Source organism: Manis pentadactyla, chromosome 12 (assembly GCF_030020395.1).
Source record: "Manis pentadactyla isolate mManPen7 chromosome 12, mManPen7.hap1, whole genome shotgun sequence".
Lineage (NCBI taxonomy): Eukaryota > Metazoa > Chordata > Mammalia > Pholidota > Manidae > Manis > Manis pentadactyla.
The window spans coordinates 45,403,219-45,547,397 of record NC_080030.1 but is presented as its reverse complement, the minus strand read 5'-3'; the positions used below and the strand labels follow the sequence as shown (position 1 = coordinate 45,547,397).

Here is a 144,179-nt window from a genome sequence, read left to right as displayed (position 1 = left end):
TGCTACGCTGATGGACAGTGACTGTAAAGGAGTATATAGGGGGGACCTGGTATAGGGGAGAGCCTAGTAAACAAAGTATTCGTAAGTATTCGTCATGTAAGTGTAGATTAATGATTAAAAAAAAAAAATGCAGTTCCTATGTGGTGACCTCTAATGAGTTCTACACAATAATATAAAGGACATATAAAAGTGTAGGCAAAGGGTCTGTTTGTGTTTATACAGAGGATCAAAGCCTAATTTGGCTACCCCGAAAATGAACTAAGAAACGATATGAAAGAGAACTTCCAACATCAGCACTCTCGGGAAGACTCATGCCAGAAGATGATCATCAAAAAACCCCAACAAAGATCCACGCACTGCTACAGCTGTAGATGCACTCATCCCACCAGCTCCTGGACTTGCCATGGGAATGAAGGAGATATCTAAGCTGGCCTGTGCATACAGTAAAACAACAAATTTGACTGGATCTATACTGTTGGAACTCAACCAAGAATTAGGAGAAGTGCAAATTGTAGCGCTCCAAAATCTTACAACTACAGACTATTTACTGTTAAAAGAACATATGGGATGTGAACAGTGCCCAGGAATGGGTTGTTTTAATTTGTCTGATTTTTCTCAAACTATTCAAATTCAGTTAGATAATAACCATCATATCATTGATAAGTTTTCACAAATGCCTAGGGTGCCTAACTGGTTTTCTTGGTTTCACTGGAGATGGCTGGTAATTACAGGTATGCTTTGGTTATGTAACTATACTCCTATTATGTTAATGTGTGTGCGCAATTTAAGTAGTAGCTTAAAATATATACATGCTGAAGTTACTCTACAAGAAGATATGTCAAAGAAATAATCAATCTTCCCATGTTTTCTCCCGCCTGCTACTTCTATAGCTTTTCTTCTTCCTTCCTAATTACAACGAATTCTTAAATAGAATTCGTGCCTCATATCAAATTTACCGAGTATCATAACTCCTCCAAGTGGTAAAGATACCTCAAGACAAATGCTGGGCATAGAAGCCACAGGGCATAAATATGCAAAGAAATAAAAAGCTAACCATTTCAAACAATAAGGCTTCTCTCTCACTTACCAACTTCACATTTCCCTGTGTGGCCCCGGAAGATGACTGGTTAGCCAGAGACGGGTAAGATTCCTCAAGGGAGGAACAACCTAAGACAGGCACAGTCGCTGGGGGGTCATCAGGTGAGAAATTGGGGATCAACAGAGGTGAGGCTTAGAACCTCACCCCCCCTGTTCTGAGAGAAATCTTCTGCATATGTGGATGTTTTATTGCCCTTGTCTAGCTTGGATTAACACATAGTCTACAGGCACACACCTGATCATCTACATTTGCTCTCTTACAACACTAAACTATGTTTTCTACCTTTATGTTGTATCTACCTACCACTTCAGCATCTTATTAAAAATAATAAAGAGAGAAATGTGGTATCCACATATAAATCAAGTATAAAAATCAAATGTGTATTCATATTTGAACTGACTGTTTATAGTTCATAATGCATGAGCAAAACCAAAAGTTTCTGTGATGACTGCCCTTGTACTGTTCACCATGTAACTTATTCACTATGTAAGAATTTGTTCTCCATGTAAGAACTTGTTCGTTATGCTTCAGAAGATTGGAGACTGACGAAAATTAGGCTTGGGGTGGATTAATGATTGTGCATTGAGCATTGACTCCCCTATACAGAATTTTATTGTTGTTAACAACCATTTGATCAATAAAAATGAGAGATGCCCTAACAACAACAACCAAGAAAAAGTACACACTTCCAATTGTAAAATAAATAAGCAACCGGGATGTAATGTATAGCATAAGGAATATAGTCAAAATATTGTAACAACTTGGTATGGTGATAGCTGGTACTTAGAATTATCATGTATATAAATGTTGAATCACTGTGTTGTACACCTGAAACTAATGTAATGTAATACTGTGTGTCAACTACCCTTCAATAAAAAATAATTATCTAAAAAAAAAAAAAAAAAAAAAAAAAAAAAAAAAAAAGAAATCTATTATAAAAGAAGTATCTATAGACCCAGCAATATGGATAAGCAGTAGGTCTGAGAACCACTGAAAATTTTATCAGAAATTTCTTCAAGGATGATATAAAATTTGAATTTGAATTTGATCATATAAAAATGAAATAAAGCCACACTGTCATAAGTCTAAAGTTACTTACTCTCACACTGAATTCACCGGCCTACCAACTGTCCACAGGGATGCACAGATGATTCCAGCTTTGTGGCCACAGCTACAAATCAGCTAATCGGCCTAAAAGAGGGAGGATGCAGAGTAGGGTTCTTAAGGTTCACTTCTAATACACATATCGCTGAAAATTAAGTAGATATATTATGCTTTCAGGAATGTACAAAATATTTATTTTCTGAATAAATTGTGTTGGTTTCCCCAAAAAAAAAAAAAAAAAAAAAAAAAAATCTGAATTCCCCCACTCTAACCTCCAGAGCTACAGATGCTCTGCAGCGTGGTTCAGGAATCTCCCTTTTAAAGTTCCCAGGTGATTCTAGTAGGTCAAACCACAGGCCAATATTTGGGAATAGCATTAGCCAGTGGCTGTCAGACTCCAGTCAGCATCAGAATCAGCTGGTGGGGGGTGAGGGGGGGCAGTGTTAACACAGGCTGCAGGCTTTGTCCCCAGTGTGTCTCATTCACTTGATTGCAGGTGGGGTCTAGTGATCTGCATTTCTAACAAGTTCCCAGGTGACACTTCTGCTGGTTCAGGGAACACACTTTAAGAACCACTGGGTTAAGCTCTTCTCCTTGGTTTGAGTATTCTCCTTATTCTTTAAAACCACCTTCCTCTTAACACCTGCCTGCATCAGCTGTCCACCCCCTCCTCCTGTTCCCTGTGTCATCTAAGCAGCTCAGGTGAACACCTGGCAGCTCAGGTGAACACTGGGATAAGAAAAAAGCATTCTTTGCTTCTGTCCTTCCCTGCAATTGTAGGACTTCCAACCCCCTTTCTTAAAGCCCAATACATATGTTTAGGGATCCCCTGGGATGTCCACTGTGCGTATGCTCTCGGTCACAGGCCATACCCCTTCTGTTCATCCACTCCTTTGATGTTTACTGATGAGACTGTTTGCTGCAAGGCTGTCCATGGAAGGTTCAAGAGGCTGTTGTGATGTTATCAGCAGCCTCTGTGAAGCCACCTGGTCCAGGCTTGCCCCTCTGCTGGCCACCCCTTGGACTTAGCGCCTCTCAGAAGTTTCGATAAAAGAGCCCTGAGCTGTCATTCCCATTGGTTCATTCCCATGCTCTGAATCAAGCCCCTGGCCCGGGACCCAGATGTGAATACCATACACTCCCTATGACAGAAAAATGGGTAATTTGATCATCGACCCCGAGTTTTTAGGCTGTGATTGTTCTTCATTCACAATGACTTCATTCTTACAAGGCATGTCAGGTCCTCCTCTGATAGTCACCTGCCCAGGTTACCCCACTCAGCATCTTGCAAACCCGCCCAAATGGGTCTGAAATTCAGGATGAGCTCAGGTTAAGCCCACAGCGGGATTCAACTCCCACGTTCAGTCCTTAATAGTATTCTAAAAGAAAGAGAAACTTGTTTAAGTCCAGATTATTCTTTAAAGTGTAAACTTTTTGCTGCTTATATTCGGCCCACAATACCTCGAATAGTGTTAAAATACATGCAGCCCCCTCCTAAGCATTCCCAACCCACCCCAGCTGTGGCCCCCAGCACTTGCCGCGTCTCCCTCCCGCCCTCCCACAACGCACCGGGCACTTTCCACTGCGCTGCCGCATCCGAGGCCAGCTCGAACCCTCTTCCTTCAGGAACATCTCTCCCGCCCCGCCCCACCCCCAACGGGTTCCTTTGCTCCTTTGTTGTTTCTCTTTTAGTTCATCAGAAATTGCCAGAGTTTAAGGGCCTCTTCTAGTATCTGGAGCCCACCCAATGCAGCTCCCTCCCCATTCCCAGCCACCACCCACAGAGGGAGCTGTTGCTGCCTTGTCCCTCCCTCTGCCTCCAGAGGAGGCTGCAGGAGGCTGGTCACTGGCTGAGGCAGCCCTGCCCACTCCTTGTATCCCCCCACCCCCAGCCCCCCCGGACTGATCCTGGCGCCCAGAAACTCCAGGGTGCCACTGGAGAGCCCAAGCTGGGAGACTCTAAACTCTCTCACTTACCCATTGCTCCAGGAAATCTCTTGGACTCCCCCTTGACAAGTTGCCAGGTCCCAGAGGCAGAGTTTCTCTCTGGATCAGAGAGATGTTTTGCCACCCATGTACCCTTCACACCCTGCTTTGGTCCAGTGACTACTGGGACTTCAATTCCTTTCATTCAGGATCCCCAAACGCCAAACCAAGGATCGTGCCCTCTTCCAGTTCTGTGCCCCTTGCCACTGACTTCAAAGGCAAATTTACAACTTGGTTTCGTAATTGAGAAAATTTAAAGTGGTTTTACATTGATCTTACCAACACAATCCAGATTCTCTGTGTGTATGTATATGGTGTATACATAGAAGTAAGTGTGTATATGTATTAATGGTCAAGAGTTCATTGGTTATTCATATTAGCAGCAGATTGAATACAGTCATTCTTTTTCTCAAATTGAATAGATTTCTTGTGAATGTCCTTCCTTTACATTATCCTTCTTGACATAACTGCTACCGTTTTGCTCCTGGGTTAGTAATTGCATCCAGTCATTGCACTATGTTGTAGGCTTTCCTGTTGTCTTTTCTTTACCAGGCTTTCATGTCCTGCAGATTTTAGACCTGTGTTTTGTAATTATCTTTAATCCAGTTTCATTATTTGCAATATTCACAATTTAAAAAGCATTCATCATGTCTGTGATTCTGAACTTGTGCCCTGAAACTTACCAAAGATTTAAAAGACAAGCATCTAAGAGGTTCCTTGGTTTTCTTTACGCTCATTCCGCCTGACTATTTCAGAGATGGGATGAAGAATGACAGCCAATCTCATTCAAAAGATGGGCTAGAAATTCAGAGCCTGTGAACCCTGGCTTTGGCTTTGATGTTCACATATTTATAACCCCAGGGAAATTATTTAAGCTTTTCACTGGCCCATGTCACACTTGTCAAATCATGTAGGATTTACAATAAATGTCATGTATGATCTATGATAAATGCCTAAAAACTAGACATGGCCTTATCTCTTTAGCAAAATTGATTTGCAAATTCATTCATTACAACATGTTTCCAAAACCTGAAGATGAACAGAATCACCTTTTTGACCCTTAAAAACTTAAGATATTTGAGGTCCATCCCATTCCTGCTGCATCTGATTTTTTAGTAAGTCTCCTGATACATAGGCAGGCTGGAAGGCCCCTGAAATTATAAGACAGGCTTGTGAGCTGCTTCTGCAATGGACAGCTACACCCATCTTTCAAAGAAATTAGTTCAAACTTTTGTCATCCTGCTTAATTTATCAGTAACTAATAAAAGATGATCATGTCTGAGTAATGGCAGACAAGCCAGATTTTGAACCCGTGATGTTCACAAGATCTAGGCTGTTAGGTTGCTGTAGACAGAAGTTCAGTGATCAGGATTCTCACCTGACACTGGTTTGCTTGCCCACTGCGCCTGCTCAATGCTCGCAGGCTCAGGCTTGCACACATGTGGGCCATGAGCTCTTAATTACTCTATATAAAAAGAACTCCACCCAGTGCTCTGGAGCTGTGGGACTACCAGGCAGTAGCAAGGTCCGGAGGTAGAGACCGACTTGCTGCACGCAGACTCGCCCAGAGGCAGACGGGATGCGCTTGACCTGCCACCACAAAAATAAAACTGGGTATAAACTCTTTCAGCCCCAAGAATGTTCCATGGTCATTTTTCAGTCTCAGGGAATCCAGTGTGAACTTGCCCAGGGCTAAAACCCTCTGGCGAGACAGATGCTCATATACAATGTCCCGGTACCAGACATGGGATTTTACTCAAACCACTTAAGATTAGTCTTTATTTAAAATACAACTATAAATAAATGGAAAGAGGATGGTAGAATTTGTGTTTTCTATTGTATAAGTTTCTGATGTGTGCTTCAAGGCCTCAAAAATGTTGGATGAAGTGAAATGTAGCCTAATTATTACACCACCCAAAAGGAGAATCTTTAAAGAATCTCATATGTGAAAGTGTGCCTTTGGTTATCAGGGCATAAGGAGGCTCCTCAGCAAATTCACCACCTTTTAGATAACTTTATGTCAGAAAAAAGATCACCCCAAAGCAAAAATTTCCCCTAAAGATGTGTTCTTAATTTTTTTTTTCTCTAGGAAGTATACCCCTTAATCCTGCCCTTTAGTATATTCTTTTTTATGCCACTTCAAAATAATACTCTGAGTTAGTAGCTTACCAGGCACCAGGGGTTTAATCTCTTCTAATACAGTCGAATCCTGGGTTGTAAAGAATACTTATAGTAGGAAGGTTTGTGGGCCAAATTTCTCAGTCCCTCTAATCCTCCTTCCCAAATCAAGGTTTATCTTGTAGGAACTGTCTTCCTCTAATAACTATATCAGTTAAAACTGGGATTTCAATCTATCTGTTGGTTGATGGGCAGTTTCTTAGTGTCATAGGAATCTTAACTGCAGTGTTTCTTTTGATTCTGCCTTACAGTTTACTTCCTAAATATCCCTGATTCACCCCTTCATCTCCTTTCTCCAAGCACCTCCTTTGCTTCAGATACCCCACCTGGCTTATTACAACAGCTGTCCAATATCTCATGGCCACCCTGTACATAACAGCCGAGGTGATCTATTATCTTCTGTGCAAATCTAACTGGGTAGTCATTCCTTAAAATACGAGTCTCCACCTTCCCAAGGCAGAGCAAGTAGGGTTTGAAAAGCTCCGCCTCATCTCAAGTATTTGGAACAACAGGATCCCTGTTACTCCACTTAGTGCTCGGACTGAGTTAGCCATTGAGTTCTGACAGATGTCCGGCTCTAGGGACCAGGCCTGTGGCTCTGCTTGGGCTTTACAGTGACAGTCACTTGGGTTTGAGGCTGGGACTCTTTCCCACAGAGACTTCTTTAAGGTCAACAGAATTATTTAGGATGGGGGTTGGAAGATTTATTTTGAGAGCTGGTAAGAATGTCAAAGTTGCTAACTGAGGGTTGTGTGGGAAGAAGTATATAGAGGCTTTATTTGGACATTGTTCTTTCTACCTCAACTTGTGATTAAAATAAGGGATTTGAAAATATGGTAAAAATACCAAGATGGAAAACAAATGTAAGACAAATATCACAAAGGAAAAAGAAAGGAAATAAAAGAAGATAGTATATATACAAGTCTATATATAAGAGATGATACCAAGCAATAATCTCAAGCTGATTTAAATAGCTTAAAGTTAAATTCTCCAAGATTCAGAGGTTACCAAGTTGGGTGGGTGGACATTTTCCAGGGAGAGGTTGTTTAGTCTGGAAAGCATGTGCTTCATATTCTTTTGGTTCTTATTTGGTGTTCCTGATAGTATAGATAGACAGTTCCTGCCTCTGAGTAGTACAGGCACATAAACCGTGCTCGTTCTGTGCTGGAGCTAAAAATAACTGCTGTGCTAGGACCTCCATGGCCTCTCCCTCTTTCCAGCTCACCCAGACATAACATCTGGAAATGAGAACCCAGTGCTTCTGAAAAGAATGGAAAGCAGGTCATCAGCAGGCAGTGGAGAGCTGTTTTGATTTATTGGATTAAATGAGAGTAATTGAATCCAAACTCTAGCCTCATGCCATGAGCTATGGAACACTTTGGAAGTTGATGCCAATCATCTCTGTTCTTTGCATCTATAAACTGAGAGCCTTTCCTTATATTTGAATGAAGCACAAAACATGGAACACAGATCCTAAACAGATAAGTGCTATGATCCTGATGGCTATATGCCATATTACTGTTGAAAACAAGCCCCAAATGGAGTCATTTATGCTAAGCCCCGTGTCACCAAAGACTTCCCTTAATTACAGTTTTGGCTTACCAGAAATGGAATCTTAAACTAATCAGTGAGGAATCACCTAATCAGCAGTAGTTAGGTAATCCACCTGATAAATCCCTGCCATCCCTGAAGGAAAATAACCTTGCAGTAACCAATCCACTTTTTTGTCTAGTACACCTTTCTTGTTCCTGCTCCATTCTGCCTATAAAAGGCTTTCATTTTGCTCTCCTTGGAGCTCCTTTCCATCTGCTAGATTGAGTGCTGCTTGATTGATGAATCACTGAGAAGGCCAGTAAGGTCTTTAAAATTTAGTCTATTGAATTTTATTTTTTTAACATTGCATATCCTCATCAGTAATAATGCTCTTAATGAAATTATTTTGCAACAATACAACCACTTGTTGTCATCAGATTACAATTCTACCAACAGAAATGGATGCCAAGGACATTTCTGCTTCCAACCACAAACCTTTGTCCAGAATTTCAACAATGAAAACTTGGGGACTCTTTAGTTGATAGATATATTGTAGCATCACCCTGCTTATGGAGCCCATGACAATATACCCCAATGATACATCTTCCGCTAGAAGCAAATTTAACATTTTATTAAGTCAAGAGATGACCCTATGCATTGAGACTTCCTACCCTAAAGTCAGAGCTACATTTTGGAAATAAATCTTTTCCCACAATTCTCATGCTAGAAGCATTTACCAGTGAGACTGCAGAACAAAAAAAGGGTACATTGATGGGATTTTGAGAAAAATTCCTCTGTAGACCAGACTCCCCCACCAATATTACAATTGAAATATAAGAATGAGTTGGCTTTCAGCAAAGATTTTTAGGGACTGGCTATTGTTAAAGAAAAACATTTCATGACCCTTGTTAAAAACATAAAGGAAGACTTTATTCAAGAAGGGACTACTGGAGTCGGGTTTTCAGCAGGGGAGACACTGGGTAAGATAGGACTCAACTCCAAATATGACAAGGACACATAGGGATTGATGGCCAAGAAGCAGAGTGGGATCAATGGGTGGAATATCACTAAGAGGAAGGATCAGGTCTACGGGGATCCTTGCTAAACAGACTCAGCAGGATTCCTGCTGAAGCCAGGCCAAGATAAGATACAGAAGGTGGGGATTCTTGCTAACCTGGCCTAGCAGGATTCTTGCTAAAACTGGACCGAGCAGACCAAAGGCAGAGCCTGAGGTCAGGGCCTGATTGAGAAGGAGGCTCAGAGGAACCTGACTCAAGTTTGGTCAAGGACAGAGTCTTGGTCATGATTTACTAGTTACTTGTGTGTAGCACAGTTCTTGGTGTGGGATGCTATCAAGGAGAACAGACACAAAACCAGCTAGTTTCATAAAAGGGAGGGCCCTGTATCCATCCCCTCCCTCCACTGCCCCTGGGGAAGACTGAGGGGGCAGAATGAGCACTGGTCTGTATTGTGGTGGCCACTGGGAAGTCGGCAGAGGGACTGCTGGGCCTTCCTAGTCCAGACATTTGGAGAAACTCAACTTGGGCCCCACAGACTCCTGAGAGGACTCCTGGGTCACCGTTGCCAGTGTGTGCCATACTGACTGAAGTGGTGAGAAAGGAGGCCTTCATGCCCAGTCCATCCCGCCAGGCTTAGGGAAGATGGAAGGCACCCTTAAAGGTCACTTGGTTTTTGTGCATGCCTCATGAGTCAACATGCTCATTTTAAAGGCTCATTATTTATGATTAAATAAAGGTGGAAGGTCTGATGTTACAGTAATCATAAGGAGGCCACATTTTCACATGCAATTGGGTGAACTAGACCAAAACATCTCCTGGGATTTGACAACATTCTTCAAGCCTTAAAAAAGGCCTTGCAGGGCCTGTGTTTGCATAATGATTTTCTTTTTGTTCCTCTGTCTGTCCTCCTGTTTGCCTTCTGTTTCTATTTATTTTGAAATACCATTTTTATTCTGCCTTTTGTAATTTCCTGTAACCTTGATAGAACCCAGCCCTTTGATATGTAACAGGGGATCTTTAAAGATGCTCTGTAGGAAATGAATCCCGGCCTGGATGGAGTGTGGAAGACCAAAGTCTAGAGGAAAAGACTGGCTAAACACCTCAAGTTTCCCCCCTGAACTTCCTGGCTACCATCACAAGGGAAGGAGTTGGGGGGATTTGGAGGAAACTTGTGCTGAAACATTTTCCTTCTCTCTTTGTAAATCTTCTGTTCCTTATCAAATTTTCACCTGCCATTTTTAATATCTACTAATGCTTTTTACCCAAATCCATTTTGACTGTGGTGGGTGTTATATGGTGAGCCTCAGACTTCTCCAAAACATTCACTGGAAATTTTAAAGTTCTAAGAGAAAGAAAAGTGTGATCCAAGAATATTGTACATAGTCAACTTTCATTAAAGCAAAAAAAAAAAAAACAAAAAACAAAAAACAGATGTTCTCAAATGTGAAAGGGTTCTGGAAATATGGTATCTATGGGCTCTTTACAAAAAAAAACAAACAAGCAAAAACATAACAAAACTGCTACCTAATAATAAAATTTAACCAAATAAGAAATAAAGTTAAAAAAACAACAGCCTGAAGAAAGTAAAAGTTAAAATAACTAGGTGAACTTTAAATCCTCTTGCAAATAAAAATAAGATTAAACTACTGGAAGTTATTGTTACTTTGCAGGAAGTAAATGCTGTAGACTCTGTTGTTGGGAGACAATTCTTCATGGATCTCTCATGTTTCTTGTAAGCAGTGGCATTGACTACCTTTGTCCTGGACTGTCTTTTCAAGTATGTTTATATAGCAAATAGCCTTGGAAGATAGAAATCATGTCTCCCTATGTAACAAAGGGTAGTCATGCTTATTGCCTGTTATAAAAGGTTAGTGATTCCCAGACTCATGGTTCCTTTCTTGTACTGTGACTCATGGCATCTACCTGGGTCCATCTGAATTACTTCCTTGGGACATGAGGGCAGGAGGAATTGATGTAAATATGCTGCTTGCTGTGTGATCAATAAGTCCTTTGTTTCTGACCCAGGAGTCTTATATCTTCTGTCAGCAATGGCAGACTAACTTGTTAGTTTTCAAGTAGTAAAATCTCAGATCATTCACAGTTCTTGACACCTGTTAAAATGAAAATAACACAGTAAGTAACAAAAATGGGAAGGATGGGGAAGAGAGGTGGATGGAAGTATGAATGCTAATCTCATTTTTCTTGGCAGAGTGGCATTGAATACAATCTAAAATTGAAATGTGGAGATTAGAAAGGGCATAACTGAATGTTACCATTTTCATAATCTTTTTCTTACTCTTAGGAAGGAATATTTCTTATAATGAAGGTACAATTAACTGAAGTTCTGAAATACTTTCCATTTTACTTTAGTTTGAGTTCAAGGAGAATTTAATGTAGTACTGTCTAATTACAAATAACATGCCTTATACATTCTCATGTTTTCATAACATTATATTTTACTCTATCCATATTTTTATCTGTATAACTGTAGAGAGAAATGTCTAAAATAATGTCAGCCATGAATATTTCTGAGTGATGGGATTTGTAAATTCCTGTCATACATGTATTATATGTGTATGGCATCATACAAATATCACCATCCATATGTATACCTATGCACAAACATGTATATTGCAAATAATTTCTAAATGTTCTTTTAGTTGTCTGCAAATTATCAAAATATCTATGGCTCAAAGACCAGCACATATTTTTGAGTACAGAAAAAGGTCCACATCAGTGCCCCTACTGACAGGAATTATGACAAAGTAACAATCTTGATACTACCTGTTAGGTCTCTTTTCTCTTTGGAGAAAATGATCCAGAAAACTCATCTTGCAGAACCATGCAGGTCATGATAATAATGTGCAAACACAGTTCTCTAATGGAGTGAGCAGTAGAGCTAGGGCCCCTCTGCTATCATCTGTTGTATTGGCCTCTGAGAAAACACAAGATGCCAATGGAAGAGCTCCCCAAATTAGAAGGGGTGGGAATTACACCTTCTTCTCCCATATGTTGGAAGGGGCTCTTTGCAAGCCCATCCCTGGAGGAGGCTGCACAGAGGGGTCCTCAAGTGGAATAGCAACATGGCAGGTTCTGCAGAAGGAAGCATCCAGGAAATGACTTCACACAGTTTTAGGAAGAGTCCCTTAACAGCATTGGCATTAAACAAATCAACAGTTTACTTCATTTTAAGGACATGGGTTCAAAGGTAAGAAAATGTGGAGTGAGCACCAGCACCAGAGAATGTTTGTCCCGTCCGCTTGTGCATCCGGAGAGAGCTTAATGGACTGTAGGAAAACCTGCACACACCCCTCTCCTTCCCAGCAAGTGACTTATGTATCCTTTCGGCTGTGCGTTCATCTCCATATCCATCCCCGGACCAGTGTCGGAAGGCATCCGAGGCAATGCTCTGCAAAATGGGGCATCTGCTCCCCAGGGAATGGCCATGATGGAACAATGTGGGGCAAGAAGAAAATATTAGATAAGCTACTTGCATTTGCTTTAAAATTTTCTGTCTTTGTGATATTTATAAATGTATACACAAAAATACACTTATATTTCTAATTTATTTAAATATTTATGTTTTTATCATAAAAATATGTTTCACATAGGGTTGGGTGCTCAAAAACTATTAATAAAGAAGAGTAAGAACAAGGATTAGAACTATGGACTTGAAAGAGATTCAGATTCATATTTGCAGTTTCAGAAACCTGACCACATTCAATTTCTGTATGTACTCAGACTCCCACCCTGTGGGGGTTCTAGGCGGTCTGTGCCCTCCATGTGAACCCCAGCACTCCACCCAGATGCTTCCACTGTTTGGCAGATAGGGCCCCAAGGGGCAGGAGCTGATCTAAAGCACTGACACAGCCTCATGGTTTCAGGATCATTAAGAAATCATTAGTGAGGAGGGATTGCTGGTTTAAATTAGAATGACACTGATAGAACTATAATTAGTAGAAATGAAAATTGTTAATTAAAATTGTATCTTATTTTCCCTGGTGTAATCTCTGTTTGCCACTTGGGTTTAATAAAAATGAAATCATTTGATAGAATTTGTCAACCCAAAACAAACATTAAAAAGGTAGAAAAAAATTTTAAAGCTAGCTTCTAAGGTTGATAAACTACCTCACTCAGAGCACATGTTTAAATTTTTTTAGCTTTATTGTTGCTAATTGTTACAGGCTGAATTGAATTTTTTGAACTCAAAGTCTATATGTTAAAGTCCTAACACACTAATACCTAGTGCCCTAACCCCTAATACCTCAGAATGTGACTGTATTTGAAGATAGGGTCTTTAGAGAAGTGAAGGTTAAATATGTCATCAGGATAGGGCTCTAATCTTACGAGGTGTCCTTATAAGAAGAAGAGGTTGGGGCACAGATAATAAGCACAGAGAGAAGACAGCCATTTACAAGCCAAGGAAAGGCCCTCAGAAGAAGCTGACCCTGCTGATGCCTTCATCTCAGACTTCTGGCCCCCAGGACTGTGTGAAAAAGCTCTAAATCTCTCTGCTACAGTGAAAATACTCAAATGTGAAAAACTTCATTGAAAAGAAACTGCTCACTATATATTGTGACCTCTCCAAAGTAAAGAGTCTTCAAGAGATTTGAGGGTTTTCACAGAAACATTCGGCACTTCAGATGTAAATTTGCTGACAAAGTGAACTTCAAAGAATTCTTCATGTCTACAAACACAGCTTTTTGAACTAGTAAGTTATTAATAGCCCTTCACCACATCTTGGAATTTTAGATGTGTTCCTCAAATAGGTATAGATCACAATGAACTGTCAATGATGTCCACCAAGGATACACTGAAAATGGAATTTTTATAAGGAATAAATACACAGCACCTCTTTATAAGGAATAAATACACAGCACCAATGCACAGTACATGATTTGGAACCACATTTGTTGTCTAGGGTCATGGGCCGCACCCTGATGACTGTGCTTACATGGATGTATCACTGTGGCTCACAGTGTCACAACCAACAGAAAACCAAGAAGAGCACCCGTTCCGACCTAGGGAATGACAAGCCCATTGTGCATAAGTCATATTCTAAAGTCACCAAGGACTGCCTTGCTGTCTTGATGAAGAAGGAAATTAATTGGTCCACATAATTAGACATCCAGGGCTGGGGTATACTGCAGAGGCCAACTTAACCAAGTGGTTCCAGCTCCACAACTCGTTTTCTTCAGCTTTCTTCAACTCCATGTAGTGATTTCAATCTGGAACCAGAAAACACTGGAGCCAGTGTTTTCCCAGACCCAACAGCTATTCCTGAGCACATCCAGGGGCTCAGTAGGCTCTCCAGGAGAGTGTGGACGAACTTTCCTAGCCTCAACAACATCACATCTCACTGGGTCATGCTCATCCACCAACTAAGCACCAGAGTGGGGGATGGATTGTTGTTAGACTAATTAAGTCCTACCCAGAGGATGGAGCCAACCTTCCCTGAGGAAACTGAATGTATGAGATGTAAGTAAAAGTCCAAGACAATTGAGGCTGCTATGAAGGAGAGTTACAGGATTGGCCAACAGCTCCTTACACCACACTACATCTCTTCTCCATTGAGCAGCACAGAGCCATGGTTTAGAGCTCCACCTTTGCAGCTATACTGGCTGCTTGTAAATCCCAACTCCTCTACTTACTACCTATGTGATCTTTGGCAAGTCACTTAAACCATATACAGTTTAGTTTCTCAGTTGTTAAGCAATAAATAAGAACTGCCTATTGCATAGATTGCTAAAAGACTGAATTAGTTCATTTACACGAAGTTCTCAGAACTTAGCATCTAATAAATAATTGGTTTCTAGGATATAAAGTTCAAATGTAATCATGTTCTATTAAAAAACTGAGGGTCCCCAAAAGAGTTACTGTTCAACTAATGTTTCTTGAGGACATACCTAAATCCAAGTAAACTCATGTCCCCATCCAGTCATTTTAGGAATCATTATGATTAGACAACCACATGAGCAGAGTCCTGAAGGTGTCATTGCAAAATGACACAATTACCAGGACCCCTATTATGACAGGCTCACAAACAGAAGTATTGGGAGAATGGCCTCAGTGTCACCCAGTCCCCAGCCCTCTTGGGGACTCCTTCTGATGGCGCCCAGCTGCGATTCCTACCAAACTGGCAGTCAAAGTAGCAGGAGTTTTCAGAAAGGTGCCAGGTGTCTCCACACCTTCTAACAAAAGCACCCTTAAATTGGGCAGTGGCAATTTTTCACAAGCAGGGGAACACTTTGTTTCCAATATAAGACCCCACATAAAATGCCCAACACATGAAACAAATATGAATGAGGTTTCTCTAGTAAAATGAGTGGAGGATTGCAGCGTTCTTTAAACCCTGCCTTCCCTGCTCAGGGCTGGAGAAGTGGCCCTAAAGTATTTAGGTAAACACAACCACCCCACAGCATCCTAACCCAGATGAACAGATTACTCTGATTAAGGTTTAGAGATGTGTCTGTGTGGTAGAGGGCATGCTGCTAGTTTTCTTGTTGGCCTTCTGATTTCTGGCTGTGCGGTTGGAATGTGAATGCTGGGTGTGGTTACTGATGAGGGTATGGACGGTTAGCAAGTTGCTTTGGGGCAGTGTTGAAGGCTGATGTCACAGGAGCTAGGGGTCTCCTTGAAAGAGTCCTAAAAGGCCAGGGACCAGGGGTGATAGGACCGCAGTTGAGATTGGGAAAATCAGCGATTGCATTTATCACACCAGGCAGAGTAAATTTGTAATTCCGATTTGATCCATCATTAAAGTGACCTATAATTTGTTGTAAAATTAAAGACACTTCTGAGAGTGAAATGGGAAACAGGTGTAACTGTGGATACCCCATCCATCTCCCGTCTGTGCCCCAAACATTCCCTCATACTTAATCTCACATGCACCACATCTCCTGTTCATGACTTCCTTGATCTTGTCACTTGAGCTGAACACCTTTCCATCTTCTATGTTAATACTGAAATTAGGCTCTGTACTACTAAAACACATTTTTGGTTTTTTTTTTGTAGTTAGTACTGTGGTGACTTTTCAAGAATTTTCTGAATGAATCATAGACCAAAAGTCTTTCTCTTGATAAAAAAAAATTGGTCAGATAATATATTCAATGATAGCTATAAAAAGCTTCATAAAATAAAGACATTCTGAGGTCAAATAGAAATTGAGTTCTCCAGAAAAAGCACTTAGAAATCTCTGCTCTGAGATCCAGGCTTCCTGAGGAAGGTGACTAAGATGTTGGACTACCTATTAAACTCATTAAATTATGCTGAAGCCTCTTTGGCTCAGTGGACCTGAATGCATGACTTTGTTTGATTGCTTTTCAGAAACTCTTGGCACTGATTTAGTTATGCGGTAAGTGTGGTTTCTTGGAGGATGCCTTTGATGTTACTTCCAACGGAAATTTTCAATCCTTTTTCCCAAACAACAACCAAAACCCACTTCTCAAGAGTTCTCCTTTTACTTTTTGCTGCCTAAAATCTCAGGTTTATGTGGAGTACAACCCACAAAATTTCCAGAACTTCTGATTTCAAGTTTCAGTGTTTTTTTTGCCATACTTATAAGGAAATATAATGAAATTATCTTATCAGGGGGTAAACTGCAAATTACTTCATAAAAAGTAATGAGTCCCTAATTTTTCCTTTATTTGAGTATTTTTAAAAATTTTATCAAATGTATATCATGGTGGTTCAACAGCTCCCCTCCCCATTCCTCCACCCCTGTCCACTCCCTCCCTCTTTGTAATTACTAGTCACTTTTCAGTGTCTATGAGCCTAATATTGTTTTGTTCCTTCTGTTTTTGCTCTGTTTTTATCCTCCACAAATAAGTGAAATCAGGTGGTATTTGCCTGTTTCCTCCTGGCTTATTTCACTGAACATAATATCCTCTAGATCCATCCATGTTGTAGCAAATGGTAGAATTTCTTTTCTTTTTATGGCTGAATAATATTCCATTCTGTATATGTACCACATCTTCTTTATCCAGTTATCTACTGATGGACACTTAAGTTGTTTCTATATCTTGGCTGTTGCAAACAGTGTAGTAATAAATATAGAGGAGCATATATCATTTTGAATCAGGGATTTTGTTTTCTTCGGGTAAATTCCTAGGAGTGATGATTCCCTAATTTTGATAAGCCTTACATGTCACAGTGGATTTTTGCATGCATTTTCTCACTTCATTTTTGTAGCAAACCCATGAGTCAATTTTATGCCCTTTTAGGGCTGAGAAAAAAGCTCAGGCAAGTTGAGCAGCTTTCCCCTGATTACATAGTCTGCAAATGTCAGAGGTAGACTTGCACTAAATGGATTTGTACCCATTCTGCTTCTCACAACACTATTATCTCCTAATACTTTATCTCAAGACAAATTACAATAGCTCAATCCTGAGTGAGCAAATCCACTTTAACTCACACAATGAGAATCTTTAATCTCTGATTTGGGCTCACACTAAAACCTATTCTCTTCTCCCTAAGTCCTTTTGTCTTTTCTTTCCACTGAATCATATCATTTTCTCTGGCATTTTCATGACTGCTCTTGCTTTTCATCTCATCTCTACAGGAACATAAAGGAGTTACATCTGCATCTCATTAAACAGAGCAGCAAGCTCAACTTGGGAAATTTCAGGCTGGGATGCACATCATCTAGTATGGAGAAGCCCTCATAGAAAACTATACAAGTTCAGGGAAATGTATTTACCAAGGAAACCCATTTCTCTAGCCCACCCCTTCTTCTGAAACTCTTTTTCTAAAGGATATTAGCAGACTCAAAATTCCTTGCATAAAATTTGTTTTGAATATTTTTCTTTAAAACAAAGGACACAGTGTAGTGACACTGTGGCTCCTCAGCAATGCCCACAATGCTGTCAAGTTGTGGCATTATTAACCCTGATAGTTCTAGCATATTTCAAACAAATCCTGCACATCAGAATGACCTGAAATGTTTGCTTAAAGTTGAGCTCAATTTGAGACTTACAGAATCAAAATATCTGGCAAAGGAACTATGGAATCTGCATTTTAAACATGGACTGAATGATTCTTAGGTGCAAGTCTGAGAACTGGAAACATAATAGGATAATTTACAATGAAAAACACAATAATCAGTAATTTCCAATGTACATGTTATCATTGTACTATATAATCATTTCTGGGGGGAAAAATGACTCAACTAAAATTAAGTTGGGAATTTATTTCTAAACATTTGAGACTGACATGGGTTTGTGTCCTTGCTTACCTTTCTTTACTAGAAAGCATAAGCTGTTTGTTTGGATATTTATATTGGTCTTCTAGGACAGGGCTTTCCAACAACTCACTTGGCATTAGTGGAATGTATAATAAATGCATGTTTAATTTATAAAAACCTACCAAACTGTTTTCCAAAGTGGCTGTAAAATTTTGCATCACTCTCAGCAATGTATGAGAGTTCCAGTTGCTCTACATCCTTGTCAACACTTGGTATTGTCAGTTATCTTTAATTATAACCATTCTAGTAGGTTTGTGATGGTATTTCTTTTTTTTTCAATTTGCATATCTCTAATCACCAATGAAGCTAAATATATTTTCATGCACTATTTGCCATTTGTATCTCTTCTATGGTGAAGTCAAGTCATTTGCTCATATTCTCCCACTGTTTCATAGTGTTCACCTCACAAATTCTGTTTAAGTTTTGTTAGATCTATAGCTAAATTTTTATTTTTTACTTATTGGAGCTTTTGTAAATGGTACTTTAAAAAACTTTTCAGTAAATTGCTACTATATAGGAATAAGATTCAATTGTGTGTGTTGACCTCATATCTGATCCTTTGACTTGCTAATTTCCCATGTTAATATTAAAAGTATTTGCACATTCCTTGGACTTTTTAAAATGTAGACAGTCATGCCTTCTACAAATAGGACATTTTTATTTCTTCCTTTCCAAATGATATTCTTTCTTTTTTTCTAACTATCTATCTGGTTATCTTTCCTTGTTGCACTGCCTCAGATTTCAAGTATTATGGCCAATAGGAATGACAAAAGTAGATATCCTTGCCTTGTTCCTGATCTTATTTTCTATTTCAGCTTTAAAATTTGAATTTCAGCTTGGCTCTTTATATTTTTTGTTTCTTCACTGAGGTTTTCTATTTTTTCTATTTGTTTCTGGAATGTTCACAATTGCTGGCTGGAACATTTGTGTAGTAGCTGCTCAAGTCCTTCCAAAATCTATGCTATCATTGGCATCTGTTGATATTCCTTTACAAAAGTCAACATTTTCTTGTTTCTTCATACTGAGTAATTTTAGGTTATATCCTGGATATTTTTAATATTATATTAGGAGACTTTGGATTTCATTTAAATCCTATGGAGAAGACAGTATAGCACTATGCTGATGGACAGTGATTGTAATGGGGTATGTGGCGGGGACTTGATAATGGGGGGAATCTAGCAACCACAGTGTTGTTCATGTGCTTGTATATTAATGATACCAAAATAAAAAAATAAAAATAAAAATAATAAATAAATCCTATGGAGAATGTTGACCTTTTGTTTTTGTAGGCAATTGGCCAGGTTAGGTTCAGGCCACAAGGTCCAACCTGCCTTCTGTGGGGTAGGTTCCAGTGTCGGTTCTATTCTCAAAGCCTTTGGAGTTCTATTCACATCAATCCCATGTGTATGGAACCTGATTGTCAGTTTGGGATGTGAACATGACTGAACGAAATGAAGAAAAAGAGATAAATATTTCTATACTCTTGTTTCTACAGGCAGAAGTAGAAAGATTCTGCAGAATCTTCTCTGTCTGATTCTTGGTTCCCAATTTTGGGTTTCATGGTACATTGAATTCAGGCTGGAAGAATCCAGAGGAAAAAAGTGGTAATCTAACTGGCTGTTTGGTAGTGCTCTGAATTCTGGTCTTTTTCTCCAATCTGCTTGGTACTATTTACTTTTCAGAGTCCTCAAGTAGATTATCTATACATTGGTCCAATTTTTTTATTTGAATGTTCAGGGGAGAGAGAGAAGCATCTGCTTATTCTGTCTTGTCTGGAACTGGAATTCTCTTTGCTTTTCCAAATCCACTAAATTTTTTTAACAGTTTTATTGTTATATAAGTTGCATACCATAAAATTCACCCATTTCAAATGTGCAATTCAGTGATTATGTATATTCCTAGAGTTGTGCAACCACCACCACAATCAATTTTAGGATGTTTTCCCATCCCAAACAGAAATACCACATACCCATTAGCAGTCATTTCCCATTTTCTCCAATCTTTCCATTTCTAGTCTAAGACAACTACTAATCTACTTCCTGTTTCTATAAATTTTCCTCTTTGGAACATTTCATATAAATGGAATCATACAATATATTCTTTTGTTATTGACTTCTTCCAATTGTAATGTTCTCAAGAACCATCCATGTTGTAGCATGTCTCAGTACATTATCCCCTTATTGCTGAGTAATTTTCCATTGAATGAATATAACCCACTTTATTTATCCATTCTTCATTTGATGGACATTTAGGTTGCTTCTATTTAGCAATTATGAATAATGCTGCTATGTATATTCCTGTACAATTTTTTTGTGAATATATGTTTCCATTTCTGTTGGGTATCTATCTGTGAGTGGAATTGCTAGATCACATGGTAACACTATATTAACATTTAGAGGAACTTCCAATTCATTTTCAAAGCAGGTGCATTATTTACAATCTCATCAGCACAGTATAAGTGTTCCAGTTTGTCCATATCTTTACCAACAGTTATTATCTACTTTTTAAAAAATATATAGCCATTGTATTGAGTATGAAGTTATATATCATTGTTCATTTGATGTCCATTTCTCTGATCGCTAATATTTTCTGTTAAGGATTTTTTTCATTTGCTTCTTGGCCATCATATGCCTTCTTTGAAGAAATGCCTATTCAAATATTTTGCTCATTGTCATTTGTCTTTTCATTATTGAGTTGTGAGTGTTCCTTATGTATTCGAGATATAAGTTCCTTCCTACCCTTCTCAAGTGGCTTTTTCTTTGTATCTTTGTCTTTGGAAGAGCTGTTCTGCTAGTCTTCATTTGTTCTCAGAGTTGCTCTACATGTAGTTGCAACCTTGGTGTGTCCATGGGAGGAGGTGAATTTGGATCTTCCTACCCCACCATCGTGCTCCTGGTCCCCACAGCGATTTTCTTTTCTTCTCAACAGTTAGTCTACAATGTTGCCTGCAATAGAACATAGTTAATGTCCTTTTAATTTCAGTCTAATTGAAGTTAGAAGGTATGGGTTTTGATTCTGGTTCTAGCCGCATGACCTTTGGTGAGTCTTTCATTTCCTCTGTGCCTTAGGAACTCCATCTGTGAAAAATGAGGAAATTGGACTAAGTTATCATTATGGACCTTTTAAGCTGTAAATGTCCATGACTCTTAAATGCAATGATTCCTAATTGTATAGGAACTCTGATAGTTATTAATCACATTCAGGGAGTTATTTTACATCAGTGGGGATGAGACAGTTCTACTTAACAGTATAGTTTTTCTCTGACTGGCTCATTAATTTTCTCTCAGATAATGGGAGTTCTTTTTATATTGGGGCCTGCATACCCAATTGATTACTATGGTAATTTCAAATATAATTTCAAATATTATAAGAGTTAAACAAAATATACCAAAGTAAAAGTTTGTTTTTTTTCCTTCACATGGAAGTTAATAGTATCCATAAAAAGTAAAATGATAATGTTGTATCCTTGAAAGTAAGATATTCCCTAACTACAACTAATGCCTTTTTTGTTTTAAAGATATGGTTTGGATTCTTTAAAATAGTTGCTGGTCATAAGAATTCTTCTAAAGTTTCTGATAGCATTCAGAGATAACTATATGTTTAGCAGATTCAAAGCTTTCAAAGCCCTTCAAAGAACAAACCATAAACTGGCAACAGGCATTGAAATGGAAAAATCCTTTTGAGAAAACTGTGCTGAGAACCCATGAATCATAGAGAACAATATAGTCTAAAAGTGTGTTTTCCTTCTGCTCTTTGAGGTTGTAGGAGCAAATCTGTGGCCTTGAAGTAATGAAACGCACTGAGACAGTACAAAAATACATTATTCAGTTGCTCGCTACATAATGTGATTTAAATTGTTTTCGTCCCATTATCCTCGGCCCTTGGGCACTTAATTTGAGGCAGATTTATGAGCATTTCATAATTAACAAATGTTCCTCTCTGACAAAGCAAGTGGCCTAATTTGGGGGGAGGGGAGTATCTTTGCTCTCTGTCCATGCTGAGCTTTCCCTTCAACACCTTTGCTTCCTACCCGCCTATGACTCCATTAACTTGAAAAGCAAATTACAATCTAGCCTCTTTAACTGTTCTCACTTCACTCAAATCAAAAGGCACTTAATTAGTTTGCTTCTAGGATGTATTAGTGCAATAACAGCATCTAACATAAACAGTATAACATGATGGTCTAAGACTGTGTTCAGTAAAAATTTTGTACCTGAATTATGGTTGATACCTAAAGGACATATTGGACAAAGTCTATGACTCTATCCCACATTTGTAAGATTTTCTCCTGTACAGAAAACCTTAGAAGACCCGTGTTTGGTGTGGTAATGAATCCCATAACGAAAGAAGTTTGAAAGTTCTTTTCTCCAATGTGATTTTGGCAGAGCCTGTTTATTCTGAACAAAGATTCAGGGCTCTGGAAAGAAAGGGATTCATCTGTCTCTCCCATGCCTCTAACACACCTGGCCCTCTAGGCCTTGAGGAGCCCTCGCTGCTGCTGGCCGGGCCGTGTCCTGGTTCACGGAGCTTCTCAAGAGCTGCCACAACCTTCAAAATGCGAGAATGACGTAGAGGAGGCTTCTGACGTTTGTAACGTTGATGGGCTCTGTTCCTACACCACTAATCACTGAATCCCTCTTTCCCAAGATTTAGAAAGCATGATAGCCATCCTGCTGTGTATTTCTCAGGATGATTTTGTGACACAGAAACCGAGAAGAGAAAATATTTCCGGCGAAGGGAGTGGTTAACTGCATTGAATGCTGCTGAGAGAACAGAGAAGAGCCCTTTGGATTTGACAACATGAAAATCATTGTTGATGGTCCAAGAGAGTTGAGAGGAAAGTTGATTGGAGGAGCTAAGGAGAGATGAAGAAGTGGTGACCATATAAAGATAACTGATAATTTTGCTATAAAGAATGACAGGAAATAGTGATGCACCTAGAGAGGGTCATGGGGGTCAAAGGGGTGTTCTTAAGAAGGGAAATATCAGAGAAGTTTGTGTCCAGGTGAGAATAAATATTAGAGATGTTTATGTTCAATGGAGAAGGAAAAACTGATATTGGAGGGAGAAGGTGAAATTGTAGGAGCAAAGTCTTGGAAGGTGGGCAGAAGGGCCTCCATTGCTGGTTGGGAGGTGAATGGAGTTCCAAACATGAGTACATCCCCCATTGAAACTGAAGGGCAGACAGGTTGGTGGGCAAGTTTTGTTATATGGAGAGGATCTCAGCTAATTGTATCTATTTTCACAAGGAGTTAAGGGGAGTGAGGAAAACACCTTTCCTATTTCTAAGCTTCAGTATCCTTGAGGCTTATAAAGAGAAAAATCAGTTTCTACTTAAGAAGGGTACAGTGAGACAATATGAACCCAAAGGATTAAAAACAGTCAGTAACAGAGTCACTATAATGAAAGAGAACTTTTCTAAATGCAAATGATTGGAAGAAATAAAGAAGTGAATGGATCTGAGATACAAAACTTGCATTAGGTGTATGAACTGTAACCAAACAAAATGTCTTGTGATGAGTTAAGTGTGTAAACAAAATGTTTAAGAAATACTTCTCTTAATATCTTAGTGTAATAATACTACCATATGCAGGTTGTCCAGCTTACAGCTCATAATTAGAATCTAGTCAAGCAGATGACAAAATAGATGCCTAGAATAGAAATGTGCAATTTATTCTTGTATATAATTCATTTATGAGATTCTCTGCTCTGAAAAGTTTGAAGTAAGCCTATGTATATCTCAAAAACTCATTTCTACCACAAATGGTTTCACGAACAACACAATGATTTTATATTTAATCTAATTTTCATTATTTTCTTCCAGGACAACTGTTTTTTTCCCTGAAATATTAAAGAAGAAAGATGTTATATTGGGTATATAACTTACAACAACAGCAGGATACTCTATTTTTTATAAGATATTTAGTTTCTTGTATTTTAAAAACTTCACAAGACATTCAATTCATTCCTGACATATTTTTCACATCCTCAAAGCATTGGCTTTATTTTTTAAATTCTGGTTATGTCTAAATTTATAAAATGTCCATTTTTTTCTGAGCACTGTTTCAAGTGTTCCAGTCTTCAGCTCAGGAGCCCTCCCTGTGTACAGGCTCCACAGAGAAGTTGACACTGCATGGAGAGATCATTTAGCCCACTGCCACTGTCTTTGTTTCTTTCTTTGAGGTCTCTAGTTTTTTCTTTGAGATTTCTTTTGTTTTTTTGACACTGACTACTGGTTTACTTTCTGCACCTCAACCTCTTTGTTTCATTAAAATAACTACAAAAGCCCTACTCGTGGCGAATTTTTATGCCATTTTCTTCACATGGATGCCTTTGGAATATTGCTGAAAATCAGTTAATTTCAGGTGCTTTGATAATTTTTAATCAGGATCAGTTAGTATGTTAACCCAATACAGTGAAAAGAACATATATTGTAGGGCTTGGAGACTTGGGTTGATAATCTTTCATGTGTCGCTTAATAGTTAATGTGACTATAAATGACCTGCATTCTCTCTGAGTTCTGGTAGGTACAACTTTAAAGTGATTAAAAATACTCCTTTCAAGCCTTATAATGAATGAGGAGCACAAAAGATAAAGTTTTCAGAAGTGCTTTGTACAGTGAAATAGTAACACTTTGATGACGGTACGACTGTGATGTTCCTGACTTTGTCTTCCCTCCCTCCTAGTGCCTCTGAGGCTCTCCACATCTATAATTGAATCTGCTATTTGCTCTTTGTTAATATTCTAAGTTTATGCTAAAACTGAAATGCAACAATGCTCTGGAGCCCACACATTTGTACCTCGTTCTTCCTCAGTTAATCTATAGTGTGCAGGCAGAGGGCTAGGCAGAGGAGCGGGCCATGCAGCACACCAAACTTCAAATAATGGAATGACAGAGATAAATGAGGAAAGTGTTAGAAAGAGCTAGTAAGAAATGAGACCAGTTTTCATTTTATTGCAAAGTTCTTTGATGCAGCTATAATTATTCTGATGTACAAATCTGTAAACTCAATAGACACTTTATGTCTCAAAATAAAATAGTCCAGAGGAGTAGGCCAACAGAGCCAGGTAATGGAAACAGAAGCTTTTAAAGATCCTAATAAGCAAGTGTCTTTGAATTCTACCATGTACAAGCTTCCACATAATTGGACTAATATATATTATTCTAATTTATGCATATAATTAAATTTTCCTTACCAAAATTTGCAGAATTATGCAAACTCCTTTTTTTAATTGAAGTGTAGTTGATATGCAATTTTATATTAGTTTCATAAATGCAACACATTAGTTCAACAGTTGCCCATATTATTAAATCCTCACCCCCTCATAGTGTGGTTACTATCTGTCAACATAAGAAGATGTTACAGAATCATTCACTATGTCCCTCCATGCTGTACTGCCATCCTTGTGACCAACCTACATTATGATTAAGGTTTTGTGCCCCTTTATCCCCCTCAAACTCCTCAGGTATACACTCCAACCCCTCCCCCATGGTAACCACGAGTTACTTCTCAGTGTCTGTGAGTCTGTTGTTGTTTTGTTCCTTCTGTTTTGCTTTGTATTTATATTCCACAAATAAGAGAAATCATATGATAATTGTCTTTCTCTGCCTGGCTCATTTCACTAAGCATAATACCCTCTAGATCCATCCATGTTGTTGCAAATAACGGGATTTCTTTTCTTTTTTATTAATATTCCATGTATATGTACTACATCTTCTTCATCCAGTCATCTATTGATGGACAGTTATGTTGCTTCCATATCTTGGCTTTTGTAAATAATGTGGCAATAAACATGTGGGTGCATATATCTTTTCAAATCAGGGATTTTGTTTTCTTCAGATAAATTCCTAGAAGTGGAATTACTGGATTGAATGGTATTTCTCTTTTTAGTTTTTTGAGAAACCTCCATACTGCTTTCCACAGTGGCTGTACCAATTGACATTCCCACCAACAGTGTAGGAGTGTTCCCATTTCTCCATATCCTCACCAACACTTATTTCTTGTCTTTTAGACAGGGGCCACCTGACTGGTGTGCGGTAATATCTCAGTGTGGTTTTCCTTTGTATTTCCCTGATGATTAGCAATGTGGAGCATCTTTTCATGTGAATTATCCAAACTTTTTAACACAAGCTTGCTAGGTCTAGAAGTGCCTTAGCGATTTTTTGGCCAAGTCCATGTCTTTACTGATCTTTTTAAGAGTTTTGTTTATTTACTTGCTTGTGTGTTTAATACTTTAATTAGGAGCTCAGGGAAAGCCCATTTGAGAAAAGACTTGAAGGAGGAAGTGAGAGAGCAGGCTCTGCAGATACTGTGGGGAACAGCATTCCAGGCAGAGGGAAAAGCAAGTATAAAGGTTGTGAGAGGGAAGTGCATGCCTGTCATTCTTGAGAAAAATTATTTGCAAAGCATAGATCTGATAAATAACATGTATCTAGATTTTTATAAAGAAACTTTGCTACTCAGTATTGAAACAACTTGATAAAATAAGCAAACTTTATTAAAAAAATGAGGTGAAAATTGACTCTTCACCAAAGATAAGTACAAGATAGAAGTATAAGAAAAGATGGTATTGTTATTAGAGGCATGCAAATGAAAACCACAGTGAGATACCACTACATATACAACTGGATGGCTAAAGTGAAAGACAGTAACAACAACCAACATTGTGGTGGATATGTCACAAACAAAACTGCTACATTCCTACTGGGAGGCAAGGTCATAGTCACTTTGGAAAACAGTTTGGCGGCTCCTTAAACAGTTCCTTGTACTCACTACAATTCCACTCCTAGGTATTTATCCAAGAGAAATGAAAGGCCAGCATCAATCCACACAGAGATTGTTTTTCAAATGTTCATAGAAGCCATATTCACCAAAACCAAGAACTGGAAGGAACCTAAATGCCCATCAGCCATGAAAGGGACAAACAGTGGTATGGTCTTACAGTAAACTACTACTCAGTAATAAAAAGGTGCTAATTACAGATTCACATCTCACGGATGAATATTAACGCATTTGCTAAGCAAAAGAACTCAGACACAAAAGGCCACATATTCTGTGATTCCATTTATATGAAATTCTACAAAAGGCAGAATCATGATACAAAGCACAATCAGTGGTTCTGAGGCTGGGACCAGAGTAGGAATTGACCGCAAAGGGGAAGGAGGGATGTTTTGGGGTGAGAGAAATGTTCTGTGTCTTAATCGTGGTACCGGTTTCAGGATGGAGTATGTATGGTGAAATTCACAGAACTATACCATTCAAATGAGTGATTATCATTGGATGTAAATTACATCTAAATAAAGCTAATTTAAAACATTTAAACAGAAGGGAAACCCTACAAATCTGTAAAACAAGATGGCAAAGTTGGACTAAAAGATATTAGCACAATAAATGATCCTATCTATTATCTGTCTTATGACAATACTAAAAGTAGAATCTTACATTGGGTTAAGAAATTTAAATAATTTTTCCTGTATTCATTAAACAATTATTTTCAACAAGGTTTATTAAAAATTAATTGCTGACCAAGAAGGCTAGCCAGGACTTTGAGTTTGGGGTTTTCTTGACCCAAGATGGGGTAGGGCAAAAGAAATGGGGGAAAGAGAGGATGGGGAACTTGTTTGCTGGCCACATTCTGCCAGTGGTTAATACTTGCAATCTTTTGGAATGCTGTGAAGAGGTGGAGAACCCTACTCGGAAGTTTTGTATTTAGCTGGGACCTGAGTCCACAGGGGCTGAGCTTGGTGTTAGAGACATCACCAGCAGAGACCACACCTTCGGGTGGCCCCCAAGGGCCTGGACAAGGAAATACAGCCAGGGCAGACTGAAGGCTTTAGCCTTTCTCCAGTTTCTTGGTGTGCAAGTCTCAGGGCTCTTGCACCATGACCAGGGAGGGGAGAGCACCCTGAGAAAGGCTTTGTCCTTCCTGCCACCTCTGGTTCATGAGGGTGGCCAGATTTGTTTAGAAAAACAAAGGAATGGATGTTTCATGCTCTTGGAAATTTTGGAGCAATTCCTAACTTTTGTGCGTTTACAAATACCTACTACATTTCTGGGACCGATGGATGAAGAATAAAGATGAATAAAAAATAGACCTCAGTTTCAAGTAGCTTATACCTGGTGAGGAATACAGACACAAAGATTGATGATGTACAGCACAGAGAGACAGCTCAGTGCAGGGTGTTATGGGCATACAGAATAAAAGGGGTTCCCAGCTGTGGCTACTCTGAAGAAGCAGAAAGGACTCCCATCCAAATTTTGGTTCAGATGTCCAGATTGATAATGCCACACAGGCACCCCAAGTTTGTTACTTCCATAACTGAGGTCTCCTGGGACCGGAGGGTAGGCTGTTCAAGCAGATGGGAAATGAGATCCAAAGATCCTCCAAAAGAGGAAGCAGATGCTCTTTCTTACCAGCTTGCTCAGATGTGGCACATAAGGGAGGGAGGGGAGAGGCTCAAAAGCTCTTGGCAGTCAAACATCAAAACTGGAGCCCAGCTCTTTGTTATAGTCCCTAAGCCAGTGTAGCAGTGTAGGGTCTCCTGAAGGTTAGGAAGCTTTCCTGGAGAAGGTAATGCCAGAGATAATACAAATATTAAGAAAAGTATTTATTCATTTATTATTTGTTTCTCTTTATAAATATATGATAATTGCCAAAAATTGACAAAATACAGAAAAGTATAAAACAGGAGTTAAAATTTGTGCATAACCTCATTATCCTATAGTCATCACAGTTAACAGTTTTTGCAGGTCCTTCCTATAGGGATTCATCTGATAACTAGAAAAACTAAATTATCGAAGAAAAACAGCGCAATTTTTTTTTCTGGTGTGGTTTTTGTCAATGAAATTTTGGTGTAATTGTTATTCTCAAACTTTTTTAAAGGAAAGTTGATGTTTCTGTTCAATTTTACTTACTCTTTCTGGTGGTGCTTTCAATCCACTCTCCTGTTTTTTTTAAACATGAGCCTACTGTATTTTTTTTAAAGTTTTAAAATCCATCTGGTTTTTTTTTTTTTAACTATAATGCATTTTCATTTTGCTTTCAAGAAATGGCTAGAAATCAAACTTGACCCTTTCTATCCAATGCCTCTGGTGGAGCTAAGAACTAGGAAAGGACCAAGCGTTCACACCACTCACAAAGAATACAGTGTACATCTGGATATACAGATCCTCTTACCACTTTCAAGCGCTTAAAGAACTTGTCAAATTCAAAAGCAGGATCCCAAACTTTCATGTTCAAAAGATTTCAAGGAGATTTGGTGATGATGCTCCTAAAAGCTGATAGAATGGGCTCTATTGATCTCTATAATTCTCCCCTTTTCAAATTCATTACCAGTATACCTCAAACTATTTTTCATTGCCATCACTCAGGGGCAAATAGGAAACAGAATCCATCTTCCCTGTCACCTATTCTCAGCTGGTCATATCTATTTTGCTGTATTCTATTTAGTGAATATCAGCCCACGTAGTTAAACTGCAAAATAAATGAAGTTAGCTCCATCATGAGGCAAAGGCTTTCATGACCTCGGGCTTTGCAAAGGAAAAACCTCAAATGTGCCAGGACCTTGAGAGACCTTATTCTCACCGTGGTCCCCAGAAAAATCTCTTTACGGCTTGCCAAAAGGCTAACTTTGTATCATGAAAACATGAGAACATGTTTCCCCTTCATTGATATCAGAGACATGTATGTGAAGTAAACAGCATAAATATATGCTGATTGACAGTTTTTTTTAAGGGGGAAATGGATTTTGGGTTATTTATTTTATAGAATCATCGAGTTAGAGTGTTCTCTGGTATTTATACAGAACACAAAGCCTAAAACATTTACTGTTGGCCCTTTATAAAAAACTTTTGTCAATCTCTGTCCCAGTCACCTATTTTTATGCAGAGAGAACTATTTCTATTTGCCAAATTTGTTAAAAATCAGTAGTTAATGTGGCATTGTAATTAATATGGATTTATTAAAAAGTAAATTATTGGTGGTTACTAACTCATAAAATAATGAGCTTATACCCATTGTGAAAATGGCTAGTAATGGGGAATATCATTCCAGTGCAGAGCCTTAGAATTATATGTACAAACAAAGCAAGTGACTTTGGAGGAAGGCACATTGCCTGTTGTTTAACTTATTCTTAAGGACTCATTAGTTCCTGCATCTGAACTATATTTTGGAAAAAATAGGCATAAAATCTATATACCATTGGGGTAATACACAAACAACTTTCAACTTCATTAACAGATATTAAGTGAAGTTGGCTTTGTGCTATGTATACAAAGCTATAAAAGTCCAGTCTGTCTCTAAAGAAGCTAAATAATAATAATAATGATAATAATAATAATGTTCACCAACATTTGTGAATGTCACTATGTGCCAAACACCATTCTAAGCATTTTATCTGATTCATGTGATTTTATTCTCCCAGGAGTTTTATGAAGTGGGTACTATAAGCATCATCTCATTTTAAAGAGGAAATCTGGCTTCAAGAGGTTCAGGAACTTGCTCAAGGCCATACCACTCACTATAGAGATTCAGAGTCAGGACAGTAACCCAGGAAATGTAACTAAAAGCTCAGACACTTAAGCATTCTGCATACCACCTCCCCACAGATTCCAGTCCTGTGTGCTCTGATTGGGGATCCGTAATAAAACACTGTGGGGTGGGGAGGGTTAGGGAGAAGCCTTCCCAGAGAGCTGGGTCTGGAAGGGCCAACAGGATTTGGTGGTGGTAGTGGGAAAATACATTTCAACCCTCCCAAGTAATTATTAGCTGAAGCCATTGAGGATCTTTGGGTCACAGGCTTTTCTCCACCTAGTCTCTGAGCAAATCTGTTCAAATCCTGTGAATGAGGAGCACAGCGGCCTCCCTCTCTCCCTGCTGTGTGTCCTAAGCCCTTGTTGAAGGTACCTAGCTCTTTTTTTATTCTGTTACCCTCAGTACATAGGCCCCTGTGCTTCCCGTTGTGCAGCAGGGCCTCTGGTCAATGAGGGTCTTTTCTGTGCAGAGGGCCTTTCACAGGACCCAGCAGAGAGGCCCCAGGAAAAGGGTGTTGACTCAAACAAGCGGAGAACAGAGGGTGAAGAACCAGTTTGCAAAGAACGATGATTCTATTGGGACAGATGGAGTTAAATGATCGGTTTAATTGGTCGTGAGACATTCATGTACATTTATCCCTTAAGAAATCTAGAACTTTGGGTGTAAAGCAAAAGAGAGAGTTTTGAGATTGAGTTGCAGCTGTGGCTTTTGAGTGAAGCAGTGAATTGCATGGGCAGAAATACATTGAGAGGCTATGGGACACAGGTCTGTTTAGCCATCAGTGAAAGATGTCGTCTACCAAACTGGGATCAGAGGATGAGGCTGAGTAAGACAGGCTTAGCAGCAGGCAGGAAATCAGTGTAGAGTTACCACAGCCCTGGGAGGCGAGTGTGATAGGAGGAACCCGTGTCCGCTACTGCAAGGCAGGAGGGTCAGAAGGAGACTACGCAGAGGCTGCTGGGTCTGAAAATTCCTGGTTCACTGGTGTCTTTGCTAAAGCTCATTAATTTGTATTGATATTAAGAAATGAATGATTTTTCTTTCTACTTATCTACAGAGAATATCAAACTTCCTTTTGTCTTGATTGTAGGACACTTAAAATATCTATTATGAAAGGGAAATTCAGTGATAGTATTACAGGAAAAAAGTGGAATTTTACTAAACGAAGTCATGTTAAAATATTTTTCTGTAATTACTCTGTATCGTGTAAGGCACTTTTTTTTTTTAACCATTACCTAATTCCTTTGGTTCATAATATCACCTATGAGTTCATTTGAAAGTGCAGGAGCTTTGTGTATTTTAAAGAAAGGCACATCCTGTATCTTCCTACCACACGATAACACTGACCCCATTTGCATCAAAGAAAACTGCCCTACCTAGAAATTCCATAAGGACCTAGAAAATGAATGAACATAACTTTCTGAAGATTACATAATTTATCATTTTATTCTTATTTCTCATCTGGTATTTTCCTCATAGAATTTCCATTTTAATAGACACCATAAGTTTTTTGTCAAAAAATCGTAAACACTTTTTCCATTAATCTCATAGGATTCCATGGATAACATAGTTTTTTCAAAGATCTTAAATTTTTACCTCTTTGGAAAAAATCTATTATAGCACTTTCATATTTTATAGACCTTTCATGAGGATGTTTGTAAGTTATTCCCATGATCCTTCTACCAATCAAAACCATAGTCTTTGAGAATTTTTTGGAAAGAAAAAAAATTCCCTTAAGTCATTTCCATTAGTTCTAGGTATGGAATTAAATTAATGCAATAAAATTTAAAGAAACTCTTCCTTTCATGTAGCTCTTGTGCTCCTTCTATTTCCTTTGTGCCTGAAATTTATGTCTTAGTGTGCTCACAGTGACTTACAAATTGTCTTTCCCCGTCTATACCACAGATTTCATGCCCTGGAAAAAGATTTTGAGTCCTGTGATTTCCTTTCCTGCAGCAATTCCAGGGTGGTAGGTTATAGTAAGTTTAATTAGAATGTAAATTGGGTTATCTGGAATTCTGTCAAGCTATCTGGGATACAGTCCTCTCGCTAGGACAGTAATTGTTGCTCAGAAGGACAACTCCAGGGCACCACCTTGTCTTCCAAATCAAGGTTGCCAGTATGGTTTTAGTCGATCTACTTATCTAATCCTTCAAAATGCATGATCCAATGTAACAAAGTTTCTTATCAGTCAGATTATTTGATTACCAGGTTATTTTTTTCCTTTGCTTTAGCCTAGATGACAAAAAGACTGTCAGAAGTCTAAGTTGTTTATAGCACTTCTCCATCCTCCCATCATCAAATCTGCTAATGTGCTGCATCCGTCCCCACAGACTGCATTTCCACCTGTTACAAATAAAATGAACCAAGCGGGCTCCTACCCAGGGCCAGCTCCCCACCTCCCCACTTCAGCTCATGCCCTGGGCCCCACCCCCTCCCAGGAAGGCCCAGGCTCAGTCCCTGTAGCACCCCTGCTCCATCCACCTGGATCATTCTCTTCCGCAGCCCCACAGGCAGTATCTGCAGCCCCACAGGCAGTAATTTCTCCTGTCCCTAAAAAACTCCTTCCCCTTCCACAAAGTCTTCTCTGACTGCAGCCCCATTTGCCAGACCCCTTATAATTCCACTCTTGAAGTTATTGCCTATTTTGTCACTCCACCTTCTCCCCGCAGCCTCTCCTGGGCCTCCTCCGGGTGAAACTGACCTCCTGTCGCCCAGGCCAGTCATTCTCGCCCTCACATCTCTGGATCTCTCTGCAGCAATGGACACGGTGGCTCACTCCTTTCTTGAAATGGCTTTATTCACAGCTCCCGGATCCCTACCCCACTGGCTGCTCCTTCCCCTTTCCTGTGGCTCCTCAAAGGCTCTTCCAGATTCTCCACAGGGTGCCCTAAATTTTCATCCTTGTCCTTTAATCTAATCTCATTTCATTTTATGACTTTAAATACCAACTACATGAGGAAATGGCCCAAGCTTATATTTCTGCCCTATTGCTCTCCCCTAGCTACAGGAATCTCTGATCCCTGTCATTGTCTTCTCACCTCAGGAGAGATGGCAAATGCTGTTTTAATTACAATAGGTCATCTCTAGGTCACCTCGTGCCTGTCTACAGAACTGGAAGTCATTCCCCAGAACAGTGTGGAGTTGGCATCCCTTTATATTTGTTTAACTCCTTATTATGGAAATTTGAAAACATGTAAAAGAGTAAAGAAAATAACATAATGAACCCAATTTAATATCACCTAGCTTTAACAATTAACTCATGACTAGCCTTGTTTCATGTAATACCAACTCTTATCTCTCCGGATTATTGTGAAACAAATCCCAGACATGACACCATTTCATCAGTAAAAAATTCATCTCTATAGAACCTCTATATTAAAAAACGGAAAACATATACAACTACAACACCATTATCACACCTAAAAATGATCAATAATCCTTTAATGTCAATAAATTTTAGTCAATCTTCACATTTTTCTCATTTTCTTCTAACAATATTTCACAATGCTTGCTTGAATCGGGTTTCAGAAAAAGTCCATATTTTAAAATTTGCTCATCTGCTTTCTACTTCTCTTTTTGAAGTCCCTCTCTTCCCCAACTCCCTCTCCCTCTCTCAATTCCTCTCCCCAACCCCACCCCACCACCCTGACATTTTGTTCAAGAAAACTTGTCATTTTTTTCTGTAGCGTCTCCTTCAGTCCGAATTTTGCTGAGCTGCTTCTCCTCCATGCTTATCTGCTGTTTTTCCTATAAACTGGTAGGTAGATGTAGAGCTTTGATCAGAATCCGGTTCCATAAACTTTTGTCAAGATCACTTTATAGGTAGTGTCTACTTCTAATAAGAAGTAATAATTGTATCTGAATGTCTCTCTTTTAGTAACGTTGTCAGCCATTGCTATTACTTGAGCAGTTATCAAACTTTTGTCTTACAAGCACATTGTGCTCTTAAAAATTACTGAGGATCCTTCAGAGCTTCTGTTCCTGCAGATTTTATCTACTGATATTTATTATATTAGAAAGTATAACTGAGAAAACTTTATAAAATATTTATTTGTTTAAAATAGCCATAATAAAGCCTTACATGTTAACATAAATAACATATTTTATGGGAAATAACGATATTTGCAAAATAAAAAATTCTTAAGAAAGGGAGCATGATTTTACATTAAAGAAAATCTCTTTAATGTCTAGTTTAATAGAATAGAAGATAGCTGGATTCTTTCTGCTTCTGTATTTGGTCTACTACAGTATACTTTAGTGGAAGTACACAAGAAATCCAGCACCACTAAGATGTTTTGTTGGAAGTGGAAACATTGTTTTTCTACCCTTTTCATATAACTGTAGATATATTTCTTGGATACTATTTCAAAACTTGACAGATAGTAGTTTTCTAAAGTTTTGCTGCAGCGTGAAATCTGAAACCATGTCAATGAACTTTTCCTATTCTGTTACATTAAAATCCATGGTTTTAACTTGCCTTTTAAATGGATCTCTTACCTATCATGACTTTGTGACAATATTTGGAAAATATTGAGCCACTGATATATATAGATATTCCAAAAGTGGGCATATTTCATTACTCCATATAAAAAAATTCATTAATAACCATTGATATACTTTTTAAAAAGCCTGTAAATATTGGGAAGCTGTCATGCTCATGGTGGCAAATTCAAGTTTTCCAAAATTTAAATTTTTATGGGAAAGCTTTAATCTTACTTATCTGTCAACAGATACTGTCAGTTGTTTACTTGAACAGTCAGGTTCACTTCACTCATTTTCAAGGAAATACCTGTCAAATGCCCAAACCTGAATAACTAACTAATTTTTCTGTCAGTCATTCCTTAAAGTAAAAACTGTGTCCCAAGAAAATGTGGCTAGTTCATCTGGCAACAAAAACAACCACCCAAATGGTTTCCAAGAAGATGACTATCAGAAGTCCTGATTCAGTTTACCACATGGAATATGTATTTTTAAGTACTCAGAGGTAAATAATTAATCCAATTAATCATTTTTACTGCTTTGTTAGAAATTCTGAGATGAAACTGGCTTAATTTTCCTTCCACTGGGTGGTAGTAGAGAATGCAATGACTACTAATACCATTGGTGCCACTGCCTTGATAGCTGCTGAGGCACCAGCAGTTCTGCCCAGTGTTACCTCTGCACCATCAGTGTAAATGTCAACACAGTGAAAAATGCCAATAGTGTCTTCGTATTGCCATGAAAATAATATTGCGCTAATTGTCCCCCTAAAAAAGTCTCAGGGAATCTTACTTTAAGATCTGCTGGCAGATACATTGCTTAATTAGCAGTTGCATTAATGATATTCTAATTCTCATAGCTGGTATGCTTCTGTAAATTTTTCTTCATCAATGATTTTATTTCCTGAAGTATAGATCATATAGGAATAGCAAGAAAAGCACTTGATTCAGTCTCTTCATCTGCCATTTTTAAAAATAATGAAGTGGTTCTCTAACATTCTCTAAAGGTAGCCAATGGGCTTTATTAAAATATCATAGGAACTTAAGAGTTTGAGCATATTTGATCAGCTTCAACTCATTACACTTATGATCCTAATTGATAATGCTCAAAATGTTCCATCTTTGTCTGGTGGGTGCTTGTTCAGGTTGGCTCCTGAGTCCTGTTGGCATGTCTAGCAGTCTTTGATAGATACCTTGCCTTCTGGCATGACAAAATTTTCCACGCTGATCTTGTTCATTTCTTTTCCCAAATCTGGATTCAGACATTTCTTTAAGGAATCATAGTTCCTATTAGCGGGAAATGTGGATGCTGGATCTCTCATTACCATTGGGTCAATAATTTATTTTTAAACCTTTTTGTACACAGAGCTAATTTTTTTAAATTAAAATACTTTGTGAGTTCATATTAACATTTCACATTATAATTTTGGACTACAGAGGTTTTTTTCAAACTCATTGATCTTGCAACTTCATCTCTTTTCAGCTGTGCCAAAAAATCTTGGATCTCAACAACAACCACACTTAGTCATTTGATTTATACCACAACAAACAATGTCTCCATAAAATGATTCAAATACTTCCAGCAACAGTCACATTTCTAAAAACAGTTTACTATTTGTTGCTGTTCTTTTTTCCTTAAGGTAATGCCTTCAGGCATGCATGGCCACGTAACTACTTTTAAAATTCTCTTGGATAGTTCCCCCTGTGTGGTTATGCCACTACAAGATGAACAGGCTCGTTTGTTTTGTTTTACTTCTGATTTGGGGAGGTTACTTTTTAAAATTTTATTTTATTTTATGATTACACAAAGCATTTTCATGGTTCTATTGTCAAATCTATGAAACAATTATTCAAAGAAGTCTAGATCCTATTCTCATCATCCCTTCTACCCAATTCCATCCATGTCTTTTTGGGTAACCATTTCTCAAATTGTACAGCATATATTCATACCTTCTCTTCCTTAAATAAATAGTAGCATGCTGTGAGCACTATTTTACATCTTGCTTTTTTCTTTTCAAATAATGCTGTATCCTGGAGATCACTTTATTCCTTTCAATAGTTCCTGAGTACTTCACTGTGTTGATTAACCACAGTCCTTTATTGATGGACACGTGGGCTGGTTCCAATATTCAGCTATTACAAAGAGTGCTGTGATGAATAATCTTATGCAAGCTTAAATTTTTTTTTAAATTTTGCTAGTGTCATCTTTGGGATAGATTCAGAGAAATGGTATTGCTAAATCAAAGGGCAAATTATGAACATGAAGTTTGCTGGCTATTGCCAAATCCCCCTCCATAGGGGTTGTGCTGGATATTTAGTTCTGTTTTCTCATCTCTCCATGCACCATTTTATCCTCCACTTTGAGATGCGGGCGCTGGGAACTGGCATTCCACCTTTCTGCTGTACCCTCTGGCCCCCTGTTAAGTTTGGTAAAGTGTGCTAGAGGTAGACCGTAAGGCAGGAAAAAGAATGAGGAACTTTTCTTGTTCTGCTTTGTTCCTTCTTCCTGCCAGGATCACTCCTGCAACAGTTTTTCATCCAGCAAGGGCAGATTACAGTTACCAATTTTCTGAACTCCTAGAACCAGCTTTTTTCTGCCCCAGCCAGTCTGCAATGGTCCTTAGAAGCCTCTGCTCTGCGGGAGGCTCCTTTGAGCTCCTGAAGTGCCTCTACCAGCCAGGAGGTGCTCTTTCCTCAGTGGCCTGATGCCACTGCCTGGGCTCCTTCCTCCTAAGCAATAGCACAGTACACCTTCCTCAGAATTCTGGGTCCCAGCTCAACAGAGCTCTCCTCCAAGTTCCTATATGCTAATAATTCCAACCTCTTTTCTTTGCTTCTTCAAATTTTAAGGATAATAGCTACATCCTGAAGTTACTACATCTGGGATACTGCAGGGTTCACTCTGTCTTTTAGATTCAATACATGATTCACGATTCTCTTTCAATTAAGTCACACAAAATGAACTTGATTTGTCAGACCGAGTCTGACTAACACAGAGGATTTAGCATTCTGCATTTTTACTCTCAACTGATGAGAATGTTTGCTTCTTTACAGCCTTGCCAACAGCACTTGTTGCTGAACTTTTTGATTTTTGCTAATCTGGTAATTAAGAAGTGGTATCTCTGTATAATTTGAATGTGCATTTATTTGATTTTGAGGAAGGTAGGGAATGGTTTCAAATGCATATTCATTTGCCTTTTACTTGGAATTTTCTGGCCCATTTTCCCATAGGTCTGTTGCCTTTTTGCTTCTCTATTTTTACATACTTTTTTTGGTATTAGCTATGCCAGTCCGTGACTGCCACAGGAATGCTAAATACTTTCCCACAGAGGGTTATTTGTCTTTTTATTTCGCTAATGAAAGTTTGTGCAAAATTTTATTTACTTTTTGGCCATGTAAAGGCTTTTTAAAAATATCTATGTCATCAAAGGTATCAACTATACTTCAATAAAAAAAAGTACCAATCTTTTTTCCCCACTGCTTCTGGCAATTGACTCAAAATTAAGAAAGTCTTTCCCACTCCCAGTTTATAGAAGAATATGCTTGTTTTCTTTAAACAAGTATATTATTTCATCTTTATCTTTAAATTTCTGACCCATTTGGAATTTGTCCTGGTGTACTGTATATGGAATGTATTACTTATATTTTTTCTGGGCAGGTTCCTGAAAAACGCCTCTCCTGGCCCATGATATTAGCAAGTCCTCTGAGGTCAGAACATTCTGGCCAAGACCATGGTCCAAGCTGTGGGGTTCTGGGCTCACTCACACAAAACAGCTGAACAACCCCAAGGAAGAATCTGAAATTTGGCACTGGTGAAACTGATGAGCTGAAAATTTTTAAAGATGTATGCAAAACATCTACTATTTCTGGATTTGTCAACCACACTTCTAGGAACAGGGCTTTGCTGGCCTACAAATAGGATGCTCCGCTTACATTTTGTGTTGACATGTCCATAAGTAAGGTCTGAGATTTCATTCATATATCAAAAGTGGCCTCAAAGGTCTGAGATAGTTTCAAACTGTGATGTACCCCACCTGCTTCTCTCCAAAGCTGGAAAAGGGACAAAACCTTTGGCTTCCATAGGAGCCTAATTATGTGCAGATTTCTTATAAGTTAAGAGTTTGAGTTTTAGAGTATATATTCCAATAACAAATTTAAATCAAATAAGAAGGAACAAAGATTTGAAATCAAACACAAAATTACTGTGCCTCAAAAGTGACAACCTACAGCATTTCAGTCATCAGGAGCCAGACTGATCTCAGAAAGTGGCCTCCATGAATTCTTTGTCCTAACTTTTGAGTGGAATTAAACTGTAGGATGGGAGCAACTATGATTTATTCAATTTGGATGCCTGGTCATAAACCAAGTGATTTCATTATTGTGATTATAACTTGTACTTCTCTTCTGAAATAGCTTTTATCAGTATCACTTCATGTGTATGAGGTTATATATTCTAAGTTTGATGTGCTAAATTAATGTTGCTGACTTAAATCTTTTTTTTTTTTTTAATGGGAGAGTCCTTGGAGTTGCCTTTTGTTCTTCAACAAAATACCCCACCTGCCATTTTTACCTTAGAAAACACTGTACTATCCTTTCCTCCTCTTTGCAGATGTATTTAAAAATATAGAATGTTTCAGGATTACCAGAGGGAAGAGAATAAGAATTCTTCTTAATGGATCTCACTTTATTTTCTATCATTATGAGTCTCTTGCTTGGCTCTCTTTCATTAGTGACCTACAGGTCTCTGACTTTTCAACATTTTTTTTTACCCTTTGTTCCTTCCTTAAAGAAAGACTTGTTATAATAGCAATGAATAATCTAAGGGATCCTGCTGCTACTCCCCACTGTTCCCTGTCTCTTCTTCTTGCATATATGTATTGTCACACACAAGTATAATGTATACAGCTCAGACATATTAGCAGACGCCCCCACCCAGCCTGCCCCCAATTAAATTGCCAACCCAACGCCTCACTCCCAGCCACGGGAGAACAGATTGCCTGTTACATCACTCAAGTCCATTATTCTCATTTCTCCCTATGGCACACGTTTCTTCTAGATGCTTTTAGCTCATGGTTTAAACAGAGGCAAGATGTATTCTGCATTTTAAGATTAATATTATATATCCTTGACTTTTACAAGGCTAGACACCCCTGGGACTGACATTTAATAGATGTTAATGGAATTTAATTTTTACACACTCTATGTGCGAACATTTATCTTCCAAATGAAATGGTATGAAACCTTATGTGGCACCGAAGAAATTTCAAAACAAATTATTTTTCACTCTATATCCTTAAATCAAATTACAGAGTCTGAGCAAAGTAGAAAAGCTTTTTTTGATATTTAGAATTTAAAACCTGAATATAATTATCAGTAATTTATTGCACTAAGAATATCAACAGTCATTTTGCCAGAGTTATTATCAAGACAGTTCTAAAATGTGCCTGAAAAGAAACTTTTTCTGTGACCTATTTACACATTGATTTTCATTAGGTATAGAGTACTTTCTGCAAAAAAAACACATAAAAAACAGAAAAAAAAAACCTGGCCCCAAACATGTAAAATAAACAGCATAAGAAATATTTTGAAAACTTGGATGTTAAGAAAAACTGTACAAAGTAAGATCACTCAGAAATATTTATAAAATTATAGGTACTCAACAATGTGTGTTGAGAAAATTGATGTGGTGGTCTAAGGTTATGCACAAGAGCAAAATTGCCACTTGTTTTTTAAAAAGTACTTTTTTTCTGGATGTAAAATATAATTTCACATTTTGGCTGATTTTGATTCATAGGATTTGGACAATTAAAGAATGAAGAAAATATCACTTTGGCATCTTCCTCATTCATGAACTAACATATAAAAAACTATCAGTTTATTCTTTACATATTTAAAATACTGAAATCTCTACAGTTCCAATTAATGAAGTAAAAGTCTTCTCATTTTACATCAATGCCTGACACTGAAGTGCCTACTTAATATAAACATTTGATGAGTAAATGAATGATTTTTGACAGTGGCCAGGAGCACACAGCAAGAATGAGGTAGTAAGTTCAGTGTGAGAGTATATGAAAAATCAGATCTGGGTTCTTGCCCTAGTTCTGTCACAAACTGGCTGTGTGACTTTAGGTAACTAATTGACCTTCCTGTGCCTCCATTTTCTGCATGAAAACACAGATGCTTGAAATGATCTCAACTAGTCTTCTAGCTCTAAAACACTATATCTAAATCTTGAGATTAGCCATTCACTTTTTTCAGTTTTACTTTGGATTTTAGCTATGGACAGAGACATATTTCGGCTATAAAACTTCTAAATTTGAGATTACATGTAGTAGCCTCTAGAACTAAGTCTAATAAAAGGTTCACTATGCTAAGGCAACAGCAGAAGCTAAAAGCCTGCAGGATTCACAAAAGACTTGAACAGGTGTAGGAGACAAGAGAAGTAGAAGGGAAATCTAGAAAAAAGTCTCTATAGTTGAGACTTGTTAAGTCTCCAGATAGCAGGTTTTCTCTAGAGGTTACAATGAGTAAGTTTTATTTATGACTGATTAACAACTGATTAATTTATAAAAGGCTTCCCCTTCAAAGAGAGCACCAGGATGCTTTATTTCCTAATTGGATAGTGACTGCACATAAATAAAAGAGAGTCATTGCTGCCTGTTGAGAAGCCACTTTGACATGCAAGTTTGTTCTTGTCTTTGTCCTGATTTACTGTATGACCTTGGGCAAGTCATTTATCTTCCCCCAAAGCAGTTTCCCTAATTATAAAACGGAAATAAAAATACTTTCCTTCAGTGAGGATTAATGAGATAAGGTGCAGAGTCTGTAAGATCCTAGAGGAAAAAAGGCTGTATATAAGCTAGCAAAGAACTATAGTAGTATTAGACTTTTCACATAACTTGGCAAAGAAAAAGCCATAACAATAAAATTCTGGAGCTTTAAATTTCCCAGTCTAAAAAAAAAGGGATTGCCCTCTTAAAACCAGCCCAATTTTTCTTGATGTTACCCAGCACCACGCTGGAGACTGGGAAGGTTAACAGCTGGAAGACAGGCATTGAATTCATTCCTTTAAAGGTCTAACCCATGCTCCTCCGTGAACAGTGACATCCTTTAGGAGGTGGGAGTGAGGTGCAAATTAGAGTTTCGGTGCCCGAATTTCTTCTTCAGTAAGATACTGGATAATACTACTACTTACCATACATGGAGAGATATGTATATCTGCCTTGCACGTAGTTAATTTCCAAATAAATATCTGCTGTAACTTCTGTTTTTAGCACTATAATTCAAATTACTGGACTATTTTTCTCCTAAAAATCAAAGGTCCTTAGGAAATATAATTGGGGTACAAATGTAAATGGGATGTAAACGTTCGTATTTTAAAAAGGGGGACGGTGAACTCATTGAATAGGTAAAGCCTTGAAACTCATTGCCTCAGGCCAATAAAATGAGTTTGGCGGGGACTTGGACAACGCCTTAAAATTCGCCTGTGCGACCGCGAGGGGGCACTGTGAGTCTGCTTTGCCGGGGAGAGAGATCCGCGCCCGGCGGGAAGGGCAGGGTGCTTCCAGCATCCCAGCACCCAGGAGAAACGCAGCCCTACCTGGAGCTCCGGGCATGGTTGCCTGGGTGACCCAGAGGGATCTGGGGTCTCCACGTAACCCTACAGCTCTTCGCGCTCGTTCTCATTCCACCCCCAAGGGGTTCCCTCCTGGCAGCTGTTCTTAAGGTGCGGTACGCTAGTCCCGGGGTTTGGTAACCCAGACACCTCCTCCCGCTACCTACCAGCAATAGTGAATGTTTGGACTCCTACGTCGGGTGTTTTTCTTTGCTGGGTGGGCGTGTGGGGGTGGCGGCAAAAAAAACCATAGCTGTCATCTGATTCTTTAAGGAGTCTGTGTCCTGAAAGGGGTAAGCTCTTCTGATTTTAGGGAGAGGAACCCCACTCCCAAAGGCCAACGCACAGGTGTGGAAACGACTCCGAAATCGTTAGCTCTTCACTTCCAAGGTCGGGGCCAGAGACTGGCACGCCCCACGGGACTCTCTAAGAAAAAGTGTCCAGTTCAGGTACTGATGCGGCGCAGGTGCGAAGTTGAGTTGCCCTTTTGCAAAAAGAGAGGAGAGAGTGAACCTGCCCCACCGAGTACCTCGACCAAAATTCTCCTAGCCTCAAGAAGGTCAGATACTTAGGGAAACTTAGGCGAGGTCCTCGCTCTGTTACACCTGCTGCTCGGGTCCCCACCCCGAGGCGCTTGGTCAGGCTTTGGGCCCGATAGGGAAACTAGGTGGATTTTGTTACTCCCTAGAAAGTGCGGTGGGCGGAGATATGCAAGCGCCTCCTGTAACGCGAGCTGGGTGCTGAGGTATCGATGTTCACGCGATCCCGGGAGGGAGGAGTGAGCTCTGCTCCCCAGGCTCCAGCACTGAACGCCTGGAAGCGTCCCCGGTGGGCCGAACCACCCTGAGAGCTACGGCGTAATGCAGGGCGACGGGGGTGCCTGAAAGCAAGCACAGCGGAGGCGAGGGTGAGAGGACCCGGCAGAAGCAGGGCGGGGACCCTGCGGAACGAGCCAGCCTAGAGGAAAACAACCCATGCCAAACTTTCACAGCCCCCGGGGCTTAAGCAGGGAGAGGCACCAGCCTCTCCCACCGCCCAGCGTGCCCGGCTGCAGCGAGAAGGGGACTCAGGCAGCGCCGGCCGGCCTCGGGCGGTCCCCACGTCGCGCCCACTTTTAGCCGGGCCAAAGGGCCGCCGCTCCGGGCGCTGAGCGTGAGTCCACGGAGGAAGCCAGACCGCCGAGCTCCGAGGAAGGGAAATGCAACGTGGACTGGGAAAGAAGGGAAACCTGGCCTCACAGCCGCGCCCAGCCCGGTGGGGCGGCGGGAACGTGCCCTTGGGCGGCTCACTGGCGCGCAGCCTGGAATCAGGCTGGAGTGAGAGGCTCGGGAGGAAGTGAGCGCGGAGATGTCAACGGGCTACAGCAATCAGATGAATAGAAATGTAAAAAGCAAACGAGGTAGCCGCGAGGGCCCGGCAGCTTAGCAGACACCCCTCCCCGGGACTCGCCCTCGCGGAGACCGGGCGCTCCGGGGCGGCCGCAGGTCTGCTCGGAGGAGCCGGCTCCCCAGGGCCGGGCGCGAGGCGGCGGCCCGAAGCCGAGATGCTGCGCGCAGCCCCGGGCCGCTCGGCGCTAGAGAGGCTCCGCGGCGGCTCCGCGCGCCGCTGACCGCGCGCCGGGCCGAGGGTGTGCCGGCCCCGCCCCCTCGCGCGCCCCTCCCCGCGGCGGCGGCGGCGCTTCCAGGGGCGGCGAGGAGCTGCTCGCCGAGACGCCCGCGCCTGCGAGCCTAGGCTGCCTGGGGAATTCACTTGGCCGCTTTTACGCGCCTCCCTCCCAGGCTGCTTCTGATGGCTCTCCGTCTCCGACCCCATCCTTTTCTCTAAAAGGAAAACTTTGCTGCGATTTCTTCCTCCCCTCGGAGAAAAGGATTAAAAGTTCCAAGAACTGGTGCCGCTCGGCGCTGGGACAGTGTTTGCCGGCGGGGCTCCGGTCCCACCATGTGCACCAACATAGTCTACGAGTGGCTCAGAGCGCTGCAGCTCCCGCAGTACGCGGAGTCCTTCGTGGATAACGGCTACGATGACCTGGAGGTGTGCAAGCAGATCGGGGACCCCGACCTGGACGCCATCGGGGTGCTGGCGCCCGCGCACCGCCGCCGCATCCTGGACGCCGTGCGCCGGCTGCGGGAGCAGGACGCCGCCGCCGCCGGCCTCTACTTCACGCTCGAGCCGCAGCCTCCGCCCGCGCCCGCCTTCCCCACCGGCCGCCGGGGGGAGCCGCGCGGCGGCCCTGCCCAGGGCCCCCGCGGGGACCCCCGCTGCCAGACCGCCGCCCGCAGCAGGGAGCTGGTGAGCTACCCCAAACTGAAGCTGAAGATCATGATCCGGGATAAGCTCGTCCGCGACGGCATCCACCTGAGCAAGCCCCCGTACTCCCGCAAGGTAAGGGGGCGCTGCCCGGGCGGCGCGGGGGCCCCGCGCGGCGGCAGGAGACGCCGTCCAGCCGCTTCTGCCCAGGCTTGGCAGCCGGTGCCGGTGGCCACCCGGAGGCGAGGTGCGGTGGGTTCGGGGCTTCTCTTCTACGTTCTTTCTGTATTCGCTTTTATTCTTCCCTTCCCGGTGTCACCAGCGGTGCTGTGGTCCCTGACCCCAGGTGGATGTTATGTTAATGCTAAGCCACGGGTCTCGGGGTGGTCTTCGAGGCTCACCTATCAGGAACCGTAAGCGCGGCGCTTTCTCCAGGAGCAAAGGGCGATTCCTGATACCCACGGTAGTGCGTGGGTGTACAGGGTACCCGAAGAATGGTTAATACCTCCCTTGTTTTCTCCCCTTCCTCTTTCTCACTTTTTTTTTAAGAAACTCCCAAGGGAAATGGGCCAGCTCTTTTCTTTCAAGAGTCACGCTCGTTGCTCAATTCCATAAAGTTTAAATCTCAGCACTGATGCAAATTTGAAAAGTGAACCACTGACGTGAACATTCTGAGGGAAAGTTAAGACGCATGTCAGTCCCATTGGGATGAGTCCTCTAGCTTAAGTTTCTAGGGAATTCATCGGTGCTAAAGACACTGTAGATAATGGGGCCATTGAGGATGGGCTGTGGAGACCTGTGCTGGGCACCATTAACCCAGATGAGATGAAGAGGCACAGGCAGGACTTGTAGAAAGCCTGAGAGGAGGACACAACGCAGAGGAGTCAGTCAGTCAGTGAGAAGTTCCCTGGGGATGGAGCCTCAGGAAAGCAGCCGGGAATATGGCAGCTGCTCTGTGGAAGGCTGAAATGTGGACTTGGGCATTGAATAATTACTTAAAAGAAAATCTTATTTCATTCAAGAGCCCCCGCCTCCAGCCAAGTCTGTTCGGCTCAGGTTTTTGCAGCCATCCAGGTAGAGGGTAAAATAGTCAGCACAGGTGATCCTCAAGCCTGCCTGGAGTTACCCAGGAAAGTCAGCGCCTCAGCTGGAAAATCAAGATACAGAGAAGCCCCAGGAAAATGACGACAAAGAAGGCGGCCGCTGGGAGGCGGTAGGGGGTGGTGGTAAATACAGCACCCTGACAGGGAAACGGGGATAATTTAAAATGTTTTGTGCTCATCTTGGGCAACCGCATTGTTTTATAGTCTTAAGTTAAGGTCATAATGTCTGGATTTAAGGGTGTTCAAGTGAAAACTTTGTGAAAAGTAGATGATATCTAGGGTAGATGGGAACAAAGGGTTTAATGTTATCCATATGTTGCAGGAAAGATTGGCAATTCAGATACCCTGCTTGAGAGTAGTTTTATACAAACTGAAGAGGACAGGTCTGGAGGATGGCTTGCCTCCATTTGAGCACATATTCAAGTCACTGATGTGTGCTCAAAACGGGAATGGAGAGGAGAGCGCAGTTTTTCCAGGCAGGTAGACTTATGTCTAGTGTGGATAGAGGGACTCAACCATCAGTATAAGGCTCTTCCTCAAGACAGCAGGTCAGAGGAGTTCCAGGCCAGCTGGGCTTTGTGGTTTACATTCCAAAGGGAGCTGGGCTTGCGCTGAGAATGTGAGCATCTAGGCACATGGTGAGGGCACATGTCAAGTCCTGGACAGAAGGAGATGTAGAGAACAAGGTGTGTCCATAGGGCCTTCTTCAGGAAAAGAGCTGTGCAAGGGGCTGAGAGGGCAGAGGAGAGTGTGGGCTGCAGGTGAGAGGCATGTGCAGGAATGCTTAAAAAGATAGGCCTCGCTTTCAAACTTAGAAGCTGAAAAGGATTCCTCTTCCACTTACAGGAGTCTAAGGACATGAAATGTCTGGGTGTAGGCTGTGGACTGTGTACTCCTGCCTAGATCAATGTGTGATATGATAGTGCAGTTGAGTATGTGCAATTTATAGAAGAAAATTTCACCTTGCATTGTCATACTATTTACTGCCCATATAAATAATTATTTCAGTCAATTTCTGTGTCCCTTAACAATAATGTCTGATAATAAACATATACCCCCATTCACTTTCTATCCATTGTCATTCTCTTTCTAGAACTGATGAAAGCACAGTGGGGCAAGAAGGCTACCCCACACCAAGCATACAAGTGTGTAGTGCCAGATGATGTTGGCCATTCTGAGTTTGTGGCTTACATGTGTGTTGACTATTAAGTTTTAGATTTTAAATTATTTAAGAACTTGTTTTCTGATGCAGTTTGTTTTTTGCAAATAATGCTTAGACTGTTTCTTTAAAATGTGACCCACATGTGATTTCTCCAGATTCCTGGGCTCTGCCATGATCAGAATGTGTAGTGTTCATTGCACACATTTGGAATTCTGCCTGTCAGAGATGCCTGATGTTTCCTTTATGGTTATTTGCACTGTGATCCCTGTAGGTTTTTTTTGTATTTTGATGAGAACAGTAGATGGCTCAAGAGTAGATTATGCCAAGGGTGATCAGGGCAGGAATAGAAATTCTATAAAGAGAAAAGTCAGTTGAGGAATTTTCCCAAGAATCACCTGGAAGGATTATAGGGTTTACTGTAATAACAGTTCCTGTTGCCAGGTGCTGGCTGCAGTGTTGCGTTGATGAATCCTTATCACCAGTTGCCACTTTACCCTCTTAGGTTAGTAAAAAGTAAGTTTTTTTTTTTGTTTCCCAAGGCAAGTCTGTAGCTTTAGAAAACCAGGAACTTGGAAAGAGCACTTCTTGAAATTAAGAAACATTGGATGAATCCCTCTTCTGCTAAATGCTTCTCCGACTGCTGGGATTTCTACCTTAGTGAAATGGGGACATGTTTTCACAACGTAGGGATTAGATAAAACTTTATACACATGATGCCAGTGATTTACCAAGCTTCTCCCTGCCAAGCCTTCTGCTGGACTCCAGGTTGCTGTGGCTAGCAGTATGCTGAGGTCCGGCCCCCTCAAGGGACTTGGGGGTCTAGCCCGCAGGATATGAAATGGAATGAACAGTGATGCTGGAGCATGGTGATGGGTTGATGGAGAGCACATGATGGCAGGGACTAGTGTATCCAATACAGTTTGCAGGGAGGTGGGGTCATGACAGGCTTTCCAGAATCTGTGCTGGATCAGAGAACTCGAGGTTGGGAGGGGTTAGCCTGAAGAAGAGGAGGATCCACAGGGGAATAGAGAACAGCATGTATCAAGGCCAGAAAGGGAGGAAATTGAGCATGCAACCGGGTAACAGGCATTTAAAGGAATTCCATCTGGCTGCACCACAGAATGCTTGGAGGAAGTGGCAAGCAGTGGACAGACAGGCAGTGGCTGGTCCTGGATGGCCTTGAAGTCATATTTAGGAGTTTGGAGTGTATTTCCAGGGGGCAGTGGTCAATGGACCCTGCCATATAGGATCTATATAAATAAACATATATAGAAGGTATACCCTTACCACACTGATGTATATATCTGCAGCTTACAGGCTCTGTGTGATGTTTTATGTTTGGTAAAGTTCACGAATGAGGGTTGTGGTGGGTATGAGTGGTTTGGAGCTGGGAAGGTACTCTGTTTTCTGCAGACCTGATAAAGCAGAAGGCAGGCCTTAGAGTAGCATGTATGGGATAGGCTTCTCAATTTCTTCACCTGAAAAATATCCTTTGCCACACACTACCAATTAAAACTGAGTTAGTATAACGTTATTGGATAATGCTGGAGGAGTGTTAAGCTTCGTTCACACCTCAGTATGAATTTAATTAAGTAATAAGACTCCCATGGTAATAGGGCTGTTAATAGATATTTCAGAGAGATGGCCTAGGGTGCAGGAATTTGGGGAGACAGAGCTGGCACGAGGCCTTCTGTGTCTCAGGCCAGGTGGAGGATACAGAAATATTTAAAGGAAAAAGAGAGGTTGGCAAAGATATGCTGTGTCCTTTGGAGTTTTGCCTTAGGTCCTTGCAGAAGGTGAAATGACATTAAATTTTCCTGCCTCCCAGGAATTCCTGTGAAGTTAGCAGAGACAGACTGGAAGCTGACATAGTGCACTTTTCCCAGCTCAGGTCTCCTTGGACTGGTTTGGTGAGGGTCCTTCTAGGCTTTTTGCCTTCAGTCCCCCACTAGAACATGGCAGAAAGAGGGGCGGGGAGGCGACTGCCTCTTTTCTCCTGCTCCTTATAGTTCACTGCCTCTGGAGTTTCCACTGATGGGGACCCTCAACTGGCCAGCCAGCTATCCATCTGTCTGTTTAACAAATATCAAGCAGGTACCATGGTTTGTACCCTTCAGAGTTCCCTGGGTGAAATTCAGAACTGACCCCCATACTCAGAGGGCAGGCTGAGACCCAGGGAGGGGCAGGCCAGTCCAGGTGGGCAGCGTGTAGGTTTCATAAGGGAACTTACATACGAGGCTTGTCTTAGGCTGCAAGATGAGTAGATCTCTGCACCCACCTACCTGAATCTCATCAGTTATACAGAGGCCTTCACTGGGTTCTGACGTATACCATCCAGAAGGTCTCAGTACATTACTCCCTCAAGGCTGTGTTCTTGAAGTGATGCCCAGCCCAGTTGGAGGAGCAGTGGGCAGAACATACATCCTGAGGACAGGGCTGGGGGTATGAGCCTCTGATTTCCCTGGCCCAGCTCTCATGTGCTCCTGACGACCTCCTCAAGCAGCCGGGCCCTACGATTATAGCAGCGAACCAGATGTGCTCCCAGCTTACAGTTTAATGGATCTGTATGTGGAGGGCCTGACCCAGTGTCTGATGTGTAGTAGTTGCGTCATGTAGAAGTTGAATATTATTCTACAAATGCCAAGGGTTGGCAAATTTTGCACTTGTGTTTATTTCAAATGTTAAAAAAGACCAACTTTGGTCAAAAGTTGAGTAGAGAGTACTAGTGATAAAATTCAAAATAAAAGTGTTTACTCATTAAATATTATCAAAGAAGACCTGAGAATTGCAATGGTATTCCTGCAGATTGTTTAAAAAGCAGACCTCCATAGCAGGGTCAGGGCCAGGTGAGAGACGGAGTACCAGTGTGGAAAATTTAAGAATGTGCTCATTCTCCAGGGTGAGCAAGTCTAGGCCTAGCTAGGGGGCCAGCACCATTAACAAAAGAAATCAACTACTGTGCACTGTCAGGCATCCATGGGCATTGCAGGCAGCCCCCAGGTCATACACTGAGCCTTCACCTACTCTTCCGAGGCTTCTTACCTGCCCTCAGAGGCAGTATGCTGAGAGGCCACATGTGCTGAGCTCCCAAACTAAGATCAACTGGTTTGTGCGCCATGGCAGCCCGGCAGCCCATGGAGTTCATGTAGGTAAGCAGCACTGTGCATGTGCGTTCCTCCTCCCTGTTGACACAGTGCTGCGGTGCCCTAGAGCACAGGCTTGGATCTGGACTGCTGAGTTCAAGCCCCGGCTCTACTCCATGCTAGCTCCCCTCTGGCTCCTCTGTAAAAAGCAGGCAACACTAGTGACTGCTCCGTCAAGTACTCGTGGAGATTAGCTGAGCTAACACTCATGAACTTATTAGGCCAAGATTTTTATCAGTTTCTTAGGGCCGCCGTTAACAAAGTACCGTAGACTGAGTAGATGAAACCCCAGAAGTGTATTCCATAACCGTTCAGGAGGCTAGGTCCTTAAAATTAGAGTATTGGTAGGTATTGCTCCAAAATCATAAGGGTCTGCACTGTGTATGGGCTGCCAGAGGCTCCAGACGTCTCTCCATCTGCCACTGCCATCACCACTGGGTCTGCTAGAGCGCACGCCCAAGTGGCAGAGCAGCCTGGACCTGGGGCGGACCAAACTCAAAACTAGCAGCTCTTTGAGTCTCCCGGTAAATGGTCTGGGGTAGCACATTCCAAAAGTAAAATAATTTGCCTCCCGAATCCAAAGGCCCATTAGGCTTTGGGCCTCTGTTCCAGTTGCAGCAGGGACCAGATGCATCCACTTATCCTCACTTTAGAAAGCTCATCTCAATATGCCCCAACCCCAGGACCCCCCAAAAAATTTCATTGAGGTAGAAGGCCCCTTAATTTGTGTTAGATTTCCCACTTTCTGACATGCAATGTAATGGACCAGTGTGATGTCTTGTGGAAGGGAAAGGCAATCAATACAGGCACTTGAGGAAGGACAGAGATGTAATGCTGGCCTTGCCAGCGGAACGCAAACTGCCAGCGGAAAACACCACTTCTGGTGATGTTACAGACGTTGAGAGAAAAGCATTGGCTAGGTGAGTAGCCTGGCTCCTGGTAAGTGCCTGTCTATGGTAGCCCGTATTGCCCTGTACCTAGCCTTGCTTGGACGTTTTGGCTCCAGCACAGTGGTCCTGTGTGGGCTGTGTACAGAAGAGCCTATCGGCTGAGGTCTCATCCTCATGAAGGGGACGTGTAGTACTTAATCAGTGGCAGATTTTTACTCACATGATGCCCAGTCATTTCTGTGTGTCTGAGGATACAACAATGAAATTTATTTTTAATAAAACATTATGGAATTTAGATGCTCAAAATTACATCGTAATCTTCAAATTGGTAGAGTACAGCTGCCATTAATCAAAACATTTCTGAACTCTGGTGTCTGCAGAACATTCTTTCGAGCATCTCCCTTGGTGGTAAGCCTTCTTTTGAAGGTGGATCTGGTTTCGGGTAGATACCTAAAGTAATTTGGAATCAAATCAGACAATTACGAGTGATGACATTCAATAAAATATGAAATGGAAACAAGAATCTGACAACAAATGAGTATTGTTTTTCTTGGTATGACTGGTAAACTGGTTTTGGATTTTATGATATTTATAATACTTTTCATATGTTTGAACCCTTAAAAAATATGCTTTTAGTGTGTAGCCATGTTGCAAATGTGGAAATTTCTCAACAAGGCTTTTCAAAACACAAAAGTCAATTCCCTGTGTATTTGCAAAGAGGAAGGCTCTCGCAAAGGACTCTGTGAATAGATAATTAGTAAGACGCCTGTGGCCTTAAAGGGGAGGGATTAGGTAAACCATGCACAGATTTTAGTAAACTGTAGCACTTGATGTGTTAATCTGCATCTGGGTAGTCTTATGGTGTCCGTAAGACTTCACCTTTGCTTATCCTGCTGTTCTTAGGATGCTCTCTTTCCACACTGCCGTCGAGTTTTAAAGAAGTAAGTGGTGCTCATTCTTCCTCACTCTTGAGTGAAAAAAAGAGGCTCCAGTCAAGGGTAGCTGTATTAACAGCGCCCTCCTTGACCCTCGTCTGCTCTTAGGTAATTGTCTGAGGTATGCCATGAAAAATAAGAAAGGAAGAAACACATTTTGACAAAAATGCAGTACTTTTCAAATAATGTAATTGCTCAGACTCCAGCTCAAATATGTCGTGAAATGACTTTTCTTGAAGTAAGATGAGTCAGATGACATGGACTTGATCAGGGCTGGTCCTTGAAATAAACAAGAAGTATCCTAAGGCCTTTGGAAGGACCTTGCCCCCCATGAGGGAAAGTACATCAGGCTCCCTGACAGTCCTAGCTTCGTAAGGTCTTAGCCTGTGTGGCACTAGAAGCAGCACTGAGTCCTTGGCTACAGCCAAGATTTCTTATTATAGTTATTAGTGCTGGAGTTGATAGGTTTTGAAAGTTATTTTCTAAGTTTAATGAAAAGATGTTATTTCAGATCAACCACTGCTTTGGTCTTGGGAGGCCTGGGAGGCGTAGGAATGGAATCCCATTTCAGTAAATATGAAAACTATTAAGGGCAAATAACTGTGGATCATGCCAAAAGGCATTAAGGATACAATCTGTCTTACATAGAGACTAAGTGACATCTAATAGTTTAAAGAGATTTCATTACTGCCTCTAATTGAAATAAATGGTCCGATGAGTTTCAAAGACCTTACTGTTATGTTTCCATAAAGTTATAAATACAAACAAAATAAGACCTACTTCATTGGGAACATGTCCAAAAGATAGGGCAAACAACTGGTATGTATTCTTTGTTTACTAATATTATAATGAACAGATTTTTCCAAATCTTCAGATGTTTTTCCTAAAACATATCACAGCTTTATAATAAGAGTAGAGGTGTACCTACTGTATTTGACACACCCAGAGTATCATATCTCAACAACCCACCTCTATTTGACAAAATTATTTTGAGTAGTAATCATGGAGCAATGCACAATAATTATCTTCTTGATTTATTCTTTAGTTTTCAAGGAACTAGCAATTAAAGTATGGACTATATTTCAATTTTAAAGCATTCCCATTTAGTAAAAATGTTTCATCTATGAAATAGAATTTGTGCTTAACCAAACTAAAGTATTACACCTTGCAGTTTGTACTGTTTCGCTGTTTTGAATTTTCAATGCAAAACTTTAAGTGGTCAAATAGGAAGGATAGAATTGAAGTAATTCAAGTTTTGTTCCCTTGTTTTTACAAATCATGGTGCTGTGATTGTTTATTTCGAATCTCCCATTTGATATAGGAATATGTAGTGGCATAGGAGAGACATGACAACTTTTACAAACTTATTCTAGAAAAGGGTTTTAGTCTGTGGGTTGGTGCCAACTGCACAACTAGAAGTTCTCTGAATTAACTCCTTTGGAGAACACAGTGCTTAAATAATAAGATACTAATTGGAAGTGACCATGCATACTATTAAAACACAACAGTAACTGCTATAACTACAATGTAGGCCAATAAGATATTTTTTTTCAGGTAGGATTATTTTATCACTGACATTGTTGTGGGTTGTTTATAGGGAAATAATTAAAAGTTTTATTTTGTTCTTAAGGATCCTTTTATTGCAGTTGAGGTGAACCTGTTCCTCTGCTCTGTGCTTGGAAAAAACAGAAAGAAACGTGACCACTTTAATTTAAGAGAGGTTGTTTCTTCTGTAAAATGGTGCCAGTATGTATCTCTCTCAGGGTTGTACTATGAATTAAGTGGGATAATATTTATGAAGTTGCTTTGTAAATCCTAAAAGAACTTTATAGACTTAAGGCATTCTTATTGAGTGAATAAATCATTATGTTTATAATAAAATTTTGAAAATATTTGTGATTGTAAAGTAAACCATACTGAATTGAGAAAATTAGGAGTACCTGAAGCAGATCAAGAATAAATTGAAAATGGTCTGCATTTCAATCTCTAACATTATGCTATATAGTTCTTTAAAAATAATTTATGTGTAAAAGTTTCTGTCTTGTATATATGCACACACCTGGTATTACGCTGTATATGGATAGGGTAAGGCTCCTCCTATGTGAGCACATACCATTTGAAAAATCATTTTACTACTACGATATTCTATCTTAGGTTAGCACCATATTTAATTTAATCAGTTTTTATTGGGTTGAAATTTTATCCATGTTATTATTGATTATTATAATTTACTATTTGAAAATGTCAGCTTTGAGAAATAGTATTTCATCACTTTTCGAATGACATTTCTTGATTACGAATTTCCATAATTCCGTGTCTGTGGCTTTTTATATTTACAATTATATATTGCCTGTTTTGCTTTGTAAGAGTTCCTTCTATATTAAGGAAAATAGTCATTATGCATAGAGGTTACAGAGATTTTCTTTCCCAGAATGTGATTTACTTTAGAATTTTATTGTTGTTTTTTTTTTTGGGTGTCCAAAAATTTTAAACTTTTATGTATTCCACCTTATCAATAATTTTAACTATTTCTTCCAAACCAGAAGAAATAGAACATACAGACTCAGCAAAATGTGTTTGCATTCTTTTTTTACTTTTTACTTGGATAAGTTATTTAATATTTTTAAACCTGTGTAGCCTCATCTATAAAATGGGTATAATAATACCTACTTCTTAAGGCTTTTGTGAGGAATCAGGCAGTATATGAAAAGAGCTCCATAAAATATCTGACACATAGTGACCACTCAAAATATCTGGCTAATATTTGTAGTATTATATATAACCTTATGGTTTTGAAGTTACTCTTAATATGAAGACCTTACCTAAATTGTTAATTCCTGCTACCATTCTATTGAGGCTGTGTTCTTTTCATAATTTCAAAATGCTCTTTAAATAACAAGTGCATATATTGTATTTTTCCTGGTTTAACCATTGAAAACATTTTGCTCAACTTGTCATTTGCTTTTTAGGTTTTCCTGGGGATTTTTTGTTGTTGTTTGTTTTAAGTAAAGAAGTATAGTTAATCTCTTTTTTTGTGTGATTATGTTTTTCCTTAAAAATCCCTTCTCTGGTCTAAAATAAATTTTTATTCATATCTCCTATTAATTTTGTTTTTGTTTCATTTCTACATTAAACTTTCTAATCCTTTAGAAATTTATTTTGGCATATGATATAAGGTAAAGTTCTAATGTTACATACAATCATACATAAATGATAATTTTATCACCTACTTTATAGGAATTATAATTTTTATTTCTGTGTTCTGGTCTTATTGCATTGGCTAGAATTTATATAGCAATGTTAAATAATAATGTTAATTAGGTATTCTTGTCTTATTCCAAATTTTAATGGAAAGGCTGTATTTTGCTATTTTTCTGCCTTTGGCCATCAGTTTAAGATAAAACTTTAGAATTAAAAAAGCACCTTTGTTTTTCCAATTCTGTAGAAATTTTTATTGGGAATCAGATATTTGATACTATTAAGTATCTTTCTGGTGACTTAAAAATAATTGAGACTTTTCGTTATGAGGCCTAATATGATGTAGTACTATGTTCATGAGATTTCCTAATAGCAAACCATTCCTTTCTTGGCTGAGATGAGGTAAATAAAGAAATGGTATCTTTAGAAGCAACCTGAGTGTGAGAGGAGGCTTTCTGTAATCTTATTCTCAGATTCTTCTGACATTCTTCTACATTACGTATCTTTTCTTGCATTGATAATGTTTGACATTTGCCTCCAGTCTGGTAACCACTTTGACAATTATCATTTGACTTCCTGCCAATAGCTTTTGGGACGTGGCAGTCTCCGTCTAGACAAGCAGTGGAGGCAGTGACAGCACTGAGGTAGGGTGACTGGCCTTGCACTCTTGTTGCTCAAAAAGCAATAGACATGTAGTTGTGGGTGATATTTTAAGTGTTATGGTTTGTGCAGACATTTTATTTGTGAGCTAGAGGGCTGAGATTCTGAGGGGTGTGATTCTGAGATCTTGAATCCCTACTGATTTTACTTTCCTGCCCCCAGGCCCTTCGGTGGAAAATACAGATGGGGGCTGCTTGCCAGATGTCATGTTTAATGGAAAACCCTTATAAGAGACATTGAAGTAGCATTCATTTTAATTTGTGTCTTTGGCTTTGCATAGAAACAACAGCCCAGTATGTAACAAAGATGAAGTTGAAAAACTCTGTCAGAAATATTTTAACAAACCCATGATTTCCATTTAAATATTTGTGGACTAGTCAAATAGAATGTTTTTTTTTAAAGGCCATTGAAGCCAGGAACAATGATATGGTACAGGAATGTTAGGTTTCTGGAGAAAATACCTACATCAGGTGCTGAATTCAGCTGAGTTTGCAGAAATGGATGCACCCAGGGCTTGCCAAGCCAGCCATCAATCACACAATAAAGATATAGGCACTTTAAAGTAACCATGTATCAGTGGAACACTGCTGTATTATGAAGCGCTCCTCTGGGAAGCTCTTGATTGACGAAAGTACCTCTGCATTAAGTAGCAGCAATATTTCATGGCCAGAAAGTAATAAAGCTATAGGTGATCTTTATGAAGAGAAAATATTTTACATAAAAAATGGCCATACCATCTTAGGACTTGCTGCTTGCAGGATCTGGTTAAGGTGAAAAGTAGATCTATCAAGATGTGAAAGAAGAAACCAGTAAGTTGATATGTTGTTAACTTGAGTCCGAAGTTGGGGCTCTGGTCATTGATAAGGCATCTGAAGGAAGAGTGGGATTGGTTATTGTCTGGGACCACACAAACCCACTGTATCTCTGGCTTGGTTAGGCTTGTACAGTAGGAAAAAATTCAAGATATGCATATTACATCCATTACAGATTAGAGTTCGGCCAGAGGGTATGCCAAAGAATTTGCTCTTTTGAAACCTACTGCATTACTGAAAGGTGGGGGAGACTTAGAGTTAGGGTGGTGGCATTAACTTTGAGTTTTATTGCTGTGTCATTTTAAATCAGAGTTTTACTGCCACTTCTTGGCACAGTAATTTGGCCCAGTGTTTTTATCTCGGTTAATATGATCCCTTATGTTGATATACTTACCTTGAAAATGGTGGTGAATTGAATCTTCTGATCTTCTTCTGATCGTTTATTAAAAGTTGTGACAGTAACATGCTTGTACTGCTGAGCCATATTAGTCCTGCTCTCTGGCAGGAAGTGTATTCTTTATCATCCCCATGTTTTGAGATGCACGTGCTAAATTATATTAAAAGTGATTTGTAGGGAATGGGGGAGAGTGGTGGTGTTTGTTTGAAATCAGGCAAATTGAAAAAGCAAAAGCTCCCAGAACAGGGAACTTAACTTGTATTCTGAAAACCTTTTCATTGTGCTTTGATTTCATTAGTTGTGAAATTAGATTTATTCTTAATGCAACCATATGTTAATTAGTTATGGATACTTTGATTTTCATCTTCACATCTGGAAGGGACTTCTTTTCTTGCTTAAACCACCTTACTCCATTCTCCCTACAGAGTGTAGAAAGCTAAAATGTTATTTTCTATCCCATCTGGATTTACTTTTTTAGTCAGACTTGCACAAGTTAGGATAAACTTCTTTGCTGTTGGTGATCTCTTCAGATTTAACATAAGGGAACAGCTTTGAATATGCATAATAATAATAATAATAATAATCAGTGATAATGGGCAGTATTTATTATTATTTGCTGAGTGCTTTACATATTATCATAGTCAATCCTCATAAAGCCTTCTGAGGTAGATGTTATTTCTGCATCCCTGTTTTATAGAAAAGCAAAATGAGGCTTAAAGAATTTATATAACTTCCCAAAGTCACACAGTTAGCAGGTTTCACCTGAAATCAGGTGGACTGACCCCAGAGCCACAGTCTTTATCACTGTGTACTTTTGCCTAAAAACATCGCTTTAGGGGATTTTGCAGCTGTCTGTCTTTCAGTTGAAAAATAGGTGTGGGTTAGGGAGTTGGATATGTTAGGGATTTTTATTGTTTTTAAAAAAATGCTAAATAGTCTACTAATAAGTGTACATTTCAGAGACATTAGGTAAAATGGATCCATATTTTATATTTGACTTAAGTCAAAGATTTCCCCCATGTATTACAAATGTGCCTTGACAGAAGGAGGCTGGAAAGAAAGTCACATATAAATTAAATCACACCAATATGGGGACCGAAGTTCCTGCTGGGCTTGAGTATCCAAGGTCTTGCCCTGGTTCTACAATAAGATGGCCAAGTGACTAGAAATCGGTATGGATGACTGCTCCTGGGGTGTGGGCTGTGCAGACACCATACTGGTTCTCTTTGGTTCAGCTCTTTAGGAGTTTCACCATATTAATGTTTTTGCTAAATCCATACCTTGTGATTTTAGTTTATGATAATTTTTTAAGATCCAAGGCTTTCCTTCTTTTAGACGGTGTGGAAACTAGGATGGAAACCAGGCATTTAATCAAATGGTTCTCTTCTTACTCAGATCACATCTAGAAATTACTGGAGTTTCTTTCATAGCCCCCAGCACAGTTGTTGAATATCCATAATGGCATATTCCATGTTTGAGGTAGGATTTGGAAATAGTTGCAAGTCATTTTTGTAGATAATTTAGCTAGTGGGATGTCCTATTTTTGGTTCCAAATCCCAAATAATCAAAAAACAAAACAAAATGTGATTATACAGTTGTAAGGCTGGTTTTCTTAGAAATGAGTATTTTCAGGGGGAAGTGGTTCATCAATATCGAGCACATATGTGGTTTCACTGTTGTAACAGGCATAGTCCTCAACTCAAAATTACTTTTACAGACACTTTTTTGGTATATATTTGTCTTGATTTGTTTGCTTGAAAAATCTACTTAATCATTTGTAATAAGTGTACCCTTTGCTCTCGGTCATGTATTTCAATGGTCTTATTTTGCTATTAAGGTTAAGAATAAATGTTTGTAATTCACTAAGTAGTGATTATAAACCTGAGAAAACAGCCTCTCTTTTAGGTCTTAATTTTGAAAGGGGAAATTAGCCTGTTTTGAAGAATTAGCTGACATATTGTACAGTTCCTATAAGACTGAGCTCATGTTATGTCTATGAACATCATGTATGTTTTAATGGGTAAGCCTAGGATACCTTCAGATCATTTGAGTGTAAATAGAAGTTCACATGCCAAACAGTGGCTTTATTATATTGGAAAGAAAGGGAAGAGGAGTTTCAAAATAATGCAAAAGCATTTAGGTATATTGTAGCATCCTATAAGATGAATAATGCCTATAGGATTATTGTTTTAAATGATATTAAACTCTAATTCTGCTTTCACTTACGGTGTAGAAAGCCACAAGAAGACATTGTTTTTTTAACCATGGAAAAAACATGGATAACCTATAATATGATGCCATTTTTTCTTCCTATAAGAGACTGAAGTCTGAAGGAAGCCAGATGATCTAAATTCCAAGGTGAGCAGGGAAACACCATTGTTTTGGCTTTGGTAGAGCCCCGGAGGGAGGATTAGCAACATCAAAGTAGACATGAAGGAAACAACTAAAATTTTTGTGAATTTTTAAAAGACAGTATGGGCTCGCATGATAATTTCAAATTCCTGGGAACCCCAGCCATAAAGACCATCTGTATCCACTTGCCAGCTCTTTACTAAAGGCTTTCATTAGATACTCAGAGAAAGAGTAGAAGTGGAGCAGGAAGCCAGACAGGGCCCTCAATGGCACAGACATGCAGATAATAAACACCACCCTTGGGAAATAGACACAAATCCACCAGTGTCCTGGAACTCCTATCGTAGGACACAAAAGCTGTCATAGATAGGGGGTGGGCAAGAAACCTGACCAAATGTCTGGATCTAGGCAAACATTGGCAGCTGTTGGGGTAGGAATAGAAAACATGGTCTCCCAGCCTTGCACTAACACTAAATAAATCCTATCTGCACCTGGGGAAGGGTGGGAAAACACTCGTGCTCAGGATCTGAACTGATGTTACATGGTCATTTGTCATATCTTGGAGGAAACAGACTTGCACCCACAGCCTACTCTCAATACTAGGTAAGAGTTTAGCTCCCCTTTGTGGATGGAAGAGGTAGGAATGTCCAGAAAGCCACACCCTTGAAGCTCAGGGAGTACAAAGTCTGTCAAAGACAGAGGCTGTAGCAGGAGAATAAAGAAAACCCCTTTGACCCCACTATGAGACTTGTATGGAGTAATAAGTTTAAAGCTTGGAAAAGAACATGGGCTCAGAGAGAAGTACCCCCTGTTGTATAAGTGTAGAACACGAATACTAAGAAAAACCCTCTGTCACTCCAGGCCTCCTATGAAACATAAGGTGGCTGGAATCAACTACAAGAGGAATTAAAAGTCTTTGCTGACATGAATAGAAACAACAAAACACAAACGCATTTCAGCTACTTTCCGTTTGACTCAACTACTCTCAGTGATAGCTTGACAGCAGAAGAGATATGACAATTTCAGAAGAAAATTCAGTTTACTCTAGTCTCAGCTATTCTTTTACATGCAATGTTTTGCATTTAATGAAACATTACAAGACATGCAAAAGGAAAAGGAAGAAAAAAAGAACTGCCAAGAGAAAAAGTAGTTAATTAAACTAGACCCAGGAATGACCAGCTGTAGAAGCTGCCAGATAGAAGCTTAAAAAATGGCTATTAATTATAAAAAAGTATACCATACAAACTGTAAGATGTTAATAATAGGGGAAACTGGGTGTGTGACTAGAGGGAACCTCCTGTGCTATCTTCTCAATTTTTCTGTAATGTTCAAACCGTTCTAAAAAATAAAGCTTATTAAAAAATTACATTGTTGGAGAGGTGGAGCCAACATGGCGGCGTGAGTAGGACAGTGGGAATCTCCTCCCAAAAACATATATGTTTTTGAAAATACAATAAATACAACTAATCCTAAAAGAGAGACCAGAAGACACAGGACAACAGCCTGACTACATCCACACGTGCGAGAGCCCAGCACCTGGTGAAAGGGGTAAGATACAAGCCCCAGCCCAGCGGGACCCGAGCGCCCCTCCCCCCAGCTCCCGGTGGGAGGAGAGGAGTCAGAGCGGGGAGGGAGAGGGAGCCCAGGACTGCTGAAAACCCAGCCCCAGCCATCTGCACCAGAGCGCAGACATAGTGCATGTGTGGAGGGATGGAAACTAAGGAAACAGGGCAGCAAGACCTCTGGGCGGGTGCCGAAGCTGATGCCCCTGTGACAAAGAAAAGTGAGTGCTGTTTGAAAGTCTTAAAGGGACAGGGACGCCACAGCTGGACGGAAACAACCCAGGTCACAGTACAGCAGCTAGAAACTCCAGGGAAACCCGGGCGCACTAACCCCCTGGGCAACAGCTCTGAGACCCCTCACGGAGGTAAACAGCCAAACAGCCCCCCATCCATTACCCTTCCGGGGCGCGGCCATAGCAGAGAAGCAGCCTGAGCCTGGCCACCCCCTCAGCAAGGGAGCTTCCTCCATACTGGCTGGGCAAGACACAAAAACCCAGTCTACACGCAATTACCCAACACAAGCCACTAGGGGTCGCAGTTGTCCCAGTAAAGAAAGGCCAGTAGCAAGGGGAAAGTTTGGCTCTCCCAGCCGACAGTCAATAGCACCTGTCAACATGAAAAGGCAAAAAAATTTGATCCAGACAAGAACAACTCAGACAACTTTGGCATCTGCCACATCTTACCCTGAGAAGGAAACTGGGGAGATAGATTTAACCAGTCTTCCTGAAAAAGAATTCAAAACAAAAGTCATAACCATGCTGATGGACTTGTAGAGAAATATGCAAGAACTAAGGAAGGAGAATACAGAAATAAAACAAGCTCTGGAAGGACTTCAAAACAGAACGGACGAGATGCAAGAGACCATTAATGGACTAGAAAACAGAGAATAGGAACACAGAGAAGCTGATGCAGAGAGAGATAAAAGGATCTCCAGGAATGAAAGAATTCTAAGAGAGCTGAGTGACCAATTGAAATGGAACAATATCCATATTATAGGGGTACCAGAAGAAGAAGAGAGAGAAAAAAGGATAGAAAGTGTCTTTGAAGAAATAACTGCTGAAAACTTCCCCAAACTAGGGGAGGAAATGGCCTCTCAGACCACAGAGGTACACAGAAATCCCATGACAAGGGATCCAAGGAGGGCAACACCAAGACACATAATAATTAAAATGGCAAAGATCAAAGACAAGGACAAAGTATTAAAGGCAGCCAGAGAGAAAAAAAGGTCACCTACAAAGGAAAACCCATCAGGCTATCATCAGACCTCTCAACAGAAACCCTATAGGCCAGAAGAGAATGGCATGATATACTTAATGCAATGAAACAGAAGGTCCTCGAACCAAGACTACTGTATCCAGCACGATTATCATTTAAATATGAAGGAGGGATTAAACAATTCCCAGACAAGCAAAAGTTGAGGGAATTTGCCTCCCACAAACCACCTCTACAGGGCATCTTACAGGGACTGCTCTAGATGGGAGCACTCCTAAAAAGAGCACACAACAAAACACCCAACATATGAAGAAGGGAGGAGGAGGAAAAAGAAGGGAGAGAAATAAAGAATCATCAGACCATGTCTATAATAGCTCAACAAGCGAGTTAAGTTAGACAGTAAGATAGTAAAGAAGCTAACCCTGAACCTTTGGTAACCACAAACTTAAGCCTGCAATGGCAATAAGCACATACCTTTCAATAATCACCCTAAATGTACATGAACTGAGTGCACCAATCAAAAGACACAGAGTAATAGAATGGATAAAAAAGCAAGATCCATGCATATGCTGCTTACAAGAGACTCACCTCAAACCCAAAGACATGCACAGATTTAAAGTCAAGGGATGGAAAAAGATATTTCATGCAAACAACAGAGAGAAAAAAGCAGGTGTTGCAATACTAGTATCAGACAAAACAGACTTCAAAATAAAGAAAGTAACAAAAGATAAAGAAGGACATTACATAATGATAAAGGACTCAGTCCAACAAGAGGATACAACCATTATAAATATATATGCACCCAACACAGGAGCACCAACATACCTGAAACAAATTTTAATAGAACTAAAGGAGGAAATAGAATGCAATGCATTCATTCTAGGAGACTTCAACACACCACTCACTCCAAAGGACAGATCCACCAGACAGAAAATAAGTAAGGACACAGAGGCACTGAACAACACACTAGAACAGATGGACCTAATAGACATCTACAGAACTCTACATCCAAAAGCAACAGGATACACATTCTTCTCAAGTGCACATGGAACATTCTCCAGAATAGACCACATACTAGGCCACAAAAAGAGCCTCAGTAAATTCCAAAAGATTGAAATCCTACCAACCAACTTTTCAGACCACAAAAGCATAAAACTAGAAATAAACTGTTCAAAGAAAGCAAAAAGGCTCACAAACACATGGAGGCTTAACAACACACTCCTAAATAATCAATGGATCAATGACCAAATCAAAATGGAGATCCAGAAATATATGGAAACAAACAAAAACAACAACAAAAAGCCCCAACTACTGTGGGACGCAGCAAAAGCAGTCTTAAGAGGAAAGTATATAGCAATCCAGGCATATTTAAAGAAGGAAGAACAATCCCAAATGAATGGTCTAATGTCACAATTATCGAAATTGGAAAAAGAAGAACAAATGAGGCTTAAGGTCAGCAGAAGGAGGGACATAATAAAGATCAGAGAAGAAATAAATAAAATTGAGAAGAATAAAACAAAAGCAAAAATCAATGAAACCAAGAGCTGATTCTTCGAGAAAATAAACAAAATAGATAAGCTTCTAGCCAGACTTATTAAGAGGAAAAGAGAGTCAACACAAATCAACAGAATCAGAAACGAGAAAGGAAAAATCACGACGGACCCCACAGAAATACAAAGAATTATTAGAGAGTACTATGAAAACATATATGCTAACAAGCTGGGAAACCTAGGAGAAATGTAAAACTTCCTAGAAAAATACAACCTTCCAAGACTGACCCAGAAAGAAACAGAAAATCTAAACAGTCCAATTACCAGCAACGAAATTGAAGCGGTAATCAAAAAACTACCAAAGAACAAAACCCCCAGACCAGATGGATTTACCTCAGAATTTTATCAGACATAAACGGAAGACATAATACCCATTCTCCTTAAAGTTTTCCAAAAAATAGAAGAGGAGGGAACACTCCCAAACTCATTCTATGAAGCCAACATCACCCTAATACCAAAACCAGGCAAAGACCCCACCAAAAAAGAAAACTACAGTCCAATATCCCTGATGAACATAGATGCAAAAATACTCAACAAAATATGAGCAAACCAAATTCAAAAATACATCAAAAGGATCATACACCATGACCAAATGGGATTCATTGCAGGGATGCAAGGATGGTACAACATTCGAAAGTCCATCAACATCATCCACCACATCAACAAAAAGAAAGACAAAAACCACATGATCATCTCCATAGATGCTGAAAAAGCATTTGACAAAATTCAACTTCCATTCATGATAAAAACTCTCAGCAAAATGGGAATAGAGGGCAAGTACTTCAACATAATAAAGGCCGTTTATGATAAACCCACAGCCAAAATTATACTGAACAGCGAGAAGCTGAAAGCTTTACCTCTGAGATTGGGAACAAGACAGGGATGCCCACTCTCCCCACTGTTATTTAACATAGTACTGGAGGTCCTAGCCATGGCATTCAGACAAAACAAAGAAATACAAGGAATCCAGATTGGTAAAGAAGAAGTTAAACTGTCACTATTTGCAGATGACATGATATTGTACATAAAAAAACCTAAAGACTCCACCCCAAAACTACTAGAACTGATATCAGAATACAGCAAAGTTGCAGGATACAAAATTAACATACAGAAATCTGTGGCTTTCCTATACACTAACAATGAACCAACAGAAAGAGAAATCAGGAAAACAACTCCATTCACAATTGCATCAAAAAGAATAAAATACCTAGGAATAAACCTAACCAAAGAAGTGAAAGACCTATACTCTTAAAACTACAAGTCACTCTTAAGAGAAACTAAAGGGGACACTAACAGATGGAAACTCATCCCATGCTCATGGCTAGGAAGAATTAATATCGTCAAAATGGCCATCCTGCCCAAAGCAATATACAGATTTGATGCAATCCCTATCAAACTACCAGCAACATTCTTCAATGAACTGGAACAAATAATTCAAAAATTCATATGGAAGCACCAAAGACCCCGAATAGCCAAAGCAATCCTGAGAAAGAAGAATAAAGTAGGGGGGATCTCACTCCCCAACTTCAAGCTCTACTATAAAGCCATAGTAATCAAGACAATTTGGTACTGGCACAAGAGCAGAGCCACAGACCAATGGAACAGACTAGAGAATCCAGACATTAACCCAGACATATATGGTCAATTAATATTTGATAAAGGAACCATGGACATACAATGGTGAAATGACAGTCTCTTCAACAGATGGTGCTGGCAAAACTGGACAGCTACATGTAGTAGAATGAAACTGGACCATTGTCTAACCCCATATACAAAAGTAAACTCAAAATGGATCAAAGACCTGAATGTAAGTCATGAAACCATTAAACTCTTGGAAGAAAACATAGGCAACAACCTCCTAGACATAAACATGAGTGACCTCTTCTTGAACATATCTCCCCGGGCAAGGAAAACAATAGCAAAAATGAACAAGTGGGACTATATTAAGCTGAAAAGCTTCTGTACAGCAAAAGACACCATCAATAGAACAAAAAGGAACCCTACAGTATGGGAGAATGTATTTGAAAATGACACATCCGATAAAGGCTTGACGTCCAGAATATATAAAGAGCTCACACGCCTCAACAAACAAAAAACAAATAACCCAATTAAAAAATGGGCAGAGGAGCTGAACAGACAGTGCTCCAAAAAAGAAATACAGATGGCCAACAGACACAGGAAAAGATGCTCCACATCGCTAATTATCAGAGAAATGCAAATTAAAACTACAAAGAGGTATCACCTCACACCAGTAAGGATGGCTGCCATTCAAAAGACAAACAACAACAAATGTTGGCGAGGCTGTGGAGAAAGGGGAACCCTCCTACACTGCTGGTGGGAATGTAAATTAGTTCAACCATTGTGGAAAGCAGTATGGAGGTACATCAAAATGCTCAAAACAGACTTACCATTTGACCCAGGAATTGCACTCCTAGGAATTTACCCTAAGAATGCAGCAATCAAGTATGAGAAAGACCAATGCACCCCTATGTTTATCGCAGTACTATTTACAATAGCCAAGAATTGGAAGCAACCTAAATGTCCATCGATAGATGAATGGATAAAGAAGAAGTGGTACATATACACAATGGAATACTACTCAGCCATAAGAAAAGGGCAAATCCAATCATTTGCAGCAACATGGATGGAGCTGGAGGGTATTATGCTCAGTGAAAGAAGCCAAGCAGAGAAAGAGAAATACCAAATGATTTCACTCATCTGTGGAATATAAGAACAAAGGAAAAACTGAAGGAACAAAACAGCAGCAGAATCACAGAACTCAAGAATGGACTAACAGGTACCAAAGGGAAAGGGACTGGGGAGGATGGGTGGGTAGGGAGGGATAAGGGGGGGAAGAATAAGGGGGGTATTAAGATTAGCAAGCATGGCGGGGTGGGAGAAAGGGGAGGGCTGTACAATGCAGAGAAGACAAGTAGGGATTCTACAACATTTTGCTATGCTGATGGACAGTGACTGTAATGGGGTTTATAGGGGGGACCTGGTATAGGGGAGAGCCTAGTAAACATAATATTCTTCATGTAAGTGTAGATTAATGATAACAAAAAAAAAAAAAGAAAGAAAGAAAAGGGGGATTACTCCCTGATAGGATAAAACTAACTGTAAATCCATGATTAATGCATGCTTTAAATATCCTTAATTTGGATCACTTAAAGGGTGTCAGATGATAGGCTATGGAGGTACAGTTTTCTGATAATATTCCTTTCTCTTAAAAAAAAAAAAAGCAGTTCCTGTGTGGTGAACTCCAATGAGTTCTACACAATGGCATAAAGGGCATATCAAAGTGTGGGCTAAGGGTCTGTTTGTGTTTATACAGAGGATCAAAGCCTAATTGGGCTACCCAGAAAATGAACTAAGATACGATATGAAAAAGAACTTCCAACATCAGCACTCTCTGGAAGACTCATGACAGAAGATGATCATCAAAAAACCCCAACAAAGATCCAGGCGCTGCTACAGCTGTAGCTGCATTCATCCCACCGGTTCCTGGACTTGCCAGGGGAATGAAGAAGGAGATATCTAAGCTGGCCTGTGCATACAGTAAAACAACAAATTTGACTGGATCTATACTGTTGGAACTCAACCAAGAATTAGGAGAAGTGCAAGTTGTAGCACTCCAAAATCTTACAACTACAGACTATCTACTATTAAAAGAACATATGGGATGTGAAGTGTTCCCAGAAATGGGTTGTTTTAATTTGTCTGATTTCTCTCAGACTGTTCAAGTACAGTTGGACAATATCCATCGTATATTAGATAAATTTTCACAAATGCCTAGGATGCCTAACTGGTTTTCTTGGTTTCACTGGAGATGGCTGGTAATTACAGGTATGCTTTGGTTACGTAACTGTACTCCTATTATGTTAATGTGTGTGCGCAATTTAATTAGTAGTTTAAAACCTATACATGCTGAAGTTACTCTACAAGAAGATATGTCAAAGAAATAATCAATCTTCCCATGTTTTCTGCCGCCTGCTACTTCTATAGCTTTTCTTCTTCCTTCCTAATTACAACCCTTAAATAGAATTCATGCCACATATCGTATTTACTGAGTATCGTAATTCTCCCAAGTGGTAAAGACACCTCAAGACAAATGCTGGGCATAGAAGCCACAGGGCATAAATATGCAAAGAAGTAAAAAGCTAACCTTTTCAAACAATAAGGCTTCTTTCTCACTTAGCAACTTTACATTTCCCTGTATGGCCCTGGAAGATGACTGGTTAGCCAGAGACGGGTAAGATTCCTCAAGGGAGGAACAACCTAAGACAGGCACAGTCACAGGGGGGCCATCAGGTGAGAAATTGGGGATCAACAGAGGTGAGGCTTAGAACCTCACCCCCCTGTTTTGAGAGAAATCTTCTGCATCTGTGGATGTTTTATTGCACTTGTCTAGCTTGGATTAACACATATTCTACAGGCACACACCTAATCATCTACATTTGCTCTCTTACAACACTAAACTAAGTTTTCTACCTTTATCTTGCATCTACCTACCACTTCAGCATTTTATTTTAAAAAAATAATAATAATAATAATAATAAAGGTAGAAATGTGGGATCCACATATGAATCAAGTATAAAAATCAAATGAATATTCATATCTGACCTAATTGTTTGTAGTTCATAATGTGTGATCAAAACTGAAAGTTTCTGTGATGACTGCCCTTTTACTGTTCACCATGTAAGAACTTATTCACTATGTAAGAATTTGTTCACCATGTAAGAACTTGTTCATTATGCTTCAGAAGATTGGAGACTGACAAGAATTAGGCTTGGGGTGGAATAATGATTGTGCATTGAGCATTGACTCCCCTATACAGAATTTTATTGTTGTTAACAACCATTTGATCAATAAATATGAGAGATGCCCTCTCAAAAAAAAAAAAGTTCAATTTAAAGATAAAACATGCTGGGTCACTTGCACTGTTCACCACGTAAGAACTTATTCACTATGTAAGAACTTGTTCACCATGTAAGAACTTGTTCACCATGTAAGAACTTGTTCATTATGCTTCAGAAGATTGGAGACTGTTGAGAATTAGGCTTGGGGTTGATTAATGATTGTGCATTGAGTCCCCTATACAGAAATTTATTGTTGTTAACAACTATTTGATCAATAAATATGAGAGATGCCCTCTCAAAAAAAAATAAATAAAAATAAATAAATTACATTGTTAAAGAATATATTTAAAATACATTTTTAAGGAAATAAAAGACCAAGCCAGAAGCCAGGAGAAAGAATGTGTCTGATTAAGAACTGGTAATTAGAATATAGAAAGAATTCTTACAACTTACTAAATACAAAGAAAATCAATTCAACAAGGAAATAGACATTTGGACCTTTACCAAAGAGGACCTATAGATTGCAGTTATGCACATGAAAAGCTGTTCAACATCTTTACTCATTAGAGAAACATAAATTGACACTGCAATGAGACACCATTAGAATGCTAGAATTAAAAAGCCTGCCAAAACCAATTGCTATCAAGAATACAGAGCAAGTAGAACTTTCATACATTTCTGGTGGGGATGCAGGATGGTCCAACCACTTTGGAAAACAACTGGCAGTTTCTTATAAAGGTGAACATAATTTACCGTGCAACCAAGTGGTCCTAGTCGTAGCTTTTACCTAAAGAACATTAGACATGTGTCCATACAAAGACCTGTGTGTGAATATACATAGCAGCTTTATTTAAAATAATCCCAAACTGGAAACAACACAAATCTCCATCTACTTGTGAATGGACTGATTATCACATGTCCATACTCTGAAATACTACTGAGCAAAGAAAAGGATATACTGCTAATACTTAAAATAACATGGATAAACATCAAAAGCATTATGCAAAAGGATAAAATCTAGACACAAAAGACTATATATTTTATTTATATGGTAGTCTATAAAAGACAAAATTGTAGAGACAAAGAAAGATCAGTGATTGTCATGGGCTTGGCTGGACAGATGGGATTGACAGCAGACTGATGGCCTGTGGAAAATTTTTGAGTTGATAAAAATGTTTTATATCTTGACTGTGGTTGTGGTTACAGGACCATATACATTTGTCAAAACTCATTGGGCTGTATAGATAAAAAGGGTAAATTGTTTTGTGCAAAATTGTATCCCAACACACCTGTCCAAAAGTAGGTCCTGTGAAAATGGTTTAATTTGAAATTTTACGAACTTTGGCAGTCCATATGGTAATGTTATGCTGAGTGGCTTTGAACAAGTTACTTCACTTCTCCGTGCCTTAGTTTCCTAATCTGTAAAATGAAATATCAGTCCTATGTATCTTATATAAATTTTTGTGAGCATTAATTAAATAGTATATATAAGGGATTAGAAAAATTCCCAGAACATAGTAAGTACTCATACTCAAATAATGCGATCTGTGATGATGTTGATGTTGCTTTAGTTTCTGTAATAGGGGCTGGGGTGGCAGATCTCCGTGTACTGCTGAAGACTTGAAATAAGAACTTAGGTAAATGTTACTATTTCACTTCAAATTTGATGTTTGCTTATGCTATTATTGCACAGGCTCATTTCTGCATTCATTAAAAGTTTTCTGTTTTTATTGAGCACTCTCTCTATGTCGAACATTGCGTTGGGTGGTGGAATTACCTGGAAGAATAAGACTCAGTCTGTGCCCTCAAGAACTTATTGTGAAAACAGACCAGTCACTGCGGGAGTCCAGTGCAATGATTGTGATAAGTACAATGAGTAGGCTTGGGGGCCACTGTGGGAGTCTATGGAGTAGGCATCTAATCCGAGGGGAGAAGGATTTTGTGGAAGAGGTGACCATATGGCCGAGCTCTGAAGGGTATGTGCTGGAGGCAAGCTCGTCATCAGTTTGGCCTGTTTGGGAGTGGGAATACATTTTTAAAGTCCATGAAAAACTAATACAAAAGGGAAAAGAAGCCTAAAAAAAGAACTGAGTCCAGGTGTACAGTATTTGATCTTCCAGTAAAATCCATTGATATGCAAAGTATAGGTAGCTAAGGTTACAAGGGATATGATTCTAACTTTTTTCCATTGATGAGTTGGTACTGTTGTTAGTCACATAGTAGAAAAGTCTAACTTAAACCACAGCCATCAGCCTCCTAAAGAGAGCAGTTAAGATTTGAACTGAGGTGTGAACCATGGTGGTTAGCTTGGACTGAGACAAAATCAGCCAATGGCCATGTCCCAAAGTCTGATGAGGAGACAAATGTCTTCCAGCCTGTGCGTAGAGAAGCACCAGTCACCATCACTATCCCTGAATGTGCTTGGCGAACTCGGCGTCTTCAATGTGATCAGTCTGTTGATATGCTGAACTACAGGTAGAAAAACACAACTGAGAAAGCCAGTGTGTTGTCTGGAAAGATAAATGGCTTTATGATGGTGATAAGACACCAGTTTCTAAAGCAGTCTTAAATTCCAACAAACAGATACAGGTCCAACCTTCTGTCCATTATCCTTGGATATACCACAGAGACTACAGCTGGCTTCCTTCTGACATTTCATTACTGTCACCTACACACCACCCTCTCCAAATGTTCAGCTAGAACTGAATTCCTAGGGCAGAGTTCAGGCATGATGAAATGGGCTTGTTGCAATTCAGCTAAAAAGCATGAACATTTGCAGAGGGAATTAAATGAGAAAATGTATATCAGGCAATTAGCACAGTGCTTACTACATTGTAAGCACTTGGAAATTAACTGACATGTATTCAATCTCAGTTATTACTAAAGATGAAAATGGTGGATCTATTCACAGGCATCTTAGCAAAGAACTGTTAGCAAAATATTAGACTTTGTGGCCATATTTATGTGAATTGAAGAAATAATTTTTCTCAAGTTGGCAATCATATATTCCAAGTGTTTTAAAAATATCATAAATATTGTTCTTGTAAACATTACATCAAATGTATTTTTTATTCTTGTGTACAACCTCAGTATTACTTAGGAATAACTTTCCTTGGGCTTAATTTAACAATTTGGTGAGTACCAATTTAAATGTAATTTAAGTGGATTCATCTTCTAGAACTGAACATTTTATTCTGTTAATAGTGTACACTTGAATTATCTTACTTAAGAGGTCTACACATGAGTAAGTTATTTCTTTGTGTTAAGATTCACAGAACAATTGGATGCCATTTTCGCTTCATTGTAGATAACATCATAGAAAGCCTCCTAGGAGTTTTGCAATGAATAAACTCATCAGTAATGATTTTCTTGGACTCCTTATACATTCTGCCTACTTCATCTCTACCTTGAGTAAAGCTGTTTACTGCTAATGCTTGCATACCAGCTATTTTGCTAGTAGTTTACTCATTTTAGAATATTTTGAAAAATCAAATAAAAATGAGTCGGGAACTTATACTTTGTAATAGAGGGCTGTTTTTTATTTTATAAAATAATCCTTCCAGGGTCTGCTCAGTTTATACATTGCAAATGGTAGCTGAGGTACTTGTGATTTGTATTGTGTGTTCAATGAGAATGATTTATTAGGTTTAGAGATGGGTTGAGAGGCCATTTAAAAATATCATATACAACTGGGGTTCTTCAGCATTTTTTTCTTGCAGTGTTTTTTTTTTTCTTCTTTAAAGTGGACTAGTCTTTACCTAGATGGGAAGATAGTTTTCTGATATTTAGGTCCTGCTTTAAAAACTAGAAACAAAACTATCAAGCACACATTAAGAGGTCTTGCTACAGGAAGGGAAACACTTGTTTGTGTTTGAGATTTCTCTTTAGTAATAATTAACCTTAGATTCTTTAAAAATAGAGGTAACATGGACGGCAATCACATTAATGTTAGCAGAGGAATGTGTTTTGGCTCTTCAGTGACTTAGTTACTACCCCATGCTGTGGGTATGTGTGTGCACACACATCTTGTTGGCATTCACCTTGGAGCAGAGCCTGTGTGCAACATACAGGAGCAGGTGCAGACAGCCCCTCTTAAGTGAGCGGGCATGTCCACTCTCATTTCCTTTCTGCTGAGAAGTTTGAAGCGAAGCAGCCCACGGTGCTGTCTGGGGCCAACCCGCTCCTCCTTTTAGCCAGCAACTTGGAGACGCGCCCTCCAGCTCCAGCCCCTGCCTCCTGAGCTGCAGCTGGCTTGTGGTTTTGTTTTTGTTTTTGTTTTGTTTTGTTTTGTTTTAAATCTTTGCGATTATTGTTGAGGATGGTGTAATTAATTTAATAAGCAGAGCCAGCAGCAAGACGCAAACCTTGCAAACAAAGGACTTTCTGTAAATGCTAAGAATCACCAGCTGAAACAGGAAGACAGCAGGAGTGCAGAGTGGCTTGGAGTGGAGTTGGAGGATCAGTAAGATGTGGGGCAGGGCAGCGGTTCCCAAACGCTGGCAGAAGAATCATGTTCTGGGTTCTGGGCCCGGGACGTTTTGCTTAATGAGCCTTCTTTGTAATTTCGGCTATTTAATGTCTTAATCTCTTACTATGAGAACTACAAAATCGTGGTGCACAATCCAAGTTAATCCAAGTTAACCTCTGAACTTGACCTACTTTCACTTAGAATTAGCCTTATTTAAAATTATAAACTACCGTCTTGAGTATAACACATTAAATAGTGTTCTGTCTATGAAACATGCCTTTTTTTTTTTTACCGTCCATCCTCTCTGGCTTGAGAAGTCTATATAATCAAATATGAATGTATATTTCAATTATCTCAGGCATGTAAGCTTTTAAAGATCTAAAACTAATAGTTTTTTTCCTGTATTCTTCAATTTTAGATATCAAAGAAGTTCTTTAGGCTCTAAAACACTCAATTAATTTTGTTCTAATGTTTCAGAAAAACATTTTAATCTTGCTTATGTGAATAAAGTCCAGTGTACATGTGAAATCTACATAAAGTCATAATAGTCAGTTATGATAATGTAAATTGTAGAAGTGAGTTTGGCTAAGCATTTAAGATAATTCTGCCTCAAATTGCAGTCTTTAATTGTAATCTCAGATTATTAGCAGCATAATGGCTGGCCTAAACCTCCTTAGTCCCGTTAGATGTGAAAACATGCCCAAGTCTTTATTCAATGCTTCAGCACCAAGGCTGGACTCCATGCCTGGTGCCTGGCAGGTACCCAGTGAATGTGTCACTGAAAAGAATGCACACTAAAAGGACACTTGCCTCCGTGTTCATCTTGCTCATTAATGTAAACAAACATACCAACTAACATTCATGTCAGAACTATACTCATTATTATAATATGGGATGCTTCCAATATAGGAGTTCAGCCCAAATTAACAAAAGTATGCTGTGAGAATTAACTGGATATGTGGAATTTACAAAAGGGGTATTGTAGAATTTATTATCTACATGGTGTGCTACGCATCCTTTATATATCAGTAAAATTTATAATACATTTATGAATATGCATATGTGGAGACATTTTCCCTCCGGAGAGCCAGTTATTAAATAGTTACCAATGTCCCACTGAGGAGGCCTTATTATATTGTTCCTTCTAGGAGTGGTAACTTCTTGGGGTGGTGCAGTGAACTGAAGTTTGAGCAGAGATTGAGGGAGCAGTGTATTTGGCTCCCCATGCTGCATGCACCTGCCACACTGCCAGGGCCCAGGAATGGTCATGTGCTGGGCAAGGAAGGAGTGCGGCCGCACTGCCAGAGGCAAGCTCAGCACACTCAGGCTCCAGTGCGGGGTCCAGACCATCCAGTGGAGCTTGGGCAGAGCCAGGTTTATAACACTTATATGAAGCTGATAATATTGAGAGGGCCCTTTATGAGGAACAGAAAACACAATTAGGTAAAAGGCCTGGGAAAAGCCTGGGTAGAAGCCTTGAGGCTTCAGCTTCTTGGTAGACCTGCCTTTGATGAAGCAAAGGGAGTGTTTAAGAGATCAAGCACGCTTTCAGGTTGAGCGGGCAAGATAGACAGCAGGATCCACAAGAACGTCAGTGGTGGCAGGAGACAGTGAGGGAGTGACTGCAAAACCAGCAGGTGAGGAGCCCTGTATCAGAGAAACAGAACCAGTAGGGTGTGTGTGTGTGCGTGTGTACCTACGGGAGGGGTGAGAGGTCGGGGAAGGAGAGGGAAAGAGATTGAGACTGATTTATGTTAAGGAATTTGGCTTACACTATTGTGTGGGCTGGCAAGTGTGAAATCTGCAGGGCAGGCCAGCAGGCTGGAAACCCAGGGAAGAGCTGATATTGCAGTCTGGAGTCGGAGGCGAGTCTGCAGGCAGGATTCTTCCTTCTTCATCTTGAGAGGTTGCCCATCTTTTCTCTTAAAGCCTTCAACTGATTGGATGAGGCCCACCCACACGATGCAGGGTGATCTGCATAACTCAAAGCCTACTGATTTAAATGTTCATCGCAGCAGAAAATATCTTCACAACAACATCTAGCCTATTTCTGACCAAAAATGTTGGGCACCATAGCCAAACCATGTTGACACATAAAATTAACCATCGCAAGTCCCAGTGCAAGTTCTCAGCCTGGGCCACAGCAAGGGGCTAGGAGGGCAGGCCGCCTGCTGTCACAGTGTGGGGATGGCCTGTCCACGCAGAATGGAGCAGAGGGCTGCAAGTGGGATATTGTGGTCAGATCTCTGCTCTGCCTTTGGCTGCCTTGGCTTTGAGCTCTGAGGGAGGCGAGTCCTTTTACCTTTCCAGCCTGACTTTTCTGTTACATAAAATGAGAGCATTTGTAGAGGCATGTATGTCAGAGGGGAACGGACTGGGGTTTTCTGTTTGTTTTGATTTGTTTTTTTCCTTGTAGAACCTTATTTGAGGCAAAATATCCTAAGGAATCCCAAAGCTGAAGAGAGTTAAAAATAGCTTGTCTGCATGAGTGGTTAGGACAAGGAACGGGAGCCAGACTCCCTACCTTTCCCCGCTGGAAGGCTGGGTAGCACTGAGGAATTGTAGTTTGGGAATCATTCATTGGCATCATTCTAACCCTACTCTCTCATCCTGTATTTTCAAACTATTGCATCAATGTCCCACGATCATAGAATGACAAAATCAAGATTTGAATGTAGCTGCAAATTCTTTTTCTCAGTTAACAGATGTGTAGTTTGCCCTTGTTTGCATTGATTTGTTTAAACACACATGCATTTGGACATAGAGAAACAGTTTTACAATTTCAAATCAAGCATTGTGGTAGATAAGTCTCCTCTGAAGAAAGTTATAATGAGAGTAAGGTCAGAATTATAGAACTTAATTGAACTTAATTATATAGAAGTGAGAAAATTTTCATTTTTAAAAAATTTACAGAGTCTTTTTATTGATGTTTGTGTGTTTGATTTGCCTGGAACCAAATTGGGTCTAATGACTAGAATGTAAAATATTTAGATCTAAACAACTTGATAAAAGACACTTAGTTCTGCAATGAAGCTAATGTTAAGCATTTAGAATTATGGACAACTTTCTTTAATACTTCAGAACTAATGGCTTCTGTTGATGCACTAAGAGTTCACAAAAAAGATAGAAATTTGTGAAATAGTAAGTGCACAAGATAAGTGATAGCTTAAGGCATTTAGAAAGGAAATCTGGATGGTTGTTAAGTGAACAAAAAGTTTAGAGTAAGGAGAATGAATTCTGCAGGATGGGTGACCTGGGAGTTTATAACATAAAGGATGCAGTTTGAGTCAGGTCTAGATGTGAGTTGGGAGGAGTAGTGGAGGCCTTCCAGGAGAGTGTAAAATACAAGCAAACATGTGGAGTGGAAAAGGATTGTTCAAAGGAGAGCAAAACCAAAACCCACAGGGCATAAATCTGCAAAGAAGTAAAAAGCTAACCTTTTCAAACAATATGGCTTCTCTCTCACTTACCAACTTTACATTTCCCTGTAGGGCCCCGGAAGATGACTGGTTAGCCAGAGACGGGTAAGATTCCTCAAGGGAGGAACAACCTAAGACAGGCACAGTCGCAGGGGGGCCATCAGGTGAGAAATTGGGGATCAACAGAGGTGAGGCTTAGAACCTCACCCCCCCTGTTTTGAGAGAAATCTTCTGCATCCATGAATGTTTTGTTGCCCTTGCCTAGCTTGGATTAATATTTAGTCTATAGGCACACACCTGATCATCTACATTTGCCCTCTTACAGCACTAAATTATGTTTTCTACCTTTATCTTGCATCTACCTACCACTTTAGCATTTTATTTAAGAAAACAATAATAAAAAAGGGAAAAATGTGGGATTCACATATAAATTAAGTATAAAAATCAAACGAATATTCATATCTGACCTGATTGTTTGTAGTTCATAATGCGTGATCAAAACTGAAAGTTTCTGTGATGACTGCCCTTGTACTGTTCACCATGTAAGAACTTATTCACTATGTAAGAATTTGTTCACTATGTAAGAACTTGTTCGTTGTGCTTCAGAAGATTGGAGACTGATGAGAATTAGGCTTGGGGTGGATTAATGATTGTGCATTGAGTCCCCTGTACAGAATTTTATTGTTGTTAACTGTTAACAACCATTTGATCAATAAATATGAGAGATGCCCTCTCAAAAAAAAAAAAAAAAGGAGAGCAAAACCCCCTCATTTTAAAGGTAATAGAAAAGCTATAATTAAAATTAAGATATTCAAAGAACAAAAGGCCATTTAGATGCCAGGATACTGTGGGTAGAAAATGATAATGCATAATAATTTATAAAAAGATTCCCTATGGTGACACAACTTTATTATAAGAACATTGTTGGTTTCGTAGGGCTGTCCCCTATTGTGGACATCAGGCAAATTAGTTAAAGTCAGTATGTAGAAAATTTGATATTAATAGGATGATTACACTGCATGCTCAGTCATGTGATGCAAAAAGTAAATACTATACGTGCATACATCCATGTGAACTCCAGCATTTATGGAATATATTTGAGAGGTGGTTATTAAATCATTAGCCATTAAACTCACACAGAAAATTATATTCATAGTATCTCCATCCTTTACAATGATTCAGTGGCCCATCCTGTTTTCATTTTTCATATGCACAAAAATAAGGGTGACACCATTATTACTACCCTTTTGTAAACTTAGTGACATACCTTTGTCATTTTTAGTAATTCATGCTGGAGTTATTAATAAAGGAGATTAATGCTGATGTTGAAGGCTCCAAGTGGCCCCCATTACATCCCTTTGGGTGAAGGTGGGTGTGGCAATGACTCTGAAAGGGATGCACTATTTAATAATCTTTTGTGGATGGTATATTCTATCTGATTTTTCTGTATCTTTTTTTTGTGGTTTGATGTTATGGTTTGATTTAGAAATGCAAAATCCTGAGTAACTAAGAAACAGTGGACTTAGATTTACTCCAGAATTGACTCCCCAAATTTGAACATGTAAAATGCTCTTACTTATTGCCCTAGACAAAACAAATGTTTCAAAGTTCATTCTGAATAGCTGAAATTCTTTGGCAAAAAAATAATTCTGAATACTAGTGGAAAATTTATGGATTTCAATTAGAGTTTGTAGGGTATCATAATTTCAGTTTTATATTCCATGCAGTTCAGTGTTTTGGATTTTTAATGGGGCCAGCGCAGTAATAATAAAAGTGATTCAAAATGCACCCAGTAATTACAGAGATTTGCTGTTGCCTTTGCGTTAAAAATGATGATGATTTACGCTCAGCGAAATTGCGGTCGGTGGCGCTATTTAGAGTATTCTTGCTATTAAGCTGCTTATTAGTTATGGTCAGTGATTTAAAGCTTAAGAGCTATATTAGAGGGCTATAAAATTATTTATTCTTTAACAGATAATAGTAAATTTGAAATCAGACGTTCGATTAATTATAAACTTGTACATTAAAGAATACATGTTAGCCCTTTGTCTCTTCTTAGATCTTTGGAAATTTATTTCAAGTAAATGGAAAAGCAGGTGACTGGATCAGACAGCTTGGGGTGTTTGCTTCTGTCTCCTGGTTCATGCATAGTTAACACCTTTCCTGAATGTTCAAGAAAATGATTTTTACTTCTCATTTTGAGTTCCTCTCCATACTAAACAAATGCTAGTTTTCATTTTTAACCTGTCCTTGTTCCAGTTTGACATTGCTTAAATTAGACTGAGAAGATCAGACAGGTAGGCCCTTCTCCTGACTGTGGTTTGGAAGGCAGTGGAGGGTGGAGATGTAGTTGAGGATAAGTATGCTTTAAATTGGCATTGCAGGAAGGAGTGGTCATTATTCCTATTATTAATAATTACATGTATATGTATAAATTGATATGCATATAGGTGTATATTTTTAAACACACACACACATATATATATGTACACACATACACACACACACACACACACACACGAAAGATCAGAATTTATATGCCCCTCGTTGTAGTTTTATGTAAGACAGAAATCACCCAGTGTAAATATCAGATGTGTCATAATATGAATTTCTTATAACAGTAATTAAATTTGATATTCAAATTTCTGTGTTAACATTCTTGTGTAATGCTTGGGTGTTATACTAAATCAAGAAAAAGTCTAAGGTAAAGAGAAATTGTCTAAAGCTGTTAAGTGAAAATGTATATTTACATTATTCAGAATATGTTAAGCTATTGTCTCCTCTGCTCCCAAATCTCAAAACTTTACCATAACAAATACTGATTTCTTGCTCCTGCAAAGTCCAGTTTATGTTGGTAGAGGCTTTCTTCCAATCAGTGACTCAGAGATCTGGGATCCTTCCACCTAGAGGCATCTCATCTCAGCACATGGCCTCTTCAAGGACCAGAGAACTGAAGATTGGTTCATTATTTTTTTTAAGAGTGTGGCCTGGAAATGACTTCTATTATTTCTACTTACATGCTATTGGCCAGGACTCCATCAAATGTCCCCAACCTATTTGTAGGGGAGCCTGAGAACTATAGCCTTCTTTTGTGCCAAGGCAAAGGAAAATCAAAGGGTATTAGGTGAACACAGTGTTTCCTCTGCTGTAGTGTGGCATTTGGGGGAAATGCCATAAAGGCATGGCAACTTGTGAATAATTTCATGATCTCCCCACTCTCTCCCACCCTGTGTACTAAGAATTGGAAAGAAAATCAATTGAGTCCAGATTCCTGTACTGTGGCTTGGTGCATTTTAGTTTATCCTAGTCGTTCTGCCTCTTTCCTTCCTTTAGAGTAGTTGGTGGCCCAGCTCAAATAGGCCCCTACAAGTGGGCCATGTAAAGGTTACTTGTCTGGTCCAGTTAGGTCCTGCTCATCCATCGCTGATCTCCTTCCCCTCTCTCTCAGGAAATTCCCTTCCTTTCATTAGAATTAATGGTGCATATTCTGAAGGTGGAAAAGAGTCTTTATTTAGCTATTTAACAGTAGAAAACTTCAGTTGATAAATCTGGTTACATGTTGTATTAGTTTTCTATTGCTGCATGACAAATCACTACAAACTTTAATGGCTAAAAATAACACCCATTTGTTATCTCATAGTTCTGTAGGTCAACATTCTGGGCAAGCTGGACTGGGTTCTCTGCTCAGGGTCTTCAGAAGCCAAAGTCAAGTTATCAGCTAGCCTGGGCTCTCCTTTGGAAGATTCAGGGGAGAATCTGCACCTAAACTCATTTAGGGTGTTGGGAGAATCTAGTCCCTTGCAGCTGTTGTTCCGAGGTCCCCATTTTGTTGCTGGCTGTTAGCCCTGGGCCACTCCCTGCGTCAGGAGGCTGACCACGCTCCTTCTCATGTAGCCTCCACATCTTCAAACAACAGTGGAGGGGCGAGTTCTTTTCATGTTCCTAGTCTTTCTGACTTTCTGTCTTCTAGCCAGAGAAACGCAATGCTTTTAAAGGAGTAGGATCAGATGAGGCAAACCTGAAGAGTCTGCCTTGTGTCATATAATGTAACCTGTTCGTGAGAGTGACATCTCACCATAAATTCACAGGTTCTACCCACACTGCAAAGGTAGGGAACTGGACAAGGGCAAGAATCAGTGGGGTCATTCTTAGAATTCTGCCTCCTGAACATGTTTCTCCTCAGTATCGAATAGAAAGGAAGCTTTTGTATAGTGCAAACTTTATTTTTGCCCAAATACGGATTTGAAAGATAAGCAGTCTTTCTACAAGGAGACTTAGTTGCAGGGAGGAGAAGAGGGCAGCTGGGGTTGGTGAGGAGAGGGGATGAATTTTCTTTCAAAGCCTTTGTGATACACAGGAAATATATAAAAAGCAACTTGATTTAGGCAATGGGCATATAAAATAGCTTATTTGCTTGATTTTTAAGAACTGTAATCATAAAATTGCATTTAATAATACAAGAAAAAATATAGTACAGCTAATTAAAAGAGAGATTTAGTGCGGAATGCAAAACAGAGAGAGAGCACAGAGGGTAAAATCCATTTGGAGATCTTAATAGAGAAACAATAGCCCCATATAGGATAATGTTGGTAACTATTACTAAAACTGTAATGTGATTTTCCATATATGGTTTCATAATTTCCATATGTGTTGCATTCTCAGAGAGACCATCATTTACAGATTGGCACCCCACCTCTGTCATATCACTGTGTTACTGTCTTTACAGATATGTTCTAATTTGAAACTATCTTGGTGCTTTACATGTCTAATTGTTTATTCTTTAATACTTCCCCACAACCCAAAACACACCGTCCATGAGGGTAGGGGCATTGGCTATGCTGATCTTCCCCAATAAGCCCAGAGCCAAGAAAATGTTGCTGTGCCCAGGCAACAGGACTCAGCCCCTACTGATTGGATGAATGCATGAAGAATGGTTTGCCCCCCTTCGTCACTGGCCCTTGACGCAGATCAAATTGAGTAAAGGCCTGGAGGTTACATTTCCCCTTCTTAAATTTGTGTAAAGAACTTGATTATCTCTGGTTAGTAGGTAGGAAATCAAATGCTCTAACTGGGACATGCTTACTTGCAGTAGTATTTATTAATAAGTTAAATTGGATTTTGTCCTGTCAGGGTAGTGCTAACCTAGCTATTTAAAATTGGTTCATTGTTATCTTAGGTTGTTGAATTAAAAAAAAATTCTATAAAATGCTTATACTTTTCAGGTAACTTGAATATAAAATTATGATTATAGTGTTTCCTATCAGCTATGCCCTGGAATGGGAATAACGAGAGTTGAAGCCTAGTTCCAGCTCTTGTCATTTAACTTGATTAGAAGTTACTTCATTTGAGATTTCTGAGGACTGACCCCATTTCAACATCTGCATACTGAAGAAATTCACAAAATAAGTAGATGATGTCCAGTGATTCCCCCTGAACTATCTCCCATACCTTGTTTTTGTTTTTGATTTTGTTTCTGCTTTCTTTGATCAGGACTTACTGTTTCTAAATACTGATTGGCCATGAGCTCAATGAAAAGATGGTGCTTTGAAAGAATTTGCACAGGGTTCCCTTAAGTAAATTGTTCCTCCTACCATTGGCTTTTCTCCCATGAAAATGAAGGCATGGTGTGATAGATTGTACCACTGTTCTCTAAATCACCCTTCCTGCTTTGCCTTCCCTGCAGGAGTATTAGATATCCCAGCCCTTTGAACTAACAATAGGCATATGGTATGTTTCAGTCAATGAAAGGTGAGTTGAAGTAATACAGATCTCTTTCAGGCAGAAGCTTTATAAAACTATACATGGTCACAAATTTAATCTTTTCCCTCAAGTTATAATAACTGACAATGTTCCTGATGGAGACTTGTTTTGCCAACTTTCATCTTGGAGTGAAGAAGAACCCTAACAGACCCACCTTGAATTTGTAGCATGAGTGGGAAATACACTGCTGTTGTTGTAAGCCATTGAAATTGCGGGGTCATTTATTACTGCAGCATCACTGGGCCATCCTGCCTGATACTTACGTGCACCAAATACAATTCACATTCTAGCCACTGCTAAGCAAGCAGTTCTCTATAGGCTTTAACTAGCAGCCCATTAGTGCAGCCTTACAGTTCATTGGCTTAAGCTTGTGCTTCTTGCTTTATGTTCACGGACTCCTCTGATTCTGTCATCATTCCTCTGGGAGTTGATGAGGCACTCACGTGTGTGTAAACAGGAAGTGCAGGGAAATTCACACCCACAAGGCAAACCTTGACAAATGGGTAATAGATGCTGTGGGATAAATGTTTCCCTCTTTTCTTACATGCACGGTTCCAAGACACATTTCCTAAGGCTCCCTGGAAAGTCTTGCAGAATTAACAACACATCACCAAGTAGGCAACTCCACGCATCCTACTGTTGGCTTTCTCTCCTTCATTTCACCTTCCCTGGCCCTTCTGCTCTCTGGGATCACATTCCCAAATAAACCACTTGCCCAGCAGCCGTTGTCTCAGGCTCTGTTTGTCAGGGGACCACGACTCATCACCTGTTAGACCTTCTTTTAATTGAACCAATCAGAACGTTAGCCATCACCCAAATTAATTATTTTAGTAATTCAGAAGCCTAAAGGATTATACTTTGCATTTCTAGAAACCGGCAAGGCCTCAACCCTTTGCTATCGGCCTGGAAGTGATTGTTACATTTGCTAACCCAAAAAGAAGACCTTCCCGCCCCCCTCACCCCCGTAGATTTAATCTCTTATCATTAGTTCTCAGTGCATCCTGATGCCATAACACACAGGTCTTGGTTGAGAGGAATCCATGTTTTCTGAGATTCACTGAACACCATATTGTTAGGCAAATGTTTAAATATTAAAGCAGGGGTGAGGTTTTGGTGGAACTTTTGTTCTATGGTGGTTTTTTGCCCTTCCACTCCAAGTTGCTGGTCCTCTGACAGTACCCTGTGGGACCTTTGTCTGGCATCATGGGAAATAAGACCTCGTTTAGGAATTGAACTGGCCAAGTTCCCATAGAATCTGGCTGTTTCCTCTTTGCCTCCTCATCAGTCTATTCTCTAGAAATCTTAAAAATCACAGCCTGAGAGAAACAGAGGGTTATCTTAACATCATCAGACTTAAATGCCTTATTTCATAGGTCAGAAAACAAGTCCATAAAGGTTAAGGAAAATGATCTGCTTTGGTGGGGAGATGGGGGAGGAAATTGAGGGGGATATAATCTTGCCTGTTATAAAGATACCAATCTTTTTTTGACATAATTAAATTCTTGATTGTGATGCTCTTAAATGAACCATGAAATTCTAAGCACTTACAATGCAAGTGTGATTTTTAACTAAGGCTTTTTTTTCCCCCCAATCTGAATGTTAAGGTGGCAGATGCATAACTAATCTTAGCTGAATCTATATTAAGAAATCAGCTAGGTGTCTTTATTTAACTTGCATGATCTGTGAATATAATGTAGTGTTAAATAGCATGATTTTGCACATTACATCCTAAAATAAAAACGTCTCCTTTAAAGTTATGGTAAAATGCAATAATGTGAAAGGTTATTTTATATTTGATCTTAAAGGAAATGAGAAACACAAAAGAATTAAAGGACTTGTTCTTAAATGTGACTTTAGAAGATGTGTGTGTGTGTGTGTATGTGTGTGTGTATATATATATATACATATTTATATAAACATACACACACACACACACACATATATATATATATATATATATGTATGTATGTATATATATCCCCCATGTCCTCCTTTGTCATCTAGGGGAAACTTTCATCAACAGAAGGGGGGTTTCTAAAACCCCTTGTTATTATGGTTTTAAGTTTTCTGAAAACTACCCTATCCATTGAGCTTCTATGTTTTTGCTTGGGGATCTGTATTAGTTTCAGGAAATTTGGGTCCTTTCTATTATCTCCGGAACCAGGCACAGTTCCTGCAAAAACCACATGGGATTATCTGTTTCTCTGTTATGTCTTTGTTGCAGTAGGTCAGATTCCTGAAGGAGTAAATGAAAAATTGTAAGGCCCAACTGTGGAAAATTATGTGGGGAGAAAACAAGCTATTCTGATTTAAGACATAAAAAATGTTGGCCTTTAGTTTCTTGAAATACTGCTCTAAAGTCTTTTTGCCTGGCATATGCTAACTAGTGCAAGATTGTAGCTACCACTCAGCGTTGAAGTTCAGATTCTAGGGTTTGAATTTTTCTTGGTTAAACAGTTTTTATTATTTATTTGAATTTCTTCAAGAATGTAATTTGCTATTTGGATAATCCTTTTCCTCTGGGAAAGAGGCTCCTCATCCAAGGAGCACGGACTCTTGAGGAATTGAGGAATGAATCCAAGAGTCCTGGAACCTATCTGGATACCAGCCATGGTCAGTGATCTCTATATAAATGATGTTTTGTATAAGTATATTTGAAGGTGTTGTTCAATTATTGGTCACTTTAAAGCAGTAATTTTTCTTAATTAAAGGGCAGAAGAAAAGGTAAGGAAAAAAGTAAAAAAAATATAAAAGTAAAGTTACTCCTTTTTCTATATGTGCGTGTGTGCATAGACATGCACGTGCCCTGGCAGGGGAAGGAAGGGTCTATATTTCTAAAACAATTAAACAGGTCTTTATGTGTGAACAAGCTGAGAACTACTACGATGGTAGTTATGTTCTATAGGACACGCTTCACAAAGCTAAATGAAACTTTTAAAAGTTAATGGCTAGACAGTGCTTAAAGCATGCACATTATTCATGATTTATTCTAATAACATTTGTGGATGACTAACTTAATAATGCTGCCACACATACATTATGTTTTTGTTCTGAAGATGATCCTAAGTATCTATGCCTCCTTAGGGGTGGGTTTATATCACTCTGTGGTTGAACAAGAAATAGAATTCCATGCCTTTTATGGGGCAGGTGTTAGAAAAATCACCCAGACACTTATATAGGCTTGCACTGTGCCGGATACTGCTCTAAACAGTCTTACAAATGTTGGTTCATTTAATCCTCCTAACAACCCCTTTGTGACATAGGCAGGTACTGCTCTTCCCATTGCATAGCTGGGCAACTGAAGCACAGAGCAGTTGGGTTAAGTATTGTGCCCAAGGCCACCCATCCAGGAAGCAGTGACCCAGGTGTTTCATTCCAGAGTCTGAGCCGGGATCTCTAGCCCTGTGCTTGCATCCTGGCAGGATGGATGCAGCAGCTGCCAAGGGTAGCCTGGTTTGGTCTGAGGTAGTATATCCCACTGTCCTCCATCCCTGCGCCCCATCCCGCCACCTCTCACTCCTCCCTCTCCACACACAGAGCTACTCTGGGCTTCCTCTGGACACAGGGCCCTCAGGCCACCTTGTACAGTAACTGTGAGGTCCTTTGACCTAGGCTTTGCTCCCAAACCTTCCAGAACTATCATTTCATAACAAAGTATGTCTGGTGAAGACCTGCAGGAACCATGAAGGAGCTCAGTCCTAGTTCATGTTTTGCTGCTTCACGCAACCCCTTTGCGTGTCCTCGGCACTCATCTGGACGAGGCCAACATCTTGTAGATTATTCAGATGAGTTTATAAGTACTATTCCTTTAAAACTATTAGCCGCTGGTTCTTGAAGCCCAGAATGATGGCATCAGAGTATGTGGCCTTCATGAGACATTTAAAGGTGTCCCTCTTTTCCCCTGCTGAAACCAAAGTGGCAGAGTGACAGACAGTAACACAGACCCCGGAAGAGTCCTTCTCTCTGGGTGCCACCTACCAAGCAAACAGGCTTCGCAGGGAATTGCTAAAGAGGATTATGACAGATGCTTTCCTTCCCTGCCCGTTCCAGTTTGGCAGGTGAGGTCAAGGCCCAGTGGAGGCTGTGCTTCAGGGTTCGGGGGCTGGGACTGGTTGCCAGGAGACATCGGCTGTGCTCAGAATTGTGAGCAACCTCAAAGGCTGTAGTTACCCTCAAGGGTGGCAAGTGTGGTCCTTAGAGAAGTGTTTTTCCCCAACCAGCCAAGCTATTTTTGCAAATCCTCTCAGCAGACAGGGGAGGAAAGTCAGCTCACCTTTCTGTCAGGAAGGCTCCAGACCTTCTAGTTTCATGGGGTTGAGCCTGGAGGGTGAATATAGACCATTTGTTAGGAAGGAGCTATCATTTCAAAGGGCAGCATCCTATTCCAGACTGATGAGTTGTTCTGAGACTTGCCAGTTCCGGTGTTGTGATCACTACCTTGACTTTTGCCTCTAGAAGAGGCATTGAGCAGTGGTTTTCAAAGTGTGATCCACAGATCCCTGGGGGTCCCCGAGACCCTTTTTATTTGAGGTAGTAATTATTTCATAACAATACATTGTTTGCCTTTTCACCATGTGGACATTTACACTGATAGCACAAAAGCCACAGTAGTAACAATGCTGGCACATTAGTGCCAATCGAGGCAGTGGTACCGAAGTGTATTAGCGCTTATTGTATTCTTCACCTGTACACACATCAAAAACAGACATTTCCCTCAAAATTTCCTTAATGGAACAGCAGAAATTAAGCTTACTAAATGTCAGCCTTTGAGTACATGGGTCTTTTTTAAAAAAATATTCTATGTGACCAAATGAGAACTAGTTGATGGGATTTAAGACAGGCCACCCCAGAATATGCCACTTTGGCGTATTGATACTTTGAATTAAAGTGACATACATAGAAACAACGAATGCAAAAGGACAGTCTGTCTTTTGTCCCTCTGGAGTTAGAAAGTAAATGTCCCGTGTAAAAGATGCCCTCCTGGCACAAGGAAGGATGAAGATGTCCTCATCCCCAGAGTTAGGGAATTCGAGGCTGACAGGGCTGAATAAACAAACCACTTCCTCTTTACTAATTTACTACCCGACACCTGAACTTCTTAGTCTTGCCAGTTCTTCACAAATTTATTGTTTCTTTGTCTAGAAGGCATAAACACTGCCTGCTTTGGTCACTTTTTTTGGTATCCTATCTCTGAAGCTCCTGTACATACAAAATTAAATATGTTTTTCTCCTGTTAATCTCTTTTTGACTACTGGGGGTCTCTCAGCCAAGAACATAGAAGGGTACAGGGAAATTTTTTTTTCCTCCCCTACATACTCATCAAGACCTCTGTTGCAAATGGAGGTCTGTGAACTTTGTCTCCTTGCAAATGACTTCTGCTACTGTTTGAGCTGCTTGCTGAACTAGCTGCTTTATTCATGGAACATCGTTTTCAGTTGGGAGAACAGTTGAGGGAACAAACTGTGGTTATTTAGACTTGGGTATTTGGTAGATCATTTCTTGAAAGTGAATAAGCTGAACCTGACATTTCAAGAAAAACAATTGGCAGTATTTGTTATTAATGATAAAATTTGGGTATCCAAAGGAAAATTACATTTCTTGAAAACTTGTTTCTGCTACAGTGAACTTGACAGCTTCCTGATACTTGAAAGATTTTTTTTTTATGAGATGGGTGTTGATGTTAACAAATGTGACTTTTTTGATATGGAATAATGAAGAGCTGCTTAACTCAGGAACACAGTATTTTCCAGCTGACCAAATGCATGATGTCACCAAATGATGTATGGGAAGAGATCCATTAACAATAGAAGGTAGACCAGTGATTTTAGTGTATTAGTGTACAAAAAGTTCATTGACATGGTTTTAATTTTCACATTGCAACTGACTTTAAGGAACTGTTACTTTTTGGCATGGTAACAAAAAGAATATCTACAGTTATCCATCTAAAAAAGCTATTAAAATATTCTTCCTTTTTCTAATGACATATCTGTGTGAGGCCAGATGTTTTTCTTCATATTCTTTGAATAAAAAACATATTGCCACAGAGCAAATGTAGATGTGAGAACCCAGTAGTCTATCAAGCCAGCCATTAAAGAGGTAGGCAGAAATGCAAACAATGCCATGATTCTTGCTATTTTTCAGAAGAATATACTTTTATAAAAATATTTATGTTCATATGTAATACATTTACAGTTTGGTTTTAAAATAATATTTTAATTATTATTAAAATCATAATATCAAATATCAGTCATAATTTCAAATGCAGTAAATATTGATAGTTATAACCCATATATACACAAAAGCATTTTGGGATCTTCAGTGTTTTTTTAAAATGCAAATGGCTCCTAGAACCAAATGCTTGAGAACTGCCGCTGGAGGCTTCTGAGCTATTAGAGGAGTCAAACATTTTTTCCAGGATGGGAATAGTGACTATTTCATTATGTATCTGTAAATATATCAATGAAAATTATTTAAATATTTTCTTCTTTCAAAAAAAAAACCTCATAGAGCTCAAACATATGTATGTTGCACATTAACATCTTTCTCATTCTTCAATAACTGATAATAAAACAGAAAAATACTGGCAATTACATTCAATTTCAACTTACTAGAAATAAAAATACCATAAATATAGTATATTATTATAGAGAAGTGGTTGCAAATAACCACTGAAACCTTCTGATCTTGCAATTTAAAGCAGATTGTAAATAATCAGGTAAAAAATAAACCAATGGACATTAAGCAAAAGAAAAAACAATCATCCCAAATGCTGATAGTTTTCAATTTTTGATGCTGTACCAAATAAATCTCAGTCTGCATTTTAATATACATGGAGTCTATGTATAAACACAATGTATTTTTTTTGTAAATTTTTTTTGTAAATCACATTTTTCTTACATAATTCAAACAGTTTGCATTATTTAATAGGAAGAGGTCAAAACTTTTCTTACATATTATGGATGGTATTAAATATATCTAAGTAAGCATTATGCACAACATTTAATATTCTGAATAAAAATAAAATACCTTTTGCTTAAAATCACATTTGTGTGTATTGCCAAAAACAATGAAATGATTAAAAATATTCCTAAAAGCATTTAAGAAATTATATACTTCTGTGAAAGGATTCTGTATTAGTTTCCAAGGGCTACTGTAGCAAAGTACAAATGGAGTGGCTTAAAACAACAGAAATGTATTGTCTTATGGTTTGGGGATCCAGACATAGGAAACCAAGGTCTCAGCAAGGCCGTACTGCCTCCCAAGGCTCTGGGGAAGAACTCTTCCTGGTCTCTTCCAGCATCTGGCGCCTCCTGGTATTACTTTGCTTGCAGCCATATCACTCTATTCTCCGCCTCTGTCTTCACAGGGCCTTCTTCTCTGTGTGTCTCTCTGTGTCCTCTCCTCTTCTTATAAGGACACCAGTGACTGAATTTTGGGTCCTCCCTAAATCCAGGGAGATTTCATCTCAAGAGACAGAACCATCTACAAAAGCTGTTTTATAGATTTTGAAGTTTACATTCTGAGGTTCCAGGAGGATGTGAATTTTGGGGAATACTATCCAATTATTATATGTTCCCAGTAAAAAGTGATTGGGAGTGCATATGTACTTTTACAAGGTTGAACTTCACTTTTGGACAGAACTTCCCTGCCATAGAGTAGCACTTTGACCCAGCCAGGTCATTTACACTTTAAAGCTTCAGGTTCCTCATCTGTAAAACTGGGTCCATGATAGCCATCACAGTGACTTGTGGTGAGAAGTAGAGGAGATGATGTATAAATATAGGACGTTCTTAGCACAGTCTCTGGCACAGAGGGAGGTTGCTCAATAAGCAGTAGTAGTTGTTTATTGTTGCCAGAGCAAGCAGGTAGTCATAACGTTACTCTGTGATGCTGTTTTTCCTGGGATTGTGTCTTGGAGGCAATGATGAATGAAGCCAACAGACAAGAGTACAGAGCAACCAGCAGAGCTTTTAATAAAGAGTGAGAAAAAGACCTCCTACTAATTAGGAGGGACTCCAAGAGAGGAAAACTGCTTGGATTGCAGCGTCCAGAGATTATAAGCCTGGAAAGGAGGAAGTCCACCTGGTTGCCTAGGACTTGTTGCTATGACTGAGCTGGGGGATCAGGAAACCCCTTTTTTTCCTCAGGCTGGCTTTTCAAGGAGTGGTTTCTTAGCCTTAAGAAAAGTCTCTCCTGTTCTTATTATGCTAATCCTGGCATTTTTTTGGGGAAAATTAATCATGATGCTTGTCCCTGGTCTCTGTCCTACCTCACCTGCATTAGCCAGAGCAAGTCTCAAGGTCAGCCCAGATTCAGAGATGAACTCCCTGAGTTCTTGATGGGCCCCACCTTCTTTCATCCTGCTCGTATCTGTCTTTCTGCCCAACAATAATCATAGTGTGACACTATGTACTATAAACATAGTGTTATGGCAGTTATATTGATAATTGTAATAAGAGCAGATTAGTGCTGATTGTGATTTCGAAGGCCATTAGTATATAGTAATATATGATTTTACTAAGAGTGGGCAGGTAAGAGAGAGACAGGGAGGAACAGAGAGTTGGGAACCCTTGCAGGAGCAGCCCATGAAGTGGTTAGACAGACAGTGCTGTAGACTGGATGTTTGTGCCCTGCCCAAAATTCATAGTTGAAACCTAAGCCCTGATATGATGGTATTAGGAGGCGGAGAACTTGGAAGGCGATTAGGTCATGAGGGTAAAACCTGCATGAATGGGATTGGCATCTTTATAAAAGAGGCCCAGATAGCTGCCTCACCCCTCAGCCGTGTGAAGACACGGTGAGAAGATGGTGTCTGTGAACCAGAAAGAGTGCCTTCAGCAGACGCAACCTGTGGGCACCTTGATCTTTGTCTCCCCAGTCTCTGGAATTGAGAGGTAATCTGTTGTTTATAATCCACCTGAGCTGTGGTATTCTTTTCCAGCAGCCCAAACAGACCAAGATAGTCAGCAACAGGACTATTTTATCAAAAGACCTACCAAATATGTTTCAGAGCTGCTGGGCAGGACAAAACACTGGTATGCGACTAGAATATGCAGCATAGTCTAGCTTTTATCAGTATCTCTGCTCTCGACTTGTGTTGCATGTTTATAGGCCTGTATCTTGATCACTCTTCAGGGTGGTATTTGGAGACTTCGGAGCATAATATAGAAAACCCTATAAGCCCAACTCACTCTCAGTCCATGCTGTCCAGTCCACCCAGTGTCCTTCTACAGTTGTCAGATGGCCTTCACGGCACAGTCCCCTTGGCCTTTCAGGCTTCTTTCCCCTCCTTGAAACTGGCCCCTTGCCTCTCTCGCCCCCCACTCTGCAGATCGCCTGGGCTTGGTCAGGGCTGAGAACTAGGAGTCACTGCACATGAGCTTCCTCCCTCCCTCTCCCGGATCTCAAAATGTGTTGGCATCTTTGCCCATATGTTCTTGTTCCCCTGATGAGGAATTACCCCTGTCCGCTCCAACCTGGGTATCTCCTCTTGGCCCAAGTAACAGGCATGGTCCATAATTACACCTTTGTCTTCTTGTAAATAGTCTCTTTGCATGGACTCCTTCCTCTCAGTCTGTAAATATGCCCAAGCTCCCTCTGTGTTCTTCACATCACTCCCTTGCAGCTGCCATTTTGCCTCCTTAGCTGTCCTATTAAACTTCTTGAAAGGGTGGTGACCTAGCTCTAGCTTCATGTTGTGACCAGCTGTTATTTATTATGAAATGATTAAAAGAACAATACAGAATTCCCAGTAGTTAAATCTCAGTAATTTCTGTCTGGTAGAGATAAGACACGGCTCCAACTGAACGTGGCCTCTTGGAGCTTGCTACCACTTGTGGACCAGAACCCTCTGGGTTGTTCTAGGTGTGGGGACTTGGCATATGCAGAATATTCAGTGATGAGTATAGCGAAGTACTTTCAAGAAATCAGGAATTTACATATCTCTTCTGTTAGAAAAATGAGGCCATCGGTTACTGCCTGGAGGACAACATAAACAAGGAGGCTGTTGTCTTGTAACCTCTGAATTTGTTCCTGAGAGTTTTCTGAATGATAAGCAGGTAGGAAAATTCCCAGCCTCTTCGGTATACTTTCCTTCTGCTGAAAACTGGCAGGTGAGTCCTGAGTGAAGATTAGAAGCCATGTGGGTCGAGAGGAGGTAGTGAGAAGCAGTGTAGTTTTTTATAACCCACTTAGTTTGTTGCAGGAACTTGATAGTAAATCAGTATTTGCCAAGGATGCGCCGTGGGTGAAGACAGAAAGGATAGTGGTGCAGAACAGTTCATGGGTATTTGGTATTCGGGTAAACAGCATTTGGGTATTTGTGTTTGAGGTAAAGAATGTATGTATACACATAAATCGCTCTGGAGTAGGTCAAACATTTTCTTAGTCTATAGCATCCCTAGGAAATCTACTCTCTAAGACTCCTTTGGGCAGGGAAAAGGACACTCATGCCAGCTAATAGCCTCACATAACATTGCATCCTCCAGCTTCTCGGGGTCTGGGGGGGGCCCTGGCCTTTCCCAGCGCAGCAGCTAAGAGGGGACCCTCACACGCCTTTCAAGGAACTGAAAGACGACTGTTAAGATACATATTGGTTTGGTGAACATATATTGGCATTTTTTCTCTGTTGTATAGGCAAAGGAAAATATACTCCCATCTGACTTCTTAGACTAAAATTTCCCAATAGGAACTTAGTTTACTGATAAACTATATATAAAATTACAGTGTGGATGATGCAATTAATCAGAGGTAGTACTATGTGACATTATATATGTATATATATATGTATATATATATGTATATATATATGTATATACATATATAATGTTCCTGCAGGAGCTACAAAGAAGTATAAAATGTGGTTTCTACCCTTGGAGAAGTTCACAGATAAAATGAGGCTATACTTACGCCCCCTCTGTCTGAGCACATTCCCAGCCTCTTTCGGTCCCATCATGATAGGCTGTGTGGCATGGCTGAGTGTTGGTAGATTTAGCCTGAGAAAGCCAGGAGGTAAGAAAAACCTTGTGTCTTGTCATCAACCAACCAGAGGTTCAGCTTTGTGCCCCTTGTAGGAGGAGAAAGCAGTGTCTGTACTGTCATTCTTAATTAATATTTTCCTATGAGGTAATTGCTCCCCTAATTGTAAGGAAATTGCATGGACTATTAAAACATAGTTACCAGTTTTATTTTTTTATCCCAGCAACCAAATGTGGAGAATTTATGTCTAATGTTTCCACATCTGTAATGGAGCTATAGCCTTTAGAGTAATATCACAATGGAGAAATAACTTCTAAATGGTTTAGCCTGCATTTAACTCTGATTGCTTTTAATTGGGGAAATCACAAGCTGAAACAAGTAACAGACTTGAAGTCAGTTAAAAATAAGAATGAGAAAAAATGTAATCTCATAAATCTTAATTTTTAACCACAGGATAATAGTTCCTTTTTCATTAAATAATTTTTTTCTGCCTATTCCTCTTTCTCAGAAGGGAACTCTAAGGTAGATTAGAATTGCCAAATACCTGTGAAATGAGTTCCCCCCACCCCACTCACACACCCAGAACAGCCTGAACAAATAAAACTGAGGAAGTCACAGGCCCAAGACTTAGGTTTGTGTGGCCCTAACATAGTAACCCTATGATCAAAGGCAGGTAGGGGGAGAATTGGATAAACTGGGGTATAAGCTTTTAGTGGTGTTTCCCCAGAAACAGGGAGATATAATTCGGTACATTATAAACTGCTGGCATTCATTTTTTACAAACTCTGTCTTTAAAAAGAGCAACACTTCAGGAGGATTAATAGAACCACAAATATAACTTGCTGTTTATTGTTCCAGAGTTTGGTTTTCATGAATTCTAAGGAAGGACAGATTTGAGGCAATTTTCATCATTTTTAAGTCAACCTCATACTATATCCAAAGAAGACTATGAACACATGTGAACAGATCATTATTTTTCTTGGTGGAGTGATAAAACAGATTTTTTCTTTGCAGGAGAATGCCAGCTCATTTAGAGGCAAGGGGCAGCAGCTCTGTGAACTGAGGCCAGAGTGGCAATGCCCGTTTGCCCACAAAACTTGTTTTCAGCTGGTTATTTCCTGAAAGCTGGTCAGAATCTTAAAATTTGTTCATTTTTATTCCACGTGAAGACTGGAATTTGTCAGGAGCAGGCGCAGGAGCAGGGACATCACGATGTGTGTGAATGAGGAGTGTTCCTAACAGGGAAATCACTAACATTTCCTATGATCATGAAGCAACATGGGCTTCTCTAATTACTGTTCTCTGCTACTGCGCTCACATCTTGAAACTCTGCATGACCCAGTTGTGGAAATCTTGTTTGTCTGCCTCACACCCTCTTCCCCCAAGAATGAAAAATAGCAAATTGCAAGGCTGGCTTGTTTAATGAATGTGATTTGTTTTTGTTGAACCAAAGCACAAGAGGTTTCTGAGGCTGTTAGCTTGATGCTAGGCTTGTGAATGATGTCATGGTTCCCATGTTTAGAGGGTTTGATGTGAAGGGTGTCTGGCTTGCTGGGTGATAACCTGTCAAAAGGCATTTTCTGTGTTTTTAAAGAGTCTTAGAATAAAATGATCTCTAAAGGGAGGTGAGGCTATGATCCTGATTTCAGACAGAGCTGTATCTATCATGATGCAGACATTGGAGAATCTTTCATTTTAATAAGCACGCCCTCAAAATGCTGCCTCCTCCTTTTGTGATGCTTTCCTATCCTAGCTGAAGTCTCCTTGTGGTCTTAGTAACCCCTAATGCTGTTCTCTGATGCTCTTTCTGGTTTTTCTGGTAGAGATGGCATTATCTTGCAGAATATCATCAACATAATTTTCAGTATAATGCCTTTTCATTTATTCATTATATATATATAGCATTAAAAACCAAACAGTTTTGCCTTCTTTATATTAAGGTGACTTCCTTCTTCTCTACTCCCCGCCAAAAAACTCAGTTTGTCAGAATAGATTGAACATTACTTTTTCACAGTTCATAACAGGAGCTGATTTTAATAAGAGGTATTGGCTTGCATACAGGTTTATTTGAGTGACTGTCTGAATATATTAATTAGTAGTAAGATATTATTGCTTAGTAATACAGAATAAGAAAAGGTCTGAAAAGAGCTTGATTACCTGGAGAAAGAAACTTCCTGAGCATGGATGGTAATACTTTATATCCATTTAGATGCAGTTGCCAGATGATATTACCCAAACTAATGAACAATGACATATTAGTTAACATATTGCCATCAGCAGGTGGCTATTTGAGCAAGGGTGAAAAAGGCATGTGCTCAAACAAATTGTTGTGCCCTAGAGAAAATATGCAGAATTGTTTTTTAAAAGTCTTTTAATTATGTCTGCAATATGACTTTTTTTGCACTTACAAAGCCTCAAGAAATAAAACTGGGGGTAAGGTTGGAGAGAGAGAGAGACCGGGAATCCAAGCCAAAAGAGAACAACATCGATTCAACCTCTTTCAGAAGCTTTTCAAATTAAAAACCAAAATAGAACCAGTAAACAGTTGAATCTGAGCAGCACAGTGTGCCTGTCATATTAAAGTCAGGGAAAAGAGTCGTTCTTCCTTTGCATTCTCCTTTGCTTAGTCTCTGTCTGCTCTAGCTCTGTCCTGGGGATGTGCGCAAGGGCACAGCCGTGCAGATGGGCAGAAACTCTACTCTATTGCTGTCTCAATTTCAGAGGAATCCCTGACAATGAAGGGGTTAAAACTGTCACCACCTATCAGAGCTTGGAGATAATTAGCATTCTGCCAGTTCCTGAACACTGACACAAATGACCGCACAACAGCAAATGAATTCCACCAGGTTACTGCTTTGTAAGAAATCCTGATTAATCTCTTTCCAGCTCGTGTGCAACTATGCTTTTTTAAGTGCCTATGTGAAAAAGTTACAATTTGCGCATACAAATGATTATGATTAAAGAGGACTCTTAATCTTCTTTATTTCAGAAGGTGCATTTTGAATTAGCACTTGCAGCTCCAAGTTGAATATAACTGTACCCTCCTAGCATGAGACAGGTAGCCTTTAGAATGTCTCGCTGTGTGTTGACTGTTACTCTATTACTGTGGATGCTGAAGTGTAGGAGTGAGTGATGTGACTTAGGAAGGCAAACTATTCCAAGATACACTTGATTTAGTTTTTGTTTTTACTTTCCTTTTCTTGTAAGAAACACAAAAGGAAAAATAAGCAGAACTTTTTTAAACAAAACATAGGCTTGAGAAGTATGAAATACATTTTTCACTCAATTAGCTTTGAAAAGAAACTCGATAGATGATAAAGCAGAGGCTTCAAGCTCTTTTTCTAACATCTGTGTGGTAATCAGAAAAGGACTAGTATGGTTGGAAATTAGAGCAGGAATCCATGATGAACTAGGGGAAGGATGGTAAAGAGAACTTAAATAACCCAGATATGTTCAAATCCACAGGTCCCAATGGCTGGCATCCTAGAGTACTTAATGAATTGGCCGAAGTCATCACAGAACCGCTAGATATCATTTTTGAGAACTCGTGGAGGACTGATGAGGTGCCTGAAGACTGGAAAAGGGCATATTTAGAAACTTCTTTCAAAAAGGGACATGGATGCTGACCCTGGAAATGCTCATCAGCTTAACTTTTTGCTTGGAAAAATTCTGGAATAATCAACTTAGTGCACTGGATAACTAACTTGTAAGAGCTAGAAATGAGGCCATGAAATACCACAAATGAAGTGCTGAGTTCATTTTTAAAAGACATACCATTGCAAGATACAGTCTTATGCATATTTTGGGATTCTCCCCTCTATTCTATGAATTCTTGATGAAAATAAATGAGGTTGGCTAAGGCATCTGAATAATAACAATTTTAAGTGTAACACAAGACAAAAAGCAGGTTTCTGGCAGTAGCTAATAATTACATCATTTCCAGGTGAACCTTTAACTTGCGAATAGTAGCTTTACTTTCATATTTTAGCATACATTTTTTTTTCACTTTATAGAGAACGCTGTTTTCATAGGTTGTGATATTTCATAAAATTCTATGAAGAATAGTTTGGTGAGGAAACTCTTTTGTTAAGATACTTTCTATAGCTACTTCATATATAACTATAGTCATAAAGCTAATCAATTAAGAAACATGACCAAGGGAAGAACATTTCTTCCCTGTCAATTTAATCTGGCTCAAGTTCAATATTAAGACCAAAAAGAGTGTCTTGCTCTGACTGAGCTGAGCAGGCAGTATTTACCTTGATGGCTAGTTTTCTTCTCTGCCTGGAGACTCATGGGTACTTTATCTCACTCCCCAGGTTTCCTACTTCAGGCCTGAAATGGGACATGGAGGTGGGCAGTGGCAGTGGGCATTAAGAGCCCCTGTATAGCCGCAGCTAAAAAGGAGAGTAGAATGAAGTGGGAAGAGGAAATTAAGACGAATCTGGAGTTTTTCTAATTACTATTGCTCTTGCCTTTGGTGTTTACTTTTACTTTCTGCTTAGAAAACACAGCCATGTTGATGAGACCCAAAATTTAGTTGAAAAGAGATCTTCAGAGAAGATACAGACATGCAACAGCTTTTGAGAGCTTCTGAGCAATATTGTATTACAGAATCTCCCTACACTACTTAAAAGTACATAGGAGATGTAAGGTCACATCAGTATTGTGATGCTCAGAGTAAGAAAGTCTCAGAGGAAAAGAAATTGACATTCATTTCTTCCTGGTGGTTACTGCTCTTTAGGAATGGGTAGGCAGTTAAGGTCTCCAAGGATGATTTTTATCACAATACTGCTTTAAAAACCTAAGGTTTGCATAATTTAGCTACCTCTAGAGATTAATTTAGATATGGGGTAAAATCAGTCTCACCCTTAAATACATATGCAAGGAAACTAAACTCTAAAAGCATGTATAAACTGTCCTTTAAAGTCTACATAGCTTGCAGTTTCATAAGGATCTACTCCAGTCAACCTTTTGTCATTTTTTTTTCAAGGGAATAATGTCTTTATGATTTCCAAGCTGGGTTTCTTTTTGAGTGGGGGGGGGGTCTGTATAGATTCTAGATATAATTTATTGTGATAATAAATGGCTTCCTGTGTATCATTTCCGGGTGCAGCATCTTTGGCAGATTTATTTCACGGATATACATTTACATGCATTTGTTGAACTGTTGCTAGAAAGGACCCAATTTATGACAAATCCGTTATTTTCATCATGGGCATTATGCATGCAATCAAATCTACTGCAACCAAAAAAAAAAAAAAAGGACTCTGGTCATTTCAAGTTCCATTTTCTATTTGTGTAAAGTCTAACTTCTGTCATCTTGCCAAATTCAAATCTTCTCTTGGTATCTACTGTTGGATTTTAAAAATAACAATCCTCTACCTAAATTAAGAGTCACAATCAAGAAGGGTGAAATAGCCAGTGGATTTTTAAAGACATCTTGCCTAAAGTTGGCAGAAGAAAAAAAACTAAGCAGAGAAGTATTGAAGGAAGCCCATTAATGCTTTTGCATTAAATCAAGATGAGGTGAGAGAATATAAGAGAAAGGAAGTAAGCAGTCTTACCATGAATTATATGTGGAAATAATTATTCTTAAGAGTAATTTTTTCACAGCGTTTTTTCATTTATCTAACATTCATGATATCCTTAATTTTTTAAGGTAAATGAAGTAGCTGAGGGATGGATATGTTATCAAAACTAGAGGATTATCTTGACTTACACTTCCTGGAACATCAAGAGAGATTCATGACACTTTTACCTCGACCTATTGAGGGATCTGGAGTGTTGTAGCAAAACCTTTTTCAGTTCATCTTAAAACTTAATTTTTGAAGATGAGGAAAGGTTTTATTCACATAAAACATTTCTCGGCATAGGGACTGCCTAAGGCTCCTGCTCACCAAAGGCAGCTACAGCCACATGGAAGAGCTGCACTCAAGCAGTTTCTCAATCCAGAGAAAATTACAGTGCCTTGGTGTTGTGAAATCAGCAACAAAAACAATAAGAATTGAGTTTTTACTTTGGGGTTGCCCAGATCTCAGTTCAAATTCTAGCATCATCTGGGTGACTTTTTCCTGTAGTGAGTCTTAAAAATCTAAGCTGCCGTGTAGCATGGACAGTGATCTTCAACAGCTATTAAACTCATCAGAGCTTTCTATTCTGGCCCATAAACTGGGAAAAATAAATACCTCCTATAGTAAGAGGCTTGAGAGTTCTGCAGTGTATGCGCACACAGCTCCTGGTCCAGTGCTTGACACGGGGTAGGTGCTGAGTGCTTCTCCCTTCCCTTCCTTACTCTCAATTACCTTTGTTTCTTCTTACGGGAAAGAGATTACCTTAACACTGACCAGAAGAGTCAAGCATAAATTGATGTGTCCTTATGGCTGCCTTAGACCCACAGAATAAGGTCCCTCTGCTTTCTTGTAGGAATGACAAAAAGGTCCCAGTGGCAGCTTGTAGCAGGAGTTCAGTTCAGTGTGCACTGATTGAATGAAGAGTGTGATTTTTAAAAACAATGAGCAAATTCGTAAGGCCAGTGCTTTTCAGATCTGGGGAAATAGTCACATAGACACCCATGAAGGTATTTCCTTAATTTCCTCTTTTTGGAATAGCTGTAGATTTATGAAGTTGATGTGCAAGTTAGTGGTATATGTGCATTTTCCTGGTTTTATGACTGTTATTTACAAGTTAGGCATGTAAATGGGCACTCCCCCACTGCTGCTTGCTCCTCCTGGGGTAAATCCAGCCAAGATACGAAGCAGATGATAGTGGATCAGGAAACTCTTTTCTGCGTGATGAGAAACCAGAGGTACCAGTGCTGGGAAGCCCCTGCCACAAAATTGAGGCGATCATCTGGGTCGCTCTCCGTGCAGGGTCTGAGTGTTGAACCCGGTGCCTTGCATGGGCATGGAAGAATAACACAAAGAGAGGTTAAAGAAAATTAAATTCTTGGACAAAATATTTGGTTTATATAAATATTTATGTGTAATATTTAAGTAGGTATCAAAATAGCATGTTCAAGCAGGTGGAAGATTTCTGAATTGCAAAGTAAATAAGGAATAAAGAATAGAATGTTATATCTAGAGACACTCAAGAAACGAGCCAGAGTCTGAACTTAAATTGCCAATTCTCTCTTCAGACCAAGGGCCAAGTAATAGGAAATTCTCATGAGAGATCAGCAGACAACTTGTGCTTAGAATAAAACCATAGCAGAGGCTATATTAAGCAAAGTAAGTTGTGCAGAGCAAAGCAAATCAGCTAGGCTTTCTCTTTAAGAATTTTCTAGCTTTACTCTTATTAGTGATCTCAATGGTCATCAATAGATATTCCTACATCAGATGCTTTACACTATCAGATTCTTTGATTAGAAATCCTCTTCAGCTTTTATATTATTAGTCTCTAAGGAGATAAAATCAAATAACATTTACTCCAGTAATTACTATTTTAGATGCTTCCATAAATGGCAAAAAGAAAAAAAAAAAGAATGGTAGTTCAGAAGAATGAACAATATAACTTTTTTAAACTTATCGCAGTAGATATTTTCTTTTAAATTGTTTAAATTCCTGGAAATGAAGTTTTGTGTCTTATTGTTGTTGTTAAAAGATTAAGTTTCAGAAGAAAACGGACAGTTAAATTCCACTTCAAGTGTTGGGTGGTATCTTTCTCACAATGTGGCCAAAATTTCTTCCACTGGAATGAAAGGAAGTCAACTTTTAAACATTATTTAAGATGAGAAAAGACTTTTATAGATGTATGCTGTATCAGGCCCTTTGTCCAATGAATTTTTCCTTATTATTCCAAAACTGAAATGCTGTATTGATTATTTTGAGGGCTAAGTGGTATATTGATTGGAGCAAATGTTAGAAATTCTGTTATTGATACAATCGTTGCCCTGTTCCCTAAGCTTGACAATATTTTGAGACATTATTTGGTCTACTTAAGGCTCTTATTTATTGAAAAGTTCTGCCCATACAGAAATGTGTGCATGGACCTGAAAAATGAATATGTGCATTCTAGTAGCTGAGCACAGATTCATTCTGAATGAAAGCTGCGATTTGGTTTTATAAATGTAATTGCAACTGACACTCTTTTTTTCCTTTCAGTTATTGTTTTAGAAAGGGACTCTGTGAGAGGCACTGTGAAAAGCTTAATTAGAACAGCATTATGAACCATGGATTGTATGCCCGTGCAGAGCTCTGATTTGCAAACATATGTCTGCTCTTCAATAAATGTTATGGCTTTCACAGTGGTTCTGCCTTGGCCTCTTTTGTAATTGTTTACATTCCAATGAATGGGATAGGGTATGTGTGCTGTTTAAATTTATGATATATAAATGTTTACGGTACTGTAGCACTATCGTTAGCATGGGAAATCAGAGTTCTAACTCAAAAGAAAGGAGACAGCAAGGCTGTCTGCTCTGCTGGCAAAATTCAAATAGGTCATCATGATGTGTGTTTGTATGTTTCTGTGTGATTGTTCTTTATGTACATGTTGTGACTTTCAACCTTTCCCCCCACCCCACTTCCAACTAAAAAAATAATCCTGAGGGTGATAGAAAGTGATACTGTGCCAGTAATTGTGTCCCCCGCCCTGAGGATGGCAGGATGTATTGGGTGGTAGGAAGGGTCATCTATGGAGTTTCTTCTGAATATCCATCACCCAAAGATTGTTGTGATTCCACGACAGATAAGTGGCATCACAGGGGGCATTAGAGCTAGAGTCTACTGGGTTTGAATCTCAGCTTGACTGTTTTCTGGTTTCAGGGTCTTGAGCAAACGGAATAACTGTAAATGCTTAGCGTACAATAAGCAGCCCCAAATCATTCATCTGCAAGTTTTTACATAGTGTTTTGGGTTATGTTTAAATAGCACCATGTGATATGATTTGATGATGATGAATGGCAATTTTTATTCCCGCTGAATGCAAGATGAGAGGAAATCAAACTTAAAGCAAGAAAACCATAGAGTAAATATCAGGAAAGAAATATGTAAAAATGAGAATTTTAGAAGTGAAAAGGGACCCTAGGATAACTTAATCTGATTCAGAAATTGTGTAGTTCAGATGCCTAGGAGCCCAGTGTTTGTGGCCTGCCTATGATCACACAGTGGGTTAGTCACAAATAGATGAGGTCCTCCCAGACCCTCTAATCCTGGCTTTTTGTCTGATGTCAGATCCTAGAAAGTGTACTTTAAGGCATCTGTGGCATATTCAAAAAAGACCCGTCTTTCTAGACTGGCCTTAATTTCCACTTCAATTTATGGTTGTCAAGACCTAGTTTTAGAGCACTTCCGTTCATAAACTGAAACTCCAGACAGCCCTACAGTTCTGCAGGAGCCAGGGTCGTGGTATAAAAACTAATCTTTCAGCTCTATATTCGCATGCTTTGAGTCTTCCTTGATCTAGTGAACATATTTAGAAAGGTCAGTGATATTGGCAGGCAGAGCTAAAAGGTACTTTTAGAAATGGGGAGATGTGTGCATTCAGTAAAGAATCCAAGTAAGGAGTATTGGTAAAGAATAGGATGGTTGGTTTGTACCACTAATAAAATCACTTCACATAAGGCAGCTTTTGAAGTCTCATCTGAATCTGGAAAGAAATACCTTCTTGTCTCATTCCAGGCCATATGCTGCCTCACTGAGGACTTTTTTAATTTAAAAGAAGACAATCTAGAATAATTTTAAAGGAAAAACTTAACACTCCTCCCCTCCCCTAGCCCCACCTGAGTTAACCTCAGGACAGAGTGCGTTCATGTAATTACAGACACTTTCTTGGCCCACCTTCTCTACTTTAAAACATATCCGTGTACCAACAACAGGTTGTCTGTAGAACCTCATCTGTTTCTTGGCTGAATAATGATCTCCGAGTGAGAACTGTATATATTCAGTGCACATTCTTTTACATCCGTTGAACTCGATTTATCTTCAACCACATTTTGGAAATTAATCAATTTACAGAACTGCATTTACAAAAATGGCCATTCTGAGTGAGGCATATACATTTAATTTTTTCTGAATCCTGACCTATGAATCAGAAGCCCTGAATCCAGTCTCGGTGTTCCTGGTGAGTAGCTAAAGTCACTTCTCTGTGCACCTTTGCCCTTCTCCTGACTGTAAGTGTCCAGCAAACAGCAAGCAGTACCTAAACACACCCCATGAAAGGTTTGTCAAACAGTATCTGAATAACATCACGTTCTTCAGATGAGTCACGGAGTGACATGGTCTGGTTTTGTATTCTCACCCGCAGGAGGCTGTGAGTCCATCTGGTTTGCCCCCCACGAGTCCTGCTCCCGATATAGTACATCTGTAGTTCCTGGCGTAATTTCTGGCATACTGTATGTAGGTGCTTAATTAATAATATTGTTGAATGAATAAAGGACTAAATGAACTTTGTCACATGCCCAAGGAAACTGAACCTCGAAGTTGTACGAGTTGGTTCTACCAGGGCATTTTTTTGGTTTTAGGAAAGTAGGGAGGAAGCTGTGGCCTTTGTGTGTGAAGCAAAATATGCCTTTCCCCCCATGACCCAGGAAACCAAGGTCCTCCTTGTCAGAAGTTCACCTCGGGATGTGATTTTGTCGTTATTCAGGTCCTCTGACTTTCCTGTAGCTTTTAAAAAAATAAAACCATAAATGCAAATAATTTGTAAGATTTTACATACTCATTTAGGCTTTCTTTTGTAGAAATCTACTAAATATCATAATTTGTGAAGGCATATGAAAATACTAAAATGACACACTATTTGAATGATGATTTTTTAGGGGTCCTATTTTCCTAATCTGAATTGTGAGAGAGATATCATCTCTCCCTGCAATTAAAACCAATCAAACTATGATTGATGGACTTACTGCATGTATGCTCACATATGGTATGTTGCTAGAGAAAATACACATTTTGATAATGTGCCGTACACAAATGTTAACTTCCCTCTTAGATTACATTTTGGACACCTCCCCTTTTAGGTATATTTAATATAAATATGTGACCCACAATTTTGTCCCTGGAAATAATTATTTCTTCCCTAAAGTTTACTTCTATTTTCTAAGAATGGAAAGGTCCCAAAGAGTGAAGTAGTTAAGAGGTGGCACAGGGTTGTTCAGACGTGGCTGGAATCCCACAAAACTGCAGAGAATTAGCATTGCTTGACCTTGGAGGGAATTTGCAGCTGTACAGTGATGCATGCCCTGTCTTTCTTTTATTCCACTGATGTGCACGGATTATGTGGACAGGAGGGAAGAACATTAAAGCTTTGGAGTCACCAAATCCCAGCTCCCTGCACCTGGCTGGTTACTAAATCCTTTCTGGACTGTTCCACCATCTGAAAAGTGAGGTTAATAACCCACTCAGAACAGTCTTATAGATATTGGATAAATGAACATATAACTGTTGAAGGTCTTGTGTTGGGGGGACATGGTCCTTTGGCATATCGCTAGGCAGTACTGGCAGGGGTGGGATGCAAGAGGAGGTTTGTGACTCATGAACTCAAATTGTTTTCAAGATCTATTAGGAAAAAAAGCTTATATTCTTGAATTGATTACAGAGCAACATTAAAAAGTACAGTTTCCAAAACTTGAAAGGACAGTTAACATGTGCCCAGGACAGTTCAAAGCACTTTGCAACTATTTTCCCATTTAATCTTCACAACAATCCTGTGAAGAAGATGTGATCATTATTCCCATTTTACAGATGAAGAAACTGAGGTAAAGATGGATTTTTTGATAATTTACCCGAGGCCATAAAGCCAGTATTTGGGAGAGCTGGAATTTGAATCTCAACATTGTAACTTTAAGCCTGTCCTCTTCACTTGTATTTATGGGGCCAAATTTAACAGGGGACAAAACATAAGGATGACAAATTAAGGAGGAGAGGAGGACAGGTTGACGAGAGTAATCTTCGTCATAAAAGAGAGAGTGCTTGAGGGTCAGCAGACTAGGTGAAGAAGGTGGGTAATATATTGCATTTCATCAAATCTAAGATGCCCTTGAGCACGAGATTGCCAGTAAGTGCCACTCAGAGTGAAGAATTGACTTCCAGTTTGACTATTATACAGTATTGTTTTCAATTAGAATTTTTATTTTCAACTTATTGACAAAGCCATCTTAGACTTATTTATACACAGACATTTATGATTTATCACTCAGACATACATAAACGTAAAGTACAGCTAAGTGAGCATGAGACAATCCACGTGTTCCTGGCAGAGGCTTCCCAATCACTTTGACTCAGGTTGCTCACTTCCCTATTGCCCTCACAGTGTCACCATCTAGCCAGCAGGAGCGTTGCTAACACTGCAGTTCTACATGGACCTGGCTCATCTCTGGACTTCCTGCAAAGCATTCTGTGACTTTGGATGCTGGTGCTTTCTTGGTCTTACCCAAAGTTGTCTGCAGAAGGTTTTCAGACAGTGAATCATTCTTTCTTCAAATGGTCGTTAAATGGTTTAGAAGCTGAAATGTTGTGGGCTTTGGGCTCTGCAGCAACGTTAGCACGTGCATTTCATGGCAACTCCAAAACTCGCAGCCTGTCCCAGTCCACTTGAGTTCTGCATCTGTTCTTGGCCCGGCTTCAGATATGTTTAAATGTGAAAATACGTGCAAATCCAAGATTCATGTAATATGCTTGTATGTCAAGTTACAAGGAAATTTTGACCACTCATCTTTTACCTTCTGTCCGTCTACTGTGTTGCAAAGTATGTATTAGTAATTTTGTCTGTCATGGCCTTGAACTCAGAGTAAGAAATTTTGTTTTTCTTTTTGTGGTTGAGCCTGTGCTAATGTTATCCTCCAGTGAGTCTCTGACACAAGCACAGATACATAATATATGTTGGCAATGTTTGGCTTACTGTATACTGTATTTCATGGGGATTCCTGGCCTGTGAGAGTCTTTAAACACTGATGTAAATATTATTTCATAGAATTTAGCACCTTCCCCCATGGAATGATAATAATAATTATTTGGGTATTTTAATGTTTAATAATGATGCCCAACTATAGAGTGCCAGTACACCTGCCTACTGTCAGAAACAGGAGTTTGTTCTCACTCATGCTTCAGGGTAGAGAAATATCCTATATTGTAATTAGAATTCCAAGGGGTAGCTCAAAATTTACTATTCACCTTTAAATATTAGAGCACCATTAAAGTATTTGAAGTTTCCGAATGTCTGTAGGAGTGTGGAGGCCCCTCTTCCTTGTGCTTGGTGTCTGTGTGGCAGAGTGGACAGGGGAGGGGAGGGCTGGCCAGCAGGGAGACAGGCACTCCAAACCCCTTACAGCTCTGTGGCCCTGCAACAAAATACCCAGGGCTTTCACTGGTCAGAACAAATTATATAAACATTTCACTGAAGCCTTATAATAACCTAGTAAAATAGTTTCTCTTACTGCTCCATTTTGCAGGTGAGGAAACTACAGCTCACAGAGTTTAACTACTTTAGAAAATGCACTTCCCCTCTGTTAACCCGCGTGTCCTTAGACTTATAAAAGTAGAGTTGCTGTGAGTCCCAGCAATGTCAAAGCACCTTGCATATATCAGGTGTTTGAAATGGAAATTCATTTTTACTATCCTGGTTTTTAATTGCCTTTCTCCCCCTCCATTCCTTAAGGTGTATTAAATTGCCATTTGAAATTGCCTTCTAGTCTGAGAGGAAAATAAGTATTTTGGAATTTTTGAATTTCCCCCCAAATTATTTTCTCTCACACAAATTGATTGTTCCTGTTTTGCCTTAAGTGATTGATATTATTTTTTTTAATTAGAAAAACCAGTAGGCAACTTCACACCTATATCTAGGACTTCCTACTTCCTATAAATATTCTCCATGACACCTGAATGGAAGAAATGTAGTGACCAAATACTTTTTCTAGTGGACCATTATTGGGTGAGGCAACCTAATATCTCCTTTGCTTTTAATAAATCAATAACCTTCCAGATAGATACATAACAAAGAAGTATAACTTCCAGTAGTCCTTATCTTGATAAAATTCCAATTCTGTATTAGAAATATTCCCTTTGGAAAAATTATTCCCTCTACAAAATGAAAAACAGGTTGGTATTTATGTACATATAAAGACAAAGAAGTTCCTTTAAAATTGTTGCCTCAAATTATTGAGCTAGCCCTTCCTTACTCACCCTTGGAACTGACAACAAAATTAATTGAATATGTCTCTTTTGGCCCAGAAGTCCTATTCATCTGCTTTTATTTTTCCATGCTTCATCTTCTTCCAAGTACATCAGAAGAGTAAATATACTTTTTGAAAATCTTGGCAATTTCCTGGATTTGGGAGGTGAGACAAAAGGGTTGGCACAAAAGTGATTTTTGAATGAAAAATTAAGTTTTTACTTACCTTTAAAATCCCCAGAGACATCACTGATATAAACCAAAGTAGTCATTTTCATTAAGGAAAATAGCCACGTTGTATGTGACTTTAATGAATGAGTTAAAAAAAGGAACAATATGGAACAACTGAATGTATATGTACATCTAGTGTTTAGTGTTTTTATAACACAAACCATAGTGTAATCTCAACCAATAATTGGAAGAGAATAAACTGATGAGGACTATCCTAGCATTGAGTACACTGTTACAGAAGTCCAATCTATCAGGATAATAGATCTGTTAAATGCAATTAGGAATATGGCAAAGCCTCTGACTGTCTCACAATGGAGAGAAGTTGAAACACATTTACAAAGCTTGCTTCATGGAGTTACATATAGCTGAGAGAATAAGAAGGGAAAAAAGTGCCAAGCACTTAGTGTATGGCTGTCAGGTTTATTGCCCCTCTGCTTTATAAGGTTTTTGAATCTTACTTTTAAATCTTTTGACTTTAATTAATAGTTGCTTAAGGTTTAATTATTTTGATATTATTTTGCATATCTGAATTGTTAGTAGAATGTTTTGGGTCTTTCTTTCTATATATATAACTACCCCGGCTTCATATAAATGGCAAACAATAGTGAACAACTAAAATACTATGCCCATTTCCATGTTCACCTTCACAAAGAGGAGTACCCTTAAGTCAGGAGGGTAGCTTGCTCTGGGTAAGATCCTTTCTGCTCAGCTGGGAGATATTAAGGGAATTTAAATTATAGCAATTGTATTATGAATGTCATTTTGAATCACATCAATTATAAAATATTTTGTGAGAGTAAATGCCTTTACAGTAAAGGATGAGTTTATTCTTTGCATGATTTAAAAATAATTCGGAGACGTTATCTAGTTCTAGAAAGCAATTTAGCCTAATTTTGCTCTTGATGGTGAAGTTGGTTATAGTAGACATGGAGAATGATAAAATATTAGTAGGGCAGAGCCTACATTCTGTAGTAAAAATGCTTCAAAAATTTTTGGAGTTAACTATCATAGGAAAACATGTAGCAGATATTGAAAGTTATTTGTGGGTAATAATCATTCTTATTTATACATACCATCAATAATAACATCTTCAAAATGAAAGAAAAAACAGCCCTTACTTATTACAGATGAAAAAACACAGTGCCCTGGAGGAAAGAAAAGAGTTAGACATGGGTTTGAACTCCTTTCTGCCACTGAAATCATGTGACCTTGGACAAGTTACCTCACCTATCTCAGGATTATGGGAACTATTCACGTACTGCTCTGCATATAGTAGATGCCCGTAATGGTAGTGTTTGCCATCATAATTCATTAAGACTGATGCTCCTGATATTAAGACTGTGTGATGAACCAAGGCCTAAACAATCCAGTTTGGGAAGAATTTACTGAGCAGTGTGCCCTGCAGGTACTGCATTGGGCTCAAAGGGACCCAAGGAGAAAGGAGCAAAGGATTTACCATGTGTGTCAGGTGAAGGGTGTGCAGAGAACTCCAACTCTATCAAAACGACATGATGCTGATGCCCAGCAGATTCCGACTACACGCAGAGAAGTAAAGGGAAGATGCCTATCATTTAGAGGAACTGTCTTAAGAGACGAGTAGGATTTTGGTTATTGGGGGATGGGAGTGGAGCAAAGGAGGGAGGGTTTCCCATATGGGGGAGCTGCATGAGCAAAGGCCTAGAGGGATGGAAGTGTACGGTGTCCTGTGGGAGAAAGGGGTTGGCCACTTGGATCTGGAGTCTAGAATGGGTAGAATAAGAGGAAAGGTAGATCTCTCACAGCTGGCAAGCAGGCCTCAGACTCTTAAATGTTATACTAGGCAGACATTTTATTTTGTAGGCTGGGTGTTTTTAACCTTTTCTTTCTCAAGGAATGATGACATTGGCATGCCTCATGTGTTTCACGTGACACGTGTGTATTGAGTCCTCACTCATGCCAGGCACTGTTCTAAGTGCTGGGGAAAACTAGAATACATTTTGCCATCATGGAGATTGTATTTCTAAAGAAATATAGGTACGGGTCATTTAATGCTGGCTACTACTTTCTCTTTTACTCAGCACGATGTATTAAAATGCAAATCCATGATAATCTGGTTATGGTAGGAAGAGCCTACTGCATAGAATTGCCCCTCTTGCCCAAACTGCCACTTGAAGGATACCTGGTGGCAGATTACTGGCCACAACCACAGCAGCTCTTCTGGGTGCCTGGCCCCCAGCACGGACACCTGCTGCCTAGGCCTTTGGAGAGGGTGGTGATACTGTCTGAGGATGAACCAGACGCTTCTCATATCAAGGCAGATGTCATCCAAGGTCTGAACACTCTGGTCCTGTGAGTTCTTGACAACCTCTCCCTGAGCATCCCAAGACCTCCTCCTCCCTGTGGGTCAGCACCTCCTTTCACTTCGTAAAGGCCAAAGGCACAACTTTTCACTGCAGACCCACCTTTGGGGTTCCTTCTCCTCTCATTTTATCCTACCTCTGGTGACCTGACTTCCCAGTCCATTTGTGTAATTATATTCGTCTAAGCCAGCACCGTTAAGTAGCATTTTCTGCACTGATGGAAACATTTTATTCTGCACTGCTCAATGCAGTAGCCACTAGCCATATGTATCTATTAAGCATTCTGAATGTGGCTCATGCAACTGAGGAATGCAATTTTAAATCTAATTTGTCTTAATTTAAATAGTCTCATGTGGCTAGTGGTAACATATTAGATATAGATGTTCATAAAAAATACCTTTTTCTTTTACTTTGACAATCGCATATCTGGAAAATTATTTCATTTAATTTTTCTAGTTTTTAAAATACCTGGAATTTTTTCTTTTCAGCAAATCTGATTTTTTTGTTTTCAATTCCCACCTAAATCTAAGGGCAGGAAATGGCTGGGCTGAGTGCTTTTAGTCTGCACATGGACTTGCCGTCGTAGCAGCAGGCAGGAAAGAGGTGCCACCTCAGGAGTAAAGTTCCACTGTGACTTTTTAATCCATCTCTTAACATTTTCTAGCTAAGGCAAAGAACAGTTTTCTTCTCCCTCTCTCCCAACAGACTGCCTCTGGGTGACAATTCAAGAGAGAAGAGGTAGCTCTTTTTAGATAAAAGTGCACCCTGAAAAGGCTTATGGCCCCCTCTCACTGGCTCCTGGTGATTAAGGAATGTGGGATGAAGGCAGGAGTGGTCAGGTGTGACCTGGCAGCCAGCTCCTCCACAGTACCATTCACTCACAAATGGTGCACAAGAGAAGAAACCATTCACAGGGCAAGAGAGGTGATGAGCCCCGTTTTGGACACATTTATTCCGAGGTCTTTATGGTGAGAAGTACACTCAGAAATGGAAGAAAAGTCAGCACCTTTGGAGAATTTTCTGGAGATAAAAAATATTTGGGAGTCAATGGAATGTGCTAGTTACAGCCACAGGAATGGGTAAGATAGCCCAGGGACCGTGTGCAGAGTGACAGGAAGAAGGAACGAGTGACAGAACATCCCCATTACATCAGTAGTTACATGACGTGCAGTGATGTAGGAGGAAATGAGGTAGGAGGTAGGAGGGAAAAAACAAGGGAAGACATTTACCAAAAACAAAAGAAGAGACAACTCTATGAAAAAGAACATTCTACTGTGTCATGTGCTGTGGAAATGTCAAGATAAAGACTGAAAAGTATCCACTAGACCGAGCTCCATGACATGGAGAGCAGAGACTCCAGTGAGAACAGGTGACACAGCTTTGGGGGAAGGTGGGGAGGTGTGCGGATTGTGTCTTGTTTTGTTTTGAAGGTTTGAGTTGGATTAATGCGGGGGAGTCCATGTCCATAGAGAGTGGTTGAAGACACAATGCGGGAAAGAGAGTGAGCATACCAGCCAGTCGTGCCTCTGAGAAGGGGGATAGTTGGGGTCCAAGAACAGGAGGAGACACATCAACCTTAGGCGGAGGGGTGGACAGCTTTCCGTTTAAAGTGGAAAGGACCAGAGTGGCCACAAATTTAAGTTAATAGGCTCAGTAGATGGCAGCTGAGACAGATCTTGAGTGCTGGCTTTGCCAAAACTATTTCTATGTCCAAGAATCTCTACATTCCTAAAGTGACCCTCCTATTTGGACGGAGCTAATATAAATATACTCATAAGAAGAGTCCCAGTCCAAATCAGCTGTGCTTCTGAAGTTGGCATAGGGCTTTAGGGAGAGTTCCTGGTCCATGTCATCTGCAGAAGGACTTGCAGCAGGAGCAGTCTTGATGCTCTTAAGACGAAGAGGAGCTTTTGGTGTCTCCCTTGAATAAAGTAAAAGCAGGCAGCAAGCACAGTAATTGTCTCAGCTTCTCCTCTCTGCAGGTTGTAGTGCAAGTGTGTGGTTTTGTTTTTTTTTTTAAAGGAAAAGAAGATGCATCCTTGAACTTCGAAGGTGCAGAGTCTTAAGCTGATCCAATTGGATCAGTGCTGCATGTGGAGGCCCGGTGTCAGCAGCCCCTGTGTGTGTGAAAGGGGGTCTGCAGTGCCTGCCTGGTGGTGTGTGGCTGAAACAGTACCTTCTCAGGTGCTAGAAAAGATGGTTGCTTCAGGGGTGTGGGGTGTGTTGGGATCCAGGTGACATCAGCCTCTGAGGAAATCTTGTTATGCAATGAAAATATGACTAAACATTAAAATCCTTAATGATTTCTTAAAGTAACATACCCATTCATTAAATAAAAACAGGATGTATAAAATCCATATCTTGTTTTAAACATAACCATTTCATTACATGACTGTTTCTCCAACATGAAACTGAGCAGCTGTTTCTCCAGATGCCACATCCGGGCTCTGAAGGGAAGAGCTGCTAAATCCAATACTATAGTTAGTTCAATAGTGAAAGAAATACTATAGGATGTCTCTGGTCTAATCAGTAAGCCTCAGTGAACTAAAATTTAAACCTACAGCATGGAATTAATTGAGAATTTGGATTATATTCAAAACAAGGGAAATATAATTGGTATGCTTTTGAGCTTACCACATTCTAATTTTTATTATTTAAAACCTATTAAGAATCCATCATAACAAACCTTCTTTGTTTTTCCTACACTCGATTGTCATTGTGGTAGCCAATTGTTTTGAGAGAAAAAGTACATTATTATTTGCGAGAAAGAGCTGACACACGCAATCCATATATTTAGCTGACTCTAATGTGCCTGGGTCAGCGTATTAAATCATATGCATGTCTACCTGAGTGATAGATCCAGAAGCTACAGGTGATTTTTATTCAGGGACCATTGGCCCTATATGGAAATGAAAATCTGCTCATAAACTAGTTCATAACCTAGTGCCATTCTGCACCATATAGTGGGGAAATGAAGAGCAAGAGAAATTTATGAAAGAGCTCCATTGCTCTAGAATCAGTTGATAATTATGTAAAAAAGGTGGAATTAGAGAAACACAAAAAGTTGGCAATTTATCTGGAAGAAATACATTCAGAAAAAACCTACTTGATTCTTTGATAAATGAAAGGTAAGTCTCTTGAATATTCTTCCATTTCTAATATGTAAATAAAAATGGTCAATGATATTGCCAAGTTAAGAAAAAGTCTTTAAACTACTCTAAAATGCTTCAGAAAGCATATGATTTTAATAAAAAAGATATCTATGCATGTGGGGAAAATACTGGAAGGTCAAGTGGCAGTATGCTTACAATTCTTATCTCTGATTGGTATGATTATAGACATTTTTATTATTTTTCCCTTACTGATGAGTATTAGCCTTGAGCATGTATTACTTCCATGATCAGTAAAATGCAACCCCCCCAAAAGCCCTAAGCATTTCACACACACTGATGGCAGGTTTTGAAACATCACTGTCTAAACTGAGGACTTTCTTTTGTTTCTTGAAGAAACATTGCCATTGGTCTTTACATTATATTGTGTTGATAATGGAATTCTTTAATGTCTAATTTTATTCACTGCTTCCATAATTCTTTGCCACTTGTGGTCCTTATCCTAAGATGCCAAAGACCACAGCATTAGCCCTGGACAGCACTCACGTAGATGAAGCTGCCCTGCACCCATATCCTCCACCTGCTTTCCCAGCCCAGCCCAGGCTGCTCTGGCCCTACACCTGCTGCGCTGGTCCATACCCCTTCCCCTTATTACTGAATAATGAGGCCCAGGAACCACGCCAGGCGGGATGGGAACATGGCTTTGGGGGATATTTGTTCCCCTGATTCTAGATAGCATCTCATCACTGATGAATTAATATATACAATTATATGCATATTTTGTTAGTGTAATATACCCTCTTGGAACAAGTAAATGAGAATACATCATCTTCTTTAGAGTCTTCCAGGCTGCTAATTAGGTTAGCTCTGTGAGTCCCTAGCAAAATGCATCTTGTGTATTATCCTTGGCAGATAGGATATCAGCTACAACCTTATTAGAATATGTGTCAGGAAGAAGAGACATGAGAGAAAAGTCATGGCTGACTCCACCAAAGTGGCTGTTGATTAACACAGAGATAACAAATCAATGGCGATCAATTCATCAAGGATGCATATGGTTCTATCAGAAGTATTTGGAGGTTTTGAGGCGGGGGTGTCATCCCATCCATGTTTACCCTGTATGCTTTGCTCCCAACCTCTGATGCCACAGCAACTTGGGTGAGCCATTCTTATTAATGGGAGATGTATTGGTATGGATGCAAGGGCTGAGAACCATTGATAGTGAAATAAGAATGTGGGGAGTGTGTGGCAACTAGATGGAAGACCTATTCATGGAGAGGGATGGAGGCCAGTGGAGGGTTTTTAAACATTGACAGTTTGAAATGATGAAAAGCTATAGAGATGATTCTAAATGCTGCTATAAATATTATCAGAGGGAATGGAGGTGGGGAAGGATAAGGCTGAGGAGTTATAGCCTGAACCCTTGTTCAGGGTTGTTAAGTCAGTAAGCAAGGGCCCAAAGTCAATAATTCATTTACCAAAAAAGAATTGCTCTGAAGAGCTGTGATGGGCTCACCATTGCCTCTTACAAACTTTATGTCATAGACAAGAACTATTAATTAAAAGGCAACAAAAAGTATTCCTGTTCAGTAGGTGCAATAAGTCTCTCAGGTCACAAGGAATTCATTTAATAAATTACTATTCTAGCATAAAAAATTGCTCATTAATGGCCTAAAAAAAATGTTGCAAAAAGGTCACAATTTACTTCCTTTCTTGCGGGAGTATACAGTATGAAGGATATCAGCTACTTAAAGGAGTCTTAAAGGAGTCACTTAAAGGAGTCTTACTTTTTGTCTTCATGGTTTTCTAAAGAACTTTGATTTTTTCAATCCTAATGCCATCTCAGTTTGAGAGAGAGAAAATATACGTATGTTCACACCATGAATGCTACAAACAGCTAGTTAAAAAGTAAAGATGTAATGTTGACATAAATCCTGCTGAAAGGACTGCAAAAAAGATAAGGGTTGTAATTTAAACTACATTTCTTGGTGTCTCAGTTCTGACCACTGTGGTCATGACAAAAAGAAAATGGGGCACATTAAAGAACGGGGTGGGTAGTGAATATTCGCTCGGAGCTGAGATAACAGTCATCCTTAAGGATGGCCGTCCCATGGTGCCATGATTAATTAAGGTATCTGCCAGTCACAGGTGCTTGAATCATTGCTTCGGAGTGATATTTGCATAGGACTCACAGGCTCATATTCAGAGCACTGTCACTGCTTGTCTCGGCAGCCTCTGACTTGTTGGCAAAATGTCTTCAATTATGGGCGGACTGCCTAGTCTCATATCATCACAAACCAATTTGTCAGGATGTGTGTAATTGGAAAGCTTTGGAAACAGAAATATTTTACTTTTCTAAAAAGGGTGGGGGGAAACCCTTGTGTACATACATTCATAAAAATACCAAATCTTATGAAATTTCAGTCCTAAGTGTTTCATCCAAACACTTCTGCCTTTCACAAGGCAGAAACAAACTGGAGAACTATCTGTGTTAACAGTGATGTTAAATAGCTCTGAAGGTGTTTACAGAGAGATGCAGAATGGGGAGTCTAAATGTTACTGCCTGAACTCCACATTTAAACTCATCAACGCTGCCATGGTCATTCTTTAAGTAAGCCCACATTGCCTAGATTTTTTTAATCAGCATTTTTTTCCTATTTATTGATAATGATGGGGGTTAAAGTATTAGCTAATATAATTTATACTACAACAATATAACCATACGAATGATATAAAGATAAATAGAAGGATACAGGGAGTGTGAAAAAGAGCCTATGGCAGCAAAAATAAAATAAAGGCCAATTAATGAAATAAAAGCTAAAATGAAGACATCAGCATTCTTTCATTTTTTCTGCTCCTAGCCTTTCTCTCTCCCTGATATGCTCTAAGGAAAAAATTTCAGAGTTATGGGAACTAATAAACAATCATTAGTACATAAATCATGTTACACTAATTATGTTGCCCCTTAACTTCAGTTTTATACATTAATTTAAACCTTGCCGAAAATAGTGGCTTTCCTGCAAAGCTGACTGTAAAGCGAATGCCAATAAAATGAATGTTATTTCCTATCAGATATGATTATGGAGTTTTAGAGTATTTGTTTATTTGAGTATTTTCTTCATTACTCCTTGTTATCCCTGTTACACTGTAAACTTCCCTGCTAGATAGGTAAGACCCAGGTCTTTTCGCCACTGTATTCCCAATGTCGGCCTCAACTGTCATTCTTAAAATACTCTAAAAATATTTTTTCAGTGACTCTTGATGACATGCATTCTGAAAACATCTCATCCAGTATATAAATCTAAAATTGTGTAAAATAACTATGGTTAAGAGAACATCTACTTGCATGTCAGAATGGATATATTCCTATACCAACAGGGATACACCTCAGGCCACTGAATTGACCATATAGTGACTTTTTCTACTGCAGCATGTTTCAAGACTTGGTAGGACATTTCCAGTTCTGGGTTCTCCCGTCCACTGTCTGGCATAGTTTGCCCTTCCCAGTCTGCCAGGGCAAGTACTCTTTTGTTCTGTAAGCTTCCAAAACTCAGCCTCTCTCCTCCATTTAATCTCTAAGTTTATAATAACAAATAGATCCGGACTTGAGGTTCCCTGAAGGATGTTCTGCAACATGAAAACTATTCATGTTTGAAGTTTTGAGTTCTTCAGAACGAATGTAGATCTGTATATAGACTTCTTACAATGAGCAATACTTGCTCTAACAGGGTTAATAATATAGAAGCAAATAAATTAAGGTGAAACAGGCAATAATGTGAAACGAATAGAAGGATGAGGAGCAAACATCAGAATAAAGTTGCTTTAAATCTCCCTCATTTATTCTTAAGGGGAATTGCTATATGCAAATTAAAAAATCTTGGTAGGAGCCTGAAACATAGATATGTATCTAATTAATTTTCAAGTATTTTAGATAAATATAAAACATGAATAATAGTGCCGGGTTTCAGGCAGTCATTTCAGTTCCTGAATAAAATGTGTTTCTTACCCTTTGATGTGGTTTTGGAATAGACTGTTGAAGATTACTAAAATGTAAGTTGGCTTATCAACATAATATACTTTCGTTACTTGTGAGAATCATTTAACTTAGAGAAAGTGGCATGTTTTTTTCTTCATACATCCTTTTACTCATTTCAAGAAGGTGATTCGTGGAAATCTGGGCATGATTTTATCAGAGCTCTCGTGGATGGTCACACCTTGTTTTGTGCCTGTTGTCCTGACATTATTATTAACAGCACCCATTTCACATTCAAAAGTTTGGACAGTAACATATATGGTCAGTCAATATATAAAGATTTTCAGAACATCCTCCTCATACTTTGAACATTTCCTACTTTTCTCCACCTCTGCTTCTCAAAGACCAAGCTTTTCTTGCTCACATATGCCACGGAGACAAATCTAAAGTGGCCATTATACCATGGGGCATAAAAGATTGAGAGCTGGAGACAGATAGCCTTGGTTTGAGCCCAGCTTGGCCATTTGCTGGCTGTGTGAACTTGCACCATATAGAAAGCCTCTCCAAGCCCCAGTGTCCTCATCTGTACATGGGGTATCAGTAACACTTCTTAGAAGGGCAGCATAGCATAGCAGTTACCCTTGGGTAAACTTGGGTACCCAGTTGCCTGCATGTGAATCCCAGCTCTTCCACAGCTCAGGGCTATGGGAGCATTAAATGAGCTGACACATACAGATGTTCTTAAAATAAAAGCCTGGCATATGGGAAGTGCTCAGTAAATGTTGGCAACTGTTACTAGTGCTCTGAGAATTAAGTATGGGATATATGCAAGTACCTATCACATAGTCAGTCCTTAGTAAATGAGATCTAGCAGTATTACTGGATACTGACCTCATATATCTCTGGTGTCTATCCCTGCCTAATCAGCAATAATGTATTCATCATAGATATTCTAAATATGTGCATACATATGTATGTGTATATGTGCCCAGAATTAGAAACTCTGAGCAGATACTGCTTCATATCTCCAAATAGACAGCTCAGGGCTGCCAAACTGCTCTTTAAAAATCTAGCAAAATGCCGGCACATTTTGAAAAGGATGCAAATGTGAAATTCACTTGCTCTTGAAGGGTGTATAAAGGCTTTGCTAAATTAGAAATGCAGAGAAGGGAGGGTTTATTTATCCTGCTTATTTGAAGTCAGAGCCAGAATCGCAGTGGTTTAATGGTCCTTAATATTTCGTTGGGTTTTCCAGGAGAGAGAGATTGTATTTATCGCTTACACAGCCCATAGCTATTTCCACATGTGAACTGGGAGAAATTTTATTTCTTTAACATTCCTCAAAGACGGCGTAATTCAAGTGGAATATAAGCTCCTTCAGTGAATGGAGTACCTGGCTATCCTGTGTCACTCCCATGCCTAGTGTGGACCCTGCCCCTGTCAGCGCTCAATGAGTGTTTGCTGACCTGAAGGGGGTCACACCCCGGAGAAGGTGTCAGCCACTGCTGACTTCAGTCCCCTCCCTCCCTCCCTTCCACCTCTTGTTTACTAGGGAATAATTTCAACCATATGAAGTCCACTTGACCTCAAGAGTAAGTGATGCTCTATGAAAAGTTTTGAGTTTCTCTTCATATCCATAAAATGTAAATTGTATGACTAGCAATGTAAGATTCAGCATTCTAGCACAAAGTCAGTTCAGTAGTATATACCTACTGATACACACACACACACACATTATATAATGTGCTGCTCAGTTTCTCATTGAAATGGGAATTTTTATTAACTTACTACTAGGAGATATTCACTAATTTGACTTACTGTACTTTGAATAAAGATGTAAGGGTCATAGTGACATTCCTGGAATGTGACAAGCTGCAGCAAGTGCATAGCACCCACATTTATAGGTCCTCCTTCCCCCTGGGCCAGCACATGCTCCAGGAGCATGAAGCTCCCACCCCCTGAGCCACATCTGAGAAGGGCTCTTGTGTCTCCAGGGGTCTCTCCAATTTCCCCCAGCCTTGGGCAGGGCAGCTCGAGGTCATCAGGAAATGAGGTCAGAGTGAGTACCGAAAAGGAGTAGAGTCTTGCCATCTATCTCTTTAGGCCCCAAAGGGCCTTGCCTTTTATAATCAAGGAGATGTCAGGATATTTCCCAAATAAAGCCCTACCTTGGCTGATATGAATCTCTTCTCTCCCCACAGCGGTTTCATTTAGCTCCTGTTTAAAGGGAACATGTTTCCCTGCTACGCACAAATGACGAGGCAGCTATTACAGGGGAGGGTCGGTGTCAGGAAAGAGGCGAGCATAGGCTGCCAAGGGAAAACAGAACAGGCTCCTGACATGGTGTCAGGTGTTCAAGGAGGGCTCCTAGAGGAGGCGGCGTACAAGTTGAACCACCAGCACATCCCAAACTAGGAGACCAGCTCCTGATGATTTAAAGAATGAAGTCCAAATATTCAAAGCTCTACATCCATGTCCCATCCATATTTCTAGACGTTTTTCTTACTCTGCTCCTACTCAACCTCCTACCCCCATCACCACTTCTAGCGGTCCTCAGACACCTCATATCCAAGGCAGGGTCCCGAGACTGTCTGCCTCCCCCTCTTTTCTACGCATTAAGTCCTAGCCCTAACTCAAGCCCCATATCCCTGATCTGTGTTCTCCCAGTGAGTAGAGCAAATACAGGTTCTCTCTTTTGTTCTTTCTCAAACAGACTCTAAGCTTCATGAAGCTTAGAAGACTGGGTCCCTGTGTTAAAAATACCCAGCACCTGGGTGCTAAGTGTTGCTGGTGATTGTGAACTTCCGTTAGCTGTGAAGCAGCAGGCAAGATGCTCCACTTTTCTGCACGTCAGATAACAGCCTGTTGAAAGGTTGCCTGAGGGGTAAGCCAGAGAACTTCTGTAAAGTACCTGCCTGGTATCCTTTCTAGAGCAGGCGTTCACAGACCGCCTTAACAGCTGTTACTACTATTCATCTGTCTCACACTGTATTGAGTATCGCAGACAGCCATCCCAAGTTGAGATCTTGAACCTCCTTCAAGCACAGGTCTCCTGAAGTCAGGTGAGACCTTTAATGCCATGTGGTCTGGAGGGCTGAGTTTTTAAAAATGATGTAATAGAAGCCTAGGAGTTGTGGTGTTTTGTGCTCGTGTTTATGTGCTCGGGGAAAATAAGCTGTGGTAGAAGGGAGGGACTTCGCTAGGTCACCTCAGAAGTTAATGGTCAGGACTGAATTCCAGCATCCAGGCATTTGGCCATTCGTTCATTCATTTTATTGACTATTGAGAGCCTACCTCCTATCATACTAGAAAATATCTGGATTGATAGTGGCAAACAAAACAGACCTGTCCTACTGGAGCTTACAGTCTAGTGAAGAGGCAGACAGCATACAGAGAAATATTCAAATGAATATATGATCCATGGAAGCAAAAGGGCAGGGAGACTATGGAGAGGAAGTGGGGAACCTAATTTTAGATTGAGGGACGGAGAAAAGCCTTCTGTACAAAACGTTACCAATTTAATGGAGCCTACATTAGTACTATGAAATGTTTAGTCAATAAATTTGGTGTATTGTTTTTATTATTAATAATAAGGTATCATTGATATACAACCTTATGAAGGTTTCATATGAGCAACATTGTGGTTACTACATTCACCTATATTATCAAGTCCCCTCCCACACTCCATTGCAGTCACTGTCCAGCAGCGTATTAAGATGCTATGGAGTCACTACTTGTCTTCTCTGTACTGTACTGCCTTTCCCATGCTCCCCCTACATTACATGTGTTAATCATAATTCCCTTTAATCCCCTTCTCCCTCCCCACCCCCTTCCCTTTGGTAACTGCTAGTCCCTTCTTGGAGTCTCTGAGTCCTTGCTGTTTTGTTACTTCAGTTTTGCTTTGTTGTTTATAGTCCACAAATGAATGAAATCATTTGGTACTTGTCTTTTTCCACCAGGTTTATTTCACTGAGCATAATAAAATTTGGTGTATTCTTTAGTAGTTAATGTGGTAACATGTTGTAGCCAATGCCGGATTTGGTTTCGATGTATTGGGTAACAGGCATTTGCAGCTCACTGAATGCAGCCCTTGTTAGGCTGCCTGTATCTAAAGGTTTCACACAGACACTGACATGACTTGAACACAAACTGCAAAAGAATTGAAACTACAAAACCAGGCGTAACATTGGACTGCTTTGTGCTCTCTTCTCCATAATCATCTCTTGCACCTACTTGCCTTCTCCATGTCTGAAGGCTCAGAGAATGTATGCACTGTAGGAGGTCTACTTAGCCTTTTTTGCAAACTGGTCCCCACAAAAGTAAAGTAAAAAGCAACAGGCCCAAAGGAGTAAAGTGCAACCATGAGCGCTTCTATTTCGCATCCTTAATTAGTCTGTGCACTAGCTGAGCACTTTGATCTTTTCTCCCATCTCTTGCTCATTTTTTTTTGCTCATTCCTTTGCTTGTTAAGACTTGATCAGAGGTTAGGTAAGAGCAGAAAGAGGAGAATGCAATAGCCTCTTTTCCTTTTTATTAACAACTCTTGTGAAAGGCTTTGGTGGCAGAGAAGATTGAAGGTAAAATGAAATGATAAGGAAGTTTAGGGATAATGTCACTAACTTTAATTATGCCAAGTTCTGAGCAGCAGAGGAAATTGAGACTGAGTTTATTTTACAAGTTTTCATTAATCCACTATGTTACCAAGGCAGATATTGATAAACAGGTGTTTCCTCTCTAAGGTACACAATTAAGCATATTTTGTAGAGTAATTATGATGGCCCATTCTTTCTAATAGTGACAGGGGAGAGATGCTGGGTGGGAGGTTGGTGGGGGGTGGGGGCCGGGTTCAGAGACCATCTAGACGTCAGCCTTATCTCTCCAAACATAACTGTGGGCACTTTTCACTAACAGTTACTGAATCAGAAATTGTCTCTGAACTTTGGTCACATGGGGAAAATGGGGTTCAGTATGATGGTCTTCAGGTAATTCAAGAGCTTGAAGCACCTTCTGAAGCCCCACTGGAAAACTGACATGACTTCATTGTTAAGTATTTGTGTATACTTCCTTTAGAAGTTGATGGTGCATGTGCCTTAAAATGTGATCATTCTTTTTACCAGAATATTTATTCAACTTGCCCATCCTTCTCCAGCTCCAACTGCAAAGCAGAGCCTCTTTTACGTGCTTAGAATTATAGAAGAGAACTTTGGTGAGGCTATTGATTTTATATGGTAGAATACTTTTCATGAATTGCCTTAGAACTTGCTCTGCTATTAAGACCACAGCGTAATATGTCATTCTGAGAGTTGATCTAGCTCTGAGATTCACTCCATCTTGAGCAGCCCCTTAAAAAAATCCCAATATAATTGGAATACTTACACAGACCTTGAAATCTGTTTTTCATAATAATGACAATAATAAGCATTACTGTTATTAACACTGCAAAAAAATTCTCTGAGCAATAAATAACTTAAGGCTCATGACAACCTTATGAGATAGAAACTATTATTTGCTCCTTTTAATAGCTTGCAACTTAGAATTACTTTCACAAGAGTTAGCCAGTGGGGTGCAGATTCTAACTCCGGTCTCCCAGGCAGCCTTTATTCCCTATGCTATCCTTAAAATAAATGTGCTCTGGACGAGGTTCTCCTGTTTCCCACCCTGTCGTCAGCAGGGTTGCACTACTGAATTTGTATTTGTAGGCAAGTAATCCATACTCTTCATGCCTCTGTTTTCTTACCTGGAAAATAATGATAAAACTGTACTTTATATTACTCTTATTGTTTTATTATTATGACACAGATGAATGTGGTATAGACTTACAGTAGCATACATTTTTCTGGCCCAGCATATTGAAGGAAAATATATTTGAGATACATCCTGTTTATAGTATGTGTTTAGCTATAAACCCCTTCTTTGCCTGCTAGGTTCCCAGTTAAGTAAAGTTGCTCATGACCATGTAAAAGTAACTAAAAATTATTTAGGAAACCATATTATTTTAGTATTACTTTTATCATCCAGTAAACATTTCCCCTTTGTCAGGATCATGCATTTGTCTATTTTTTTCTCTATAGGGTTTTTTTTTTAATGGCTCTACTTTTGTCAAACAATATGTCATGATATAGATGAATTTATTGGTCCTTGACTCTGTCGTTATCTCAGGACATACAGTACTCTAAACTGCCTTAGAAAATAGTCTCAAGTTTTTAAACTTTATGTGATTTGAAAATTTGACTAAAGAACATATTTCTCGTTGCACTGTTTATTAAACCTACTGGTATTTAATAGTGGCCATAATTGTTACTCTGGCAAAATTTTGATTTGTGTGTATATGCAGGTGTTAATTGGAGCCTAACATCCATTTTCTAAACAAACTTTCCAGAGAAATAGATTATTTGTTCTAAGAGTGTCATTTAAAATTTCTATTTGCATAAAGAATTATCAAATATTCCAATGTTTCTCTATCCCCAGTTATTAATGAGCTGCTACCCCAAACTCCTTAAAGTTATTAAGAATGATTTATAAACATCTTCTAGATTTACTATAGTCAACTTGCATTTCATAAAGGAACATTTCTTTGAAATTATAACTTTTCTTATTTGCCTGACAAATATGCCCATTTATTAATATTTGTATAATTCCACTGGACCTCTTAGATAGGTGCAAAGGAAGAAGGGTTTGTTTTCATTTCATCTTAAAAAGTGTCATGTGGGTCAATCACACCAGCTGGTAGTGAGATCTTTAAATTTTTCCAAAGCCTTATATCTAGGAAATGGGTTACTTTTTGGTGCCACATGCTTCAAGGGTCAGATAACCACCATCTGAAGACTTTCTTCTTTGTGCCATAAGGGCTCAGAGAGCTGGGTTGTGGTGGTGGGGTGAGAGGCTATGAATAGAGAGACCCAGATCAAAGGTCACCTGGATTCTCGATGGCACTGAGCATCCTGGGATGTCACTGTCAACTTAGCCAGTGAGTATTGAGAAGGATATTGTCATACAGATACGTCTTGAGAAAATCACCATTTTTTTTTCCAGCTGTAAGGTTATTTTTAGGATTAATTGGTAGGGTTATTAATCCAAACAATTAAATTCTCTCCTAAGAACACAGCTGTCTGATTAATTAAGCTATTAATTAATCAGTCGCTTCTCCAGATGTCTGTTGAAATACTGTCCCTTGAACACTGCTGGGATGTGTTGTCAGACCATGAATTAATCCCTTTCACTTATTCAACCTCACAGTTAAAGGAAACTATTTTTTAAGAGAGCTTGTTATGGGTGCACAGTGAGCAAAAATCTATTTGTGATTATTTCAGGTTATCCTTCTCACTCACACACGTGACATACTTGTGGGTCATGAATTGATAACATTTGATAAAATCTTAATAGCTTTTCAGATCTATTTCCTCTCACCATACTGGAAAGTGTACGTACAAAATTAAACATGGTAGCTGAAAAGAGGAGTCATCACATTCTAAAACATGATTTATTTATTTCAATAAAGCAAGAAAATTATACCGATATTTCTAGTCATATAAATTGCATGACCTCTTCAAGAGGCACTGTTTTCCAAAGCAAAACTTTCTCACAAACTGTTTGTTCCTGAGTCTTGCTTCAAACTCCTGTGGGACTCCAGGTGCCATGAGGAGGCCTTTGGCGCTATCTGGGAATCCCGATGGAGTCCTTATCTATAGGTTAAGAAGTGACTTCTTCCTCTGGGCATGACCGAACTGCTCTGTCCCCTGGTCATACTACATACTGCTGAGATAGAACCACCTTCTCCTTCCCCTGTTGTCCACCCAGCACTCCAGCCCCACTTGGCTGCTCCTTTTACTGCTTAGTTATCTCTTTCTTGGAGCCATATTACTTTGGCTACATTATGCCAGGCTCTCCAACACAGTGTTACCCCCAACCCCCAGTGATAAGGTGGCAAAGCTGCAGGACATCCTTTTAAAAGTGATAAAGAATAGTTCTCTCTCCCATCTTTCTTTGTGGGGCAATATAATATAGTAGAGAACCACCTCAATTTTAGAATCAGAAAACCTGGGTATGAAATATGCCTCCATCCCAGCGTTCCACATAGACTAAACAGAGGATGATGAGGATGGGGCTGACTTCAGAGGGGAGCTCTGAGATACTGCATTTGGAAGACGGACGTGATCCCAGCCCTTGGGTTCCCCAGCTGAAGCAAGACCACTTCTATATGTCAGACGTCTTCCTTCCTTCCTTCCTTCCTTCCTTCCTTCCTTCCTTCCTTCCTTCCTTCCTTCCTTCCTTCCTTCCTTCCTTCCTTCCTTCCTTCCTTCCTTCCTTCCTTCCTTCCTTCCATCAATCAGTACTGGGCATCCATTGTGTGTCCAGCACCACATTGACTTATGTCTTGAGGGTGTGTCCCAAGTGTGCAGGGTAGAGAAGAGGGCTGGAAGGAAGAAAAAGCCCTGGGCGGGAGTTGAGGCTGTGGACCCATTTGAACTCACCAGCATGAATGCGTGTGAATTAACAGCAAGAGCTGAGAATGGACCTCTGGGGAACAGAGACGTTTAGAGGGAGAGCAGCAGGAGAGTCATCGGTAGTGAACACCATGGAGGCGTGATTGGGGGTGTGGGTGGAGAGGCAGGAGAGGGGTGGGAGCCACAGTGGGTGCTGTTGCAGGAGACAACGGAGGAGCTCTGCCAGCAAGTGGGCCACCTGACAAACGGTCCTAAGGGTCTCTTGGATCAGGCAACGCTAAGATACCAGGGACCTTGATGGAATTGTGGCAAAGTGCCAAACTGGCATGGGTTGAGAAGTGACTGGGAAGGAGGAAAGATTTATTGAAAAGGAAGCATGGCCTTGAAGGAGGGAAGGCAGTACAGCAGGCAAGAAGGGTCAGGGCTGGCTCACTGTTTAAGATGGGGAAAGCTGAGCATGTTGTGATACGTTCCACATAGTTCTGCTTGCCAAAACAATGGAACATTTGCAATGAAATAAGGTTTCTAAAACCATAAAAATGGAACTTAATCTGTCACCTCAATTTTAATTATCCAAGGAAGGAATGAATTCTAATCTAATATAGCTATAGTATTTGTCAGAATGGGAAGAGACCTGCATTATTTTAATTATTTTAATTCTTTTTTCCCCATATTAAACCTGATGTTTTGACTAGTGAAGTACTTTGGAGGAGAAAGAACCAATCCAAACCCTTTTTCCTGAGCATCTTTGATGCCTCGGGATTCTGCTCAGATGTTTCCTTCCAGAACATTAGAAGCAATGAGAACCAGACGTGTTGTCAGCTAACATTTCCAGCAGTTTCTTGTCACAAGAGATTGGTAAGATGAGCATGTCTTTGCCTGCCTCCTTGGTGAAACTAAAGGTCCCACTACATACATCACGCAGGTTCTGGGTGGTTTTTCAGTGATTCGTCTGAAGCCTTATTTGCATGTATTTTATTGGATTGGCCTCACCTGAGAGATGCTGGACCCAGAGTGTGGCTGGACTCAGGGGGATCCTTAGAGCAGGTGCATGGGGACTGCCCCATCCACCTGCCAGCGTTTCCCTGCAGACTTCTAATTCAGAAGCAATGGCCACTCTTGCTGGCAGAGAGTGGAAGTAAGGGGACAAGGGGATATGAGCCCTGCCTCCTCACAGTGTGGCCAGAACTGGTGCGGCGCTCAACGTCCTGGGCCTTGAGGAGCTCCCCTCCAACGGAGGTGCGGGGGAAGAGGCTCCTCTTCAGTACTCCATTCAGCAGAGAGAGGATGGTACTGGGTTTTTCAGGGGCTCTCTCCCTGATCCCGTCTTCCAGTGCTCTCTGCTTTCACTCCCCGCCTACTTCCCCGAGTTCATCTGGAAGTCAGCGCATCCTGCTGGGAAACTGACCAGGATTCTGTACTTCGGTGGTTGAACTTTTTTTCTTCTTTCTTTCTCTCTCTTCATTTTATCCACCCTTACATTCAGGCAAATTTCTCTATTTCTTGATAGGGAAGAAGAAATAACTAGACAGAACTGTGAAATGACTCTCCCTCACTTTTTTCCTTTCAGGGAGTTTTGTTTGAAATCCTTCTTCTCCTCTTCCTCCTCTGCACCCACCAACCTAGTTAAGGCACTCCCTGCCTTCAAGTTTGACTTTCTTTCTTTTCAATTTCAAAAATCAGATGAATAAACATATCTATTCTTGGAGTATACTACTTTCCCCCACTTTCCCTCTCCTCATTTAGAATCCTGTGTTTTGACATAATTTATCATGGGTTGACACCCTTGATTTAAAAAGCCACTAATGAGATGAGGCTTGTCAAGACTTGATCACAGGGCCTCTGTGTTCTGTTGGATGGTAATGGGACACCTTCGAGAGGCCTGTAGAAAGCAGCAAGTGTGAGAACAAATTATGGTTTTGTGCGGATGAGGGCAGAGGTGAGGTGAGGCTACTCCAGATTAGAACTCCTTAAGGGACTCACACCATGCCCCTGGCAGTTCTGTTCCTGTCTGGGTGAATAGTACATCAAGAAGAGAATTTTCAAACTTCTATCCACTGGAATCGAATTTTCAGAGATAGATTTGGGTTTTTCTTGCTGTGATTGGGACAGGACTGTGAAGATTATTTTATTTGAGTGACAGACATAACAGAAAAGATTGACAGATTGATTGGCATTCCATAGGTTTCATGTGGAAAGCACGAGCTGACCCTAAGACAGTGAGACTGAGTTTATGTGCTCCTCCAACATTGTTTCTTGTTTGAGATCCATCTCTAATTCTGAATCAGTGTGGTGTAGCCAGCAAGCTGGCAGCAGTCCATTAGAGAACAAGTATCCAGAAATAAACAAATCATGACATCCATCAGGTTTCTGTCATGTGAATTTACAGATTATACATTTACAATATGGTACGTAGACTGAACACCATAAGCTGGTTTTTTTTCTGCTGGTCTGTGTGCAAGTATTCATTCAGATGTTTGGACGATCAGGTTATTTTTATATCTAGAATGTCTACAACTCATGTAAGAACTTATTTTAGTGTAATTTATGTTTATAGCTCTAACTTGTGATTTATTATTTTTAAAAAAGTACCATTGTACTCGTGTCTGCTTAATACTGCTTTAGAGAGCTGGGACATCAGAACATCCTGAGGACACACTGCCAAGTGAACACAGATCCACATTGTAGGAGCATAAACATAACTTTAGGTTATATTTCTCATTCCTGGTCATGAATCGGAAAAGTTATTGGGAAGATATAAAATAAGAAAAAAATAATAATTAAGTTAAAGCATTACTTTTGTCTTATATTACTGTTACTCTTGGTAATAAGGATTAATCATGGTCTCCTGTTGGTCAGCCGATAGATTCGACACAGCTAACTTCACCTTGAACGTGATTACACATTTCAGAATTTTCACGAAGAAGCAGCTGCCAGAAAGGACCGTGTGCTGGGGAGTGTTCCTATTTTATGAAAACTCTCTTGGTCCATTGCCTCTTCCCTTGAATTAGCACTCAATTATCCTAAAGGAAGGGGCTGAAGACTCAGCAGAGCTGGAAGCTAACCTCCAATCTTGTTAGCTTGGCAGCAGCTGCCTGAATTTTGCTCACACCAAATTGCAGGAACTTATTTCACTGGTGCTGTCTTACTTCATAAAAGACACCATGTATTTTACATTTTGAAAAATGTCTTGGCACAGATTGAGAGCTATGTAACAGCCTGAAAACTGGTAAAAATCTCTCACTTATGAAATATCTTTCATTTGCATTTGAGATTGGACAGGCTAAACATTGTATGCTGTCTCTCTTTTTTTCTTTTTGCTGTGAAAATGCATCATTTTTGATGTAACATTTTGAAATCAGAATAAAGGTTTTTTTCCTGTGAAAGTGCATTGTTTTTGCCATACAATTTTGAATTCAAAACAGAACTTCTGGACTGGAAAGGATGATAGGGCCCAGTCAGTGCCATTAATTCTGCAGCTTTGAAAATTATTATAACCTATGTTTTTGGAATTACATGTGGAGATAGTATACTAGGTCATGTTTTCATAAGCATGCCTTTACAATGTTTGAAGGCATTCTTGTAGAAACAAACAGAGTCACAAAAAATTCTCATCCACTAAAATAGGAGTCATTCCAGTGAGAAAAACTGTTACGTAGTTTAAAATAAAGAGAGAGAAGAGAGAAATGGTTGGCCAAGAACACTGGAACAAGGTAGGGTGTGGAAGATGGGGGACTCTGAGAACACACAGCTCCCTAGAACTAGTGGGAAAGGGGCTGTGTTATTTGAAGTTGATAAGCATCAACCTGAATGGATGTAATGGAAATACACTTTCTAGGTATGCAACAAATTACCATGCTACAATTTTAAAGCCATGTGAAGGTAAAGATGAAATTGAAAAGATAAGACTGCTGAAGTTCAAGATGCTCATTCTTTAAAAAAAGAAGCTGATCTTATGTTTCTTCTGGGGGAATTACATCAGATATGATAACTGAAGTTATTTCTAGGTGATTCCAACCCAAATTAAATTAAGTATTATGGAGGAAGAGATCACAGGTTACTAAAAAAAACAAACAAATCCCAAAACAAAGTCTATTGTCAGCATAATTTTAGACCCGCCCACAGACAAATTACCCAGGCAAGTGAAATATTTTTAGTACTTTACATCATTATGTTTTGTGTGTGTGGAGTCCATATAGATGTTAATCTGTGTTTATATCAACAAATAGCTTTATTGTTCATTATACTTCTAGATTTAGCCTTTTTTGTTTGAGTCAGGCATTCCCTGAAGGCAATACTTACTTTAAAACTACAGAAATCGAATTATACTTATCATGGTGAGCCTTTAGTAATGGATATAATTGTTGAATTATTATGTTTTACATCTAAAACCAGTACTGTATATCAACTATATTTCAGCTAAAAAATAAAAAAATATAGAACTACAGAAATCAAAATCAAGATCTTGAGGTGGTACTTGCACTCCCATGTTCACTGCAGCATTATTCAGAATAGCCAAGATGTGGAAACAACTTTGATGTCCATTGACAGTTGAATGGATAAAAAGATATGGTAGATACATACAGTGGAAAATTATTCAGCCTTAAAAAAGAAGGACATTCTGTAATATGTGACAACATAGATGAGCCTGGTGCATGTTATGCGAGGCGAACTAAGTCCATCACAGAAGGACAAACAACATGATTTCACTTACAATTATAGTTGTAGCAAAAATAGTCTAACTTAGAGAAGCAGAGAGTGGAATGGTGATTGCTGGAGCTGGAGGGAAGGGGAAATGGGCATTGCTAACCAATGGTATAAAGTTTGTTATACCAGATGGGTAAGTTCTAGAGATCTGCTGTCTAACGTTGCAACTACAGTCAACAATGCTGTACTGTACTTTTAAACAGTTGCTAAAAAGATAGGTCTCATGTTAAATGTTCTTACCACAATTAAAAAAAAATAGCTACAGGAGTCAGTGTTTTAAACTTGCTCTAGTCAGAGACTGACAATAATAAGATTGAACTGGGGAATAATGAATGTGTGGGACCCTTTCTCATAACCTGAGGGCCTGGTGTCTTCGGTGCCCAGAGAGGGGGCGTGACTTGCTGTGTCACAGAACTAGTTAAGTGGACAGCCAGGCCTGCAATATAGGTTTCTCTATTCCCTGACTCTTCACACTAAGTTATTGTGCAAATATTTCAGGTAAGTTAACACTCAGCAAATTTATGAATGGAGCAAATCCATTTGGTACAAAAAACTACTTTGCTGGAAGAGGGAGGTTTAGATTTTCCCACATTTATGCAGGAATTGAAAGCTGGGCAGGATGGATGTGGTCCGTGTGTGCTTCTAGTTTTGGTCGATTCCATTCTCTAATAATTTGTCTGAAAGATATTCTGTGTTAGCTTATGAGGCCACATGTATATTTTTAGACCTGAATTTTCCACAGTGGCTGGATTTAAAATGCTTGGTTTTAAATGTAATAACTCTGGTTTTTCACCTGGGATATATTCTTAATATTATTCGAAAATAATCTTTTGTTTCTCACATAAAGACTGACAACTGGAGAAGTTTTAGATTTAAGGAAACCACCAAAGTGAGTTATGCCAGACTGACAAAATTGCTTTTTAGTATTACAGGTACTAACTGAATTTTTACTAAGTGATAAATATCAGTATCTCAAACTTATAACTTATTTAGTGCTTAAATCAAATATTTTTAAAATATAAAATACAATTAATATTCAATATTAAATTAAATATTAATGTCTAATATTAATATAAATATTTAGTATTAAATTAAATATTTACAAAATATTTAAAAAATATTATTTCTAATACAACCCTTAATTTTTCCTACTCTGAAGACTTGGTGGTTTTTGATAAATAAAGGTTTAAAAAGATAGCAAAATTGCCTTGCATTTGGTACCAGACTGTGAGGTAATCTGAACCAGGAGATAGTTTCCCTGTAAGGTTAAGTGCTATGCAATTACAAAACGATTTTCAGGAAGCGAGGAAAACTGTTGGCAGATCCAGAAGTCTTGAAAGACGCAAGCCTGCCCCAGCAGTATTAGACAGGGGTCCAGTTTCAATTCTGGTTTTCAAGAGGGGGAACTAGTTTTGGCTTATCTTCCTTTGAAGGGAAGCACCAAGGATCCTTTGCTCAGCTTGGTTGGAAGAATTCTTTTGATCCTCTGACACACTGACTTAATTAAGCTCCAGCATCACGGAATTTGTGAACCAAGGCTGGCAAATGTACCGAATGAATTCACCTAGTAAATAATTGCCTTCATGACAGCTTCCCCTGTAGGTCACCTTCTGTCCACGTGAGCTGATGTTAGAAAAACTCCAGGCCTTACCTTATTGGATAGCAAGCATGGAAAGCAGGATAGTTATTTTTTTAAAAATTAAAAAGGTAATGGGGAGCCTAAAGTTTGCCAGAAGAGATTTTGAAGCTCTAAACTTGGGCCAGTGGCTTATATCTTGGGTGGGATAATTAGAGCCTTAACCACAAAAATATGGTCTGGTTGCTTTTCCACATCTAAGATTTCTCTGAGACTTTGTGTGTCAACTTTCAGTGTTAGATCAGTGTCCAGCTCGTGTTGATGTTTTCAGCAGCATTTTAAATGTTACAAAATACACTGGAAAGAATGGATGGTGAAGAATCTGTAAGTAATCGTTGTGGTTTTAATCCTATCCTGGAAACCAGAAAATCATGTAAGCTACTCGGAATATAAATATTTTTCAAGTTTTTAAAATAAACCAAGCAACTTACAGCAAATGCCGCGGACAAGAGAGATGTTTTTAAAAATACTAGCCCATTAAAAAAAACTATTAAAATTCCCTTAAAAATCAATCACTTGCCCTTTTATGTTTTCTTGAATTCAACAGAATTTACACTGACTAGATTATAACATTTTGCAAGTTTATCACGCATGAATCCAGATGGAGTGGCAAGTTGAACCCAATAGATTAAAAAAAAAATTAACCATTAAGATTTTACCTGTTTCTGGTCAATATACTTAAAAAGGACAAAATTCCCTCTTTGGAGCAGAGAAACCAAAGTGTTTTTCATAGAGAATGCTCTAATTGGTCCAGGGCTGTGTCTGCCATAGTACATACACAGCAAATATTTGTTCAATGCATGAATGAATAACAGGCTTCAAAAGTTGGGCATTGTCATGTGAAAGAGGAATTAGGTTCTGTTTGGTCCCCTAGATAGAATTAGGATCCACTTTACACAATAAAAGGAAGAACTTTCTATGTCCCAGCCATTCCCAGGGGGATGGACAGGGGATGGGCATCCTCTAGGATGGGTTTGCTGCCCAGCACAGACTGGCTGGCCCTTTCGCATGGGTGCTATGCAGAGGACTCAGGAAATGCATGGAAGTTTGAGTCAGGTGATTCTGGTGGCCTTTTTGATCCTGACATGCTGTAAAGTGACCTTTTTTAAATTTGTTTTTCTTGGATTCTTACTCAGGTTCCTCATTCTGTTATGGTAAATGCTGAGGTCTTAATAATGCCCTTGGATTTATTAAAATAAAATAGAACACGTGAGTGAGATAAGGCAGGATGGCCCACGGGGAGTCCTCCGTCCCCGATACTCTGTAGGTGTGGCACAAGGAGCATATGCTTCCCCTGCATTTTAGCTTTTGGAGTCATTTTTATTAACTCTGATAGGATTTTGACATTCTTTTTGAAAACAGCAATTACCTTGTGAAGGGAGCTTGTTTTCCTATATCAAATGGGTAAAAGCTTTTATTTTTAAACCCCCCTGTTACAGGTTTATCTGTGTTCCCCCCAAAAGTCTTATGCTGAGGTCCTAACCCCTAGTACCTCTGAATGTGACCTTATTTGGACAAAGGGGTTTACGGAAGTAATCCAGTTAAAATGAGGTCAGAAGGGTGGGCCTTAATGCAATATGACTGGTGTCCTTATACAAAGGGGAAATCTGGAGATAGACATGCATATAGAAAGAAAGCCACATGAATATGAGGATGGCCAGCTAGAAGCCAAGGGGAGAGGCCTGAAACACGCTTTCCTCACCGCCTGCAGGAGGCACCAACCATGTTACCACCTTGATTTTGGCTTTCTAGCTTCCAGAAATGTGAGATTATAAATGTCTCTTGTTTAAGCTGCTCAGTTTGGGCTACTTTGTTACAGCAGCCCTAGCAGACCAATACGCTCTTGAAAAGACATTACTTCACATCTCTACTGCTTTGCTCAAAGGAGAACATATTTAGAAGATCAGAGGAAAAAGTTGCCTCATATAAAACATTTATTTTGCTTAGATACACCTGGATTTAATTTTCCTAACAGTCCAATTCCAGTTAACCCAACCTGTTATGGTTTTTGTTGTTTTCATGAAATAGTTGGGAAAATAGCCACCTGTAAAACTTGAAGATCCCTCATTATGTTGTATGCTGTGCTCTGTAAACAATGAATATAATTTTCTCACTCGTGAGATACTTTCCACTCTGGGCATATACCTCTTGTCTTAGTTATTGTGTGGGTGCAGGTTTCCATTTATATTTATATGTGAAAAATATTTGGGTGGGCTGATAAACACGCAGCGAATGGAAGGAAATGGATTATTTACCTAAAGCATTTAGTCTGTTGCAATTTTGATTATCTCTAGCCTGATCCACCCCATTGGAGACAAAATAGGAGAAAAATGTCCCCTTTAAACAGAGACTTCATTCAAGACATGACTGGCTTTGGTGCAATGGCTACACTCCTGGGAGCAGCTGTCATGCTGGGCGATTTGTGTAAGCAGGGCCCCAGGGACGTGATCCTTTAGCAGTCTCTCCCCACCACCATCTGTTGTGCAATATAGTTCCTACACAGTTTTATTCAAGCACGGAATTGAAATTTGTATCATTACCAGGAGTTTACTATGAGTAAGATGCTTGCTGGACATATCAAAGTAATAGCAGACTCTCTTTGAAATTCAAATCATCTCCTGGTCCTTTAATCAGACCTTCACAGGCATCGTGAGCAGCCTCAGTCTCAGGAGACTGACCAAAGTTCTTCAGTCAGTCATTCTGGTGAGGGTTTCACCTTCATTTCCCTCATTATTGAAGGTTTGATCAGGATTGGGCCTGGAGGGATGTCCTGGGATGGGTGTTCCACTGGAGAAAGATTGAGTCAGAAAGGACCAATGGGGGCCTATGAAGGCCAGAGGTCTTTACAAGCAGGAAAGCCGGGCTTTAATTTTCTAACAGGCCCAGTTAATCTTTGGAAAGTGCAAGAGAGATCAGAGAGGAGACTGAGACTTAGTGAAGTTGGAAGCTGGTCAGAAATAACCAAGGAGAGGGAGGGACCCCCAGTGGGGTTTCCCCTAAGGTGAACTGGGAAGGACTCTGCTGAAGATTAGGAATTGTGCTAGATGTCCTCAGCTCTTCTGCTGGTGGAATTCTTTAGTGAGGGGGAACAGAGACCGCCTGAAGCCCCTGAAGCAATGGGGTCTGTCGGACTACAAGGATCTGCGGCAGGAATCTCACTCAGATGGGTCCCCCGGAGCCCTGGGAACAGCCATGCGATTGAGCCTCTTGGAGATGAAAATGTCATCTGGGGAGAGGACATCATCATCGGGGCTCTGGGACAGCTGGGACTCCCCATCACCTTCCTGCCGCCTCAGCACAGCAGGCGTAGCTGGCAGCTGGGGCGCCGCCTCTGGTGGAGGTCACATCTTTCTCGGATGCTGTTTTCCTGTTTCTGCCTTTGGCTTCCACTCCCGTTACCAGCTGTGCATCTATCATTGTATGTCTCAAGTTCAAGCTCTCACAAAACAAGGGTAGTACTGGTTTTGTGGTCTGGACTGTGGCCTAGTTGCTGTCCATCAAGTAGGTGGACTGATATTGGGTCCAGTGTCCATCCTTGCCATTGTGAGAGGTCACATGGCACCTGTTTGGTGACTTAAGGCAGGAGCTACTGGTTTGTACCATTCCAGGACTGGTCGGCACAAATGCGGCAGCCCAGTCAGCCCCAGTGTGCACTTCTGCTAGGCTGACCTAGTGGCCTAGAACACTGTTTATATTTTATAGTTTCTCGGATTAAAACAAACAAACCTTAATTTCATTACTGCTTCTCAAGGATGAAGTTTATATTTTATTTCTTGGCATGGTAATCCTTAGTAATCTGGCCTCAAACCGCTTTCCTAACTTCCTTTCCTTTAGTATTCTATTCTACCATCCTCTACTATCTACTAACCTCTACGACGATGAATTGCTATCCCTGAATTTCTTTTACCTGTCAGATCCTGCTCTTTTGTTGAGCAATGTGGTAGGAACAATGTTAGATTTGGCCTTGAAAACCTGCTGGGGAACAGAGGAACCCACTGTGTGATATTGGATAAGTCACTGTTCCTCTCTGAGCTGTTGTCTCATTTACAAAATATACTAAGTTCTACCATGTCATCTAAGTTCCTTTCTTCCTCTTATACCTGCTGTAGAGTTGAGCTAGTGACAGGAATCAGTTCTCTAAGTCTATTTTTTCTTTTCTGAAGTCCTCATACTGAGTCTCAGCTTCTACTGAATACTATTTTACTTTCAATATAACTTACAATGATATCTTACAGAGGCACTTGTCCTACAGTCTGCCCCTCACCTGGCTGCATGTTCTGACATCTCTGGGCAGTGTAGAGGGTGGGGGCCTGTCTAGTCAGTGTCCTGTGAATCTATAGCCGTCCTTCCTTACTGAGCTCCTGATCCTTTAAATCCTCCTTAGAGTTCTGTGTTCTGGAAGATCAGTGTGACCCACTGTCAAAGTTTTGAACACTTGCCTGGCTGGTCAAGCCTTTGGACACTCACCTAATCTCTTGCACAGGAATTATTCTTTACTCCTATCAGTTTTGCCCTTCTGCTGGCGCACTTGGGTCACTCATGTTCTGCTCCTGATACCCTACACTGTGACTACCAGGCACATCACTTACTGCCTTTGTAGAGGGATAATGAGACTTATTGGGAACTCAGTAGCCTGATATTCCATTGAGTCTTTTCCACATGCATTAACTAACATAAAAAAAGATGAACATATGAGGCAAAGAAAGAAAAAAAATGAGATTAAGAGAAATGGAAGGGGAGATGGAGGAGGGAGAAGAGAGGGAGGACAAGGAGGAGGGAGGGAGATAGCAGAGGAAAGGAAGGTGGCACAAGAGGAAGGAGAGGAGGAGCATTGTGAGAATAGGTCTTTGCCTGAAGTATGCATTTTTCTCCATCAGCCTTCCATGGCTGCACCTCCTGTTTACACTCGTCCACTGAGAGACTATTGCTCTCATCTTCCCTCCTTTTCTTCTCCTGGCAATTGCTCTGTAGAATGGGGGCATCATACCACACGAGGCAGACTGAAGTACGTTTTAAAGAAGAAGACACGAACAGAAAGAGCTGCCATTGTGTCAGGGGAGATCAGGAAAAAGCCGATGAAGGACATGGTATTGAGTAAGGTCAGCAAGCTCAACGGGATGGGTCAGGCAAAGAAGGTGCCCTCTGGGACAGCCTGTAAAAAGATAAGCTGATAAAACTGGGGTATTGCTGATACAGGCAACAACATGGAAGAATCTCAGAAATACTAAGTTGAGTCAGAGAAGTTAGATACAAAAGAGACATTCTTAAGACCTCATTTCTATGGAGATGGAGAACAGGCAAAACTAATCTGTGCTTTTAGAAGCCTGAAAAGTGATTACCTGAGATTGGAGGGTAATTACCTGTGAAGGGGTACCAAAGAACTTTGGGGGATGTTGTAAGTTTTTTTTGTGTTAACTTGGTGAGTAAATGGGAGTATTCATATGTAAAAACTCACCAAGCTGTACACTTAAGATTTTTGCATTTTATTATATATGTATGCCACAATTAAAAAATAAAGCTGAATAAAAGAAAGTACACAAGTAGAATAGAATATTTATAATACCAACACAGTCAAACAAAGCCTATTAGATACTCACTCTGATTTTACAGTTTATACTTCTGGTTTATAAAAGCTTGTTGAAATTTAGAATTAGGCTCCGTTAACACCATGTGAATACATTATAGTTCTGATTTTTAAGATTAGATTAGATAATGTGTACCTTTAAATATTTATTCACTTAAAAATAGATCACTGATATGTGTCTCATGTCTTTTTGGCACTTACTTTCTATTGCTTGGGATAAAGTGCTCATTTTTATTTACATCAAAAATTAATAAAATTGAGATTTTCTTTTTTTGAGGGGAAAAATATTCACTATTTCATTCATGACTGTGAACCTGTTTACAAAAGCCCTCCAGAAATATCTGAAGAATTTGCCATGCATACTATACTAGCAAAACCCAAATATTAGTAAGTGTTTAGTTCTTTGAAATATGCCTGAAATGTGTGTCAGTATAAGCATACATTCCTTAACAGGGTGCTATGACAATAATGGCTGGAATCATTTATGGTTTTTGAGAACCAAAAGTGTATGCATGAGTAGTTTTTTTTTGGAAATAAATTATGTTAACCACAGTTTGAAATATACCGAAGTCAAAAACAATTTCTTCACTGTAACTCTGCTGCTCTAGGTGAGAGATCATGAATTTCCTGTTGGCTTTTAAGTTGTTAAGAGGAAATTGCTGCAGGGTCCCAGGAATGAGAAGTTGGTCTCAGACAGGGTTAAATTCAGCCTCCTCAGCCTGGTAGGCTGTGTGACCTTGGGCCTTTGCCTTAACCTTTCTGAGGCTAACGGTCCTCATTTATAAAAGCCTCACTACTTGTGTCTGCCTCAGTGTGTAACCTTGTAAGGAATGAATGCTATGATAAGCTGAAAGCACAGAGTCTGGCATGTAATAGGTGCTCAATAAATGCTTCCCTACCTCCTTCTATCCCTCCTTTCCTGGGGATTCTGTGCTCTTTCTGACACTTTCGTTAGGCAGGAGCAGTAGCCATATTCCTTCTGTAGCTTTATAGCTATAGTAGTTCTGTTCATTTGGCATATGGTAATTTTAGAATATAAATTAGTAAGAAGAGAGGGAGTGATATTGGGTTCAGAAGAATTTCCCCCTTGTTTTCAGTGTTAATAAATACATTTTAGTTGGACAGAACAGTTTGAAATTAGTCAATAAAAGTGTCTCACTGTGAATTTGAATTATTGGGATAGACCTGGTTGAAGCTCTTCTCTCTCTGTCTTTGAAGGATATCATGGGTAGCCTTTCTCTAGGTGAATCCTACACCTAGTGTGCGAACATGCTGTCCTCTGAGAGGGAGATTTGCATAATGTTATGGTAACTCAAAGGGATGTTAAGAAAAATTAATAGTACGCCTTGAAGGGCAAGTGAGAAACACTAAGGAACTTCACAAAAGCAGGTTCCCTCGTGTAGGTTGTGTGCTCAGCTCAGCCGCCATGTCACTGGGCCCCACATGACTGAAAAAGATACCTGGGAGAAGCAAGGTTTCTGATTCATTGGCCTTTGGAATTGGTTTGTGACTTATAAACTCAACATAGAACATAATTATGTCATTTCCATCTTTGTAAATGTGGCATACTCTTGAATCTAAGCTGCAGGGATAGCTTTATGAAATGAAATTGCTCCATAGTGCTTTAAATGGAAATTGCTGCATCAGCTACGTGGCAGTGTCTATTCTGGAAGCTAATTGAAATTGCTCTGGCAGATGCTGGAAACAAATGCTGGGTCACATTAGCTTATGGGGGTCACTTTCCCCATGGTGTCACATGTAAAACTTCTCACACTGGCCTGGCTTCTTGGGCAGAGCACAGGGCTAGGAGAAAGGGAATTTGACTACGGCTGGAGGCAGTATATACTTCCAATGGCATCCAGTTCTGTCCGTGTCAGGCATGTTTCTTATACAAAAATAATACCTATATTCCATAACTACCACACAGGTTTATTGACACAGATTTAATGTGAAGGTGTTTAAAAGACAAAACTTACTGGGCAAGTGAGTCATGTAATTTTTAATATTGATTTTGTCTGTATCCATTTAGTGTTTTATTCAACAAACATTGAGTGCCTAACAATAATGGCTGCATTTTATTTCATGCTTAGGATATGCCAAAACACTCTTTTTATTTTAACTCATTTAATCCATACATTAGCCCTATAATCTCTGTTTTATAGATGAGGAAACTGATATAACTAAGGCAAAGAGGTGAAGTGACTTGCCCCACATCTGAGTGCTTTGAATATGTTGGGCATTGTGCTGGATACTAGGAGCACACAGACCCATAAGATACAGCCCAAAGCGTAAGGACATTAAAGTTTAGTTTGAGGGAGGGCAAGAGCAGAGAAACCAACTGGTCTCTATTTAAGCCTAAAGATGGAGAAATGGCTCAATGCTGAGGGGCCCAGTGGAGGGACACCTGGTAACATTTCAGAAGAATGGTGGAGAGGTGAGGGTAAGGTCCAAGAGACTGGGAGGGAGGAGGGACTAACTGGAGCCCAGGGCGTAGGCCGGGCAGCTGGCTTGGAAGGAGACTGGACCTGCAAGGATATAGCTCACCCTTGATAAATGTGGGAAGAAGGGCTGCTGATCCCCATGTGGTTGAAAAATCCATGTATGACTTTCGACTCCCCCAACACTTAACAACTGATAGCCTACTGTTAAACAGAAGCCCTACCAATAACAGAAACAATCCATTAACACCTGTTTTGTATGTTACATGTATTATATACCACATTCTTTCCATAAGGTAAGCTAGAGAAAAGTTTTCAAATTGTTTCAAATCTTCAAAAAATTTTCCATTATATTTATTGAAAAAAATATGTATATTAGTGGACCTGCACAGGTCAAACCCATGTTATTCAGAGCCAACTGTACTTTGAAGCTAGAGGTTCGGGTATCAGAGGTCAAAATAAAGCAAGTTATCAGGATCTGGACAGAGCAAGGTGAAAGCAGAAACTCGGAAACTGTCCACCCTGAACAGACATATGTGAGGAGATAACACCGCTAACACTCGGCTTTTAATGGGAACCCTTTATGAAGATTCAGTTTCTATTGAAGCTTGGAACCGATCACTTGTGTGGAAAATGTAGGGTATGACCCTCAGGGCACTTGGCAATCTCAGGAGTGAAGAAAAGACATTTAATAAACCATCCATGAGAATGTCAATTGGTGCAGCCACTGTTGAAAGCAGTATGGAGGTTCCTCAAACAACTAAAGATAGAAATACCATTTGACCCAGCAAATCCACTTCTAGGAATTTACCCAAAGAAAATGAAATCCCTGATCCAAAAAGATACATGAACCCCTGTGTTTGCTGCTGGGTTATTTACAATAGCCAAGATACAGAAGCAACCTAAGTGTCCATCAGTAGATGAATGGATAAAGAAGATGTGGTACATCTACACAATGGAATATTATTCAGCCATAAGAAGAAAAGAAATCCTGCCATTTGCAACAACATGGATGGAGCTAGAGGGTATTATGTTCAATGAAATAAACCAGGCAGAGAAAGACAAATACCATATGATTTCACTTATTTGTGGAATATAAAAACAAAGCAAAACAGCAGGAACAAAACTGCAGTAGACTCATAGACACTGAGAAGGGACTGGTAGTTACCACTGGAGAGGGGTTGGGGTGGGTGGGAGGGGAGGGTGAGGGGGATAAAAGGGCACAGAAATTCTCAATCATAATGTAGGTTGGTCACAGGGATGGCAGTACAGCATGGAGAATACAGCCAATGATTCTGTAACATCTTTCTATGTTGACAGATAGTAGCTGTACTAGTGGGGGTGAGGATTTAATAATATGGGTGACTACTGAACCACTGTGTTGTACACTTGAAACTAAGACTGTATATCAATAAAAAAATAAAGCTACAAAACAAACAAACAAAAAAGCCATCACACTTGTTCTTTTGAGCTTCCATTTCTCAGAAAGTTATTCAGCAATACACATCTAACTATGGAATTCATCTGTCCAAAGTATTATATTCCTTTGGTATATTCCAATGGTTCATCAATGTTTTAAGTTATTTTGTCTTTCAAGGAGAATGTGTCTCTACTAGAGAGTTGAAACTCTTTGTAAAAACATGGTAAAGTGGGAGATTATTTTCAAACCATTCAAAAATAACATCCTCCCCATTCTTATTTAAAAGAAATAAGAAATAGGAAATCTAAAGTGAAAAAAATAATGGAAAAGCACCATGTGCTTGAATGAATTAAGCATTTAAATGAACACTGACTATACCTGAACATTTTAGTAGCTGAGGTAAAAAGGGAAATGCACTGGGTTATTTAGTTCCTATATCCTGACAGAAAAGAAGCAGACAATTTGATCTGGAGAGAAACTTGCCCGAGTTCTATATAAGCATGTTCTATATAGCATGGCACATATGCTGTTTGTAAGGATCCATTTAAGTAAAGATGCTCCTTGGTATTTCTAAAGTCACCAAATAATACACGAAGAGAACCTTGGTTTCTGTCTCTAAATAAATGAATTGGAGGAGAAAATTGTACCATTTCTGTTTTACTGTAATTTCTAAGAGTGAGGAAGGTCTTAGAAATTCTTGAGAAACAGAGCCAGCAGTCAGCAGGAGCCTGTTGGCAGTATCAGGGACTAGAGATGGCCACAGGGTGTCTGGACCAAACTTACTCTTATCCTGTGCCCAGAGATGCCACCCACAGCAGAGGTAGGCTGCCCCTAAATGACTGACGCCCAGGTTCTCAGGATTCGCGAGTCCCCGCAGGCTACTGCCTGATAGATTCATTTGAGAAGGTCTGGTGGGTTCCTAGCAGATTGCAGGAAGCTTCAGCTGTCTTCTTTTCTGGTGAATGGTCTACTGATACCTTATTGCCATTTGAATCGTTATGGATTCTATAAGGAGTGTAATGAATTTAATCAAAATCAGTTGAAGTTGTCTGCCCTCGGAACCAGGAGGAGCCTTTACTGGAGAAGCAGCAAAATGTACCTTCGCTCTGCTGCAGCCCGCTCTTCCCCCCCGCGGCCTTCATTGCTTCCTTCCTACTAACTCCTTCCTCCACCCACCACTTGCTTTTTGCTCAGCGTCAGCAGCTCAGAGCGCTGTTCTACACCGGGTCCTCACTGGGCCTTTATGACGCTTCGCTCCATCCGTGGAATGCCTCACAAACTGTAGCGTCAGCTTTTTACCCGGTGGACCCCTTGGCCAGCCGAAATGGAACCGCTTCTCCTCTCCTTAGCTCTGTTCTCAGAACCAGCACCAGAGTTCCCAGTATTTGACTTGCACTTTCATTCCTGGAACTAGTATGTATTGTGCACCAATTATGGGCAAAGCCTGGGCAGAAATTCCACCTGCAGGGAATTCACAGCAGTGGGGGAGAGAGACCCAGGTGGAACTGATTCTCCTTTAGGGCAGCAGTAGTAATACTGTAAGAACCACGGGGTAACTTCAGGGAGAAAACAACCTTCCAGAAGTACCCAGAGACTTCATGAAGGAGACTGCCTCCTTCAGCAGGGCTCCCGCCTGCACTGGTGCGCTGGGAATGGGATACGGGTGAACGCAGGGCCACCCACGCAGTCCTCCTCCCTCTGGAAGCCATGCAGGCTGGGGCCTCGGCCCCTCAGCTGACCTCGGGGGGCTGCACAAGCGGAAGCACTCGCCACACATCTCCTGATGTGAAGACGGTAAGAACACTTGTTGGGGGGAGAGGGCTGGACTTTGGGATTGGTGTGTGCATTGGGGGGATGGGCAGGGAGACCAGGTTAGAAGAAAGAGCCATGACTATTTCTGTGTTTGGGTTTGTGGATGTGCGTGTGTAGGGAGCAATGGGCAGTAAGGCTAAAAAAATGGATGGGGATATCATCACATGGTGTCTTGCCAACGGGCTTCAGCCCCCAGCAAGTTCGCTACCCAGCAAGTTCTCTATGGATTCAGCGTGACCGAAGAAATGACAGTAGAACGTTTCTTTGGGGTGAATGGGTTTACTATCCAGCTTGTTCTCCTGCAGTAGGTCAAGCACTAGCGTCTCTGCCTCCGCCCAGAGCACTGGGCTGAGCTCTCTCGGTAATAGTGCAATAATAGCTTATTGCCTATAGGTGTGGAAATGGTAGCCTAGCAACAGGCCAGTTACATCATCAGGTGGTTTAAGTTCAGTGAGGATCCTGACCATAGGAACCCCAACTTCCCCACACATGGGATCCCACATGCCAAACTACTGTGCTTGAATTTTGTTCCCACGTCTGGGTGGTTGGTGAAGGTTTATGTGTAGCAGAGTAATGACATCTGAGTGAAGCTTCATGTGTACCTTGGGTCAACCGGGTAGAGAGACTGGAGATAAGAAGTCCTAGAAGGAGGTTTTGAAATTTCATACATAAGAAATGAGGAAGGGATGGAATCCTAGATTGTTAAAAGTCCAGGAACTTTTTCCTGTCTCTCCTCCTTGGTTCAGACTGGCATTCTACACTTCTTAGGCCAGGTAACGGAAGGTGACCACCTAACGACATTTGTTCAGGAGACCAACCCCAGGTGGATGTACAATCATTTAGTCCCAGTCTCACCTTCTGGGCTAGACGGTTTCGCCTGGTT

At 39.9% G+C, this 144,179-nt stretch overlaps 1 protein-coding gene across 1 annotated transcript; it reads left to right on the top strand.

Moving 5' to 3' along the window:
* The first annotated feature begins 44,318 nt into the window (after positions 1-44,318).
* SAMD5 (sterile alpha motif domain containing 5) lies at positions 44,319-101,744 on the top strand. Its single transcript, XM_036906910.2, has 2 exons — positions 44,319-45,172; positions 96,962-101,744. The coding sequence occupies exons 1-2, from the start codon at positions 44,729-44,731 to the stop codon at positions 97,022-97,024; spliced, it is 507 nt and encodes a 168-aa protein (XP_036762805.1). The 5' UTR covers positions 44,319-44,728; the 3' UTR covers positions 97,025-101,744.
* The last annotated feature ends 42,435 nt before the right edge of the window (positions 101,745-144,179 follow it).

Bases quoted from the DNA above. Each gene is read 5' to 3' on its own strand.
- SAMD5 (XM_036906910.2), top strand. From the start codon at position 44,729: ATGTGCACCAACATAGTCTACGAGTGGCTCAGAGCGCTGCAGCTCCCG. The intron at 45,173-96,961 runs GTAAGGGGGCGC...TCAAATCCACAG, and splicing joins AGCCCCCGTACTCCCGCAAG to GTCCCAATGGCTGGCATCCT.